Source organism: Telopea speciosissima, chromosome 3, assembly GCF_018873765.1.
Source record: "Telopea speciosissima isolate NSW1024214 ecotype Mountain lineage chromosome 3, Tspe_v1, whole genome shotgun sequence".
Taxonomy (NCBI): Eukaryota; Viridiplantae; Streptophyta; class Magnoliopsida; order Proteales; family Proteaceae; genus Telopea; species Telopea speciosissima.
This window is the reverse complement of record NC_057918.1, coordinates 27122262-27256853: the sequence shown is the minus strand read 5'-3', so window position 1 is coordinate 27256853 and position 134592 is coordinate 27122262. Positions and strand designations below refer to the sequence as shown.

The 134592-nt window shown below is 40.3% G+C and overlaps 4 protein-coding genes across 9 annotated transcripts; 3 read left to right on the top strand and 1 right to left on the bottom strand.

The window, feature by feature from the left end:
• Nucleotides 1-17274: 17274 nt before the first annotated feature.
• On the top strand, nt 17275-20929 carry LOC122656469 (putative transcription factor bHLH041). Its single transcript, XM_043850986.1, has 8 exons — nt 17275-17435; nt 17544-17669; nt 17757-17862; nt 17956-17970; nt 18259-18321; nt 18408-19139; nt 19383-19772; nt 20614-20929. The coding sequence occupies exons 1-8, from the start codon at nt 17320-17322 to the stop codon at nt 20680-20682; spliced, it is 1617 nt and encodes a 538-aa protein (XP_043706921.1). The 5' UTR covers nt 17275-17319; the 3' UTR covers nt 20683-20929.
• Nucleotides 20930-23922: 2993 nt separating this feature from the next.
• On the bottom strand, nt 23923-38348 carry LOC122655738 (ATP-dependent zinc metalloprotease FTSH 5, mitochondrial-like). 4 transcript variants are annotated; one of them, XM_043850042.1, is made up of 8 exons: nt 38195-38348; nt 36946-37024; nt 34018-34022; nt 32128-32389; nt 29126-29371; nt 28893-29017; nt 25537-26013; nt 23923-25181 (listed from the first exon to the last, which is right to left on the bottom strand). In XM_043850042.1, the coding sequence occupies exons 1-8, from the start codon at nt 38219-38221 to the stop codon at nt 24267-24269; spliced, it is 2136 nt and encodes a 711-aa protein (XP_043705977.1). In that variant the 5' UTR covers nt 38222-38348; the 3' UTR covers nt 23923-24266. The 4 variants fall into 4 exon arrangements, with proteins under 4 accessions (XP_043705977.1, XP_043705975.1, XP_043705978.1 ...); XM_043850040.1 differs by lacking the exon at nt 34018-34022 and having other exon boundaries at nt 32128-32391; nt 36937-37024; XM_043850043.1 differs by lacking the exon at nt 34018-34022 and having other exon boundaries at nt 29126-29362; nt 32128-32391; nt 36937-37024.
• A 2535-nt stretch (nt 38349-40883) lies between these two features.
• LOC122654446 (beta-galactosidase 17) lies at nt 40884-113175 on the top strand. 2 transcript variants are annotated; one of them, XM_043848532.1, is made up of 20 exons: nt 40884-41130; nt 42447-42551; nt 46406-46601; nt 47095-47183; nt 51823-51903; nt 53752-53846; nt 63949-64019; nt 66444-66534; nt 66609-66726; nt 66813-66908; nt 67006-67054; nt 67169-67201; nt 95910-96088; nt 96194-96265; nt 97959-98108; nt 101039-101089; nt 103048-103213; nt 105178-105323; nt 112558-112623; nt 112790-113175. In XM_043848532.1, the coding sequence occupies exons 1-20, from the start codon at nt 40918-40920 to the stop codon at nt 112883-112885; spliced, it is 2163 nt and encodes a 720-aa protein (XP_043704467.1). In that variant the 5' UTR covers nt 40884-40917; the 3' UTR covers nt 112886-113175. The 2 variants fall into 2 exon arrangements, with proteins under 2 accessions (XP_043704467.1, XP_043704468.1); XM_043848533.1 differs by lacking the exon at nt 67169-67201.
• LOC122654448 (translation machinery-associated protein 22-like) lies at nt 105461-120908 on the top strand. Of its 2 annotated transcripts, XM_043848537.1 has the most exons (8): nt 105461-105474; nt 115778-116037; nt 116194-116292; nt 116492-116553; nt 117883-117964; nt 118085-118152; nt 118241-118324; nt 120558-120908. In XM_043848537.1, the coding sequence occupies exons 2-8, from the start codon at nt 115890-115892 to the stop codon at nt 120612-120614; spliced, it is 600 nt and encodes a 199-aa protein (XP_043704472.1). In that variant the 5' UTR covers nt 105461-105474; nt 115778-115889; the 3' UTR covers nt 120615-120908. The 2 variants fall into 2 exon arrangements, with proteins under 2 accessions (XP_043704472.1, XP_043704471.1); XM_043848536.1 differs by lacking the exon at nt 105461-105474 and having other exon boundaries at nt 115762-116037.
• Nucleotides 120909-134592: the final 13684 nt, after the last annotated feature.

The following is a 134592-nucleotide window of genomic DNA, read 5'->3' as shown; positions in this document are numbered from 1 at the left end:
GAGAGCAATGAGGCGACTGATGACATCCCTAAGGACCGTCCCGAGCAAGCTGCGGGCTCAGGAATTCAAAAGCAAAAAGGGAAAGAGAGGGAAAAAGAAAAGGAGAAGGGCAAGAGCCCGATGGAGGTGAAAGAGACGGGGCGCACCCCTCCTCCCAAGGGTAATAGAAATAAAAGAAAGGTTGGCGATGTCGGTCTTCCTGATGACCACGGAAAGAACAAGAAGCAGGAGGACGGGAGTCAGTCCCTCCCGCCCAGTTTGAACAATGTAGTTCTATCCGATCGTTTGGGTTTTAACTGACCCAACCTCTTCAACCCTCGTTGGATCCTGACTCCGACCGATTCGACCGCTGCTGATCGTGCGATGGCCCAAGATTTGTTGGTTAAGGGTCGTCTCCCCAAGGATGTGGCTTCTCTAGAAAGCCTCTCTCATGGTCATTTTGTTGAGATGGCCTATAAGGAGATCGCCAAGGTACCGCCCCTTCCCGATCCTCGATTAACTTCTTGCTTTCCCTATTTTGAAGCTTGATTTCAATTTTTTCGGTCTTCTTCTAGGTTCTTCTTTATTTTGTTGATGTGGTGAAACGGGTTGAGTACCTAATGGAGACAAACTGCAAGCTTACACAGGAGCTGAAAGAGAGCGGTCTTTTATCGAGACTTTGAGTAAGAGCAAAGCAGAGACCGAGGGGGAGATATCAAAGGTCAGGACTGAGCTATCTATGGCTCTTGTTCAAAATAGCACTCTATTAAATGAGCAAACCTTACTCAATGATAGTATCAGTATAGTGAAACAACAACTTGAGGAGGTCAGGTCGTCCAAAGCAGAACTGAAGAAAACTTTTGAAGGAGAGATAGCCAAGCCTCGGGTCGAGGCAGTTGATCGTTTCAAGGAATCGGAGGAGTTTGAGAAGTTAATCTATTCTTACAATGCTGAAGCCTTCGGATTCGGGGTTCATACCACCTGCCATCACATTCATAAATCGGACCCAGGTTATAACTTCTCTGACTTTGACCAATATGACCCAGAAATTGAGAAGAAGGTGGCCAAAGCTGAGGAAGAGCAGCTTAACGCGACTCTTGAGAATGTTATCCCTGAGGTTTCTGAGGCGACGATGCTAGTGGATGACCCGAAGTTTATAGATGTAGACGCTTCCTCCCGAACTCCTCCAACTGGCCTGACCAAGACAGAAAATCAGGTTGACCCCTCTCCCCAAGACCAAGTTGATGTAGTGGTGGTGTAGTCCACTTTCTTTTCCTTCTTTTTTATCTTTTATCTTTGTAAATTCTTCTAAGTGTTGTTGCTCGGGTCGGTAGTGTTTGTGCCGACCTTCTTTTGTAATCTTGATCATATATGTTAATGGGACATCTTTCTTTTCATCGTGAGACTTTGCTCATTTATTTATTGTTTTTGTGCTTTCGGGTGTGGTGCCTCATAGGAGAGGACTTTTGTGCCTCACGGGTGAGGGCTTTTTATGCCTTACCGGTAAGGACTTTTGTGCCTCACGGGTGAGGACTTTTGTGGAGATATTTATTTTGAGAGACATTTAATCCAAAGATAATGAAAAATTACTAAATATTCCTTGAAAAAGTGTTGTACATTGCTGTGTACGAAAGTCCCATGGTCGGGTCAAGTTTTCATTGATAGAATCTCGTCAAGTTTGTGGAATTCCAAGGTCTTGGGATGTCCTCGCCCCCCGGAGTTTTTAGGTGATATGTGCCTGGGCGGATCACCTTGGAAACTATATACGGGCCTTCCCAGTTCGGGGATAGCTTGTTGGTGTTGCGGGGATCAGATGCTCTAGCTTTCCGGAGTACCAGGTCCCCGACCCTGAATAGCCATGGTCGTACTCGGGAGTTGTAGTATCAGGCCGTGCGCTGCTGATATGCTTGATTTTTAATAAGCGCTTCTTCCCGTACTTCATCCAGGAAGTCAAGATTTGCCCTCAGCCCATCCTCGTTGGCTTTTTCTTCAAAATGAACGACCCGATGTGAGCTGGCCACAACTTCGATTGGGGTCAATGCTTCCGTTCCATAGGCTAATCTGAATGGATTCTCTCCTGTAGGTGTTCAGACCGTTGTTCTGTAAGCCCATAGTACGCTAGGTAGCTCGTCAACCCACCTTGCCTTCGCCTCTTGCAATCTTTTCTTGATCCTGTCCAGTATTGTTCGGTTCGTGACTTCTACCTGGCCATTGCACTGGGGCGTTGCTACGATCGTTCTTCTGTATTGGATATGGTAGTGGGCACAGAACACTTTGAATGCTAGGTTATCAAATTGCTTCCCATTGTCCGTGAGCAACACCTTGGGGAGCCCGAACCAATAAATGACCTTGTCTCGAAAGAACTTCTCCATATTCTTTTCAGTGATGGTTGCCAGCAGTTCGGCCTCTACCCATTTTGTGAAGTTGTCAATTGCCACGACCAGATATTTTCTATTTCCCGAAGCAGGGGTGAAATTCCCGAGCAAGTCCATTCCCCACATTGCAAACGGGCTAGGACTGAGCAAAGAAGTTAGGAGTGTTGCTGGTTGGTGTGGCATCGGAGCGAACAACTGACACTGTTCACAGGTCCTCACATAATTCATTGCTTCCTCCTGCCTCTTGGGCCAATAGAAGCCCTGCCTCAATACTTTGTATGCCAGTGCCCGACCTCCTAAGTGGTTTCCGCAGATACCCTCATGTACTTCTGCTAGTGCATATCGCGCTCCTGCCAGCCCGAGGCACCGTAGTGGCGAGGCGCTTACTGACCTTTTGTACAATACTCCGTCAATCAATGTGTAGCGTGCTGCTCTCCTCACTACTTTCTGAGATTCAACTCGATCATGAGGTAGTACGTCATCCTGTAGGTAGGCCATTATCGGGTCCATCCAGCATGGCCCTTCTTCGATTATGTTCACGAGTGGTTCCTCTTTATACGATGGCCGGTCTAGGCTTTCTATGTACACAGATTGATCCGAGCTCTCCCCTGTGTCTGTTGAGAGTCTTGAAAGGGCATCTGTCGACCCGTTCTCACTTCTAGGGATATTGCTTATTTCGAAGTAATTGAACTGTGCAGTGAGTGCTCTTGCTTTCTCCAAATATTTGGCCATTCTTTCTTCCCTTGCCTCATAGCTCCCCCGAAGTTGGTTGACCACCAGTTGTGAATCGTTGTAGGCCACAAGGCGCCTGACCTGAACTGCACGGGCCACCCTCAATCCTGCCAGTAATGCTTCATATTCTGCTTCGTTGTTGGATGCTGGAAACTAGAATCTTAAGGCATACTGAATTTTGAAACCCTCGAGGCTAGTCAATATTAGACCCGCTCCACTACCTGCTGAGTTACTTGACCCGTCTACATGTAGATCCCAACAACTCGGGTCGTTCTGATCACCACTGTCATCTTCTAGTATTGTTCAGATACATTCCACTATAAAGTCTGCCAAGCTTTGCCCTTTTATTGCTGTTCGGGGCCTATAATCGATGCAGTGTTCACTCAGCTCGATTGCCCACCCGACCAATCGACCCGCGAGGTCGGGTTTGTACAAGACTTTCTTTAAGGGCTAGTTGGTAAGTACTACAATGGGGTGGCTCTGGAAATAAGGTCGGAGCCTTCATGCTGCGATCACCAGAGCAAAAGCTACTTTCTTGACTTGTAGGTATCTGGTCTCTGCCCCTATTAGTACATGACTGACGTAGTAGATCGGGTGTTGTGATTGAGTACTTTCATCAGTCCTGATTAGGGCGGCACTCACTACCATGGCTGATACTGCTAGGTAAAGCTGTAACTCTTCGCTTTGAACAGGTCGGGATAACAACAGAGCTCTTTGTAAATATTCTTTCAGTTCTTCGAATGCTTTTTGGCATTCAGGGGTCCATCGAAAATCTTTTGGATTTCAAAGATTCTTTAAGGTTGTAAAGAATGGCAAGCACCTATCTCCTGCTCGGGCTATGAATCTGTTGAGGGCGGCTATTCTCCCTGTCAACCTTTGGACTTCTTTGACAGATCGGGGGGGTTCCATCTCTTGTATAGCCTTTATCTTCTTGGGATTCGTCTCTATCCTTCTCTTGGACACTATAAATCTGAGAAACCTCCCGGACGTAACTCCTAAAACACATTTTGCCGGGTTGAGTTTCATCCTATTAACTCGTAAGCACTGAAAAGATTCATTCAGGTTAGCAAGATGATGGTCAGCTCGGACACTCTTCACAAGCATGTCATCTACATAAACCTCCATGTTCCGCCCGATCTGAGGTCTAAATATATGGTTCACCGTCCTTTGGTAAGTCGCCCCTGCATTCTTTAACCCGAAAGGCATGACTCTGTAAAAGAAATTCCCTTGCTCAGTTCGGAAGGTTGTGTACTCCTGGTCTTCCTCGCTCATCATTATTTGATTGTACCCGGAGTAGGCATCCATGAAACTCAACATTTCATGGTCAACAGTTGCATCAATGGGCTGACCTATTCGGGGTAGGGGGTAACAGTCTTTCGGACAAGCTTTATTTAGGTCTGTGAAATTGATGCACATCCTCCATTTGCCATTAGACTTTGGGACCATGACCACGTTGGAAAGCCAGCTCAGAAATTCTATTTCACGGATAAATCTAGTGTCTTTCAGCTTCTGGACTTCCACCTCGATAGCTAGAAGTCTCTCCGTAGCGAAATTCCTTCTTTTCTGCTGGACGGGTAGGAACATTGGGCTTATGCTGAGTCGGTGCTCTGCGATGCTCCTAGGGATTCCTGACATATCCGCTACTGACCACGCGAAAACATCAGTGTCTACCTGTAGGAATGTCACCATCTGGTCTCTCGGCCCTCCCTTTAGTTGGCTACTGATCTGTAATACACGGTCGAGATCTCCTTCTTGCATTGGTATGGTGACTATCTCCTCCACTGGCTCTCCTCTCTATGTTACGAGTTCGTCTCTATAATCGGGTACATCTATGGTCAAGGCCATTCCTCCACAGTCACTCCATTGCTTGACAAAACCAGCATAGCATTCTCTTGATTTTTTCTGGTCGGTTCGGCATTCTCTTATACCGTAAGGGGTAGGGAATTTGATCTTCAAATGTTTCATCGAGACTACGGCCCCGAAGGCGTTCAGGGCTGGTCTGCCCAGGATAGCATTAAAAGTTGATACCGACCTTACCACCATGAAGTTGATTTCTACTGTGACCTCATTGGGGTATTCCCCCGTCGTAACGGGCATCTTTATACTCCCCTCTATTTTTGCTCCCTCACCAGAGAAGCTGTACAGATTAGTGCTGTCAGGCCTGAGGCTTTCTTCGCCTAACCCAAACTGTTTGAAAGCTTGGTAAGATAATAGGTCGACCGATGCTCCAGTGTCCATCAAGATCCTGTGGACCATCCTGTCCTGAATGAACATTTGTAAAACGATGGCGTTGTCAAGAGGCCAACTAATTCCTTCCATGTCCTCACTGGTGAAGGATATGGTCGGGTCAATCCTGGCAATTTTATCGGTCGCTTCAACTACCCTAACGAATCGGGCGTGTGCTTTCGCCTTTCTTGCTGACTCTTATCCCGGCCCACCCAAGATCGTAAGGATGGGAGCCGCCAGAGGCCTCCTTGACTGCCCTGCTTCCCTGGTGGGCTCGCCCCCTCCGTCGGTCACTCTTTCTTTGTCATGCCTTTGATCATCTCTCTATTGATCTCTTCGATCATCTCTCCCGACATACCGTTCGTCCTCTTTATGATCGGGTCGGAAGTCTTTTCTCCTGTCTACATACTTCGACAAGTACCCATCCCGAATGAGGTTCTCTATTTCCCTTTTCAACTGTCTACAATCTTCAGTATCATGGCACGTATCCCTATAAAAATAGCAGTATTTTTGAGGGTTCCTATCTTCAAGCTTCGAAAACATAGGTACGGGCCGGTTCAGCAACCCTTTTCCCTCTATCTGCATCAATATCTCCAATCTTCTTGCGTTGAGGGGTGTGTACTCGGGACTGGGTGCCCTGTCAACTCGGGATTTTTTGTCCTCCTTTTCTACCTTCTTCTCTTCTTTTTCCTTATCCACTGTCTTTTTCTTCTCCAGAGCTCCACTCGCCTCTTTCCGAGCTGCAATGATCTCTGCCATGTTGGCAAACTGATGACACCGACTGATCAGGTTGGTCATGTTATGGGCTTTGTTCAAGATAAGGGATTTCACCAATTCGATGTCAGTTATCCCACTTTGCAATGCATTGAATGCCACCGAGTTGTCAAGGTCGGGTATGTCAAGTGACTTCTTGTTGAACCTGGAGACAAAATATCGGATTGACTCGTCCTTTCGCTGTTTAATGGACAGCAAGTTTGCCACTGTTTTCTTTTACCTGGTGCTGCTTTGGAACCTTGTAACAAATGCCCTAGATAGTTCTGCGAAGCCGTCGATCGACCTTAGCCTAAGGTGCAAGAACCAATAGGTAGCTGCCCCTTTTAGTGATGCGGCAAAGAATCTACAGGATGCGGTGTCTGACCCGCCATATACCATCATGACCGAGTTGAAATAATTGATGTGGTTGATCGGGTAAGCCGAGCCATCATAAAGTATGAAGGCCGGGACCTTGAACCCCTTCGGGAGTTCTGCCTCCATAATCCCTTCGACGAAGGGGTGTTGGTTTGAAACTGTCAACATCTCTTTTGTCGCATTTTTTCTGAAACTTCGTAGTCGTTCATCAAAGTCCTTTAGGCGGCGCCCGATCTCAACATCCTTGGGACGGTAAGATCCGCGCTCACTCCTTTCGCGTGGCGAGCCTCTTCGCATTGATCTCTCCCTGGGGGGTATTGTGGGTGATCTTTCTCGCACTCTCCTTGGGCTTCGAGCCAATCGGATCGGCGATCTTGCCCGGTGCTCCTGGGCTCGATCTTCTCTCCCCCCATCCCTCTGTGAGGGTGGGGTCCTTCTCCTTCCTCTGGCAGTATTGGCCCTGCTCTCGCTTTGGTGAGTGTCCTGCTCTACTTGCCGTGGAGGTGGCCGATGCTGGTGTTGCTGCTGATCAGGCTCTCCCTGTACGATCCTCCTCAACATCGCGTTTGTTTCCGCGAGCTGAAGACGCAAGTCATGCACTTGCGCGTTGGTTGCGGGTGCGTTTGGGTCAAAATACTGAGCTCCTGGTATGGCCGGTATCGGCCTCGATCCTCCTCCCTGGATCCCTGGGATCGGCAATGGGGATGGAGGTGGCAGGTTCTCTCCGACCGCCGGTTCAGGGGATTGTCGTACTCTGGAGGGTCCTGGTAAGAGCATCGCTCTTGCCGCTTGTCGAGTGACCAGGCCTGCCTCCACTCGAATTGTCTCTCGAGGCGGGCTCCTCGCTGCCCAGCTTTTTCCTCGACGGGAACTGCCTCCCTGCTCCCTCGTCATGTCACACGGCTCCTTGTGACATTTCCCACAGACTACGCCAATCTATTGTGACAAATTCTGACTGGTGCACCAGTTCGGCTGGTCGGGTAGTCCCTGAGTGGTCCTGTATAGTTAAAACCACAAAAAGACAAAGAAGCCACGGCCTGAGCCGATTAGTCTGCTCCGATGCCTAAGTCAGAGCTTGCAACAGATAAATCTCAAACTAAAGAGCTTGAGTAAGTCGAAAAATTTAGAGCCCCCATACCTTAGCCTGGCATGACTATTTATAGTTTTAAGACGCTGTACGATATTTAAACTTCTCTGTTTGTAGAGGATAACTTCGGTTCCCCATAATCCTCGTTGGCAGCGTCCCTAGCTGACACGTGTATGCCCTAGGGTCATGCCTAACGTGTGATTCTGAGGTCATGCGAGGTGCATGACCCTCCCTTGACCGGGGTCAAGGGGTGTAGGCTATATCTAACCATGGTTAGCATGATTTTTCGACGTGATCGGCCGACCCGACCTATGTGTAGGTCGGGCTGAGGGCTGGTCCAACTTTTCCACGTGTCGCCGGACGATTAGCTGTGGTAAAATATGATCTATCAATATGGTTTTCAGGTTAGTATCAGTTTCTTATTGGTTTTTTATCGGTTTCATATCGATTTCGGTCCCATTTTCCATGTTCAGTGGTTGTTTGTTTGCCTCGTGAATAGGTTTCAGTTTCTCCATCCTTATACCTGCTCTCTCTCTCTCTCTCATTATCCTTCTCTAAGCATAGATCAAAACGGCCACCATCATCTCATTGCTAGAGATTATAGCAGTCTATAATCAATCTTACATGAGGAATTGATTAATAGGCTCATGCTCTATAAAGCCTGATTCACTTACATACGTGCGTTCCTTGCTCAACACCCGTACAAGATAGATCCATTTATATCAATAAATGGAATAAGTGTTGCGTAAGGAGCGTGCATGCAACATGCACACACATGGAGTGAGCCAAACAATGCTTAGTATAGGCTAGGGCATGACTCATTTGTGTGGTCCTTTTTTGAATGGTGTCTCAACATGCATGGCCCACACCTTATTGGATGGACAAATGGTATGACTATTACAACCGTTGGATAGAGAGGGTCTCGTTGGATAGAGAGGGTCTCGACTCTGGACTAGCTAGTATTATGCAAATTATTTTACTCAAATTCTATAAAATAAAAAAATAAATCCCTTTCTATGTACATACATCCCCATGTATGTCCACTCATGCTTAAAGTAGTCCAACCACTAGCTAGTACAGTGCATTGTAATGGTTGAAGGTTTTTCAAAGCTATATTTTGTAACTAAGCAAACTCCCTTTTGGATTGCAATTTGATATGTAAATGTATTTATCCACGAAATTTGAGACCCCAGATTGCAATTTGTATTAGGTAATATAATAAAGAGATGGTTCAAGATTATGCTTGATAGGGTACCTATGCTTATTAAAGGATTTTGCTAATTAAGGTGTTTAAAATTTTGATTAACATAGCTTAAGACTCCAATTATAATCCTACGTGTCTTTTGTCCATAATAAATTATGATTAGGGAAGGAGAACGTTACCTAATCGCGTGTAGGTTGCTGTCCCTGTGCCCAGATACAGAGCTGCGCAAAGTGACCGCCGCACCCCATAGAAAGACAGAAATTCCTGAGTTGTATGGCTGTTAGTTTGCGCAGCCCTGTGTCTTGGCACTGCAGCTGTGCATGCACAGGGCCATGCCCATACACGACCAAGTAACGTTCTTTCTCCCTTTTTATTAATATTGTTGATGAATGACGAATTCTAAGAACAATGCATGTCTGAACGCGTATCAGGCAGAGGCTTGCGAAGGAAACTAAACATGGACCCACTGTGAGATTTGGGCCTCCAAGTCCATCGGTCAACTTGGCCCATTTATTTATTTATTTATTTTGTGGGGGGGGGGGAAAATGAGAGAGTGCGAGATGGGTGTGGGGCAAGGATTGTAAATTCGGAATCAGAGATCAAATCAACTTCTTTGGATCAGAATCGGTCCCCAAAACCCTTAGGTCTGAAAACTTAGTGATCGAATCTCAATTCCCAGGACCCCAAGAATAAGCAGTACCAAATTGATCGAAATAGAACTCAATTCTAATTCGACCGATCCGATACTGGGGGCGGGGGGAAGAAGAATGGAAGTATGAATGCAAAAAAGATCGAGGGCCTAAGAAGTAGGGGTATAAGTTTGGCCTTGTCGGCCAAAACCCACCCTGGCCCGCCTTGAGCTCGAACATGGCCTGGGCTGAGATACATGGCCCTGAGGGTGGGCCAGGGCTGGAAATTTCTGACTCTAGGTCAAGGTTGAGTCGGGCCAAGGTTGAGGCCTCGGGCTGAGCCGGACCCTATTTTAAGTTATATTATAAAATATATATTGATATACTATATATATTATAAAATTTAAATGTCACATATTTTTTTATATAATATATTATATATGAAGATAATAAATGATAATATATTTTATTATAATGTTATTTTGTGTAAAATTGATAATTTTCTTCTCAATCCAGTCCATGCATCTCTCCCTTCCCCCACTCCATGATTGGGGCCAAACAGGGTCAGCCCGGCCCGATCATGAAGGCGGATCAGGGTTGGATTTCCAAGCCTTGAGTAAGTGTCGAGCTAGGCCTGGGCCCAGCTAAGGGGAGTCAAGGTTGGGCTAGGGTTTTAAAAAGCCTGGCCCAACCCAACCCTGTTGCAGCCCCACTAAGAAAGAGACCACTTGCCCCTACAATTACACAAAATGAAACAGCTAAGAAGACTCAGAGTGGGTCTTGTGCTTCATCTGTGGTAGACCTATCACCTGAAAACTTGATTATTATTGGATTTTGAGGAATCCAGTACTACAGGGTGTGCGGTGCACATCCCCCCTTAAATGAATTTGGTTCCTCTCCAAGGATATTGAAGAGTATTTCTCTCCTACTACCTTATCTTTATACCATGTTTTTTTTATCAAATTCACGAGAGAAAACTCTATTATCAGTATTATTTTTCTTTTTTCTTTTCTCTCTCCCCCTCTTTTTATAGGAATCCATTAAACATAAAATAGGTAACAAACTTTTTTTGTGGTATAATACGTTCCTCCCAACTATAATCATATCCCAACTATTTAAGTTTGGACTAAGCTTTTCATAGAGGACGGGTTCACCCACTATCTTAGGTTCACAAACCTCTATTGAGTTTTAGTATGTTCCCAAAAAATCATCCGGCCCCTTCTCCCGACCATGTGTGAATTTGATAGAAAACGTCACATAAGGAGAAAGGGTCTGGAGTCCGGAGGAGTCGCCTTAAATGGGTGATTGATTGATTATGGAAATGAAAGAATGATTCAGCGGCATTTTAGCCGCATGTATATGTAAGACTTTTTGGGTACGAGACTATGATCACCCTTTTGAGTCTTGAGAAATGTCGTTGGAAGTTGAGTGGCAGTATACGATACGATACATTCCCTTTCAGTGGCATAAAGTCGTGAGTTTGGAGACCGGCATCATCTAAGCATTAATTGTTGAGGGCCCTCACTCTCTCTCTCTCCCTCTCAAAAATAGAGGAATTCTTAAATGGTGAAGTGAGAATAGATTAACCAAATCCTGAACTGCAAAATTCGGAATAATTCAATAGTTTCCTCTTTGGGTTGAACTGAATTTGAATTAGTAAGTCAACACGATGCATTTTTAATGAGATGACAAGGATCGTGGAGGGAGAGAATGGAGAATGGACATAGCAATAGGATGGACATGGATGCATGGAAGACTTACCGCGTATGTGGATATTTATGTAAATCAATCATCGGGAATCGGTCTCTGTCAAGTCTTGATTCAGAACGGATCAGAATCAGTTAAATCGGTTTAAATAATCTTAGAATCAGCCTAAAACGGCGGAAATTAGAGGAATCTTGATGTTAATATTCCAATTCAGAATGCCAGAAATCGAAATCGATGTCAACACGTACGGATCAAGTATGAACGTCTGTCCCATTTCAATCTTTAAATATTTTTTTTCACCCTTTAAATGGCAGAAGCTAGGACAGGTGTTTGCACCTAAAATTTAGATGCAAATGAAGAGCGTACTCGCAGATGAATTGTAAGAATTTTAAATCATTAGATCATTTACATAAATGGTTCAAAATATTAAAAGATTATGTCATTTTTTATTAGGCACTTAAATAATCAATGGGTGTGATTATTGAAAGACATGTTTGAATGGTCAACAAACGTATCTTTTTCTCTCTCTTTTCCTATTGCATTAATTATGGGTTGTGTTATCTTTCAATCATCATTTTCTATATATTGTTCATTGAGTCGTCGTCCTTATCTATAAGCTTAGAAGTATGACAGATCGATTCATGGGAGACTTGTTCTCGCTTTGGTGAAATTAAGGAAGGATGAAAAGTTTTCATCCTCCAATGGGTCAGATATTAAAAATGCGTTCCCTTTCAATGGGAGAATGTTGTGAGTTTGGAGACCACCATCATCTGAACATTAATTGTTGAGGTTCCTCTCTCTCTCTCTCTCTCTCTCTCTCTCAAAATTAAAGGAATTATTAAATGATGAAGTGAGAATAGATTGATTGACCAAATCCAATGATCTAAGCTGCAAAATTCTGAATAATTCAATAATTTCCTCTTTGGGATTAGCTGAATTTGAATTAGCTGACGCCTAAATCAACAAATGCAGTAAGGAAATGATAACGACAATGGAGAGTTGCACAGATCATTGGTCCACCTTAAAAGTCTCTTCTTGTGGTTCTTCCTCGGTTCATTAGACAAAGGATTTACAGTGACGGAAATAAGAGGTCTCAAAGTATAGACGTCATAGAGTTGGAGTAGAACGCTTTCAAAACGCTATTAATTCATGCATTGTTTCGGGGTAAAGCGTGCTTCTTTGAAGGGGAAAGAGAAGGGTTCACTCACCATTTTAGGATTTTAACTACGAGTTCAGTTCCCTACAGGTAGGTCTGGTGCCAACACATGTACCTTTTGTTTTCATAAACACCCTTCTTCACTTTTTAAAATGAAGAATGAAAGTCCATCAAAAAAAAAAAAAAAAAAAAAATGAAGAATGAAAGACAGGTGTTGGCATTGAACGTGTAGGTGCATAGATCAACTCACTAATCACCCCCTTCTTGGGTCCCATCCAAGCACCCTCGTGCCCCATGGTGAAGAAAATTAAGTTCTTCACTATAGGTGAAGGGTAATTGGGTCTTTATTGAAATGTATAGGTGAAAATTGGGCAAGTGCCTCCTAATTAGTTGTCTTTCCATTTTAGTCCCTACTTATTAGGAAAATTATCTCCTCCAATTCCCCGGTCCAGATCCCTAGTACCTCTAATAAGGGGGGTGGATCCCACCCGGGCAAGGGTAAGGTGGTCATTGCGCCACCCCTTGTTGGAAACGCTGGAGAACTAGACCAGACAGGGATTTGAAGGGGATAAAGATCCTACTTACTGTGTCTTTTTTTCTTTTTTTGAGAAAGACTTGTATCAAACCATGTGTTCTTTTACACCCCTGTTTCAAAATCCAGGTATCAGACTCGGGATCGATCATGGTCAAAACCTTTCTGGATCAGGATCGGATTGGTCCAAATCAATCAGGATCGGTCAAAAAATCTCCCAAAATCGTTTTTTTATGAATCGGGTCATGTATCAGCCAGAGTTGATGGGTGTTGTGATCTCGGGATCGGATCGATCGATATTATCTAGATCAGATCGGTCAAAATTGGTTGGTATCGGTCGATATTGGACAAGATAATATAAAAAACTAAAAAAATAACTTAAAAACTTTGAAAATTTTAAAAAAAATTCAGTTGAAAAGGATCGGATCAAATCGGCTGATCCTACCGAGTTGGGCGATCCAATCAACGATCCAGTCAAACCTTATTGTATTGGTCAAATCTTAGGATCGGCCTCAACCAATACCGATCTGATACCTCAAACCATGCACCCCCCCTCCCCCCCCCCAAAAAAAAAAAATCATGTGCTCTTGTCAAATGTTATGAGGGATGGTGAAGAATGTTATTATCACGATGTAGACTTGTTGGGGATTTTCTCATGATATTTTGGAGACCACAACAACTCTTAATATCAAACGCTGGAAAGGTGGGCACTAGTAGGATGGGTGTGTCATGTCGAATTGTCTCTACAAATTGGAGAATTCTTGCTCATATCACCAGTCCTCGAGACTTTTGATGATCTTCCTTAAAATGTTTGTAAACTCTTCTTCTTTACGGTATCCATCAACGCACTTTGAGTGTATGCCTCTGTTGCGTCAAGAAATCGTCGGGCGGTCCTGCGAGTGCCGTCACCTGCAAGTGGACCAAAGGGGTCAACAGAGAGAACCGGTGTGGTTCCGGCCTAGGGCTCTCCGATGCCAAAGTTAGATCTCCTGGCGCAAACAGATGAATAGTGATTATTCCGTATGAGTTTAGATGTCCCCTATGGGGTTGTGTACCTTTGCCTTTTATAGTAGCATATGGCGGTGTGGAGAGTCCCCGTTTGATTGATGATTGTGCCGTTGAGTGGATAGAGGCCCTGGGTAACGGGGCTCTATCCTGATTGGCCATCTCCCCGCAGGAGGGAGTGTCCTGGTGGCATCAGGATCCTTGGTGGATAGATATCCGCGTGTGGTGATAACGTCCTTGGTGCTTGAATCCGTCTGGATGACGTGACCTCTAAGGGTCTAGAGTCCTGGTAGTGACATGAGTCTTAGCGATACGATCGGGGTCGTAGATGGGTGGCCCCCACCTCAGGTGCCCATGATGTCGCTGGGTGAGGCCGCGCGTGAGGCGCGGTGAGGCGTGAGGAGGCCGCGCTGGGTGAGGCCGCGCCCCGGTGAGGAGGCCGCGCTGGGTGAGGCCGCGCCTAGGTGAGGCCGTGAGGAGGCCGCGCTGTGTGAGGCCGCGCTGGGTGAGGCCGCGCTGGGTGAGGCTGGGAGGCCGCGCCCGGTGAGGAGGCCGCGCTGGGTGAGGCCGCGCCTAGGTGAGGCCGTGAGGAGGCCGCGCCTGGGTGAGGCCGTGCCTGGAGGCCGCGCCTGGGTGAGGCCGCGCCTAGGTGAGGCCGTGAGGAGGCCGCGCCTGGGTGAGGCCGCGCCTGGGTGAGGCCGCGCCTAGGTGAGGCCGTGAGGAGGCCGCGCCTGGGTGAGGCCGCGCCTGGGTGAGGCTGTGAGGAGGCCGCGCCCTGGTGAGGAGGCCGCGCCTGGGTGAGGCCGCGCCCCGGATGTGTGGCCGCGCCCGAGTAGTGGCCGCCCCCGAATGGTGCTGGGACTCCGGTTCGTTCCCCTTGGCTATGGGGCGGGTCGTCTATGACACGTGGCGATCGTTGATTGACCCTGTGAATATTGGATGTATCAGCCTCAATGAATCTTAGTAGGTAACCACGTCCATGGTTTGAAATTGGGTGGTTTCCTCTTATCGGGGTGTTAATCGATTGGTTCGATCTAGTTTTAGTCGAATTGAATCAATTTCATTTTGATATCAGTCTAAACCAAAACCAAACTGTTAAGACAAAGTTTGGTTTCGATTTCTTATCGAGTTGTTATCGGTTTCAATTTCAGTAATTCATATCTATACATCAAAAATAATAAAAAATTATGTCTTTTGTATAAAGTTCTTTGGTTTTTTATTGATTTGGTATCGGGTTTTTCGGTTTTGATTAGGTATGTAATTTTGATCAATCCGCTCTGATTCAATTTTTACCGATTTCATGAAATTTAAATCGAAATCAAACCAAGGGCGTATTTAATTTTGGTGTGGAGTCAAGTCAGCTAAGGCTCTTGTTTGAGGTGATTGCAAGTTGCTACTATTTTTCCATAGTCTTACGGTCCGAGCTGTCGATCTAGGGTTGATTCGGCAATGGGAACCGGAAGTATAGGCGACCATTCAAGGGACACCACGTGTTTTCACGTGCAATCTCCCAAATGTCATGCAGGTTTGAAAAGTATGTTTCAATTGTTGAGGACATCTTTTAAAATTGAAAGACGGAAATGGTGGATTTGAAATCAAGCACGACGGCATGCTTTTGCCCGAGTGAAAAATATTTCAGGCCCATATGATATATGGTGGTGGATGCTGACACTCTGTGTCTTTTTTGTGTGTTTGTTTATTTATGTGTTGTGGGTAAGCCGGTAGGGATATCAAATTCTAACTCGAACCAGTTGGATCGAATATGAAAATAGATCGGTTCAACCTGAATTGAACTGAATACAAAATGATTCGACAGAAATTCAAATTGATTGGATCAATTGAAATTGATTCCACCCGACCAAACTCAGACCAAACAGGCTGATTGACACTTTACGCAGGGGTGTCAACCAGTTAGATCTAATCATACCCCGTTTCTATTGGATTATACTATAATCAAGCTTAAAAAGGTTAATCGGACTACAAATGGTCAGTTTAACGATGTGGGTCGTTCTTGGTTGAGCACCTATTGGATTACAATCAATCATCGATCCTTTCCATAATCAGGCTATGCCGAGCACCGGGTTAATGACCAATCAATCTAATATCAAATTTTAATTAACTGGTTGGATCAGGTCGGGCCTACTAGTTCAAGCCTTGCAAGCTAGCATTTGACACCCGTGGGTGTGGTGGTAGAGACTAGAGACGGAAGGGTGAAGTGGAGCCATGAGTTTTGCTTTGAGGGCATTGATAGTTTGATTCTCTCTCTCTCTCTCTCCTTCGGAGATTCTCAACTCTAGTGAGACTCGGGAATCTACGACTCGGGACTAAAAAGGATAGAAAATGACGCGCTGCCCTCCTCGTTTGACTCGTTTCAAACCTCTCTCGAAAGTCTTCGCCTGCCAAGACTTTGACTCCTTTACTTTTCTTCTATTCACAGGTGGCTATTCGTGTTCGTGTTCCCTCTTTTTGTGCTCTCCTACTTTTCCTCAAGTCCTTCTTTCTTTCCCTCCCTCTTCTTCTTCTTCTTCTTCTTCGTCCACCAACTCATAATTTTCAACACTTCTCTTTCTCTCACTCATTTGAAAGGATGAAAATTTTATCCTCTTATGAACTGACAATATTTCTCTCTCTCGTCCACCAACTCATAATATTCAACATGTCTCTTTCTCACTCACATTGAAGGATGAAAATTTTATCCTCCCATGAACAGACAATATTTTTCACCTTGACCTGGCTTTCCTCCAACTAAGGTTCAAAATCTAGGTATTGGACTCGGGATCGGCCATGATTGGAATCTTTTCGGATCAGGATTGGATCGGTCAAAAAACCCCCCAAAATCATTTTTTTATAGACCGGATCATGTATCGGCCAGAGTTTGTGGGTATTGTGATTTTGGGATCGGATTGGCCGATATTATTTGGATCGGATTGGTCAAAATTGGTTGGTATTGGTCAGTATCGATCGGTATCAGTCAAGATAATATAAAAAACTAAAAAAACCTTTAAAACTTTGAAAAATTAAAAAAAATATTCAGTTGGATCGATCAAGGATCGGCTCGGATCAAACGATCCAGCCAAGTTGGGCGATCCAATCAATGATCCAGTCAAACCTTGTTGTGTCGGTCAAATCTTAGGATTGACCTTGTCCGATACCGATCTGATCTAGCCAATATCAATCGATTCGATCCGATACTTCAAACCATGCCCCCAACCATGGCGGGACTCAGAGTTGGAGGATCCAATCCATAAAAAACAGGGGGTTTGGTCATTTCAAGGGACCCCGGCCACTTCTCTCTGTCTCTCTCTCTTAGCTAGCTTTTGCAAACGTTTTATAAACAAATAGTTGCACTTTCTCTTTTCCTTCTCTTTCTCTCTCTCTCACAGACACCTTCCTAGCTTCCCTCATCCCCCTCCCTGCACATGAAAAGACAAAATAAAGACCGAAGGATGGGGCAGTGAGGTCTAAACAAATAAAAAACTAAAAGGTCAGGTATCTAAGATTCTTAATCATCTGATCATGAAGTAGCTTAGCAAGCAGTAGTAGTCCTTCCCCACCTCTCATGGCCTCAGTCTTCTTCCTTGATGAAGAAGCTCGAGCCCGCTTTCTTCGAAGCTTAGTTCAATCCATTGGTTGCACCTACGTTTGCTTATGGTATAATTATCCCCCTTCATCCAAGTAAGCCTTTCTTTCTCTCTCTCTCTCTTTACCTCTTCCATGCACATATATATATACTTTCCTAATTGATCTTTTGCTTCTTCCTTCTTCATTTTGGCTTTCCTTCAGCTACTTAATCTTCATGGACGGATTTTACAATGACCAAAGCAGCAACCAACCCAGTTCCTCATTTGGCAGTTTTGCTAGGAGACACTTTGATGATTATCGCCAATATCCATACACCATCGATAATGGGTAAGCTAGCTAGCTGGGTTTTGTCTGATCATGTCCACTTCCCATTTTTTTTCTATTTTTGTTGCTAATTATGCATTATTGCTTTAGCTATGTTCCTGGACTTGCTTTCAAAGAAGGTCTTCCTTATTTAGAGCTCAAAGAACTGGAGCTTCTTAGCAGAGTTTCAACTGAAACCCAAAGACAATTCTATCAGGTAAGAGAAATTAACAAGGAAAAACACTCATGTTGAAAAAGGCTTGTGATGATGAAATTCTTAAATTGTGTTTTTGTTTGATATTTGTCACAGGAAGCCAGGATTAAGGTTCAATTCCTCTCTCTCTCTCTCTCTCTCTCTCTCTCTCTCTCTCTCTCATTCAATTTTGTTTATCAAGTCTATGTTAGATTAATCCTTGGAGTACAACCCCGATCACAAACCATACAGAGAAACCTAGAACACGATATAACAAGATGTAATTATGAAACATAGAGAAGAGATTCAGGTGTACCTTGCACTGTGCGTATGTTGATGATGAATCACTTAAAAAACACCTTTACCACAACAGTCTGAGCTATCATGAGTTTGTTTCATTTTCATTTAATTTCTTGACAGGCTGCAGCATTCATGGGATGTAGAAGTGGTGAGATTGAGATAGGCTATTCCAACCCAACTGAGGTACTCATCTCATATTCTCTTTAATTTGTTGTGGCTTTTCTTCTTGTTGTGTTGTTCAAACAATTTTTCTGGGATTCCTTGATCAGAATAACAAGGAAATGGAGATGAGAAGGTGGTTTCCTGATGATTTCTATCCTCAATCTCAATCTCAACATGGAGAACTCCCTCATGCACCAGAGCAGAACCTGCCTTCCTCTTCTTCATCCTCATTGAGATCATTATCTATGGGTAGTCCCTCTCCTGAGTATTCATCTCTTCTCTTCAACATTCCCAGCACTTCTAACCTTCCTTTACCCCTCAAAGAATCACTACCCATTGAGAAACCAACAAAGCCCATATCAATAGGCATTCAGCCACATCAGCAGCAGCAGCAAACCATGCAACAACCCTACCATGGGCTTCATTGTCTACCGCCATTCCAAAATCCTGAAAAGGATATTGATGCAGCCATGACAAGAGCCATTCTTGCTGTTATATCTTCCTCTTCAACTTCTTCTTCTTCATCTTTTCTAACCCAACAAAATCCATCCCTCAATTACCCAGTACGCAATCAAGCAACTGCTTTCAAGTCTTACAACCCATCACTAGCCCCCAAAATCCAAACAAAACCCACTTCAATCAAGAGGCAAAATATGCTGAAGCGTGCAATTTCCTTCCTTGCCAATATGAGATTAAAGATGCTTCAAGAACAAATGCAAGGAACTCGCCCTAACTCAACTAGTACACAGTTAACCCATATGATATCAGAGCGCAAGCGGCGGGAGAAACTCAATGAAAGTTTTCAGGCGCTTAGATCATTATTACCTCCAGGTTTCAAGGTATAGGTTTTTTGTTCACTATTGTTTCACCTAAAAGCACGAACTCTTAGGGAATGACAGTATAAATTTATACATCAAAACTCCCCCGCACGTGTAGGCCATGGTTGAGATCTTATGGTCCTTGCACGTGATATGTCAGGAAAACTCTTTTGATGCACTTCAATTCCCAGGAGTCGAACACTTGACCTTCCTACTCTGATACCATGATCTACCCCTAACAATGAGAAATTCTTTTTCTTATAGAAAGACAAGGCGTCGGTGCTCTCTAGCACTAGGGATTACTTGCACAGTTTGAAAGCTGAGATTTCGGAGCTGAAGAAAAAGAATCAGTTATTGGAATCGCAGTGGCTTTCGCCATCTGAAAGAAAAGCCGGCGAAGAAGTCAGTGATTCTACTTGTTCAAGCACAGAAAGAGTGAATATTCAGGTTATCCAAACTGCCGAGTCCACATCAGGTGGGCAAGGGATAGAGCTTAGAGTGAGTGTGAGAGGAGACTGTAATATGCTGGATTTGGTCATTCGCATACTTGAATTTCTAAAGAAGGTGGACATGGGGTTGGTGTCAGTGGAAGCAGACACACAACTGCAACAGACGATTCAACTCAACCGATTTATCATAAGATTTAATACTAAGGTACGTATATTTACCTGAGACTGAAACCCTAGAAAATACTATACTACTTTTAAAACAGTTCTACAACTTAACAAACTACAATAGATGAATGACATGTTGAAGTGTTCAACCCAAAAACTTAAACTTCTAGGTGAAGAGACCTAACTAGTATTTGAACTCACCTAAGGTCCCAAAAGCTGATGTAGAATTATTCCCAATATCCTTCTCACGTGTTGATTTTTTTTGGGGGTGATTGTAAGCGTGGCACATGTGATCTCTTTGTTTAGGTAATCGTAGACAAATGTTTAATTAATATAATAGACATCATACTTGTATAACATGTTGAAGTATTGACCCAAAAGTACGAAAAAATTATGATGTCCCTATAGAACTACGGAAAATTCAAAATCGTCTAGGAATATACCATGGAATGCGCATATGACTTTTTTTACTTGACACGTTTTAAATCCGTGAGATCCACCTATCAAAATGAAGAATATTGTGTCATTAGTAGGGCCAGGTTTATGATACTTCATTGGTATCTAACCAGAGATGGATTTGATTGTAGAATCACAGAAAATCCTACATCGGTCGAAAATGTATCAGGTTTAAAGTTGCATACCATCAAACACAGCCCCACAGTGCACATGGGGTCTTTGAAGCTAAATGAATGATTGGTAATGGGCTTATATTTGGGATTAAATTGTAGCTTCTTCTTTTTTTCTTTTTTTTTTGTGTGGGTGAAGTGATCTAATTTTAGTTGTGTAGGAAATTAAGCAGAAAGTACAGATGAGAAAACGTGAGGCTAAAAATGAATGAATATGTTTGTTTTTAACTTGTTTTGTTTGTGTCGGTTTTGTAGGGGAGTGAATGGGACGAGTCGGCCTTCCAGGAAGCCATTGCCAGGATTGTTGCTGATGTAATTCGCTGACCATCCACCCTGAGGGGCTTGACTTGGCCTTTTCCTTTTGCCTTCTTTTTCATGGTTTTGGGAGTCCAAAGGCAACACCATCACCACCACCACCGCAAGTCCACAACCACATTACTCAGATTTCCATTCATGCATTCAAAGATGGCGAACCCTTTTTTAAAAGGAAATAATTGAAAATGAGGAAACCCAAAAAGTGAGGAGCAAAGCCCACCACAAAGACAGAGAGTTGCTTTCAATCATTCAAGATTAATTTACCTACCATCCATCATTATAGAGAAGCTATTAAGTATTACCCATTCAACCAAAGTGGAAAAATCAAATCAACCCAACAGACTTATTGTGGGTCCCACTCCATCCAAATAATTCTCTTTTCTGTTTTTCCTCATCCATCCCTCAAACGTCTATGGAAATGGAAACCATTTCTTTTCCATTTTTTTTTGTCACATGGAGAATTGATATGGCGGAATTTTTTTTTTTTTTTTAAGTTGCAGAATCAATCACTTGTACCAAACACCCTCCCCCCCTTCTGAAAAAATTTGGTTTTGTATTTCCCTAATTAATTATAGAATATGGAGGAGACCTTCCAACAGTTTTGGATTTTGTCATCATTTTCTCTAAGGTTTATCAGTTCGTTACTTTCTTTCCCTGACAATGAATATGATTAATTATCTCTTAATTTTTTATGAAAGAGGGTTCTTTGAGCAAGCAGGCACTCTATATCTATATCCTCTCATATACTTTGTTTTTTTTTAAATTATATTTTTTTCTTTTTAAAAATCAATAAAATAACACATTGTGAGGGGGCAAAATGTATGCATAAGGCTCGGAAAGCTTTTTTTCCTATTATTTATAATCAAATTGATCAAGTTCCCCTTAAACCACGGTGAAGAAAGAATATCTTATCAATCCATAGGATTCGACTCTCTAATTGGAGTGAGAATGATATTTCAGACCTTTCACAATAAGATGTGGGAGTTAATTATGATTTACTATTCTAGGATTCCAATCAAAGCGTCAAATTCACTGTTTAGTTATCAGTAGCCGGCTGATATGTATCGGTATTGATCGTGACCAACATCGATACCGATACTAGTCTGGTCCAATATTGGTGAAACATCTCTAAACCCTAGTTTTTTTGGGGTTAAAAAGTAGACTTTTGATTCCATATCAGACCGATATGTGCCGATACTAGCAATATGTATCAGTATCGGTAAAGGTATCAACAATGGCCAATACTGTATACTAAAACCGTGGTCTAATCACCTTAGTCTCTTCACCTAGGCGAATGTAAAAACTTTTGCCTAATTCTTCTTCTTTTTTTTTGTGCGTGTGTGTGTTGGGGGGGGGGGGGGTGGAGTTAAGGCCGGAAAGAGCTCTTTCTTATTTCTACAAAATCTAAAAAGCATGATGTTATGTGCCTAATGGGGTTCGATATAATGTATGGATAAATTGGACTAACCTAATATGGGATAGGTTAAAAGAACTTGATTTAACGCGTTCCACCAACTCTAGAACTTTTGACATATTAATCAATTACCTAACATTTGATATCAGAGTCAAACGCCACATCAGGGGTTCGAACCACAAAAGAAAACTACGTAAGTGAGAGAGGGTGATGGCTTCGTCGAAACCCAGTGTCTTCGATGATGCAATTATGTCTTTCATCGTCGGTAACAAAAAAAATTCGTCCAAATGAGAGTGACATTAAGAAACTAGAAGACCCATATAATATTTTTATCGTATTTCTAATACTATGACCTAAGCTGATGCAACAGTAATTGAAGCCCAGGCATCTTCGTAGTTCCTACTCATCAACTACCATCACCCGTGGCTCTAAAATTCATTTTTCTTTTTCAACTTTTCCACTCCATCCATGATTTGCTTAACTGCTAAAGCCTAAAGTGACACAGAGAGGCCGGCAGCTTTGACTGACTAAGACTTTCCATGCTGTAGTAGGCCCGTAGCCTTCTTGACCGGATCCGCTAACTGGCGTGGAAGACCTACCCAACATATTGGTTGGTCGATCTCTGTGTCTCGGTCTCAAAGAGAAACCAGCTCGTTTATAAAATGGCCCAATTTTGGAGCATCAGGATTGATGAGTAGGAAAGTGCAACTCCTACACCTGCGTTCTTAAAGCCCCAAAATTTGACTCCATCGATCCAGATTCCATGGAGTAAAAATACAGGCGCAGGGGTTGCACTTTCCTTCACAACATTCTAATCAAAATAAATCCAATGGAATCAAGTTCCACTGTGCCATCATCGCACCACCATAACAGTATAGCTGCTGCAAGGCAATCCAGTTACCCACAAATATAGTTGACATGTTATCCACTCCAATATAAATTCATTGAGAAATTTTCTGACAGATTTGATGTATCCACATTCCACAAGTGGCTATGGTGTCACTGAAAGTTACATGGAGAACTCAATTCAACAAGAACCATTGGAAGATCAAGAAAAAAAGTCCCATGAATGATCATGTTAGGTACTTGATCAATATACCGAAAGTTCTAAAGTTGATAGAATGCGTGAAATCAAGCCCTTCAACAAATCTTATGCTAGGTTGACCCAATCTAGTGCCCATACACTAGATCGAACCCCATTAAGTACATAATTCTTACTCTAGGTAACTCCCATTGGTTTATGTCTGACAACAAGTAACTCTTCTTGATCGCTTTCACTTTATTCCAAGTAGCCCTTTTCGTGATTCGTACCCGTGACATAGTGTCCGATTCAGATTCTAAATATTAAATACTTGATTGATACATTAAAATCTCCACACCTAATAAAGCGCATTAAATCAAACTCTTTAACCTATCTCATACTAAGCTGGCCCTATCTAGCGTCCACACTAGATTGAACCTCATTAGACACATACCAGTGATCCATTCAAGAATTGAGACAGCCAGATACCCCAGTAACAAGTGCCCGGCAACCTTGTCCACCACCAAATCTGGGCTCAGGCAGTATAAGGTTATGACAATTGAAATGGCCGTTTGGTTCAAGTGATAAAGAATTATGAATCCATCTTTCCCGTTCAAGTCTCAGTCTCAAACGATGGAGTCGAACTGCCTTATTAACTTGTCAAAGTGGCATTAAAATTACTCGGATTTCACTGGCTTCTATTACAATAAAAATGGTTTCTCTACTATCATTTGAAACTTTAAATTTGCTTTCTAACAATTACTATGCAAGTCCACCATACAGCAAGAAGAGGATCACCTCATGACAAAATCAATAGAAAATGTGTTTCGGGGGCAATCTTCATTTAAAAACTTCTTTTTCCCTTGGTTGGGTCAACTTCCAAATAAAATGAAGGCAGCATGAAACCAATAGGTTACAGAGTTCACTCCTCAGCTTCTAAAATTGATTGGTAAACTTACTGTCAGTACTTTCTACAGCTTTTGTTCACCTTAAATTCACGGAATAGTGATTACATGAAGAGACAACAAGCAACTACAACTTTTAAGGGCTTTGCCCCTTCCTTTCAAAGATGATAAATCTTGTAGGATTAATTACTATATGCAAATCAAATTCAATATGGTGTAACTGGGTATCTGAATCTTACCAGCACCACTTGCACTAGGATCCCACAGGAGCAACACCTTGGGCCTTTGCTGCAGCTGTTGCAGCAGCGGCAGCTGCAGCCGTTGCAGCAGCAGCAGCAGGTGTAGGAGGTACAGGTGCAGATTTTGAACTACCTTGTGATGAAACAACCTGCTGTTGCACTTGCAGCTGCCGCTGGGAGTTGACCTGCGCAAGCAAAGCTTTGATCTGATTCCCTGTAAGGGTTTCCTGCTCAAGCAGAGCATTAGCCAGTGCATGCAGCTCCTTGTTGTGGGTTGTCAAAATGGTTTTTGCATTATTGTAGGCCCTATCCAAGAACTCTCTAACCTCCTCCTCAATGAGAAGTCTTGTCTCAGTGCTCATACTCTTCCCATTGTCATCATAGTCATGAGAAACAAGCCCAACCTCTCTGCTCATTCCATACTTTGTCACCATTGCTCTTGCCAAAGATGTTGCTTGTTTTAGATCCTGAGATGCTCCAGAGGTAACTTCGTTCTCTCCAAAGATGAGCTCTTCTGCAACCCGCCCACCCATGCATACATCCAGCCGAGCAAGCATCTGTTTGCGTGAAATACTTGTCTCATCCTTGTCAGGCAACTGCGCAACCATGCCAAGAGACATCCCTCGCGGAACGATGGTTGCCTTGTGAACTGGAAGAGCACCATCAGTATGGATGGCCACAAGGGCATGACCGCCCTCATGGAAAGCTGTCAACTTCCGTGATTCATTGGATATTACAGCTGATTTGCGCTCACTTCCCATCATGATTTTGTCCTTGGCATACTCTAAATCAGCCATGCTCACTGCTTTAGCACCATCCATTGCAGCCTTGAGAGCAGCAATATTCACCAAGTTTGCAAGATCTGCACCTGAAAACCCAGGTGTGCCTCTGGCAATGATCATCAGATCAACATCATCAGCCTTGAGCACCTGCAGAACAGTATTTGGGTTAAGAAATTTGTAATAAGAAGCAAGTTTGGCTAAAAAAAGAAATTGATATAATCAAGTCGCTCCTACGGTAGAACATAAGGTCTACCAGTTGGTACACTTAACATGAATGCATCACTTGGCAGGCACTTTAACTTTGCCCAGCCAAGAGACTGTATATCTGGATATTCACCAAGGAATGCTGGTAAATAATTTATGGGATTCGTTAAGTGAACCAATATGGCACCAAATGTTCATTTCCTCTGGCACCACATTGGAGGCCAGGCCCCACAGATAAAGCACATCAACATCATGTACCAATTTTCTATTAACAGCTCATGGTGGAGATGTAGAGTACCTTGGACATGTGAGATTCCATGATCTGCCGCCGTCCTTCTACATCTGGATTGGGAACAACTATGTGGCGGTCAAACCGCCCAGGTCTAACCAGCGCTTTGTCCAATGATTCTGGGAAGTTGGTTGCAGCAATGACAATAATCCCTTCATTTTGTTTGAAACCATCCAGTTCGACGAGCAACTGATTCAAAGTCATTTTCATGTACTGTTGGTCCTTCGGATTACGACTCCCTCCTATTGCATCGATTTCATCAATGAAAATTATACAGGGAGAACGCTTCTTGGCCGCTGCAAAAAGATCCCTCACTCTCCTTGCTCCCACACCCACAAACATCTCCTCGAACTCACTGCCGCTGCATGAGAAGAAAGGCACTCCCGCTTCTCCAGCAATGGCCCTTGCCAACATAGTCTTACCTGTTCCAGGTGGGCCAACGAGCAATACACCCTTGGGGAGCTTGCCTCCAAGACGAGTGAAGCGCTGCAACAACCAAAAACCAAGATAAAGAAAGCTGATCACCTTACATTCTACTACAGCATAGACAAATGTGTCCCTCACCACTCCCCCCGAGGGGCAGAAGTCTTGGGGGTGGCGCGTTGGGGGATATTACAGGACCACAGAGTTGAAAAGCTGGTTATCACTAAAGTATACCAGATAAGAAATTAACCTAGTACTGTCATCAAGGAACAGTTATATCTGCAACACTAAATTAATCATACTATGAGGACAAAAAACTGGGGATAGAGACATGGAGATTAATAAGTGATCAGAAACCATGATTAAGAAAGATTCAAGTTTAGAACAAGAACAAGGTAAAGACATTAGAAATGAGTCATTTCTCAATCCTTTACTATTTTCTCCATTTCATGTCATTATCATCTTGATAACTAATACGGAGATTAGGGCCAAATGGACCCCATGTAGAAGAAACAATAAGCAACATTATAAAAACACTGATTGTTCAGCAGGGGCAGAACTAGGATGCTTCTTTAGAGCATCATTGACGAATAAGGAAGGAAAACACCAATTGTAAGTAGTGCCCAATATGACATCCCCTTTCGGTGGGTCCCACAACATTACTAAGTGGATCCCACTGTAACAATAGGATTGGCCCACCTAGTATGCCTTGTGGCAGAAATTGGAGAGCCAGAACTTCTTTGTAATGCTTATTTTTTTTCATTACTTTTTTCCTTTCATTGGGGGAGGGGGGGGCACCTATTGATGCAGATTCATCATCGAAATGGGCTTATTTCTTTAGAAATAAGTCTAGGGTTGGGATATATACATATGTTGGGCCTTTGATCCCAAGGGTTTTCTATGTAATAATAGGCCACTTTAATGGGCCTAAACTAGGGGTACATAGGTTGCATACGGGATTAGCCCAATACTTAGTTTATTTTTCATGTTTTAGTGTTTTAAATTGAACCGATTGAACCACTGGTCCAATTTAAGTGAAATGTTCCTATTGGTTGATAAGGTCTTATATCCTATTGGTTACTTAGGAATCTTCGAGTTTAAGTGTTTTAATTGGTTTTAAGTTGTTTATTCCTACCCTTCCACGATTTAAGTGAGGGAAGCGTTTAGATTGTATTAGGATTTGGCTATTAGCCTTCAATTATAAATATTAAATCGTGGGAGGCTCCCCCACAATTGATGAATTTAAAAAAATAGAATTGCGCTGCTGCCGATTGTTGCTGCTACTGCTCTTTAGAGTGTTTTGTCTTGTGGTTCTATCAAGGTGGAAAGGGTAAGTGGATTTCCTACGACTCCTTGAGCCGTGACGGTGAGGATCTCTAACTTTGAAGGTGGTTCTATCCTTCTAAGTTCTCAGTTGCTGCCATTGAAGAATCTGCAATTCCAGTAAGTTCTTTAATATTTTCAGTCATTCCCTTCTTCTTCTAATCCTCCAACCCAAACCTACCCCATCCCAATCGATTCCCAGAAACCCTAGGTCATCTAAGCTTCACCCAACCTTCATCCATTATCAGATTTCAACCAAATTCAGACCACAGCTCCCTCATACCATCTCTTATACTTGAACTAGCCCACAGCCCCTTCCCTCAATTAAAACCTAAATTTCCCTAACCTCCATTAAAGCCCCACAAACCCTAAAATTTCCACAGCCTAATCTAGCCATCAGAACCAGCCCAGACTTGGTTCGAACCTCCCTCCCACTGTCCCCTATACTCGATCCAAAGCCCTGCCCCAAAATCCCATCCCAAGCCCTAATTTCATTCCCTTTTCTATTTCCCAAAACCCGAAACGCTAACCCTAATTTCTGAAATTTCAAATCCTTATCTAAACCTAATCAAACCTAGCTTATTAGATTCCCTAAGACCTGCCTATTAAAACCATATAAGATTTAGCTCCATTCTCATAAACTTAACCCTAATTCTGCCCTAAATTACCCAATTCTGCCCATTCGAACCAGCAGCCCCCTTTCGATCCTGTTGCTTGGCCTCTAGTAGGATCTTCTCCTATCTAGAGCTACATTACCTATCATCTGGATCATGCTCAATCTCCTTGACTGTATAATCTTTTAGATGGAAATTATCCAACAATGGGCTTGGAACATGGACCTAGAGCTATCCCTTGATTGTACATGATATAAACTTTAACCCCTACATAAAACAAATGAATTCAAATCTTTTATCTTGACTGTGAACATATTATCAGACAATAAAACCTTAATAGGTCAAGGTAGTAAATTCCATAACATAATGGTGATTGCGAGGGTCTATGGCTTTAGTAACCGAAACATTAATAAAAGGAAAAACTTTGATTGTTCTTCCTCCATTCGACAGTGGCTGTCCTCTTTGAAAAAAATCCCAAAATTTAAGGTTTGCTTGAAGCAGATTCTTCTCCCACTTACTTTTCAAAATTAGAAATATAGAAACAATTAATAATGTAGTGAAAACCAGATAAAATGACTTGTACGTATGCATGGAACTGTTCAAATCACCTAGAGCCATCCAAGGACAAATTTCTGCCATACCTTGCAGTTTCAAAACGATATTTTCCTTTTAATGGCTTATTCTTTGCATGGAAGAACTAGCATAGAAAAGGACAGTTTCCTCGTAATAGTAAATAAATGATGATGGAAGGAAAATTTGCACTCAGTGCTAGCTTCCCAAACATGACTGATCATGCAGATAGATATGTAGATAAATAGGTAGAAGATCGGACTATGATTACCAATAGAATCTTCTGATGTGATGGAATTTAATCTCAAACATTAGCTGCAAGGTTTACAGCTTCGAAAAGAACAAGACAGTGAAATGTTTTGTCCGTAATGCTCAGAAACGGAAAACAGTTAACTATGGAAGGTTTCAGGGACATCAATTCAACAAAGCATTTACCTTAGGATCTCGAAGATAATGTACAATTTCCTCAAGCTCAGCTTTAGCCTCATCAACACCCTTTACATCACTAAATTTTGTGTTAGATTCCATGCTGGGCTGCACTTCTTCATTTAGTCCAAGCCCTGGAGACAATAAATATCAAAGAGGAACTCTTCATCCATTCACAATAGATCTCAATTCTCAACCACTGTCCAAAATAAGCATGTAAGAATCATGAAGAATGCTAATACCTTTACTGATTCCCCTGTCCTCAATGAGCGCTCCAACTCCTGAAATTAAGAGAAACGCTAATGCAATAGTGCGAAATGTACGCCACAACTGGTCTTTGAAATTCCCACTTTCCGATGCCACCATATGAATAGGTACACTGGCAGTTCCAAGTATACCATCTTTTGTAGGCCTCCCCACATTTCTGAAAGCTGAAAGGCCACCTATACTTTCTTCCTCCCCTGGTGCACTAGAAGTTCCTGTGATTCCTGCACGCGGTTTCAGTAAATATTTTCCATAACAAGTTGCAACATAAACCAAAAATAAGAACACAAGTCAAGATGAACTAAACTTCCCATCTTTACTAATAAAACCAAACACATAATGCTGACAAAAAGTCAGAAACAAAGAGCCAATGGTACTTATTCTCGAGATAAGAATCAATATAGAAATCAAAGACAAAAGTTGAAACCTCCAAAAGAGCCAAAATCTAGTTAGCAACAAATCAGGAATTATTCTCCAAAAATAAAATGGCATACCCAGTGCACGAGGTTCCCGCCAGTCTGGGGAGGGTCATAATGTACACAGCCTTACCCCTGCTTTCACAAAGAGGCTGTTTCCAGACTTGAACCCGTGACCACTTGGTCACAATGGAGCAACCTTACGATTCCACCAAGGCCCACCGTCATCAGGAATTATTCTCCAATATAAAAAAATTTAAGATCAACCTTTTCAATAATTTGAAACTCAATTTAAGGGACAGAACCTTGTATATTCCAATAAAAGTGGAGAAGCAGTCTCCTAAAATCAGTATATTCCATCCTTCTTCCTTCATTGAGGACGAGGTTCACTCACAAAACTTTGCATAGAGAGAAGGGCGCCAAAATCACAACCCATCAGGAGAAGGGCAGAATGGACAAATAGGATCGGATATTTCATTCTTTCACGTTCCTCGCCGCTCCCATCAAAATAAATAAATCAAGAAAAGCTAATTTGGCAATACATGGCAAGGCCAAGTGTGAACACTTTGTACAAGACTTTGAGCAAATCAGTAGAGAAATCTCATGGGCTTGCTACAGTTATAATCAAATAACAATCACAATAAAGATTAGCTAAGCTTTAACAGTAAAGCACATAGACAACAAGATGATTTAGCAATGATAAGAGAAACCTATTATATATAAGGACTATTAAATAAATAAGGATAATAGGACAACTCAAACAGCATAACATGTATAACATATTATTCTCAGCAAATTTGTACCGCAAACGTGAAGCATTGTTTGTATAAGCAAACAGTAGGCAATAAATTCACATCAGTTAAATACTACGACGGAAAGTAATTCCAAATTCCAATAGGGCAATGTTGCTATAACTTTAGGATAATATCTCCCTTTTCGTATGCCAATTGAAGAACCTGATCTAAGTTTTTACCTAGTGTATCTTCACTTCTGCTTCAAATTATTGGAATTTCTAAGCGCAATTCCAATGTCAACCTCCAAAGACATTGATGCAGAACCTGGGTCACAAAACCTACTTGGGCTTGCTTATGGGTCCCACCCAAGCAATAGAAGACTCAAATCAGAGCTTAGTGGCACATGCAGTAAATATTTTTGAAGTTTATAAGAATAATGGCAGAATTGTAAATAAGAGGAATCCTAAAGGGTTAATAAGGAATAAAAGAAGAAAGATATGAAAGGGTATAGATTTATTGAATAGGGGTAGACTTGGAGGAAAAATGACAATAAGGATAGAAGAGGATAAGAAAGGTAGAGAGCATAGTTGTCTAGGCGTCTAGGGCCTCTAGGCAACCCAAGGCGTTGGAGGGGGCTAGACGCAAGGTGACACCAACAAGACGACCAAGGTGTACAAGGTGCCTGCCTAGGCGATCAAGGTACTAGGACGCCTAGGCGATACCTTGACAACTATGGTAGAGAGGGGCAATTATGGAAAGAGGGAGATAAAATAAGGAAATAAACAAATCATGGGGATGAACCCAGATTTGTCTTCAACCTTTTGGGCTTAAAACCAGGAGGCAGAAATCCATCAACTGCGGGAGCAATAACTCACCCTAGGATCCTTCGATGGGCCTGAAATTTCAGGTAGGAAATCGATTCACCTAACCCCATTGATTCCAACCAAATTTAGTTCTAATCGTCAACTGTTGATCTCTAAAATCGTGGACTGGCAGTAACAGTACCAGCAAGTTGCAGGTATGCTAACTATAAGATCAAAGGGCTTTTGAGTTTGGGTCTAAGAAGATTTGAATCACCTATGAAAGGGCTTCATATTCCTAAAATCTGAGAAGGGAAAAGTAAGGGAGGAGAAAGATCAAAATTAAAACAAGGGTACTGTTAGTACCACTAGAACAGAATAGGGTTGAAGAAAGAAGAAGAATAGAAGAAGAGCTAAGATGGGTAGAGAAGAAGGAGAAGGCAGCCACACAGCCACACAGCCAGTAGATGCACTACACCAGTTAACATTAACAACCCAAAATTCTTTCTTTCAAAAGACTGCAATTTTCGTTGGTTACAACCTTGTATTTAAATAGGGAAATAAAGACACATATCTAGACTCTAAAACTGAAACAAACACTAAATCAAACTCTCCCACTACCTAGCCTATCGAAAGTAAAACAAAAGATGACACGAAATCCAAATGATAAATCTAGATCTAAATAAATAAATAAACTTTGATATCCTACTAAACAAAAACTAAATTTGGACCCGGTTCATCTCCATCTGGGATCCCCATCGGGTTTGGGCCAGTCCAAGGAAGTGTTCCTGCATCCGATATCCTCTACAAACACTAACCAACAATCTACGATATACAGATACACAAGCACTCAAGCAGCCATCCTCTCATGTAATAAACAAACCACAAACTAAAATAAAAATATCTACAAGCTACATATGTCACTATTTTGTTAATAGTCACCATATTAAACCATCAACAATCATCAATAAGACATGAGAGTGCGGATCAAAATTCTCACAACAAAAGAATGGAACAGTGCCTAACCCACCTCTTTGCAATGTTTTGAGTAATTCACTTTCGTCCAGCCTATCTACTTTAACTAATGCCTTAACATATTCAGCAAGTGCGGTGGGATTGGAATGTAGTGAAGGTTGACTTTCAAATAGTCTTATCACTCCTTCTGGATCACTTCGGCGGTAAAGCTCTTTAAGTAGTGTGGCATCAGTTGCTCCATCTGCTTCACGTGCTCTCCAAGCTAAAGTGCCAACATAGCTTGACAGACGCCTTTGATGCACATCCAAAAGTCTACTCTCTGCAGACAAAAGGAAAAGATATGATGAACAAGTAATCAACAAAATAACCAACTCTTAAAATAAAAACCAAAGCGACAGCTGCAAATATGCATGGTTTGCTTTGTACAGAAAGAGTCATGAATATCTCTGCCTGACAATTTACAAAGAGCAAACTAGTTTCATTGCTTTATAACTTATGCAAGTATATGATTGAATGAATAGAAGGTTACTAGCCAAAGATGGGATGACTCTCTATTTTATTAAGAAGATTAAAAGAAAGAACGGGCGAAAAACCCCACATCTCCATAAGGCCTGACCACAAACTGAACCACCTTGAAAAGTTCAGAGTTGATTACAGCTGAGGCAACAAATAGAAGCAGATAACATAGGGAAAAAATAGGATACCATAAAGAGAGAATCATCTCATTTCTAAAGTCTGAAACAATTAATCTCCAATCATATAGAATATACCCACTGAGGTACCACTCCAAGCAAATACCAAGAGATCATTGACCCAGATGATACAAATTTCTGGAACATATGCAGGCCATTAATCAATATGAATACATGAAATGGTCAATCTCAAACAGGGGGAAAGGGAGGAACAGCGGGAATAAATCGAAAAGAAAACAAACGAGCTTAGGCCAAAGATGAGAATCAGAGACAAAAAGTGGCCAAAAGAACAACCAATGGACAGGGCAGAGAGTCACAGCTGAGAGGATTTTGTGCAAGGCTAGCCAACAACAATGCAAGCATAAGCACCAGTTACTAGTGAGTATAACATAATAGAGATCTATTTGACTGCACCTAAGTTTGGTGATGTTAAAGAACAGCTAACCTTCCAAACATCATAAGTTTAGGGAAAGAGACTGTGCTTGAGTGAAGGAAAGTTCAATGAGAAGTCAAATAAGTGTAAGGCCAACAAAAGAAAGGATGATATGTAAGGATGTTGAATTCTTAATCATGACAAATGCAGGGTGGTATCAAACAAAAATAAAGTAATACTAGGTGCATTCAATGCCTACAAATAGTAAAATGTATCCAAAAACTTAGAAACCAAAAAGAAAACAATGCCCACTGAGCCATGCCTTCCTTTTCCAAAATTTTGAGATAATTCATCTTCCCAACTATCCACCACCAGTCAGCACAAAAAGATTAACTCTCCAACTCCTTTCCTAAAAGATGCAATCCCCACCACTTAAATTTGTATGGGGCAAAGCAGCACAGTTCAGAGCAATTTAACACATTGAGCCAGTATGCACCTTAATTTTTGAGACAAATGACGAATAATTTGCCTCTAATATCATCCAGATACTTCAAATCGGTGCTTAAACTGGTCCAATCGTTCCATGTCTAGTATTTTTGCACTGAATACTTTGATGTTGTTTTCCTGCCAAATTTAGATGAACTATTCTGCATAAAGCACAGAGAAAGTTTTCACCAGTAATCCTTGCTAGAACACAACCCATCCATGAAATGATGGAAACGGCAGCCATCCCTAACAATAACTTCACATTTTGTCATCTTATGGTCCAGTTATGGCAATCACCACAGATTCAAAGATTCTTCATCACCCCGCTGGGCATACTAGAAGGTAGTTTGGAATGTCCAAATGCAATTGCAAGCTTCTCCTGTGCCCATACAACATCTGCTTCTTCTCCTCCTCCACATCTTGTAAAATACAAAACTCCTGTCATGTACCCAAGTCCTAAATGATTTCATATACTTCATCCAAACCTGGTTGGGAGATATTCCCAGCTGAGAACACATAAACTTCCTTCTGCACCTCAATCCAGCTTTGGCCTGGGCTTTCCTAGCCCTTTTGACCCTGCTAACAATCTCACTTTCGCGGAATCCTCCCATCTTCCACATGCAGCATAGATATTGGAGAGCAACATGTAATAACTCCCAGTAGTCTCTGACTCAAGGCTGAAAATCTGAGATGTAATCTCTTCAGCCACCTGTGTTTCTATACATCCTGCATGAGTTCAACAATGCACCCCAAAGGCCCAAACACATTCATTGGGTTCCATTGGCATCATTTTCACAATCTCACTTGTCTCTTGCAGTTGACCACTCCACCCAAGAAGATCAACCATACAAGCATAATGCTCCATTTTAGGAGGAAGCTTGAACTCCCCAATCATCTGATCAAATAGCTTGTGACCCTCATTGACTAGAGCTGCATGGCTACATGCCAACAAAATAGCAACAAAAGTTAGTCCATCGGGCTACATTCCGGCTCTAACCATCTCTTTGAAAGTGCTTAAAGCATCCTTCCCAATACCCTGCATTCCGTAATCCATGATCATTGTGTTCCAAGAGATCAAATCTCTACCTTTAATCCAATCAAACACAAAACGCCCCTCTTTAAGATTCCCACACTTCGTGTACATATTAACCAGTCCATTTCCTACCAAAATGTTTTTATCCATCAGTGCTCTAATGACATGGCTATGGATTTCCCTTCCAAGATGCAGTGCTCCTACCTCTGCACACACTGATAAAATACTGGCAACTGTGACTGAATTGGGCTTCACATTAACATACTGCATTTGATGAAAGAATTTCATCGACTCATCACTTCATCAGCCCATCCCGTGGAAGAACCCACCAATCAACGCACCCCAAGTTACCACATCAGGTCTCATCAACTGCTCTTTTAAATTCTCCAGCTGTGAAAAAAGCTTAGAAGCCTGATCAAAAAAGCCAGCTTCAGCAAAGGAGGAAATCAATGCATTCCAACTCACCAAGTAAGGTTTTTATCTCCAAAAATTACATCTTTGCAGCCTCAGTATTTTCATGCTTACCATAGAAACAGATAAGGCTGTTCTTCACAAACACATAGCCTTCAAAACCACCCCTGATGACCAATCCATGGACTTCCTTACCCTTATTGGGTATTTGGGTGCATCAAAATCTACACAAACAGACAAAACAACAGCAACTGCTTCTGCAGTAGCACCATTGACTCTCATTCTCATATCACCAAATAGCCCTAAAACTTCCTCATGCCTCCCACATTGAGCATGTGCCGACAATAGTGACCTCCATGTCACAAGATTAGGCTCCAACACCTCCTGTTCCATCACATTCCAAATATCTCAAGAGCACCATCACAATCATAATCCAGAAAAAAATCTGAAACCATAGTATTCCAAGAAGTACAACTCTTGTGAGGCATCCTATCAAACAATTGCCGTGCAAAGCCCATCTGCCCAATCTTTGCACACAGCCCAATCAATTCATTTACAACATGAAGATGAAACTGGAAACCCAACAGAACAACATGAGCATGCATGATCTTGCACAATTTAGAGCTCCCCAAGGAAGCACAAGCTCTTACAACTAAGGGTAAAATAAACCCATCTGGGGAAATTCCCATATGACACATTTGGAGGTAAAGTTTGAGGGACTCCGCGGAGTGCCAATGAGAGAGGTTTGCTTTCAAGATGGAATTCCAGAGTAATATATTAAAACTGCATTCAATGTGAATGCTAGAAAAGACTATTCTGGCATCAGTGACAAGCCCAAAACTGCTGTAAATCGATACAAGTGTTGCAGCCAGAAAAATGAGTTGATGTGTTCCTCTGAGGATGATTTGTGCATGAATCTGTTTGGACTCTTCAACTGTTGCTGAAGATGAAACTGGAAACCCAACAGAACAACATGAGTATGCATGATCTTGCACAATTTAGAGTTCCCCAAGGAAGCACAAGCTCTTACAACTAAGGGGAAAGTAAACCCATCTGGGGAAATTCCCATATAACACAGTTGGAGGTAAAGTTTGAGGGACTCCTCGGAGTGCCAATGAGAGAGGGTTTGCTCTCAAGATGGAATTCCAGAGTAATATATTAAAACTGCATTCAATATGAATGCTAGAAAAGACTATTCTGGCATCAGTGACAAGCCCAAAACTGCTGTAAATCGATACAAGTGTTGCAGCCAGAAATGCGAGTCGATGTGTTCCTCTGAGGATGATTTGTGCATGAATCTGTTTGAACTCTTCAACTGTTGAACATTGTTGGAGGAGTAGATCAAATGAATGGACAATGTTGTTGATGTTTTTGTTGTTGTTGTAAAGAATTTGGTCTGTTTGGTTTAACAAAGTTCTATATACTGCTTAAGGAAATCAAACGGATCCATATACTTTAATCTCAGAATCACTACGTGAATGTCAAAATGCTGCATTTAAAGCAGTATATTAGACAACACTACTACATTATATACGCACGTCAGCATCTAAGAAATTCAGAGAATAAACTATAAGTTTGAACAAATTAAAACTTGAGTAATGGAGGACATTTCGAAGCATGACATGAGAAATTGAAACTTGTAGCCATAATCTAAATAAAAGAAGTACATGTCTATAAATAAAGCTAGGGTATGACACCAAAGATAGCTGTTCCACTTTCAAAATTGAGAAAAGATTAACACCTAACAAGAAATAATATCTTAAAGATAATTTCGTCCACTAAGCTAAAATGCCAGGCATATCCTGTGAAGGGGAAGTTATGGATAATTCATAATACATGGTGGCGTAACTGTGAATGATATAAGCATTCCTCCACTACCTGTGAATATTTGGACAGGGAGAAGAGGTCGAATACAAAAATCTTTAAATTGCCTCAACTCTGATTGCTGTCTTGAGACCTGTTGCAGTAAACAGAATACGGAGCTAAAATGAAACAACAGAATATATCTACAAATCAGGATATAGACTGATTACACAGAATATAAGGGCCAAAAAGAAAAGGTTAGCCTACTTCAATTACGGAAGCAAGTAAATAGCATGAAAACATTTTCTAACACAATCAAAGTATTTGTGGCGTTACTTCTCAGTTCAGGAAAAACTCCATGTGCATTAAGAAATCAAATTTCAATACACTCAATTCCTAAATAGGTTCCAAGCCCTCTCTCTGTTCTCGTGTTCCTCCTTTTTATGCAACAATTACACCTCAATTTCCAATTCTTTTGATTCTTTAGTTTTCAAGATTCTGCCATGTTTTTCAATTCCATCCGTGTCTGCCAAAACCAACAGTTATATTTTCTGTAAAGCCTACACAATTTCCAAAACAGGTGTCTATGTTCTTGTTACCCAGCTTGAATATGCACCGGAAAATTTCTCTGCAATTAACACTACTCTGTTTGAACAGTAGAAGATCCTTCCAAGAGGGCTTCAATACCAACCTCACCCCGGGAACCCATATTCTTACTATCAACAGAACGACGGCAAAGAGGTGGGTATCTTCAAATCAGTAGCTGGAACCAAGAGCTAAGTAAAAAATCCGTCACTTTTTTTCTTTTTGTACCTCTGTTTTTAGGTGGGGGGGTGGGGTGGGGGAGGAGGAAAGATAAGCTTCGGAGCCCGTAATCACGGTTTTCAACCAGCTCCATTACGTTTCTTACCTGCTAATGCTCGACCAGCTCAATTTTATCGGTTAGGAACAACCAGTAACCACCAAAAACTCCACGCTTAATGTGGAATGGAGGTGAAACCAAAATAGCAAAAAGATATGAAACCAAGACATCATTCGAGCTCTAGGAACAGCCAAATGGCATAAACAGATATTCAAACATCAAGATTTTTCTTCGACACCAAAACCTCCAGTAGTCAAATACCAATTTGATTGCAAAAATCTCAAAACAACATTGGCATCGTTTCTTCAACAATGTGAAAGAAAGAAAAAGACACGAAATTTGAAGAATCAGTGGGAAAAAAAGGTTTTTCGAATTGACAGAGGAAGCATCTGCCAAAACCCAAAAGAATCAGAAACATCACTAACAAACATATGACCGAGACATGGTTAAATAAGAACTGACCTGCGTAAGAAGTCGCCTCCAAGCCATCTCCCTTGTTATTTTGATTGCTGTTGGAAGATGAAAATTGAAACTGGTTCGAAGCGCTGATGTTGCGTTTTTAACTTGCACAAGGAGACGTAATACTATTGCGCATCGCAGGTTTCAGGGCCTCCCCCTCCCCGTCCCCGTCCCCGTCCCCGTCCCGAGGTAATCGTCAATACTTCACGCTCCAAACTTATGACTTCGTTCCATTTTGTTTATTTATTGGACAAGAGATGCTGCTCTAATTTAAGGTAAATAGATACAATGGGAAGCAGATATATGGTATAAAAATAGCACCGCCAATAGAAAATGACAGATATACCCTTCAATGTGATTCCTAACTCCTACGGCTATGTTAGGATGATAAGGAAAAAATATATATATATATATATATTTTTTAGTAATAAAGGGGGAAAATTTTTTGAATAAGACAAAAATTATAATGATACAATCTAGTCAAATTAAAAAATGCACAAGAGATCTCTACTTGGTCGCATTAATCTGTTGGGGCCAATGGGTGATTAAGCATAAATATCTATCCAAGAGGCAAAGGCGTCAGCTCACAGTGTTCTGTGAGAGGGCATAGGAAATACCACCAAGTAGAGATCTTTTTTTCAAAATAAAATTTTCAAATTCATTGTTTCCTTTTCTTATCATCTAATATAGCCTAGGTTCTTCTTGCGAAGGATAAAATTAATATATTCTTAAGGTCAATATTAGGAATTTAGCTCGTCTCCAGGGAGGCATGCACCCAAGGTGCTACCAAGAGGCATCTAGTGGTTGAGCTGTACCGCACATATCTCAGTGCATGCCTAGGGATGTATTAGGCACAACCCAACGGTTGGCAGCGCCCTAGGCATTCCCCTACTCCCTGAAGACGATCCTGATCCCAATATTAAGGAGGTCGGTGAATAAACTGGTCCGGCCTAATCTATTCCCATAAATTTAAGGTCTCGCATCATAATAAACCATTTAGAAAATTGGACCTTATAGGTTTGGACATGAACACATTTTTCATTCAGAGACTAATGGGGTTGTAAACAAGTCAATTGTCTTAGCATGCTATGAACCTATAAGGGCTAGTTACGTAACGGTATCAGTCGGGTGACTCGGGTGCTCATCGAACTATACCCAAACACTATTACAAACCGGTCCATAACAGCATTATGCTCAACACTTTTATTAATAATTTTGTCTTTTAATGCGAGATAGCCTTTGACATCAGTTACACATTCACACCACATCAATAAGCATGGGTAATGGATATGAATGGGTCCATATGAGAGAGGACTTATATCCATTTTATTGATGATTAATCTAATGTGAGCCAAAATAAATTTTCATTGAAAATTTGAGTTTTCCTTCACCCGCAGATTAAGGGAGAAGGCATAATTCCTTGATTAGATGAAATGGAAAAGGTGTTGGAAACAGTGAAGAGTGTATTATCAACTTCGTAAAATAGGGGATGGAGTAATTATGATTTTAGATTTATGATATTTCCTTCACTATGGGTTGCAGAATACTTTTTATTTTATTGATAACGTACATTTAACAAGGGTGTTAAATTAGAACCGGAATCGAAAACCGAAATCGGATCAAATAAGCCAAACTGAATAAAATTTGATTAGATTTGAGTATTAGATTTTAGGATCGATCCTTAGTTCAATTCCGAATCAAGTATAGGAACCGAATTCCAAAACCAAAACCGAACCGAATTTGGAGAGTAGCATATTATAATATGTTATTTTATTGTAATACTAATATATTATAATATATTATAGTATATATTAATAGGGTTGATGTTCTCTATGCAGCAGTGCAACTTGGGCTGGGTATTCATGCCATTCAGGAGGTATGGGGGCCATTTTGCCTACCCCATGTGTCTAGGTGCAACCAGCGCCCCCGACACTGAGAACATTTGGTCATATTATTAATGGGGGAGTGTACCACCCACGCCTAAAGACAAAGGGGCAAAATGACCACCCCACCCCCATGATGCCAACTCACATGCTCTTATTGGCCCGCGCATGTTCAGGGGTCACGCTCTCTCATTAAAATACAAACTCTAATAATAAGAGAAAAAGTTCTTACAAAAAAAAACAAATAATAACAAAAAAAGTTGTTAGGTTACGTGGTTCTTGCACCCAAACACATAGATAATTACATTTCTTCCTTGAAATGATAATTTTTATCACCTACGGTTCCCCTGCCCAGTACGGTTCCCTAGTGCCTCTAATAAAAGGGGGCGGATCCCACCCAGGTAGCGTATTCGATTGGGGTGGAATGGTCATTTCAGCCCCCTATGAGAGGAACTGCACAACCATACCGGTCAGCGAACCTCAAGGGATAAAGGTCTCTGAAATGAAAATTCCACTCTTCCTAGATGCGTTCTCATTGGCCCTTCCATTGGTGCAGCGGTGCAAGGTCCGCAGCCTGACAGCAATTCTCTTTCATACTTCAATAATTTTTTTTTTGGTATTTTTTCTGCGCGGCCATATCTACACACTACACGGTCGTGCACTCGTGCCTTTCAACAATTGGATTGGAGTGGGGGTAGAAATGTAAATAACACATTCTTCTGTCCCATCATCCCAACGGTTGAATGCATGATGTAGACAGCCGTGAAGAAAACCTGTTGCCTGTAATAATAATAATAAGATTTTGATATGATCTGCCGGCTTCGACTCACCTAACTATAGCCAATGCAAAGACTCGTTGGGTTGAGTGATAGGACAAGCGGAGGAAGTGCTGTGGGTGTGCGTGTGGTTTTGCTCAGAATGGCAAGGAAGCGAGGCGGCACTACTTTCTTCTTTGCTCTCCTCACCATCGTAGCTGTCGGAGCTTTCTTCCCTGCCTTTGCTCCTCTTCCTGCTATCTCTCATTTATCATCTACTCCCCGCAGCCTCCAAACCCGGGTATGATCTTCTCCTGTGTTTCTGATTTTCTCAGCTTCAATTCCCACACTTTGTTTTTTGCTATTTCGGGTTTGTGTATTTGCGTCAAGGCTATTCCGATTGCCATTGTTGTTGATGTCGTTGCTCTTGTAACTATTACTGCTGTTCAGATTATTAAGACTTCAGTTTGTTTCAACGAAAGATGCTTTTTCAGGAATTGTCTTAAAGGTGAAAGAAAATTTAAGGGGAGAAAAAAAGAGAAGAAAATATATTACTGAAATGGAGTACAAAAGTTTGGAAACAACTTCCAATTTAAAATTTTGTATGTTGTCTTCCAAAAAAATAAAAAAACGATGGTATCTTGGTCAATCATACAACTACCCAGCCATGGTGGATAATAGCCCCATCATATGGTTAGATTATTCTCCACAATCAACTTTTCCAAATATGCTTCCTTGTCATATATGCAATTTAAAGTAGGACAATTTATACTCCAATTCAAAATATAAAATGGGTACACTACAAATGAAAAGTTACTCTTGGAATTGGCCATAACTTGTTTATAAGAATGGAAACATGGTAGATAATAGAAATTAAATTTTCAGATTTTTAAATTCAGTTAGTTATATTTGTTTCTTTGTTACAAATGAATATCTAATTCTATGGTTATTTATTGTGATTTGGTTGTATGTAGGACATCAATCCACCTTAGGATTGGAAAGGTCGTAGAACAGAGGACTCAAAATAAATGTCTCACCACTTCTATATGCTTCAGGGCAACATGCTTATTTCAAAAAATTTAAATTGCTCATCCTATTAATATTTATCAATCTACGTTGTTATACATATAGTGGTCACCTAGACTTATGCCCTTGTATTCCAGCACTTGGCTATTCCAACTAGTCAACAACCAGCCTGATTAGTGGTTCTTTCATTAAATTAGAGGCTTCTCATCATTATCACTGTTGTTGTCATAGACTCATGGTCATTATTTCCTACTGATTTTATTCCATGGCTATCAGCTTAGCCATGATTCATGAATCTAGATAACCTTCTAACTGAATGGGTCAGAACTGCCTATGAAACAAGGGTATTCCATTGGCGTGGTGTATGGGATAATTATTCACAATGTTAGTGAGCCGATATGCACGAAGCATGACAGTGAGGCACCATTCCCTGTGCTGAGCATATTATGTGTACTCTATCCACATTTATTTTTTTCCTTTCTGTTTTCAATTTTATTTATATATTGGCCTATGCTTCATCCTTGATATTTTCTTTATAAGGTTGTAGTAGCTTGGTTAATTTATTATGAGAAATTGTATGAATGTAATCAGGTTAATGCTTGGCAGTTCGACATATCTAATGACATGTTCTGGAAAGAAGGTCATCCATTTCAGATTATTGGTGGTGACTTGCATTATTTTCGAGTTCTTCCTGAGGTATTTTTCTAATAGATCATCATTTTAATTTTCATTTCTTATTTCCATGATTAACAATGGCATGGTTTATTAGAAGCTGATCCTATTGGATATTGATAGTTGAAAAGATTAAAAGAAAAAGTTTTCACCAGAAGCTGCGCACTATAGTTAAGGTCCACCAGGGAGAAGCCTTCTAGGCGCTCCACCATGTCAATCTTTCTTCTTCTTCCTCTTCTTCTCTCTGTCTTGTTTCTACGTTATGTCAAGTATATACTTTATTAAAGTGATATAATAAACCTTGCCAGCCCTTAGGAATTAGGAAGCTGCAGAATGCCTGCTGAAATGGCTATAAAAGAGAGCTGCATCTGTGTAAGAATGCTGAGAAAATACGTAGTATAAAACCTAGAGTTACTTCCGTGGATTCTTTACCTTGTGAAACTAAAGTTGGATCATCACTCTTTGGCTTTGATTGCAACTGCATCACCAGGTTCCAGGTGATATTCAAAGGCTGAGATTCTTGATGTGGGGGCATCTACATCAAAAGAAACTCCCTCTGCAATCAGAGATCAAGGGACCAACGAATTTTGCATTTTCCTTTTCTGAGGAAACTAAAGGCAAATGATAAGCAAAGTTTTGTTCTTTTGAATCTGAGATTGGGTTGTACATTCAGGTTGAGTAAGTAAAGGAAGTGGTATAAGTGATTATTCCTCCACATAAGGGTAATGCAGCTCATTTTCAGCTTTGGATGGCTGTGCTATTCCATGGAAACAATTCGGAGGCGGTGATGACATAAGTGTGGGAGGTTGAACTGAAGCATCTAGGCATATTCTTCTATGTAGCTGAGTTGAGGAGGGCTAGATGGGTTGTAATACTTACAACTGACAGAATTAGAAATTGTCCCCTCGAGGGCAAGGTACTAAAACTCGGAACTCGGTACCAACTTGGCCCTTGGAAAAACCGAGTCGAGTCGAGATCTCGCCGAATTGGTACATTTTTTTTCCCGACTCGAAGCCTCAACTCGGTGGGTTTTAGACCTAGTTGGGTCTGAAACTTGGTATTCAGTCTATTTTAGGACATTTAAACACAATGACACTATCAGATTTTGCAAAAACAAAGTCCAAATATGAGTTTCACTTCGGACCATAGGTTGGTAGGCGATGATGTACTAAAACCCTACTCTACACATAATTTAGTAATAGGAAGCAATCAAAACATTCAATTAATGTTCTTAGAATAACTTAAATAAGCATTAGAAATGTTAAAGTGTACAATACATCAATCTTTAAACAAATGTTACATAAAATGTGATATGTTAATGTATTCAGTCTCAACACGATCCACATAGAATTCCCATGTCATAGTGTTGCTGTAGTTTTGCACATAGTATGCCACTTGAAGAAGTGTAGCTGAATTCTTCAAATGTGCAGCTGATTCAACTCTCCCGAAGTTCAGAACTTGAAATCCACATGTAAAATGAAGGAGCTTCAAATGGGGAAGAAAATGACCTGTGGACAGAACTCGACCGAGATATGTCGAGTTAGGTAAGTTTTAAAGAGGTAGATGGGTCGAGTTCTGGGTCAACCCGAGATCTCAAGTTTCCCGAGAACTCGACCGAGATAGTGTAATTTTTAAAATCGTATGGTAACTCGACTTGATTTTTCAAAAAACCGAGATCTCGCGAGTTCTCGAACCATGCACGAGGGAACTTAGGAATTGCGCCAATAGGTGACATGGTGGGGGTAAGGATATCAATGCTTATGAGTTAACTGCCATTGTTGTTTTGAATAGTGTGGAATGACGAAATAGGATTTGTGATGCAGATTTATCACCAAACTGGGCTTCTTTTATTAGGAATAAGTCTAGGTTGGGTTGTGTACATTGTTGGGCCTTTGATCCCATGGGTTTTCAATGTAATAGGCCACTTTTATGGGCCTAAACTATGGGTAATTGGGTGAAGCCAATCCAGTTATCTAGTTTAATTATTAGTTGCGTTAAGTTACTGTGTGCTTTATTTTTACAAAGTAGTAGGTGTTTGTTTTATGGTAGGCCGGGTCCTCTCAAAACTTTGATCGTGAATGGAGCAAGTGTTTTGTAAATGTTCTAAACTAGAAAGCAAGGAAGAACAAAAACTCTAACATGGGTTTTGAGGATATCAAGGGACCATGCTGTTATCACCTTTTGGAGAATGGTATGCGTTTCTAAGATTTTCACTAAGGACAGGAATTTTAAGTTATTGACTTACTGTGTGTCCCTTATAAATTCTCAGATTTGGAGGGACCTATGGCATAAAATGGAAACAACAGCAGTTGAGACATTTTCAAACAAGGCAAGCCTTTCTGCCGATTTGGGGGGGGGGGGGATAAACAAAGGTCCATCTAATTTCCAAACCTCGCTGAATCCTTACATTAAAAGAGTGATGACTATAAGGGATCTTGGGTCAGATTAACAAATTGCAACCATTAGAAACATGTGATACATTCTTTATAAAAGTGGATCATGCTATGCTAGTTGAAAGGATACACTAAGGTTTTGAATTGAAGCTTACCTCTTCGGTGAGCAGTAGTTGTATTTATAGATGAAGTACAAGAGTGGACTGTAACAAGTAGATAAGGACTGGTTAGTTTACAATTGGAGAGATATCAGGAAATTCAAATAATTTCAAATGGTTTCAAATGGTTGTTACATATGACTAGGTCACACGCTGACTTAGTCTATCACTAGTTGTCCATCCAAATTATTAGCATTCAGTTATTGTTCTCAGAAAGGAATGGCAGATCCTTCATCTCCCATCAGCATGGAGAAGGTAATCAAGCAGTGGACCCTCTCTCTCGCTGTAGCTTGATCTATAACACTCAATTCCTGAACAATATTTGATTTTGTCTCCTTGTTGAATTATTTTGGGAGACAATTGAGGACATTGTTTCCCCCACATCATGTAGTTTTGTCCCGTTCTTAATTCACATTCGATTCCATACATAAAAAAAAAGAGAAAAGAATAATGCATCTTCTGATACACCCGGCCAAGTGGGTAAACTTCCACATATCTAGTAATTTTCAAACCTCCATCTTTCTCGCATGTGCATAAGCTTCCACCCTGCAAGATGGCCATTTTTCTCTCCCTGACCCATTCATCAGGAGCTTAAGAATATATATATTTAAATTTTTCTAGTTTGTGTTCCTTGGTACCATTACCTTAAGCATGCAGTGATAGTAATTAAAATAAAAAGGAAGAAAAGCATACATGCAGTTTCTTTTACAAACTGCCAACCTTGTATCTATTCTTGTTACTAGCAATCTAAAATTTGATCTAAGTGGGAGATCAGGGTTCCTTATCGGCCAATCCCCTCATGCTCCATTATATTTGTTAAGTCATTCAGAGTGGTTCCTTCAAATTAACACACAGTGCTTGCCTAGGTTAACCCTGGGAGATCAGGTTTCCTTATCGGCCAATCCCCTCATGCTCCATTCAGTGTGGTTCCTTCAAATTAACACACAATGCTTGCCTAAGTTAACCCCTAAGTCAGATACTGTTTCAATATTATTCACTATGTGGATTTAGAATTGTAAGATCTTGGAATTATATTACTAAGATTTGAGACTCTACTCTGTCTGGTTTTGGTGTATATATGTTGATCCAGTAATGAACTGATGGTTGGTCAATTTGCTACCGAAAGTGTAACTAGCCTATGAGTGCTTGTTTGGTGATGCAAAAAATGTAGTATGGTAATCTTATTGGCACCTTGGTCATTGGTTATTGTGGTTGAGTTTGTTTTGTTGAACTAAATGCTAGCGTCTTAGATTCATTGGCGTTCCATTAAATGCTTTCATTCTGCTTCGGTGAAGTATATTGGAAAATATTTCTTTTAAGCATGCAGTACTGGAAAGATCGACTTTTGCGAGCAAAGGCATTGGGCTTGAATACCATCCAAACTTATGTACCTTGGAATCTGCATGAACCAAGACCTGGAGAATGGATATTTGAGGGTCTTGCCGACATAGAATCCTTTCTCAAGCTTTGTCAGGAGTTAGGGTTCCTTGTTATGCTTCGTCCTGGGCCTTATATATGTGGAGGTGAGATTTGCTGTCCCATTCACGAATGTTTAGAATATGCAAAAGCTTAATGAAAGTAACAGCATTTTTCTTGTAGAAGCTTTACAGATTTTTTGTTACTATTTCAAGATGCAGATAAAATTTTCAAAGTAATCAGTTCTGTGCCAGGGTGACAGTAGTCTGTTCTGGGAACTAGAAGGGGGGGGGGGGGGTTTGGGTTTACCCGCATTTTTGTTCTTTTTATCTTTCCCCTGCTGAAAATTTTCTATTTTGCAAGCAGAGAAGGGAAAGTTTTCTCATTATTAAATAATGTGCTTGCAATACCTTTATTATTCAGAACTACATATTTTAGTCTGTTTTCTCTCCAACATACTTCTTGGAACATCCCACTGTGTGGATCTAATGACATGGTCAAGTGTATGATGTATAGGTTCTAGTTGATATCACTTTAACTAACCTTTCATTTTTATTGGTTTGATAGATCTCATAAAACACTTTGATTTTTTGGTTGCAGAATGGGATTTGGGAGGTTTTCCTGCTTGGTTACTTGCTGTAGAACCTGCTCTCAGACTGAGATCATCAGATCCTGCTTTCCTCCAATTGGTATTTTTCTGCCATAATTGCTTTGATATATATGAAGCTTGGAATAATTTACATGCAGTGTAGAGAATTTCTATTGGACTTGTGAATCTGATGCAGGATTCCAGGAGTCTTTTTCCAAGAGGGATCCTGTGGGGCAACATTGGTTCCAATGGCTTCCAGTTATCCCTTTAGCTTGTCAAAACATGACAGGAAGTTGAAAATGTCCCACAATTGGCAAGTATGGTGAACCGAACCCTAACACTAGAATTTGGGGTTTTGATCTCCTCTAGAACTAGGACAGAATTAGGTTGAGATTAGGCAAACGGACTTGAAGCAACTAGAAACTGATTTAAAGAATCTCAAAAAGAAGTAGAATTTATTAGAAAATCCCAGAAAATAGCAGAAAGAAATTCAGTGTTTTGAAGGAGAAATTGTACAATATAAAGAGGAAGAGTCCATTAAGCCTGGAATGTCCCGTGGGACAGTGCATTCCTGTGGTTACAGCGAGATTGATTTCTGAATCTTCTAGAGTGGTGTGGCTGGACCAGATTGTATTCTGCTAAGATCTTCTGATAACATAAAAGGATGGGGGTAAATGACACCTAAGTTACCTAAGGTTTTGACAAATTGTAACTTAGGTACCTAACATTTCATATATTGTGTTTGGGATACCTAAACCAGATTATAATTAACCAAATACCCAATTTTACCCTTGTGAATACATTTTTAATATAGAAACCTTACGGGACCCACACAACCATCCCTCCTCTTCTTCTTCCTGCAACCCCACCGGCCCGCACCCCCTGCTGCAATCTTAGTCTTGCTGCGACCCCCAAGCACCCCACCCCCCGACTCCAGCATCCGATCCCATAGGATTGATTTCTTACCATAGTTAGTCTTCACTAATATTCTTCGAAACCTGTAAAGCGTTTAAGCTAACATGTGGACCTTTCTTCTGGTGGAACCTAAGCTCAGACAAGAGGTCCTATCGTTCCAAGCTCAACCAGTATCTATGCAAACACTATACTGAAAGTTAAGAGTAGTAGTAGAAGATGATTAATCCTATATTATCGACATTTCTGAGGGTCTACTTGCCATGGAAGAACTTGGACTTGGGAGGTGAGTTATCAGTTTATGAGCACTAGAAATACTCCACGTTATAACGGCTGAGAAACTCACATGTAATTCCAAATCACCAAATACTATGGCATTTGCTGTCTTTGTGCATATCTAAATTCTCCATCAACTTAGGCACCACCTCCCAAATCCCAAAATCCCAATTGCTCAAAAGTATAATCCACAAACTTTTGATCTTTATGGACTGCCAACCTGTATAAATCAAGAAAAACATCTTTGATTCGCCCATTGCCAACATCAGCCACTGCAAAACTTGAAGATTCTTTGGTAGGACAGGGTCGAGGTGATTACAAGGATGATGTAGAGTAACAGCAGGGCTGGCGTCACGGGGCATGGTTGCAGAGGTAGATTGACCAGATGGAATCGGGACTGGGGGTTTGGGGTCGCAGCAAGATCACAACAGGGGGTGGGTGGAGTGGCGGTGAAGCAGGGGTGGGCAGTCGGGGAAGGAACAGAGGGAGGGGGGAGACGGGGAGGGTAGGGTGTGGTGGTAGGTTGGGTTGCAGAACGGTTTAGGGGTGGGTGGGATTGGGTTGGGTTGTAGCAGGGGGTAGGGGTCAGAGGCGTTGCAGGAAGAAAAAGAGACGACGGTGATGTGGGTCTGTTAGGTTTTTATATTTAAAAAAAAAAGTATTCACAAGGGTAAAATTGGAAATAGAAAAAAAATTGAGTAATCATTTAATTTTAATCTGGTTTTGGTATCCCAAATAGAATATATGAAATGTCGGGGATCTAAGTTACAAATTGTCAAAACATTAGGTATCCTGAGTGTCATTTACCCAAAAGGATGTAATAGAACATATAACTGGAGAATAATAAGACAGTAGAAATTAGAAAACTCAGAATTGATGTAATGGGGTGATGCAAATATTGAGGTACCAGAGACAGTTCAAATATATCTTCACTATAACATCAGCACTGAAAACAGGGTATTGAAACTGAGAGACAGGAGAATTTCTAACCTGCTGTGACTGAAATTCAGAACTAACAGGAGTGGAACTTTAAGAAGATTAAAGAAGAAAAATTACATTTGAGGGATCCACCGAATGTTGACAGGAGTCGATCTAAAACTTCAACCATAAAACAATACAGTTTGAAGAAAAGAGCTTGCAGGCTTCATTCAATAATTTGTGCCTCTAGCATGCTTGTACATTTATTTCTGTTGTAAGTTGGGGTACAAGGGTATTCTGGTATTTTTGTTTATTTTGTCTATTATTATTCCCTTAGGGGTATTCTTGTACTTGTTCCTATTCTGGAACATTCTTCCATCTATTATAAATTGTAAATAAAAGAAAAGTAGAAGAAAGGAAGGAACGAAAGAAAGAAAGAAGAAGAAGAAAAGAGAGAGAATGAGGGAGAAAGTCTGGCTCTCTAATCTAAGAGAGAGACCAGAAAAATATCATTATATAAGAGCTGCTTTACAGGGGTAAAACAGGAACGAAAAGAAGGGAGGGGAAGCCACTCTTGGTATTAGCGCCAGCAAGCTGACGCTAATTCCGAGAGTGGTTTTATACCACTTTTGCCCTCCAGTTCATACATCTAACATAAATAAAGTGGTCTGTGGACATAATGTACACAAGCCGTTTTTTCCATTCTCAACATGGTATCAGAGCTAGGATCTACATCAGGATCTTAACTCTAATACCAAAATTCCTTTGTACCCCAACTTGCAACAATTTCTTACACTTGGGTTACAAGGAAACCCTTTCTGCTTCCTTGTTCAACCATGAAAATAGAAACTCAAGAGTTCAAATTAGGACTCGTAGGTGAAAAAGGAATGCTAAACACGAAGACACAAAAAAGAAAATATTAAATAAACGAAGAAAAGAATAAGTCTCCTAGAAGAGCCAACTGCTATCCTCAATTAGCCTTCTTTTTGCCTCTATCACACATGGGCTGTCTGAGTTGGATTTTAGATTTTCTTTTGGTATTTTGGGCTTAATATTTTCTTGGTATAAGATTTGAGTTTGGTTAGTTTTACAGATCAACCTTAGTCATACTCTTGCTTTCAGTTGCTTGTCTGAGTTGAGGAAGGTCATTCAGATGGTTTGGACTAATACAAATTTTTATTTCTCTCCCCCCCCCCCCCAAAAAAAAAAATTCTTGAGAAGCCAGAGCTTTGTTAATCAATCAAGAAGCAAAAAAGAATGGGCAAGGTACCCAACCTCAGAGTGCAAGCAAGAAGAGGGAAATAAAATAAAAGACCTGGGAGGGGGGTTGGATGAGAGAACACAGAAACTGAGAAACTCAAGCTCTAGACTTTCATCCTCTAATGAGTTAAATCAAATCTTGTTTGAGGTTCGAAAAATCACATCCCTGAAGTCTGGCCCCACTGAAAACTACTCCTGCAGATCACCACAAACCTTGTTGTGCAATGCCATGATTCTAGCAACCTTATTCGCAAATATCCTTGCTTTCCTCTCTTTCCAAACCATGCAATTGTTAACTTAGGGGATATGATTGCGAAAGGACAAGGAGAATGCCAAAGATGGCTTGGCGTTGAAGCGGTTAGGAAGCAAAAGAGTACTTTTGAGTTTAAAATCCTTTGTCTTTAGATAAATGTCAAAACAGGATTCATGTAGCTGAATTCAAATAGTTGTGATGAGACTTGGTGCGTGTTTGGCTAAGCTTCTGCGGCTTTTGCTTATGGGCTTCCAGAAGCCAGCTTCTCAGGTTAAAAAATGTACGGCCGGAAAATTATTTCTTTTGAAATCTTTGCTGCAGAAGCCTGAGAAGCCCGAGAACCACGGCTCCTCCCCTAAGTGTCAGGGTTTCTCCTACTTTAGGTGGTAAATATTCAAAAAGAAATTATTTTGTTGGATCTGCCTTAACCTCAGAACTTTCTTCTCAAAGCCCAAAAGGTAGAAGCCCCAGAAGCTTAGTCAAATATGCCCTTGGTTGCAAATTCAGTGAACTCAAGCTCTCATGAAACTGAGGTGAATCTAAAAATTAATAGAAAAAATTTCAAGCTATCGGCCTGTGACAGGATTTACTTATTTTGGAGTTATAGCCAATAATATGTATTATGTAATCTATATAGTTTGAAAGGCTAGTAGCTTGAAGAAGTTGAAGGCTCAAGATGTGATTTCTTACGGAGATGTCTAGTCAACAATCAAACAATACAAGCTTTGGGACATGGAGTGTCTTTTACCCTTATCCTTGGACTTCTTAACATCCTTCACCAATGGCTTTCTCGTTTTCTAGGGTCCCAGGATGCTCCTTCCAAATATGGTGAAGGACTGATAAAGGGGTATAGAGGTAGAAATATGCTAGTCGGATATTGGAGGTGGTCCTCACCTGCATGGGGCGTCAGGTTGCTCTGTAAGAGACATGTTTGCAAGGCACTGACCATGCTTCTGCAAGAGAAGATTTTAAATTTTTAAGTTTTTAAAGTCTTTGACTGTAATCATGTTTTATTTTGTAAACATGATTATGGTCATTAAATTGGTCTTTTTCTTGTTCGTCCTTGTTGAGTTGAGGCACATTCTGATGGACTGGACTTATTTGTTGTGATTTGTCACAGGTGGATAAGTGGTGGAGTGTTCTACTTCCTAAAATAGCTCCGCTTCTTTACAATAATGGAGGTCCTATTGTTATGGTCCAGGTAGGTGGATTTTTTAGTCCTTGGTTTGCCTTTCTTTTAATTACTGGTGATTTATTGGTAAGAAAAATAATATGCATGTACAGAATTAATCCCTGTATGCAGAAAGGGCTTTAGGTACAGTTCATGTAAGAGAGTTTTCTAGTTTTAGTCATTGTAAGAATGAGAGAAGACTGTATTTGGACCTCAATAATGATGCAAGACAGGTGCTATAATAGATGTGAATCTCTAAGACTGTTAACCTTCAACAATGTGCCCAAAATCACATTGGCCAAAAGCTCCGGAAGGAAAACTAAAGATCTTTCATTCCTTGCAAAAGGGAAAGTACTCTGCTTCGGTCAAACAAATACTACATTGGCGTAGAGAAGAGCTCCACTTGGAATCTTAATCAAAGATAAAAATTTAGGTGCCGACCTAGGTTTTGACCAGCAGAAACCAAAATTTGGTCGAAACTGGCGAAAAACCTGGTATTTTTTGGGTAAAACTCGTCATGTGATAGGCTGGTCAAAACTGGTCGAAACTATCGAAACTGGTCTAAACTACTGAAACTGGGTTGGTTGAAATTGGTCGAAACTTGGTATTTTTTGGTCGAAACTATCGAAATTTCCGAAATATTGTCGAAACTGGTCGAAACCTGGTATATTTTAAACTCCTTGGACATCTCGTCTCGGACTCCTGCGAAACCGAGGCATCTCGGTCTAAACTTCAAGTTTCGATCGACCGAGATTTGTTTCCATGATCTTAATGCGAAACTTAAAGATCTTCAAAAAGCCCCAGTGCCCAAGCTGCTGCTGCCCACAACATTACTTTGAGAGTGTTCACCTTAAATTGAAAAGGTTCCAAAAGAAAGACATAAATTCCTGGTACCTACCATGAGTACATGTATTTTTAATTCATTTAAATAAACCAATTGTGCATACAATACTCTAAAGTCTAAACCTACTTCTTGTTATCTGTAAGAACCTCTCCTGGACTTGTTAGGCTGGGTAGCAATAGAAAATCCAGTGCAGTTTATCTTGGTCTATTTTGGTTTAAGGTACAGAACTTGCTTGGGTTGGATCTTTGACAAAATTCTGGTTTTCATTGTTAGGTCTTATTCATATAAGCAAAATATCTAGGAAGACGTATAGTTTCTTCAAGATAAGAATGCTCGTCCGACACCTTGATAGATTCTGGAAGCTCTTACTTAAATTTGATTTTCTTAAATGAGATAATTTATTTGATTCCTTCCAAAGCTCCTGAAAAATATTTATGGTGAGTATGCTTCAAAGAATATTTCATACCCCAGAAGTGATAAAATAATATATTTCCAAAGTCAGTTAGTTATCCTCCAAGATAAGGGCATATAATAATCTGGAAGGGAGAGCTGGAAAGAGATTACCTTCATATATTTCTTGAACCTTTAAGAAGAGATACTCAATACTTCCTGTCACGCATACTCATTTGAAAAAGAAAAAAAAGAAAAGAACCTTCCTATTGCACTTTGCTATCATATTGAGAAGGAAACGACCATTTCATAGTCTAAGAAGATAAAGAAGGCCTCTGTCAAGGTTATGATGAATTATGCGGCCACCATCCATACGAAGGCTTTCACCTTCACAGAACCTCACCTCACCAAATCTTAAGGTTAGAGAACTATGGGTAGAGGCCTAAATCCAATTCCTGCAGGAAGAACGCCTAGAGTAAAGTCTTGTTTGGTCGTTTTGGAGGCATCTCTCACTTGGAATTCATCTTGTTGACCTGAATGTTGAACTTTGAACAATTTAAAATCTACTTGTATTGTTGTCTACAGAAATGTTGCGTCTGTGTTTTTCTTTTACTTCTATCATTAAGTAAGGATTACTTTGCCAGATTGAAAATGAATATGGTTCGTATGGAGATGAGAAAAGCTATCTTCACCATCTCGTTACTTTGGCTAGGACACACCTTGGAGATGACATAATCTTGTAAGGATTCTTTCTCCACACCTTTTCTATTGATCTTTGAAGGAAAATTTATTGCATATTCTAATGTATGTATTTTCATGGACTAATAATATGGGGACAACATTAATTCAACAACTGTCACATGAAATTACAAACGTTTCTCCTTCTTTGTCCTCTCTCTCTCTTAAGCTTTTGTCCTTTCTCTGTTTGAAGCATATTTGAATTCCTGGGTCACATAATCCTTCTTATAGTCACTTTGACTTATCTTTTTGCAACAAAACTGCAAATATATACATGCAGTAGATATTACATGTTTTTGAACTACAATTCACTGACAAAGGTTGGCTGGATGGGTCACCCACCTAGCTTAGTGGGGCAGCACACCTAATTGTGCCACGCGGTATGTTAAATGAGGCTAAAGGTTGGTGGACAATTAGAACCCAAGGCCCCCTGTTTTTGTGTCAAGTTTCGTCACAAATGGAGTTTGCCAAATGGCAAAACTAAGCATTCAGAAATCTGGGATTACTGAAAGGCTGCATGGACATATAAGGGTGGGTATGTGATTGAATTTGAGCCTGAAATTTGACACATGGCCATCCAGACGTCCAACAGTCGTAATTGCCCTATCATCCTTCCCGGTGGTACAACTGTGTGTGCTGTCCAGCCAAGTTAGGTGGGAGGCCTGTCCAGTCTACCTTTTAATTCACATGTATATTTGTTGTCTCATGCATTGATATATATATATATATATATATATATATATATATATAGGGAGAAAGAAGTCTACTTGGTTGAGTGGGTAGTGTATATTCCACGCAACCAACCTCTTAACCTTTGGATTGGATTCATGTAATAATGACCATTGATTTCACTTAGGTAATAAAAATTACTTCCTATAATTAAATAAGATTTTTATTATTTAATTGTTACTGATGTTGCAGGTTACGGTTTTCCCATTTAAGGTTTTCCAAAAAAAATTCTTAAACATTTAAGTCAAGATTCTCTGTCTTACGTTTCTTGCTTCTTTTGAGGATTTTTTTGCAAGATTCTCTCCCATGTCTGTCTCTCATACCTATCCGCCTGGCTCTTTTAATTGAAGTTTTATATATTTTCTGTCTACTCCTGCACATATGCTTTTGTGGGATAGATTTGGTCTCTCTCATACTTTTTGTGGGATAGATTCGTAATGATATCGGTGGAGACCAACACTGATTCTGGTTGATCCGTATTGGTGGATCGGTACGGACAAAAATAAACAATGTTAAAAAAAATCTATTTTTTGAACAAAAAAAAAAAACAAAAAAAAACAGGGCTAAACATAACCGATCTGGATTGGTATCTGATCGGCGATTCCTGACCGATCCTGTATCGGTGGATCGATAAAAACAAGGGTAAAATGTGAAAAAAGCAAAACTCTAATTTTTTGAAGAAAATAGGGGTAAACCTAACCGAACAGACCAACATGGATTGGTATCTACTGAAACCGATACTGATTCGTATTGGTATCGGTCGAAATCCATACCGATTCCTGGCCGATCCCGTGTTGGTGGATGGGTACGGACAAGGCTAAAAAAATGTAAAAATAAATTATATATATATATATATATTTTTTTGTATGAAACATGGGTAAACCTAACCGATCTGGACTGATACAGACCGATCCGGATCGGTATTGAATGAGACCGATACTGATTCGTATCGGTATCGGTCTTAGTCAATACCGATTCCTAGTTGATCCCGTATTGATGGATCGGTATGGACAAGGGTAAAAATGTAAAAAAAAATCAAAATTTATTTTTTTTAATGAAAACGAGGGTAAACCTAACCGATTTGTACCGATATGGATCGGTATCTGTTGAGACTGATACCGATTCCTGGCCGATCCCGTATCAGTGGATTGGTACAGACAAGGGTAAAGATATGAAAAGAAATCTAATTTTTGAATAAGAAAAGGGCAAACCTAACCAATACAGATCGGTTCAGATCGGTATCGACTGAGATTGATACCGAATCCTGGCCGATTCTGTATCAGTAGGTTAGTACGGAAAACGGTAAAATGTTAAAAAAAAAAGAGCTTTTTTTTGGAAAAAGAAAATAGGGTAACCTAACTGATGTAGACCGATACATACCGTTCCGGATCAGTATTGGTGGAGATGGAGATCGATACCGATTCCTAGCTGATCCCATATCGTTGGATCTGTACATGCAAGGGTAAAAATGTTAAAATTGAAACAATGCAGACCTGTAAGTGTAATCAGTAGAGAAGAAGAGGGGAGAAGATGGAGAGGGAGAAGAGAAGAAGAAGATGAAGAAGAGAGATCGATTGGGAGAGCAAGGGAACCTCCCTCACGATTCTAATTAATTGAATCGTGAGGAGAGACAGTATTATTTATAATGCCTTAACCAAGTTACAAGGGTAAATACCCTAACTGCCCTTAGTACAGAAAATAAACTAGAAATATAACTAAGACATAAATCAGACCAAAACACCCCCAAACTACTAATTCTAATCGACATTCTTAACACTCCCCCTCAAGCTGGAGCGTAGACATTACCAAGAACTAGCTTGGAACAACCATCCAAGAACTGAGGTCGAAACAAGGCCTTCGTAAACATATCTCCAAGCTGAAACTATGAACAAACAAAAGGAGTGACAATGAGCTTCTTCTGAACAACATCTCGAACAAAATGACAATCAACTTCAATGTGTTTGGTCTGTTCATGAAAAACAGGGTTGTTGGCAATGTAAATAGTAGCTTGGTTATCACAGTACATCTCCATGGGCTGATCACTGGAATAACCAAGCTCAATAAGGAACGAACGAATCCACATCAACTCTGCAGCAGTATGAGCCATGGCTCTGTATTCAGCCTCAGCATTGGAACGAGCTACAGTCGTCTGTTTCTTGCTCTTCCAAGTAACCAAATTTCCTCCAAAGAAGGTACAATAACTTGTGGTTGATCTTCTATTGCCATCAGAGCCAGCCCAATCCGCGTCAAAGAACCCAACCACGTTGGTATGACCATGGCGACAATACACTAACCCCTTACCAGGAGCACTTTTGAGGTATCGTAGAATGCGACAAGCAGCATCCCAATGTATTTGCTTAGGGTTCTACATGAACTGACTAACAACCCCTACAGCAAAGGAGATATCAGGACGAGTAACTGTGAGATATATAAGTTTACTGACCAGACATTGATACTGATGTATGTCACCAAACTCTTTGTCATCAGAAGCACCAAACTTGACGTGGGGATCCGTAGGTGTATCTATAGGTTTACAACCTAACATTCCTGTCTCATCAAGTAAAGCAAGGACATACTTCCTCTGGGACAGGCTAAGACCTTGAGAGCAGCGAACAACCTCAATGCCAAGAAAGTACCTGAGGCTACCTAAGTCCTTGATCTGGAAATTATCATGTAAATAAGTCTTCACCTGTGCAATTCCAGAAGCATCATTACCAGTAACAATAATGTCATCGACATAGACTGCAAAAATGACCATGTTAAACCCCTGCCATCTAACAAAGATAGAGTGATCAGAATAGCACTGAGAAAACCCATAACCAGCCACAACACTGCTGAATTTGTCAAACCATGCACGAGGAGACTGTTTCAGTCCATAAATTGCCTTGTGAAGGCGACAAACCCGGACACTATCCTCCCCCTGAGCAACATACCCAGGATGTTGCTCCATATATACCTCCTCCTGGAGATCACCATATAAGAAGGCGTTCTTCACATCCATCTGAAATAGAGGCCAATCAAGATTGACTGCCAAGGAAAGTATGATACGAATAGAATTCAAACGCGCAACAGGAGAAGGTCTCAAAATAGTCGACCCCATAGGTCTGTGTAAACCCTTTCGCAACCAAACGGACCTTGAGCCGTTCCACAGTCCCATCTGGATTGTACTTAACTGTATACACCCAACGACACTTAACAAGATCTTTACCAGGTGGTAGATCCACTAATGACCAAGTTTTACGAGAGATCAAGGCATCCATCTCCACATCCATAGCATGTTTCCACCCCGGGTGAGACAAGGCAAGTGTATAAGAAGTGGGAACAAAGGTAGAGTGTAATGTAGTAGCAAAAGCACGATAAGAAGTTGGGAGATGAGCAACAGAAACATAATTTACCAACGGGTAAAGGGAACTATTTTGAGTGCAAGTGCGAGTACCTTTGCGCAAAGTAATAGGACGGTCATTAGCATCTAAAGGGGGATCCGCAGGCAAGAACTCAGCTGGTGGCGGGAGAGGGGCAGCATCAATATTTGGTGGCGGCTGTTGTTGGGTACGGCGGTGACCTGCAAAGGATTGGCAACTAACGGGAGAGGAGGAACAGCAGTATCAACCTGACCAACAACACCAGTATCAACAGTAAGATCAACATCACTGAGAGAACCAGGAAAATAAGGAGTATTTTCGAAGAAAGTCACATCAGCAGAAACAAATTGTTGGTGAGAAACAGGATCAAAACACCGATACCCCTTATGGGTACGAGAATAACCAAGAAACAGACACTTGACATCCCTAGGAGACAATTTATCAAGGCCAGGGCGAAGTATATGAACAAAACATTGGCAACCAAAAACACAAGGAGGAAGAGAGAAAACAACCCGCTCCGAAAAAACAACATTAAAGGGAATTTGATCATTAAGAACCGAGGAAGGCATACGATTAATCAAGAAGAAAGCAGTCAACGCTGCATTAGCCCAATAGAGTTTAGGAACATTCATATGAAACCTCAATGATCTAGTAATGTCTAACAAATGGCGGTTTTTGCGCTCCGCCACACCATTTTGTTGTGGTGTATAAGTGCAACTAGTTTGATGAAGAATGCCATTGTCAGAACAAAAGGAAAAAATCTCATGTTGAACTATTTCCAAGGCATTATCAGTACGTAAAATTTTCAAATGAATACCAAATTGAATATGAATTTCATTATAAAATTGTTTGAAAACAGAAACAAACTCAGATCTATCCTTCAAGAGGTACAACCATGTCATCCGAGAATGATCATCAATATAACTGACAAAATAACGCAAACCTAATCGACTCTTAACCCTACATGAACCCCAAATATCAGAATGGACTAACTAAAATAAAGAAGTACTCCTAGACTCTGGACTCAAAGGAAAAACAGTTCGATGATGCTTGCCAAGCTCACAAGCTTCACACTCAATACGGGAGACAGATTTGCAGCTAGGAACCAGATGCCGCAGCTTGGATGAGGAAGGATGTCCTAGCCGATAGTGCCAATGTAATGGAGAAACACCAGAAGAAGTAGCAACAGCCGCTGTAGGAGAAATTGCCAAATCAAAATAATAGAGACCACCCTTCTCATGCCCGCCACCAATCGTCGTCTTCGTTGCGAGATCCTGGAAAACACAATGAGAGGAATGAAAGGTTGTAGAGCAATTTAAAGACTTAGTTAACTGACTAACATACAAAAGATTAAAAGGCAGCCTAGGTACATGAAGAACATTAGTCAAGGAAAGATTAGAGGATAAAGGTATATCCCCATGACCAGTAAGAGGAATAGAGGATCCATCGGCAATGGAAATTCGAGATGGAGTAGTAGATTGAGTAAAAGAGGAAAATAAATTAGGCTTACCAGTCATATGAGAAGATGCACCGGAGTCAATGACCCACGGAGAGGATGAAGAGGCGAAACATGCAGTAGTACCTGTGTGGGCAAGAGTAGCTGTAGGAGTTGAAGATGATGCCTCCAGTTGTTGAACTCGTTGTAACAGTTGAGAAACCAGATTACTAGAAGTACTACCACCATCAGTAGGAGACCCATGATTAGTATTAGAAGGATGCACAGAATCAGCCGCTCCATCAAAAACTGCGGCATTGGCAAACTGCTCTCGAGCCCATTGTGGTTTGCCATGTTTCAGCCAGCATTTTTCAACAGTGTGGTTAGGACAACCACAATGAGAACACCATCGAGAACCACTATCACTAGAAGATGAACCAGCAGGGTTCGAACCAGCCTCTCGACCACCAGAACCAGCCCCACGGCCACGATCAGCTCCAGAACCACGGCCACCTTGAGAAGAGGTACCACCACCATGACTACGCCCTCCAGTAGAAGTAAAAAGGGCAGAATTATCCTTAGAGACAGGAGGTGCATCAGATTTAACCGTGGAAGGAGAAACAACCCTTTGTATGCGACAGTAAGCTCCATTCATAGACGGGATCTTCTCACCAGTCAATAATTGGCTTTTCACTGATTGAAGATTGGAATCTAACCCAAAGAGGAACTTAGCAACAAGGAATTCAGAACGTTGAGCCTTAATGACAGCAGCATCAGTAGATATAGGCTGGTACACATTGAGTTCCTCCCACATGCCCTTCAAAGAGCTGTAGTATTCGCCAAGCGATTTTCCTTCTTGCTTGAAGGAGAAAAACTTTTCTTATAAATCATAAATCCGTGAGAGGTTACTGTCTTGAGAATAGCTCTCCTTGAGTTCTTCCCAAACACCCTTGGCAGTTTTATGAAACATAACGTTTGATGGAGGGCTCCATGCTATTCCAAAGGCAGCAAAGGAGGGTTGCATTCTCAGCCTTCCAATCTTCATAGTTATCAGCAGTAGAGGCTGGAGGAGTCATAGTAAGGTAAGACATCTTCCGGCGAGCAGTAACATATACCTCAAAAGCTTGAGACCAAAGAAGATAGTGCGAAGCACCATTCAACTTGATGGTAGTAATCTGAACATTAAAGTTATTTGTAGGAGGCTTAGAATCAGCCATGATAACCAAATAGATAATATCTTGAAGCTTGGACAGATGCAGCCAACAAATAGAACAAGCCAAGCCAAATCGATTTCAGCCAAAAAACCCAAAATAGGGCAAAAAAAAAAAAAACAGAGAATCCGATAACCCTAAGAACAGCAGTCAAAAAAGGAGACCAATTTATGGCCAAACAATCACCAAACAGCAGGGAATAAAACCCTAGCCCAGCAGCCAATGAAGAGAAAATAAACTCCCAGGAGAGACAGTATCGATTTTGACAGGGTTTTTGGAAAATTGATCTTAGATGGGGGTAGAGAGCACTTCAACCATCAAATTTTGCAAGCAGTCAAACTTCAGCATAGCAGGGAACCCTAGTCCTTCATCATCAATACGACTAGGGTTCAGGAAATATAAGGCAGCATATGGTTGCTGTGGACCACGATAAGAGAGAACAAAGGGAATCCTTCAGAACCGCAGGAGAGGGGAACATCGTGGATTAGAATTGCTGCTCTGATACCATGAAACAATGCAGACCTGTAAGTGTAATCAGTAGAGAAGAAGAGGGGAGAAGATGGAGAGGGAGAAGAGAAGAAGAAGATGAAGAAGAGAGATCGATTGGGAGAGCAAGGGAACCTCCCTCACGATTCTAATTAATTGAATCGTGAGGAGAGGCAGTATTATTTATAATGCCTTAACCAAGTTACAAGGGCAAATACCCAAACTGCCCTTAGTACAGAAAATAAACTAGAAATATAACTAAGACATAAATCAGACCAAAACACCCCCAGACTACTAATTCTAATAGACATTCTTAACAAAAATAATCTAGCTTTTTTTGAAGAAAACAGGGGTAAACCTAAATGATCAGGATCGATACGGATCGGTATTTGCTGAGACCGATATCGATTCTTGGCCAATCTCGCTCAGTACGGACAAGGGTAAAAATGTAAAAAAAAGATCTATTTTTTTTAAAAAGAAAACAGGGGTAAACCTAATTGATCAGGACTGACACGGATCGGTATCTGTTGAGACCGATACCGATTCCTAGCCGATCCCGTATCGATGTATTGGTATGGACAAGGGTAAAGCAAAAGAAAAATCTAATTTTTGAACAAAAAAGGGTAAACCTAACCGATACAGATCGATTTGGATCGGTATCGGTCTCATCCGATACCGATTCCTGGCCGATCCAGTATCAGTGGGTCAGTATGGACAAGGGTAAAAAATGTTTTTTTTTTGTGAAGAAAATAGGGTAACCTAATCGATGTAGACTGATACATACCGTTCTAGATCGGTATCAATAGAGATGGGGATCGATACCGATTCCTAGCCGATCCCGTATCGTTGGATCTGTACATGCAAGAGTAGAAATGTTAAAATAATCTAGTTTTTTTTTTTTTTTGAAGAAAATAGGGTAAACCTAACTGATCGGGATCGATATGGATCGGTATTGGCTGAGACCGATACTAATTCCTAGCCAATCCTGTATTGGTGGATCAGTATGGACAAGGGTAAAAATATTAAAAAAAAAAGCTCTAATTTTTTGAAGAAAACAGGGGTAAACCAAACCGATACAAATCGATCTAGATTGGTATCGGCTGAGACCGATCCCAATTCGTATCGGTGTAGGCTGAGACCGATCTAGATCTGTATCGCCTGAAACCGATACTGATTTGTATCAATATTGGTAGAGACCGATACCTAATTTCTGGTTGATTCTGTATCGATGGATCAGCACGAACAAGGGTACAAATGTAAAAAAAAAAAATTTAATGAAGAAAACAGGGGTACGTAACTGATCCAAACCAGTCTGCGTCGGTTAGTTTTACCCATTTTTTCTTTAAAAACTTGGATTTTTTTTTACATTTACACCATTGTCCATACCTATCCACCAACAGGAGATCGGTATCGGTCGCAGTAGATATCGATCCATATCCATATCGGTATCGGTCGCAATAGATACCAATCCATATCGGTCTGTTCGGTTAGGCTTACTCCTGGTTTCTTTAGAAAAGTATTGGTTTTTTTTTTGTTTTGATTTTACCCATGTCTGTACCGATCCACCGATACGGGATCGGCTAGAAATCGGTATCGGTCTCAGCCGATACTGATCAGATACCAACCATGTTTACCCCTTGTTTTCTGCAATTTTTGTTTTTTTGTTTTTTAACGTTTTTACCCTTGTCCGTACTGATCCACCAACACGGGATCGGCCAGGAATCAACCGATACCGTTACGAATCAGTATTAGTCTTAGTAGATACCAATCCGTGTCGGTCTGTTCGATTAGGTTTACCCTTGTTTTCTTCAATTTTTTTTTACATTTTTACCCTTGTTTGTATCGATCCACCGATACAGGATCGGCCAGAAATTGGTATTGGTCTCAGTAGATATCGATCAGATATCAATCCGGATTAATTAGGTTTACCCTTTTTTTTTTCCTTCAAAAATTTGATTTTTTATTTTATATCATTTTTTTACCGTTTTCTGTACCGATCGACCAATACGGATTAACCAGAGTCGGTGTTGGTCTCCACCGATACCGTTACGAATCTATCCCGCAAAAAGTATGAGAGAGAGACCAAATCTATCCCTCACAAGCATATGTGCAAGAGTGGACAAAAGATATATAAAACTTCAATCAAAAGAGCCAGGCAGATAGGTATGAGATAGAGAGAGACATGGGAGAGAATCTTGCAAAAAAATCCTCAAAAGAAGCAAGAAACGTAAGACATAGAATCTTGACTTAAATGTTAAGATTTTTTTTTTTGAAAACCTTAAATGGGCAAACCGGTAACCTACAACATCAGTAAGAATTAAATAATAAAAATCTTATTTAATTGTAGGAAGTAATTTTTATTACCTAAGTGAAATCAATGGTCATTATTACATGATTCCAATCCAAAGATTAAGTGGTTGGCTGCGTGGAATATACACTACCCATGCAACCAAGTAGACTTCTTTTTCCCATATGTATATATATATATATATATAGGACTCATGGTTTATGTATCCACAGTCAGTTTTTTTTTTTTTTGTTTTTTTTTGTGTGTGTGTGTGTGTGTGTTGTCTATAATTCATTGTGAGGAATTCATTTCTCAAAATCATAAATGTTTTTTGGTAATTGGGAGCTTTACATATATATTTGATAGAAGGGGGGGGGGATCGAACCGGGGAGGGGATAAGATACCAGCCAAGAGACTCGAACTCGAGACCTCTTGGTGAGCATGGGCATGAAGCGCACCACGGCTCACCAACTGAGCTAAGCAGTTGTTGGTCAAAATCATAAATGTTGATAATAAATTCATAAAAACCTCTGGTTTGGTTGTTTGTTATGTTTTACTTTGGTTGACTTTATTTTGGTGTTTGATTAATTCAGGTATACTACAGACGGGGGTTCAAAGGACACTCTTGAAAAAGGAACAATCCGTGGCTCTGATGTATTTTCAGGTTGAGTGATTCGGTGATTCCTTAACTTCATAACCATAAATTTAGGATATGTATTATACTTAATGAAAACACCAAACAGTGAAGACATCCCTCTCCTTCCCTGCTTAAGCATTAAATCACAGTTCTATTGTGCATCATGTTATTGTAAAGGTTAACAAGCTAACTAGCTATTGCTACTTCACAATTCAGACCATGAATAGATTGGGTGACTTATCTTTTTTGTTTTTGTTTTTGGGATGGGGGGGTTGGGGGGGGGGTTGTATGAGTAACAGTGATATACTGATGTGTAGATCAAAGGGAAGTCCGCATGGAAGGCATTGACTATATCAAGAGAGCATTAAAAAAAATCCTTCTATGTCATAATATGGAATGCAACTTATTTAAAATCATACAATTACATATTGTTTGATCAACAGAAAAAAAAATTTCATACAATAGAAATTCCAATCTTGTATGATGAATATTTTACTCCCTTGAACTTCACAAGGGTTGGAAAATAGAAAGAAAAGAATGGTGTGATTCTTTTTCTCCTTGATAATGTCCTAAGATGTAACCTTTTTTGAATAGAAGTTTGATTGTAGCTTCACTTCGGTCTTAGTGGAATCGAAGTCACCAAAATAATGCAAGACCTGGTAGAATTTTATGGAAATAAATCATGCCTTTCTCTTGGAATTTCAGTGTAAAGTTTTGTAATTATTATTTTAAGCATAAATACGGATATGGAAATGATATTTTAAGCATAATGAGATCTGTTGGAATCATTACATGCTCACCAGGAGGTCTCGAGTTCGAGTCTCCTGGCTGGTACCTTCCCCCCTCCCTATTCCCCCACCCCCCCCTCCTCAAAAAAAGTAAATTATATATAAAAGCTCCCAATTCCAAAAAAAAAAAGATCTGTTGGAGTAATTACAAGCATAAGAGCACCTCTCAAAATAATATGTTTTTAGAACCTGGTTTGATGCTCTATTTCACAATTTTGAACATAATTATAGATTCTACACATATAGCATAACATATAGGAGGGAAAATACCTGATTACATTCTCTTGAATTCTCCCATGAGGCCCCCACAGTTTACTATATTCATTGGTCATATTTATTTATCAAGTTGTTTCAAAAACATTAAATTTTTGTGTGGAAAAATCAGTTCATCCATAATGAATGGTTGGACCTCTTCATATCAATTTGAGGTCCCAACTCCCAAGAACCCAGATGTTGTACCAAGTTGTCAGTTATAGTGGATAAAAGCTGAAAAGCACATAGATGCATTAGGGGATTCGGGTGTTTAGGGTATTCCTAGTTGCTTTCTCATCAGATCGGTGCATTGTTAGTTGTTACTAACACACCACTCCCCAAAAGCAACAGCAACGACAACAACATAGCGTTATCCCAACTAAATGGGGTGGGCCACATGGATCCTTGCTCTCCAATCAGGCTCTGTTCAAAATCATACATGATACAAGGCCTAAGCTAAGCATGTCTTTCCTCACCATTTCTCCTATGGTTATTATTTTAGGCCTGCTCCTGGCTCTTTTGTTCCCTCAATCTGAATCAAATTATTCCTCCGTACTGGGGCATCCCAGGGCCTCCGTTGAACATGGCCATGCCACCTCACCCAACTCTCTCTAAGCTTATCATGAATCAGAGCTACTCCCAAGTCCCAACCCAGCTCTAATATGATCATTTTACTTTATACTTCCTAGTTTTCCCACACATCCATCTCGTCATCCTCATCTCTTCTACACATAGTTTATTTACAAGACACTTTTTAACTGCCCAACATCCTGCACCATACATCATAGCTGGTCGAATGAAAGTCCTATAAAATTTTCCTTTAAACTTTAAAGGAAATGTTCCCCCCCCCCCCCCCAAAAAAAAAAAAAAGAAAAGAAAAGAAAAGAAAAGAAAAGAAAAGGAGAGTACATTATGATGGGTGGAATAAAACAGATCTTGTAATTATATAAGAACTACGATCTTACCATGTATAACTAAAGGTACCATTGTAAAATATACATGCATACAAGATCGGTCTACTAATAGGGGCTTTTCCTTGGTGTGATGGTAAAAACTGTGGCTGCCAGCACGAAGATGTGGCTTCGAGTCTTATGGCAGCCACATAATGCAAAAAATTCTGATATTTAGGGCCAACCCCAAACTACTTCTAGGACCCTGATGTGACTTTGAGTCTTTAGGACACTGGGTTATGCCCCCCCCCTTTTTATCCACGGATTCTAGCTTACTTATTGAACAAAGAAAAGAAAAATACCATATGATATCTCTTTCATTAATTATATGATATCCTCTTTTATTTTTGTGAAGGAAAAAGGGGAAAAAGTTGAAGGCGTAAACAAAGATTTTTTGTAGCAGGATAACGCGCAAAATGATTTCATAATTGCCTTAAAACCACTTCCTTTTTAATTTGCAGCTGTTGACTTCACAACTGGGGATGCTCCTTGGCCTATATTTGAGTTGCAGAAGGAGTTCAATGCCCCTGGAAGATCGCCCCCTCTTTCAGCGTTAGTATTTTCCTTTTCTTACTGTAGTATATGTTAGGTGGGAAGTCTGATGTTCCTGATGCTCGTTGTTTCAGGGAATTTTATACAGGTTGGCTAACTCACTGGGGAGAGAAGCTTGCAAAGACTGATGCTAATTTTACAGCATCTGCCTTGGAAGCCATTTTATCTCGAAATGGTTCAGCAGTGCTTTATGTATGTTTGCAATCCCAAGTTTTCTTCTTGTACATGATTGTTTAAACTTTAAATGCTTCAATAATGTAGATTTTTCAAAATTTCAGATGGCACACGGTGGTACAAACTTTGGATTTTTTAATGGAGCAAACACGGGAATAGATGATTCTGATTACAAACCTGACCTTACTTCCTATGATTATGTGAGAATCAGTGTATCACTATGAAGCTTCTGACATGTTCTTGTATTTTGTTCTGAATCAATTACGTTACATGAGTATTGATTTTGATTCTTTCCAGGATGCACCAATTAAGGAATCTGGTGACGTGGATAATTCGAAATTCATAGGTATTTTCTACGCTTCTTGATTTTGTATGGGGTTCCACTAGAAGATGGATTGCATATATATTAGAACTAAGTGCCAATTGCCAAAATTTATTTGTTAAATGCCCCTTTTAAATGCCTTTGTGAAAGCAAGTGATGCAGTGGTCGTAGGTATTTTGATCTTTCTATAGTTCTGCAAATGTAATTATCTTGCCGTTATGAAATGTTCCTTTAGGAGTGATTAATGTTCTGGGGAATTGGTTCTAGTTAACTTAGTGATTTGGTAATTATCATGGCCTTCAGTAGTATTATGGAGAGTTGGTACTTGGTCAATGAGTCCTATTGAATTTTGAATGCATGCACTTAGGAACATTTAACAAATTCTAAGAGTTTTAAATCACCATGGGGCGAAGTTAAATAGGAAATTTTTTTCATTAATAGTGGTTAGAAGTGAAGTCTCTACAGTATGGACTATAGAGTATGGACCCAATGGACTTCACCAACCTAGCAAGCTCGCATTTCAATTCAATTTAGAATACAAGAGCTATTATTTCATATTGGTGTCTGAAAATCGGATGAAGAAATTGGGGAGTGTCTTGAATAGTGTCTTCCACCACCCTGTTTTAGGATGTTTGTAAAGGTGATCTACCCTGTCAAGGTCTAGAAGCACAATGCTTCTGGAAATGAATTTAGGCTTGATATCATTATGGGAAAATGATCCCTTTTAATATCTTCTCTCATGCTAACCATCACATTTCCATTACTTCAACTCTGAATCATTTCCCACCTTTTATCTAATACACATTTACTGCTTCATATGTTGATCCTTTTTTTAATCAATGTTACCTAACTTTTGAGTGTCCATTGCTCCGCCAAATTATGTTTAAGACCTAATGACTGCTTACCCTGTTTACTTATATGGGACTGACAGGGTGGGTGTCCAATGGCCCAGCTGGTTCATAATTTTGTCAGGTTTTGGGGATGACGATGGCATGCAATAGATAGTTGACAATTCTCTTTGACTCCTGTGTACTTTCTGGATTCAAGGATTCAATATTTAGCAGTAAAGAATGATGAATTGCGTAACCCGTCTAACCTATGGTTGGACTCTCATCTTACTTGTACTCTAGCTCAAACTGACAAATAACTTGCCTAAGTTGATTCTTTCCAACCCAGGGGAGAGGGTCTTTAGCTAGTTTCGTCCTTTGGTAATAGCTGTTGTCTTTTATGGGGATCATTATGTACTGTAGTGCTTAGTTAACAATTCTTATTAGGTTTTGGCTGCATATGTTTAGAAATAACTCACTTGAGTGGTGTTAAGATTGTAAATATTGGGAGAGGGAAGATATTGATGTAATTTACTGTAAACACTAAAGCTGTAGTTACCAGGAAAAGTAAGGACGGTAAAATAGGCTTAAGTTAAAAAAGTGAGAATTTTGTGGCCTGTTTGGTTCTCTTGGAATACCAAGAGAAAGTAAATGGTACTGGGGTTCCCATAAACACCCCAACCCAAGTTACCCAAGAGAAAGTAAATGGTACTGGGGTTCCCATAAACACCCCAACCCAAGTTACCCAACCAACCCATGTGAAGGAGGGATTCTACGGAGTCACTGCTACAAGTAGCAAGTAACCTTACCAGTTGAGCTAGCAGACACCTTCAATTGGCAGAAAGTTTTACACAATATGTTGTTGTATTTTATGTTTTCAAAAAAATAGCTTCAAAACTTTCCTTTTTTGAAATGTTCTTTTTGAAATATGAGTTTCAATTATGAAAAACTCTTTCCCTCCACTTTGTTTTGATTTTGTTGGAAACACTTGTATATGTGTGTGCATGGTGGTTTGAACCAAGGACCTCTTGTGTAAACTCGTAAGGAAACTTGGAAAGGCTTGAGTACCTATTCAAGTTTAGTCCCACATTGCTTAGGCACAAGTAGAAAAGTGAGCTAATATGAGCTCATGTAGCTTACAAGGGACATAGGGTTCTAAGGGAAGCCTCCCTTGTCCCATGTGTGAGGTTGGGGTTTGGGGTGCTTTTCACACACGCGCTCGCTGAGCCGGGCCTTGGCCGTGGTCGTGATCGAGGTCGAGGCGAGGCGGGGCGGGTGTGGGTGTGGGAGTGGGTTCATATGATGTATTCTTTTTGGTGAAATACATGCACATGCACCCTTATCCGAAATGGCATCATGCACATGCATTGTAGTACGTATAGGCACATGCATATACATGCACCCATACGTAGGGACTTGGTATATACACATACATATACGTAAAGGGGTCTATATATGGGGGTGTACATGTCTGTACATGTACAGGTGTGTAGAGACATCCCATACGTACAGGTACTGGTGGGCCTATAAATACAAATGGGCTTTCAGCTTCAAAGCATACAATTCGTGCAAGTGTTTCCTGTGCTCTTCAAACAGTGTGCTCTCTGCATTCTGTTTGTTTCTTCCTTTCTGATTACTGAGTAATTACCTTCGGGTACTCTGTATTGTAATCACTTTTGGGTGCTGCCAATTGTGATTGAAGTGGTTTTATCTTGGAGGTAGAATGCCAAGGTCAACCCGGATCTGCACATATAGGGGGCTTTCCACACCTTAAGGAAAGTACTCTTTGTACGACTCCACTTGTGTTCCTGTTTGCTGCTTTGGAAGAAACAAGAAGACAGTCATCGTTGTACTGTAAGTTGTTTTATTTTAGTATTTATTTTGATATTTCATTCGGGTATATATATATATATATATATATATATATATATATATATATATATTATATATAATTATATTAATATACAAGCAGATTCTGTCAAGTCTTATACCAATTGCCTACAATCCTATTTCTGACATATGTTGGGATTTGGGAAATTGTGACTTGTGTCTAGACTGACACAAGCCCTCTTTATTTATAATAGAATGAGTAGAAATTAGGGTTACAATATAATGACCATAATACCCCTAAAATCTATATTACAATACTCCCCTCAAGTTGGTGCATAGATATCACTTATGCCCAACTTGCACAAAATCAGATGAAACATCTTACTACTAAGTTCTTTTGTGAGGACATCAGCTAATTGCTCATTAGACTTCACAAAAGGAATGAAATAAGTCCTTGCTCCAGCTTTTCCTTGATGAAGTGATGATCAATTTCAACATGCTTGGTACGATCATGCTGAACTGGGTAGTGTGCAATGCTAATCGCAGATTTGCTGTCACAATATAACATCATCGGAACATGAACAGGCAAGCCCAAATCATGGAGAAGACCCTAAAGCCATAACAACTCACAAATACCCTGTGTCAGCATAAAACTCAGCCTCTGCACTAGACCGGGCTACCACAGCCTGCTTCTTGCTACAACAGGTAACAAGATTTCCACCAACAGAAGTGCAGTATCCAGATGTGGACCTCCTATCGTCAGGTGAATCGACCCAATTTGCATCAGTAAAGGCCTCCACATGCATGTGATCATGAGGCGAAAAAAGGACACCATTTCCTGGAGCTGACTTAAGGTACCTTAGAATCTGATACACTGCCTCCATATGAGAAACACAAGGATCATGCATGTACTGACTCACCAAACTCACATCATAAAGGCTATATCAGGCCTAGTGTGAGACAAATAAATAAGAAGTCCACCTAGCCGTTGGTATCTACCTTTATCAATTGGCTCACCATCCTTAATTTTTAGATGGGAATTAGCCTCAAGAGGAGTGTCAGCAGGCTTGCAGCCTAGCATACCGGCCTTTGAGTATATTTCCGTTGAGAGAGAAATATACCTCTAGCATAGTTGTCACGGCGATCCAAGTCGGTGGAAGGGTGTCACGTCGATATATCGACATGTCGCCCACCATGGCGAGCATGTCGACCATGTTTAATTTTTTATTTTCTCTATTTTTAATGTCATTTAGTATGCTATAATACATGTCCTATAACATCAAAAATCAACATGAAAGTGTACTACACTACTACTAATATACTATGCCACTATGGTTTAATTCATGAAAGTGTAACTAATATCCATTAGTGTATATGAAAGTATGAAAAATTGAAAATATAGATTAACCTATCAAATAATTGAAAGCAAGCCTGCAACTGCAAGCAAGAAGAAGAAAAAAAAAAAAAAAAGCAGTACTATGGTCAGAATCGGAATAAATCCCTCCCCTCCCCCTCTGTCTCTCGACTATCTCCCTGTACAAGCAGTTGTGAAGAAGAAAAAAAAAAAAACCGAGGGGCTCTCCTCTGTCTCTCGAGTCTCGACTATCTCCCTGAGTCCCTGTTCACAGAGACTGAACAAAGAGGTTGCGAAGAAGAAAAAAAAAAGAGAAAAAAAAAAAAACCGAGAGGCCCCTCTCTGTCTCTCGACTATCTCCCACTGTACAAGCAGTTGCGAAGAAGAAAAGAGAAAAAAAAAAAACCGAGAGGACTACTACGTACTAACAAATAAATCCCCCTCTTCTGTCTCTCTCAACTCTCTCCCTGTCTCTGTGTGTAATCTGCGTATGTGTGGTGTGCAAGACAAGAAGGAAAAAAAAAAAAAAAAAACGATACTACTACTACTGCTGTAATCACTAATCATTACGAGGCGGGAGGAGAAGAACTGAAGAAGAAAAAGTTAAGATTAGAAGAAGAAGAGGACTGCTGGGAGGAGAAGAACTGAACTCAAAAATCGAGTTGCAGAGGACTGGGAGGAGGAAGAAGAACCAAATTAAACAAAAATACAAATTACAAAATAATAAAAACTTACCAGAATGGAGTCCTGGAGGTTGCCGGAGATGTTCGCAACTTCGAAGGAGTGAAGAACTGCTGCCGAGAGTTGCAGGAAGCTTGCCGGAATCTTGTCTCACGAACTCTTCCTCACTTCCTCCGTCTCGACTCTCTCCTCTCAACCTCGAAGTCTCGAACTGTTTAGCCTTTTGCGATTTCTATTTCCCCCCAATTATTAGGGTAATATGTTTATTGTTTTTAAACTTTATGATAAATTGATAATGTGTATTGCAGGTGTATACTTTTAAGTTACACCTCCAATAGACATTAATAAAAAAACATCTAAGCTATTAAATGGTTTAAAAAAAAATATTTTAATCTAACTTTTATATGTACAAATATCGACCGATATGCCAACATATCGTGGTATGGCATGGCGTCGCCATGGAAGACATATCGAACGATATATTTACATCCACCATGGCGTAGCTCGATATGCCACCTGTTCCAGCGCCATGGCGACGCCATGATGACGCCATGACGACGCCATGACAACTATGACCTCTAGTGGATCAGGCCACTTCAATACCAAGGAAGTACCGCAACTTGCCCAAGTCTTTATTTTCAAACTCCCCGCCTAAGTAGGCCTTCAGAATAGCTATCTGAATAGGATCATTCCCAGTGACAACAATATCGTCAACGTACACAATTAAGACAGTAATATGATCACCAACCTGTTTACAAATATGGTGTGATCGACATTACTCTGTTTGTATCCCACTGACACCATAGCCTTATGGAACCGACCAAACCAAGCACGCGGAGATTGCTTCAACTCATACAACGCCTTTTTCAACTTGTACACCTTCCTTTGTTTCTTCTACAAGAGAAACCCGGAGGGATATCCATGTACGTACACTTTTTCCTACAACTTACCATGAAGAAAGGCATTCTTGACATCAATTTGCTGCAGCTCCCATCCGAAATTCACCGCACATGAAAGAATTACTTGGATGATGTTCATCTTGGCGACAGGTGCAAATGTCTCTTGGTAGTCGATGCCATAAGTCTGAGTAAAGCACTAAAGCCTCTGGCAACCAATTTCGCCTTGTTTCAATCTATAGTCCCATCTGCATGTTGTTTAATGGTAAATACCCACTTGCACCCTACAGCCTTCTTAGTAGGAGGAAGAGGTACCATATCCCATGTATCATTTTTCCCAAGAGCTCTCATTTCTTCAAGCATTGCATCCTTCCACCTGGAATCTGCAAAAGCCTCCTGCCAATTCGAAGGAATGAAGACAGAGGAAAAGGAAGACACAAAAGCCTGATATGAAGGAGACATGGAATCATATGACACTACATCGGAGATAAGATGCTGTGTGCAGGTCCTAGTTACCTTACAGACAACAATAGGTAAATCAAGAGACTCATCAGTGTCACTAGGAGGAGGTTGATCACTAGATGGAGAGGTGGATGCTAGATCAGGAGTAGACAATTGGAGTGGCGTAATGGTGGTGTTATCAACTTGCTTGGTTTTTGTCGAGAAAAAACCCGTAATAATTTGGGTTCCCCCTGAACTGGAGACTCAGGCGCAACCACATTGTCTGTTGTTCCCATCTCAACCAAAGGTTCCTCCTCTTGTGGAACTACTGGACCAATCTCAAGGGGTACAACCACTGGTACATCTTCCCGTAAAGCAACAGACTCCCCCTGAAGAGGTGCCGATAAAGAATAATAGGCCTCCGTCTCATGAAACACAACATCCATCGTGACCACCATACGACGAGGATGGTGATAGCATTTGTACCCCTTCTGGGAAGCTGAATACCCAAGAAAAATACACTATAGGCCGTGTGGATCAAGTTTCCCATGAAGGTGATGATTACGTGCAAAACAGAATCAGCCAAAGACCTTGGGAGGAACAATAAATGAAGAGGAACCAGTAAGAACCTCAATGGGGCAGTGAGAAGCCAATATGCTAGATGGCATCTGGTTTATCAAATAAGCAGCAGAAAGAACAACTTCACTCCAATATTGGGTAGGGACATGCATCTCGAACATAAGAGAATGAGCCACCTCCAATAGGTGGTGATTCTTTCGCTCAGCAATGCCATTCTGCTCTGGAGTATCAACACAGCTGGTCTGATGGATAATGCCTAAATCCGCAAGATAGGACTGAAAGGAACCCTCCATGTACTCCTTGCCATTGTCAGTACGAAGAACATGAACCCGGGCATCATACTAAGTCTGTACCAATTGATGGAAACGCCTAAAACAATGAGACACCTCACTCTTCTGATGCAGCAAGTAGATCCAAGTGAGTCGAGTATGATAATCAATAAATGATACGAACCAGCGATAACCAGATACAGAGACATAATGGGCTGGGCCCGATACATCAGAATGAATTAATGAAAATGGAACCAATCTTTTATTGCCCGAACTGGGATAAGTGTTTCCAGTTTGCTTTGCAAAAACGCAAGCATCACAAAAAAAACTGATTCAGGTTACATTTAGAAAATAAAGTAGGAAAAACAGTAGATAAAGTGTCCAACAGAGGATGTCCCAAACGCTGGTGCCATAAATGCAACTCGGTCAAAGTTGTAGTAGAAGAATCCGTGTGATGAGCCTGAGTAGTGAGAACAGGAGGAACCACTATCAAGTAAGTAGAGACCACCATGCACCTTACCACTGCCAATCGTTGCCCCCCTCACCATGTCTTGAGAAATGCAGTGAGGGAAAAAATGTGACCTTGCAGTTTAAACCTGAGTAATACTACTAATGGAAAAGAGATTAGTAGGAAAAGAAAGAACATGTAAAACTGAAGATAAAGACAAACCAGAGGTCTGAACCACTCCCTTCCCAGTAATAGAAGAAAAAGAGCCATCCAAAGGAACAGAGACAATCAAAGCACTAGGATTACCGCAATAAATACCTGAATGGGCAGAATGGGACTCAATGAACTGGGACATAGGCAGCAGGTGCAGCATATGGAGAAGTCAATTGAGTCATCATGTGCTGCAAAATTGAGAGCTGCTCCTGGGAAAAAGCTGACTCTGTAGAACCCTCGGTAGAGTCTCAGACTCTCAGTATGGTGTGCAAGAGGTGGATTGCCACCATTACCACGGCCACGACCACTAGTAGCACCACCACGGCCACGGCCACCAACAGTCTCGGGACGCCCATGAAGTTTCCAGAAATAGTCTTTAGTATGACGCTTCTTACCACAATACTTGCACTTTAAAGGCTCCTTCACAGTTTGGTTGCGATCACCTGAACGGTTGGAAGAACCCCCACCACAGGATTGAGAACTTGAACCAGAATATAAAGCGGACCTCTCTTGGGAAATCGGCTGTAACATGACAGTACGTCGACTATTCTCAGACTGAACCAGAGAATATGCCTGGGCTAAGGATGGAAAGGGATCACGATTTAGGACATGGGCCCTAATCTGATCAAACTCAATGTTCAGGCCAGTGTGGAACTCATATACTCGGAGCTTGTCTTCCCGTTTCTTAAAGGCAGATGCATCACCAGAACAAAGAGGGTGATACTCTTCCCAAAAATCAAGTTCCTGCCACATACCTTGTAACTCAGAGTAATACTGGGAGACTGTCCTCTCCTTTTGCTTGGTGCCGCTGATTTTTTGTCGTAGTTCATACACTTGGGCCTGGGCGGCGTTCCCAACCTAAGAATAAGTTTCCTTTGCAGTCTGCCAAATCTGGCCGCAGTATCAAGTAAAAGATATCCCCTAGCAATATTGGAGTGCATCGAATTCAGCAGAAAGGCCATCACAAGGGAGTTGTCAGAACTCCACTTCGATTGAGAAGAATCTTCAGTCATAGGTTTCACAAATCACCTGTGAGATGTTTTGAAAAACCATGGGAATCGATCGAAAGAAAGCAAAACTTCGACCACATCAAATAATTACTCCTGTCAAGTTTAGCGGAGCAAACAGGGATTGTAGGGAAATCGTTACGGTTGTTCCCTCCATCCGAAACAGTTGATACAGTGAACCCTCTGACATAGCTGCTGACCTCAAAAAAACTGCCCGAACAATGTGCCAGAAAGAAATCACCAAAGCATGCTACAAGTTAAAGTGTAGCTTGAACTACCAACAAATAAAATCTGGGATTGAACCATCAGATTGAGTTTAAATCATAGGGAAACAAACAAAAAAGGGGCCTTGGTGGGAGCAAAAAATCACCACCAAGGGTGAAACAAGGCTCACGGTTCCAAGGAAGGAACCGCAAGAGAGAGAAAGCCAGAAGGCTTAGAGGTGGAAGGTGGTGGCTGGCGGTAGGTGGAGGCGGAAGGTGGTGGTGGCGCTGGGTGGAGGCGGAAAGAGAAAGGGAGAAACTGAGAGGGAGAAAGAGATATGGAAGTCGCGGCGCTAGGGTATGGTGGAGAGGTCTCTTTATTTATATTAGAATGAGTAGGAATTAGGGTTACGATATGATGATCATAATGACCACAATACCCCTAAACTCTATATTACAATACAATAAAATTGGTAGATGGCACCCCTTTTGTGGAGAGGAACATTCTAGGGAACTAAATGTGCATGAAGTAACTTTCCATAGGAAGTATTTAACTATAACCTACTTCCTCGGCAACCAGAAAACGACTAAAGACGATCTGTAGAGGTATGTTTGAGTTTCTGAAAATGGGAATTGCCTGAGAATTCCTCCCTTTAGCTTTTCTTGAGTTTCTGTACCGATCTTCATTTAAAAAAAACATATAATTTCATTTGAAGTGTGATTCCATCCAGGTTAGCCTTTGGATCCATAAACAAGATTCGTCCCACCACAATTCCAAATGAGCTTAGGCAATCTTCCCCCCCCCCCCCCAAAAAAAAAAAAAATGAAAAAAGAGCAAGAAGAGAGCAGGTTTTAGGGAGAGTAGCCTAAACATGGAATCTTTGGGAGGCACTTAGTGCTGGATATTTGTGGACAGGTAGCTTAAGGTCCCTGCTCACATGTCAAGTTTCAACCCAATTGGAGTCGACCAAGTGGCAAAACTAAGTGTTAGAATTTGAGAGAAGAGTAATAGAGCTAAAGTGCTTGAATGATCAATGAGATCAGTCAAGCTTCTATTTATAAAGAGCCACTTAGAAGTGAAATTACACAACTACCCTACTCTAATTAACTTTAATATTTAGAGTTATTAGATAGGGGAAAAAGGAAAATAAAGAAAGGGAAAATTACATAATAGAATACCAAGTGTTTTTTATTTTGATCAGTTGCCTTCGCAGGGAGTCAGAGGTCGTTTTACTCTTTGGCATGGATCGGCGGGCTGTGGCAGTCTATGTGCTTATATTACGGGGCTTGTCCCTTCCCTGATTGTGTGGGAGCTGTGGAAGGAAAGGAACAACAGAAGACATGGGGAAAGCAGGTAGGCATCTTGTGCTATTATTGAATGTGTGAAGTGCTAGGTGAGATGTCTGACATTGCCGTCCAAGCTCGGGCGTTCATCCTCCCCCCGAGAGGTTCTTATTCTGCAGGTTTTCGGGCTCACACCTCCCCCTGCCTGCCTGCCTGAAAAGCTCCCTTCCTGTTTATTGGTGCCCTCCTTTTTTCTAAGTGAAGCTTAACGTGGACGGTGCCTGTAGAGGCAATCCTGGTATTGGAGGGGGTGGAGGGGTGGTTAGGGATATGGAAGGTGTCGTGCTGGCGTTTTTCTCTCATTTCTACAGCGATTGCACTAACTCTTTGGCCGAGTTGAGAGCTTTGAGAGACGGCTTGATGTTGTGCCAAGAGATGGGTTTTGCTAATATTGTGGTAAATTCGAACTCTACCTCCACTATTAGAATGCTTAGCCATAAAATGTGTAACCTCTGGAGGGGTTGGTATCTTTTCCAGGAGATCAGGACTTTGGTTTGTTCTACGCGGACGCTGGTCTATTTTGCTTATAGGGAGAGCAACAGGGCGGCTGACTGGATGGCCAACTTGGCCTGTGATACGGCTTCCTCCTCTAGCTCCCTAGGTAGCAGCCAGCTGCTGCAAAGGACAGGGCTGGGCTCCCGGTTCTAAGGAAATAGTTGGTCTAAATGTAATTGTGGGTCGGGTTCAGGTTGAGTTGAGAGCAAGTCTCCTAAGGGCTGGGGTAAGGCGGTACGTCCCCCGTTGTATTCTTTATTCATTCATTGATTTATAATAAACCTCTAGGGGCTGGCCCGGTTCCCAGGTAATATTCGGGTTTAAAAAAAAAAAGTATTATACATCATACAATTCAACACTCCCCCTCAAGTTGGAGCATAGATATCAATCATGCCCAACTTGGGTACAAAAGGATGAAATAACTTTCCACTCTGCCCCTTAGTGAACACATCAGCAAGTTGATCTTCAGACTTCATGAAGAGAACACAAATAAGACCACTTTCATGCTTTTCCTTAATGAAGTGTCTGTCAATCTCCACATGTTTAGTACGGTCGTGCTGAACTGGATTGTGTGCTATGCTAATTGCACCCTTGTTGTCACAATATAGCATCAGAGGAAGAGGAGTAGGAACACTAATGTCTTGAATTAAACCTCGAATCCGTAATAACTCACAAATGCCTCGGGGATTGCACGAAATTTAGCTTCAGCACTTTTCTGGCCACCACAATTTGCTTCTTGCTGCGCCATGTAACTAGATTGCCTCCAATAAAGGTGCAATACCCTGTCATTGACTTATGATCTGGAGAGCCACCCCAATCAGTATAGGCTCCAACCCTCAAGTGATCATGTGGGGATAAGAGAATTCCTTTCCTTGGAGCTACCTTCAAGTAACGGAGAATGCGAAGAACAACCTCCATGTGTGTGGAATAGGGATCATGCATGAACTGGCTTACAAGGCTCACAAAGGCAATGCCAGGTCGTGTGTGAGATAAGTAGATCAGTTTTCCCACCAACCTCTGATAACGACCTCTTTCAACTGGTTCTCCATCACTTTCCTTTAGCCTGGTGTTAGCCTCAAGAGGAGTATCACTTGGATGACAACCCAACAACCCTGTCTCTGATAAAAGGTCTAGGATGTATTTCGTCTGGGAAAGATAGATGCCTTTTGATGATCTAGCAACTTCTATCCCAAGAAAATACTTGAGCTTTCCTAGGTCCTTGATCTCAAACTCATGTCCGAGGAACTCCTTAAGGTGATTTATCTCCTCACTGTCATTTCCAGTCACAACTATGTCATCTACATATACAATAAGGATTGTGACCTTATCACCATGACGTTTGATAAACAGAGTGTGATCAGCATTGCTTTGTTTGAACCCCACAGTTGTCATGGCCTTATGAAATCTGTAAAACCAAGCTCTAGGAGACTGCTTGAGGCCATATAGAGCACGCTTCAACTTGCAAACCTGGCCACTGGTTGTGTCAGAGGAAAAACCAGGAGGAACTTCCACGTACACTTCCTCATCAAGCTCTCCATGGAGGAAAGCATTTTTCACATCAAGTTGTTGTAGATCCCACCCTAGATTCACAACACATGACAATAAAACTTTAACTGTGTCCAGCTTGGCAACTGGGGCAAAGGTCTCCTGGTAATCAATCCCATAGGTTTGAGTGAATCCTTTAGCCACAAGTCTTGCCTTGTATCTGTCCACATTGCCATGAATTTTCTGCTTGACCACAAACACCCACTTGCCCCCAACTGGTTTCTTCCCTGGAGGAAGATCTACAATGTCCCATGTGTTGTTTTTCTTTAAGGCTTTCATTTCTTCTACCATGGCTGCTTTTCACTTCAAATCTGTAAGGGCTTCCTGCCAATTGTGTGGAATACCAATAGAGGAAAGAGAAGAAACAAATGTACGATAGGAAGTAGATAATGCATCATAAGAAACAACATGAGATATGGGGTGTTGAGTTCAAGACCTAGTGCCTTTACGAAGAGCAGTAGGTAAATCAAGATCAAAAGAAGGTTGAGGAGAAGAGGGATTACCAGTGGAGCTTGGTTCTGGCTCAGGAGGCTCCAATTGGACAGGTTCAGGTGTTGTTGTGGTAGTGATCTCAACTTGCTTGTTCTTCTTTAACTTCTTCCGAAAAAAGGTTGTGAGGTTGGGATCATCTATCAACTTCTTGTTAACCTGAGGAGTAGGCTCCCCTTGTATTGGAATCTCAGTGATGATAGGAGGAAAAAACTCATGGACAGCCACATCTTCACTATTACTAGTACTCTCCCCCTGAAGAGGAGGCGGGGAATAGTAGGAAACTGACTCATGAAACATAACATCCATACTCACCATAGTACGGCGAGTAGGAGGAAAGTAGCACCGATAACCCTTCTGGGTTGGAGAATTCCAAAGAAAAATACACTACAGCCCACGTGGTTCAAACTTGCCAGGAGAATATGTGTCACGGACAGAACAGACACATCCAAAAGCGAGGAGGAACAATAAAAGAGGAAGACCCCTCCAGTATCTCAATAGGAGATCGAGCACCCAAAAAACGAGTAGGCATGCGATTTATGAGATAAGCAGCGGTAAGAATAGCATTACTCCAGTATTGGAAAGGGACATGGTGAGCAAACATGAAAGCACGGGCTACTTCCAAGAGGTGGCAGTTCTTTCTTTCGGCCACCCCATTTTGGGAAGGGGTGTTAACATAATTGGTTTGGTGAATAATGCCATGATCAGCTAGGTATTTTTGGAACTGGCCCTCTATGTACTCAGTACCATTATCACTCCAAAGGATTTTAATGGTAGCTTGGTACCGGGTTTGAACCATTTTATGGAATAGCTGAAAACAATGAAATACCTCACTCTTATGTTGCATCATATAAACCTAAGTAAGACGGGAATAGCAATCTATAAAAGTAACAAACCAACGATGACCAAAAATGGAAGTACGACGAGAGGGACCGCACACATCAATATGAAACAAATGAAAAACAACACTGCTTCTTTGATTGGTAGGAGAATAAGTAGAACGAGTTTGTTTAGCCATAACACAGGCTTCACAAAAAAACTCAGTTCGATTACATTCTTGAACTAGTTTAGGAAACAAAATAGATAAATCCCTAAGGGGGGATGACCCAAACGGCAGTGCCATTGATACAAAGTAGTAGAAAATGCAGACGGAAGTTGAGGATGAGGAGAATGAAGCTGAGAAGGCAAAGTTGTTGATGTAGAAGTGCCCTCAAGGAAGTAGAGACCACTATGCACCCTACCCAATCCAATCGTCCTCCTATGCACCTGATCCTGGAAAACACAATGATCAGGATAAAATGTTACTTTACAGTTCAAATCTCGAGTCAAACTACTAATAGAAAGAAGATTAGTAGTAAAGTTAGGAATATGTAGAACTGAAGACAGGGTAAGAGAGGGAGAGTAGCTTATGGAACCCTTCCTAGATATAGAAGAGAGGGTGCCATCTGCTACTCGAACTTTGTCTTTACCTGATGAAGGGAAATACTTGTGAAATAGATTTGAAGAACCTGTCATGTGGTCAGTGGCACCGGAGTTTATAATCCACGGAGTGAAAACAACCGATGCTGTCACACCCCGGCCCGGTTCATAAGGGCCAAGTGTGCCAGGATGTCCCTGACATCCAACCAAGATCACCATGCAGTTCTCTATTCGCAGTTTCAGTCACAATATAATTAAATTAAGAGCAGCGGAAGCAATTTAATATGAAATAAGACAGTAATTAAAGGAAACTAGTGGTAACAGTTGTATTTATATATATATATGAATATGCTTTTACATCAGGGTTACACAGTTAGTTCACAGAAGGTGCAACACTAACTAAGCCAAAAAGGTTATGTACATAAGTACTACAAAAAGTAATATAAACAAAAGGAAGGGAGGAGCCTGATCAGTCTGGGAGATCAGGAGAATGAGCAGTCGTCGCAGGAGCACGAAGCATCGTGCTCCACCAGAACATAAGGACCAACTCCGCGATCAATAGGAGAATCCTGAACAGTAGGAGTCCCCAAAGGAGCATAAACAGCAGCGATAGAAGTTTCATCTGTAAAAAAATAGAGTGATCACGAGGGGTGAGCTCTCAACTGAGCCCAATAAGGGAATGCATGCAAACATATCGCATCAATTATGATGAATGTCCTAAGTAGCATGTCCTAACATGAATACTAAGTCACATGTGGTATAAGTACTACTGTAGTAGATGCTAACCTCGAAGAGAACCTGCCAGGAAAGCATGACACAAGGCAGCTAACCCAACAGACCCCCAATGACCAACCGGAAAACATGACACCAGGCAGTTCCAGACATCGGTCACCCGAGCGAAACCATTCTACCACGGTGAGGACCCGCCAGGAAAGCATATCACCAGGCAGCTAACCCAACAGACCCTCAATGACCAACCCTACTGTTTGTTCCCACAGCGGAGTACACACGCTAACATGGGACAGTGAATGGTACCCCGGCATACCCTTCGGCTGTACCACGGGTTGTCCAACACCTTACCCCTTGTTGGTAAGGGGCGTAGTACTGGGTTATGATAAAACAGCCTAGCCCAGTGCAATCTATGCATGATAACACATGTATGTATAACTGAATTTAATAGAACAATACTTTTCCAATAATAGTCATCAGTAACGAGTAGATATCAATGCAAATGCAAGATGCCAATGCAACCTAAATCATATGCAGATTCTAATGCAATAAATAAAAGCTAATAAACTATATGAATAGGATAATTTTGATGATGTATGACATGGCAATCAGAACAAAACAAATTAAAATGATAAACACTCCAAAGATTTAAGGTCAGAATTCCCTTACCTGTCTCTGTAGGTAAGGTCTCAATAATTACCCTCCAAAATAGCCCAGCAAAACAGACAAACCAGCAAGAATAGACTAGAAACAGTCCCTATCAACAGAAAATCAGCAATGTTTGGAGGTTAGAGTATAGCCAGAGATCAGTCAAAGGCATCAGGGGTATTTTGGTCACAAATGGCTGAACCGGCTGAACCGGCTGTCCGGTTCAAGGGGCAGAATTGGGGGTTTTACTTTAAATGGGCAGATCTTAACATGCACAGTCCCAATTTCTAGTTTCAGATAATAATTAAGGTGGGTCATTTCACTAATTTGTTGAATTTCAGATTTAATACTAAAATTAGGGATTTAGGTTAATTACTTCTCAAATTAATGATTTAGGGCTTATAAATTGGTTCATGGAACCTGAAATTAGATTAAGTAGAGAAACAGCCCTGAAATTTCAGGTATAACAGAATAAAATTTACCTAATTTCAGGTTGTGTAAGTGAATTTCCTATGGTATAAGCTTAAGTCAGCAGGCTTTAATGGCAGCAACATATAGGTTGCAATCTTGGGGAAAATAAGGGAAGAAATAGGCAAGAAGAGATGGGGACTGCAAGAATCAAGGCTTACCTAGATATGTAGCAGCAAGGATTGGAAGTGCAGCCTTCAATTTCAGCTCCAAACTTCTCAAATGAGGATTTCCAGCTTCAACTAAGACCCAATTCGATGCTTCCCAAGTCTGGTTCTCCTTTCCTTTCTTCCCTTCTCTATTTTCTCCCCAAAATCCTCTTAAGACTGAAGTTTCGATTCTCCTTATGTCTAGGTAGGATTGAGAAGTAGAAATAGTAAAAGGGGTTATGTATATATATTACTTAAGCACTAAGGGGTAGGATAGTAATTTGAGTCTTAAATATTTCTAAAACTGATTTCTAACTTCTTACACTAATGAATAGTGAAGCTGGTTTCTATTTATAGTGGTTAAGTTACTTAAGGCATGTTTGGTCTTTTAATGTAAAATCAGCTTTTAAAACTAATTTTTAAAATTGTTTTTAACCAGAATTTTGTACTTATTACCTTAATGTAATTATAGAATGATGTCACATGACATCATGGGTAAATTGGGTACGGGTAATTACTTGGAATTGGAACCTCCACTGGGGATGTGGGTCCCACAAGGATAAAATGACCAGAATACCCCTAAAAGTCTAATTGGTCATATAATCGGCATACGAATACACAAATAAGTTCATACTTACAATAAGTTAGTTAAGGGATAGGCTCTGCATCCCCTCCAGGTAGCATATCTGACACAGGTAGCTCAGATGCGGGACCCCACCAGGGTTCTCTGACTCTAGAAGGGCAGGTTGAGAAGACTCCTCCCCGGAATCCTCCATAGGTGTGTCAGATGGTTGGTCTAGTACCTCGACCGATGCAGCCCATAACATTGAAGCAAGCATCGACACAGGACTGGAACCTGAAATCACACAAGTTCCAAAAATTCAAATTTGTTGCGGATTTTACACTCCACCCCCCTTATTAGAATTTCGTCCTCGAAATTGACATACCTGGAAGATCGAAGAGATAAGGGTATCTCTCTTTCATTAAGTCCTCTCTTTCCCAAGACGCTTCAGCTACAGAGTGATTACCCCACTTGACTTTAACAAAAGAGATAATTCGATTCCTCAGGTTGTGTTCCTTTCTGTCTACAATCTCCTCTGGCACTTCTTCATAAGTCAGGTCAGCAATAAGCTCAGGTGGTTGCTGAGGCAGCAGGTGTGAAGAATCGAGGGATAAATTGTCTCAACATAGAGACATGGAACACATCATGCACACCGGCAAGAAGGGCGGCTAGTTGATAAGCTACTGGACCAACTCTACTTAGAATCTCAAATGGGCCGATGTATCTGGGGTTTAACTTCCCTCTCTTCCCAAATCTCACAACACCCTTGATTGGAGACACCTTCAAGAATGCCTTCTCCCCAACTTTAAACTGTATGTGCTGCCTCCTTTTATCTGCATAGCTCTTCTGCCTGGACTGTGCAGCCTTGATCTTCTCTCTTATCAGATCCACCTTCTCACAAGTCTTCTGGATCAGCTCAGGACCTAAAATGCGTCGCTCTCCAACTGCATCCCAATACAGTGGAGTACGACACGTCTTCCCATACAATGCCTTAAATGGGGTCATATCAATAGATGCGTGGTAGCTGTTATTATAAGCAAACTCTATCAGAGAAAGGTGTTCATCCCAGCTGCCACTCATCTCTAATACACAAGCCCTGAGCATGTCTTCCAAAGTCTGGATTGTCCTTTCTGACTGTCCATCTGTCTCAGGATGGTATGCTGAACTGTGACTCAACTCAGAACCCAAAGCCTTCTGTAGACTCTTCCAGAACCTTGAAGTAAACCTGGGGTCTCTGTCAGACACAATATTCACTGGTACCCCATGAAGTCTGATAATGTTATCCACATAAAGCTTAGCTAGCTGATCCATGGAGTAAGTAATCTTCATAGGAATGAAGTGGGCTGTTTTGGTCAACCTGTCAACAATTACCCAGATTGTATCCATTCCCTTCCTAGTGCGAGGAAGGCCAGTGACAAAATCCATGGTTATATTCTCCCATTTCCACTCTGGTATAGCTAGGGGTTGCAAAAGTCCTTGTGGTCTATTCCTAACAGCCTTAACCTGTTGACATGTAGAACACTTGGAAACAAAGGCTGCTACATCATTCTTCATACCATGCCACCACATAAACTGTTTCAAGTCTCGGTACATCTTGGTACCACCAGGATGCACAGTATAGGGAGATCGGTGAGCCTCTTGTAAAATGAGCTCCTTCAAGTGACTATCCGCGGGTACACATAGTCTATCTTTAAACATAAGCATTCCATCAGAAGTCAGTGAAAAATCTGCACTCTTCTGGGCCCCAGTACTAATACTATTCACAATGTGTTGAAATTCTTCATCAGAGGACTGTGCTGCTATTATCTGAGCTCGCAGTGATGGTTGCACCATCAATACAGAAATCAATTCTTCAGTTTCACCAAATATCATTTCCACTTCCATAGCATGTAAGTCCTTCGAATTTCATCCTCAACCTTAAATCTACCCATATCCCAATCTGCGGACTTCCTATGAGTGCATCGCCACTACATTGGCTTTACCTGGGTGATATGAGATATCAAACTCATAATCATTAATGAGTTCAAGCCACCTCCTTTGCCTCATGTTCAACTCCTCGTGTGAAGAAGTACTTTAAACTCTTGTGATCGTGAAAATCTCAATTTTCTCACCATACAGTAATGCCTCCAAAACTTTAGTGCAAACACAACTGCTGCCAATTCTAGGTCATGTGTAGGGTAGTTCTTCTCATGGTCCTTTAACTGTCGAGAACCATAGGCAATAACCTTCCCATTCTGCATCAACACACATCCTAATCCTGACTTGGAGGCATCAGTGTACACCACCATCCCTTCAGTTCCATCAGGAAGAACAAGAACTGGGGCTGTTACCAATCTTTTCTTCAGTTCCTGAAAACTATTTTCACAGTCCTCATTCCACTCAAACTTGGCGCCCTTCTTAGTAAGCTGTGTCATGGGCATAGCTATCTTTGAGAAGTTTTCAATAAACCTTCTGTAATACCCAGCTAATCCCAGAAAACTTCTAATCGCTGTTACTGTTTTGGGGCTCTCCCAATTTACCACAGCTTCAACCTTCCCTGGGTCCACTTCGATCCCTCTGGCTGAAATAATATGGCCTAGAAACCCAACCTGAGGTAACCAAAATTCACATTTGTTGAATTTTGCATATAGTTGCTGCTCTCTCAGTCTTTGCAGAATAAATCTCAAATGCTGGGCATGCTCTTCTTCATTCTTGGAGTAAATCAAGATATCATCAATGAAGACTATCACAAACTTGTCTAGGACATCATGGAAGACTCTGTTCATCATGGCCATAAATGCTGCTGGGGCATTAGTAAGCCCAAATGACATAACCAGGAACTCATAGTGCCCATATCGAGTCCTGAAAGCAGTCTTACTAACATCAGCTTCCTTAATTCGAAGCTGATGGTACCCTGATCTGAGATCTATCTTCGAAAAGACTTGGGCACCCTGAAGCTGATCAAAAAGATCATCAATCCTTGGCAGAGGATACTTGTTCTTGATTGTTAGCTTGTTTAGCTCTCTATAATCAATACACATCCTCATGGAGCCGTCTTTCTTCTTCACGAACAAGACTGGAGCACCCCAAGGGGAGATACTCGGTCTTATAAAGCCTTTCTTCAATAAGTCTTGAAGCTGAGCTTGTAATTCTTTCAATTCTGTCGGTGCCATTCTGTAAGGTGCTTTAGATACTGGCGCCGATCCAGGTTTAAGATCAATCACAAACTCATTCTCTCTTGGTGGAGGCAGGCTTGTCAAGTCATCAGGAAAGACATCAGGGAATTCCTCAACAATAGGGATCTCAGTCATTGGCCTAACCTGTGTCCTGGTATCCAAAACCGACACAAGGTATCCTTGGCATCCCTTGTTCAACAGTTTCTTCATTTCCAAGGCTGAAATCACCATCTTCTTTGGCCTTTTCTTCTTATCACCCACGAAGATGAATCCTTTCTTGCCCTTTGGCTGGAATACTATCTTCCTTTCAGCACATAGTACATTAGCTTTGTAAGCCGACAACCAGTCCATACCCAATATGACATCAAAGTCAGTCATATTGAGCAGAATCAGATGTGCATTCATGATTCTACCAGCAATTCTCACTGCACACGGTTCATATAAAGTATTCAAGTCTATTCTTGACCCGGTAGGTGTACTGACTGCTAAACCTTCTGATAAACTCTTAGGTAACACACCAATCCTCTTAGCAAAGGACGGAGACACAAAGGAGTGCGTCGCTCCAGTATCGAACAATGTATATGCTGGATGATCACATATAAGGATGGTACCTATATGCCATGACCTGATGATTATGTATGCATGACAATAATTATTGAAATTTACCATCAAGCTTGAGTTTAGAAAGTTACCAGTAACTACAGCTTGATTGGCTTCAGCCTCACTTGCAGTCACAGAGTAGACTCGACCTTGAGGTCTACCGGCCGGTTGTCGAGGAGGAAGCATAGGCCTCTTGTGATGGCAAGTCCTAGAAGTATGACCCATCTGGCCACAGGTGAAACATTTGTACTCAGCAACACCCGATGGAGCAGTAGAAGTAGTATCTGACACCTTGGTGCCTGGATTGGCATACACCGGCCTGGTTACTGATGTCTCAGACTCACTTCGCTGTGGCAAGGATGAGACTGCACTAGATCCAGAAAACCTACTATACTTGTTGAATCCTCTGTCAGGGAATGGTGTTGCTCTTTTGCCTGAAGACTGACTAACATAATAAGCATCCCTCTGCTTATCCTCAACCCTCTTTGCTGTTTGCACGGTCTCCGAGTACCCTTGGGTCGGTCTGGTGGCCATAATCGAAGCAATCTGTGGCCTTAATCCATCTTCGAACTTCTGTGCTTTAGCTTCATCTGTTCCCAAGTGAAGAGGAGCAAAGAAGAATAACTCTTCAAACTTCTGCTGGTACTCCAGCACTGACTTCGATCCCTGAACCAATTCAGCCAATTCAATCTCTTTCCTCTTCCTCACACTGGTGGGGAAGTAATTCCCAAAGAAAGCTTGTTTAAAAATGTCCCAAGTTAGGACAGGGTGAGCCGCTTGCAAGATAGGCTTTGTGGTTTCCCACCAAGCCTCTGCTTCATACTGTAGCTTATATCTAGCACAGATGAGTTTCTGCTGGTCATTGCATCCCAGAAACTCAAAGGCTTTCTCCATCTCTTTCACCCATTTAACAGGAAGCAGGGTGTCCTTGCTGATCCCAGCAAAAGTTAAAGGCTGCATCTTGAGGAACCGTTCCATCATGCGGCCTTCAGTGTCCTGTTGTGGAGCAGGAGGGGGAGGGACAGCAGGGGCTGCAGGAGTTGCCGGGGCTGCTTGTGAAGTTTGGATACTCCTGATGGCTGCTTGGAATTGATTACCCATATCGGTAATCATCTGATGCATTTGCTGTTGCTGCCCTTCCATTATAGCCCTTATAAGGCTAGCTGTGTCGTGAGCAGGCATATCGGGGGGAGGAGGATGATGATTTGCTTGTGTACCCCCAGCTGGAGGATCATTATGGGTAGGATTGGAGGATGAGGCTGCCTGTGCACGGCCTCTGGTGTTATGCCTCTGATATGTAACAGGAGGCCGAGGATCCATAATGATCAGCTGAGAAAGAAAATAAACATCAAACTATCAGCACATGCAGCAGTTTGATATACATATATGCACAAAATAGAGAAAGTAGTAATAAAGGCAAGATAAGCCTTATCGTACTCCACAGAATTCAAGGGAGGCCTTGAAGTATATCTGCCCATCTGTGGAGGATAGATTCTATGCGAGAAATGTGGGCCCGAAGGTAATCCATCCTCCGATCGATGATGTAAAAATCTCTGGCCCACAATGATTTGCTGTCATTCCATAAGACAAACCGTAGATATACCCGGTCATTAACAAGCAACTCAAGCGCTCGATTGAGTTCATCAATGTTCTCGGGGTTGTAATTGTACTCCTCAATTGGCCTTAACACATAACTCATCTCGAGTTGGTGTTATATGTTAAACCAAAAATCGAACTCCTATAAAGAAAACTCACAAATCATGCTACATATTAAAATATATTAGATTATAATGAAACAATAAATAAACACTCACTTCATAGCCATTTAATAAGTTTAAAATCATATAACACAGCATTTAAAGCATAAAAGTATGATTTTTACACCCAATTTATAAATATACAAGCCTTATATTACACAAACATAGTTTTAAGAATTTTATATCATTTTTAAATAATTTTAAATAATAACTTTTTTTTTTTAATGTATATATATATTTTTTATTATTTATTATTATTATATTATAAAGATATAATTATTTTATTTTAATATATTATAGGGTACAATTCATTATTTATCTAAGTATATTTTTATAATTTTTTTCAAACCATTTTAGAAGGCAAAAGGGATGAATTGGATTTACTAGCAAAAAGGGCAATCGGATTTACTACCGAGTTGAATCGATCATCCGGTTCACTCGGCAGTGACCAATTTCTCTTAAAAGTGTAAAAACCTGCATCTTTTCTATTTGAAACCCATTCGGCTCTTACTTCTCCCTTTCTCTTTTCTAAGTGTCTAACACCCCAAAGAGGGTTCCTAAGAGCATTCACGACTAAAGAAGGGATCCTAACACAAGATTTCACCCCCCAAATCAAATGTAAGTGATCAAATCCTCATTCCTTCTCTTTCTCTTACTTCATTTTAGATCTAAATAAGCATCTCTTCCTATATTTTTTTTGTTCTTCAACCAAAACAGAAATTTCTTGTTCTCTTCTAGCACATCCACTTTTCTTAGCTCATTTTGTCACAATGTGCTATGTTATTGCTGATTTCACTCTTTTGCTTCCATTTCCTCAAGATCTATATGCAACATTCACTGTGTACAGCTTGTGCTCAGCAAGTGTTTGATAAAATGCTTATGACCTTCCTAACTAAATTTTTTTTTTTTTTTTTTTTTTTTTTTTTATTGCAGCTTGATCTATAATGGCTGCAGCCCGAGGGCGAGGTCCCAGTGCCACAGCCTATTGATCGCCCACCAGTGTCTCAGCCTGCAGCATCATTGGGCATCCAGGTGCCTCTTCTTCTTCAGCTGCTCCAGAGTACACAGGTGATGGTACCACATGGGCACAGCTGTTCAGCAGATTAGAGAGCATGGAGAGGACCATGAAATATGGTTTTTCTGGGTTGGGTGGAAGGATGAGTGCAGTGGAGAACCAGCTGTCAGAGTGGAGGTCACACTTCTCGGGACAAGGCCCACAACCACAGTGACTATCCGATGTTACTATCTAGACTAGGTGTTAACTTATATGTAATTTTCTTTTACACTTTGTAAGGACTACGGTCCTCAACTTAACCTATATCAACCTGATGTAACCAGATCAGCCTATGCGCTGAAATTTTTGTATAAACTCGGATCTATATAATAGAAGTTTTATCTTTATATCACGGTCTACAGTCAATTTTTTTTTCCATTTGTTTTTACTTGGTAGCTTTTAGTTGAGGTTTTTATTTAATCTTAAGTTGAACTCACCTTCAGGTCAATGAGTTCAAGAGCTGCCAATCATGAATTTGACTGCGAATAGAAAAAGAGCGTGGCATGCTTTGATACCACTTAAATGTCACACCCCGGCCCGGTTCATAAGGGCCAAGTGTGCCAGGATGTCCCTGACATCCAACCAAGATCACCATGCAGTTCTCTATTCGCAGTTTCAGTCACAATATAATTAAATTAAGAGCAGCGGAAGCAATTTAATATGAAATAAGACAGTAATTAAAGGAAACTAGTGGTAACAGTTGTATTTATATATATATATGAATATGCTTTTACATCAGGGTTACACAGTTAGTTCACAGAAGGTGCAACACTAACTAAGCCAAAAAGGTTATGTACATAAGTACTACAAAAAGTAATATAAACAAAAGGAAGGGAGGAGCCTGATCAGTCTGGGAGATCAGGAGAATGAGCAGTCGTCGCAGGAGCACGAAGCATCGTGCTCCACCAGAACATAAGGACCAACTCCGCGATCAATAGGAGAATCCTGAACAGTAGGAGTCCCCAAAGGAGCATAAACAGCAGCGATAGAAGTTTCATCTGTAAAAAAATAGAGTGATCACGAGGGGTGAGCTCTCAACTGAGCCCAATAAGGGAATGCATGCAAACATATCGCATCAATTATGATGAATGTCCTAAGTAGCATGTCCTAACATGAATACTAAGTCACATGTGGTATAAGTACTACTGTAGTAGATGCTAACCTCGAAGAGAACCTGCCAGAAAGCATGACACAAGGCACTAACCCAATGCACTCAATGACCAACCGGAAAACATGACACCAGGCAGTTCCGACATCGGTCACCCGAGCGAAACCATTCTACCACGGTGAGGACCCGCCAGGAAAGCATATCACCAGGCAGCTAACCCAACAGACCCTCAATGACCAACCCTACTGTTTGTTCCCACAGCGGAGTACACACGCTAACATGGGACAGTGAATGGTACCCCGGCATACCCTTCGGCTGTACCACGGGTTGTCCAACACCTTACCCCTTGTTGGTAAGGGGCGTAGTACTGGGTTATGATAAAACAGCCTAGCCCAGTGCAATCTATGCATGATAACACATGTATGTATAACTGAATTTAATAGAACAATACTTTTCCAATAATAGTCATCAGTAACGAGTAGATATCAATGCAAATGCAAGATGCCAATGCAACCTAAATCATATGCAGATTCTAATGCAATAAATAAAAGCTAATAAACTATATGAATAGGATAATTTTGATGATGTATGACATGGCAATCAGAACAAAACAAATTAAAATGATAAACACTCCAAAGATTTAAGGTCAGAATTCCCTTACCTGTCTCTGTAGGTAAGGTCTCAATAATTACTCTCCAAAATAGCCCAGCAAAACAGACAAACCAGCAAGAATAGACTAGAAACAGTCCCTATCAACAGAAAATCAGCAATGTTTGGAGGTTAGAGTATAGCCAGAGATCAGTCAAAGGCATCAGGGGTATTTTGGTCACAAATGGCTGAACCGGCTGAACCGGCTGTCCGGTTCAAGGGGCAGAATTGGGGGTTTTACTTTAAATGGGCAGATCTTAACATGCACAGTCCCAATTTCTAGTTTCAGATAATAATTAAGGTGGGTCATTTCACTAATTTGTTGAATTTCAGATTTAATACTAAAATTAGGGATTTAGGTTAATTACTTCTCAAATTAATGATTTAGGGCTTATAAATTGGTTCATGGAACCTGAAATTAGATTAAGTAGAGAAACAGCCCTGAAATTTCAGGTATAACAGAATAAAATTTACCTAATTTCAGGTTGTGTAAGTGAATTTCCTATGGTATAAGCTTAAGTCAGCAGGCTTTAATGGCAGCAACATATAGGTTGCAATCTTGGGGAAAATAAGGGAAGAAATAGGCAAGAAGAGATGGGGACTGCAAGAATCAAGGCTTACCTAGATATGTAGCAGCAAGGATTGGAAGTGCAGCCTTCAATTTCAGCTCCAAACTTCTCAAATGAGGATTTCCAGCTTCAACTAAGACCCAATTCGATGCTTCCCAAGTCTGGTTCTCCTTTCCTTTCTTCCCTTCTCTATTTTCTCCCCAAAATCCTCTTAAGACTGAAGTTTCGATTCTCCTTATGTCTAGGTAGGATTGAGAAGTAGAAATAGTAAAAGGGGTTATGTATATATATTACTTAAGCACTAAGGGGTAGGATAGTAATTTGAGTCTTAAATATTTCTAAAACTGATTTCTAACTTCTTACACTAATGAATAGTGAAGCTGGTTTCTATTTATAGTGGTTAAGTTACTTAAGGCATGTTTGGTCTTTTAATGTAAAATCAGCTTTTAAAACTAATTTTTAAAATTGTTTTTAACCAGAATTTTGTACTTATTACCTTAATGTAATTATAGAATGATGTCACATGACATCATGGGTAAATTGGGTACGGGTAATTACTTGGAATTGGAACCTCCACTGGGGATGTGGGTCCCACAAGGATAAAATGACCAGAATACCCCTAAAAGTCTAATTGGTCATATAATCGGCATACGAATACACAAATAAGTTCATACTTACAATAAGTTAGTTAAGGGATAGGCTCTGCATCCCCTCCAGGTAGCATATCTGACACAGGTAGCTCAGATGCGGGACCCCACCAGGGTTCTCTGACTCTAGAAGGGCAGGTTGAGAAGACTCCTCCCCGGAATCCTCCATAGGTGTGTCAGATGGTTGGTCTAGTACCTCGACCGATGCAGCCCATAACATTGAAGCAAGCATCGACACAGGACTGGAACCTGAAATCACACAAGTTCCAAAAATTCAAATTTGTTGCGGATTTTACAGATGCACAATGACCACTGAAAGGAATACCTGACTGGGCAAAATGGGAACCTGAAGTTGTTGGTGCATTGGCAGTGGAGGATGCAGCAGAAGCAGATGAAGCCCTTAACATGCGACGGAAGGCCTGTAGCTCTTCTGGGGAAAGACCCACATCAGTAGGAGGTGAAGTGTCAACTGTCTCTGTGTGATGAGCCTTGGTCTTGGGTTTACCCTTGGCTGCACGTTTGGCTTCAAAGTCAGTTGGCTTCCCATGGAGCTTCCAACAAGTAGCCTTTGTGTGAAATGGTTTGTTGCAATGCTCACATCGCACAGCCTCTTTCGAAGAAGCACCCAAATGAGCTGAAATCTCTGTAGTGGGAGTAAAGCTGGCCCCAACTTGGAGGGCTGATCGGTCAATGGTAGGAGCGTGCAACATAGCAGCTCGGCGACTCTCCTCTGTGAGGACCAATGCATAGGACTGCTCCAAAGAAGGAAAAGGAACTCTGCTCAAAATCTGAACCCGAATCTGATCGTACTCGACATTCAAACCAGCAAGGAAATCATGCACTCGAATCTTGTCCACTTGCTTGCGATATGCAGCAATATCTGCAGCATTGGTAGGCTGGTAGTTGAAATAATAATCAAGTTTCTGCCATAAGCTTTGGAGGGCTGCCCGGTACTGGGAGAGAGATAGTTCCTTCTGGGTGGTGTCATGAACCTTCTTATGGAGTTCATACATCTGGGCATCATTCCCAACCAGACCATATATCTCCTTTGCACCTGCACAGATCTAGGCTGCAGTATCTAGTAACAAATACCCACTAGAAATATCAGATTGCATCGAGTTGAGTAAGAAAGACATCACATTAGAGTCATTTGCAATCCATCTTTTCTTGGTAGGACCTTCTTCAGCTGGTTTAACAGTGGTGTCAGTGATGTGTCCAGTAAGGTCTGGGCCTGCAATAGTCAAGTACATGGATCTAGACCACATCAAATAGTTGGTACTGTCAAGCTTAAGGGCAGCAGCATAAGGGAGATAATCACTCCTAGGCTGTCCATCGGAGTATGCTGAAGTAACATCTGAAACAGTCCCTGAGCCAGTCATGTTGAAGATGCAGCAGTGTAGGAGAAGGGCTAAGAAATGTAGCAGCAGTAACCCAAGAAATCTTCAATGAACTGAGCTAGGATGGAAATAGTCCTAAAAAATTTAAATCAATTGGAGAAGGAGAACTATAAGACGCAATTCATCAAACACCTGTTGAGCACCCTGGTAGCAGTGTAGAAGGGCTGAGAAGTGCACCAGCAGTAACTCCAAAAATACCCGATAGAAAAGGCTCAAATTTGGATCGAGTACTTTCCTAATATGAGAGAAACTACCCTAAAAAAATCAGCTTGAACAGAAAAGGGAAACCCTAAATCGATTAGGGTGTTAGGGTTTTGAAAAACCCTAAATGCTGAGATAAACTTTTCTGCTTTTTTTGGGCTGAATCTGAAAATTTTTTATGGAGATGATCAATACACTGCTGTCCGAGGTATGCTGGTGTGGATCTTCAAGAGAAAAGACTCGAACTCCAATAGTTGGCTCGATCTTCTATGGATGAAGGCTCCAAAAACGCAGAAATAAAGGCAGCAGCTCTTCTCAATCTCCAATGGACTGTCTTTAAGACGTATTCTGATTGAGGTAAAGGAAGGACAACACAAGATCAATGTCTACCTCATACGTGCTGTCCTTTATACAGATTTAAGACCAAGGAGAAGAGAAGAAGAAGGAGAAGAAGGAGAAGATAAAAGGTTCACAGGTGAAGAAGGGGCTGTTAGAGAAGGAGAGAAACAATGGAGATGTTTGTTCTAGTCTCTAGATTAGTTTCAGCTCTGATACCATGTTAGAATCTGAGAAGAAGAGTAATAGAGCTGAAGTGCTTGAATGATCAATGAGATCAGTCAAGCTTCTATTTGTAAAGAGTCACTTAGCAGTGAAATTACACAGCTACTCCTACTCTAATTAACTCTAATATTTAGAGTTATTAGATAGGGGAAAAAGGGAAATAAAGAAAGGGAAAATTACATAATAGAATACCAAGTATACGCCCACGGTAAACATCATACAATTCAACACTAAGCATTTGAAAACTTCAAGACATACATGGAAGGATAGTTGAATTTGGGTCTGGAATTTGATACATGGTCAATCCGCACCATTTCCACATATGCAAGAGTCTGAATTTCCACATGGCAGAACGAGTTGTGTCCATCCAATAATTCCATGTTTATAGCGCTGTCTACGAACACTGGTGCAAACAAGAATCTTCCAATGTACTCCACTATTTTCTCTTACAGTGGGATTATTTCATCCTGTGGGCCATTACTGCTAGTATATGGCTTATTTTACATCTGAATTTTTTTTAAAAGCTCGAGAGTGACTGTGTGCTTACAACAAAATAAGTTATTTATGAATTTGTTACTGCTTTCAGCTCTACGGAGGGTCATACAGAGATATAGTTCAGTATCTCTTCCACCAATTCCTTCAAATAATGGAAGGAGGGGATATGGGCACATCAAAATGCAGAAGGTTGCATCTCTGTTTGATGTACTTGATGCTTCTCACATGATCAAATCCAAAAATCCACTTCCGATGGAATCAGTTGGTCAGGTGAACATGTGAATTTGACAGTTCTTTAGGAGAATTTTTGACTTCTCAAGTTCAAGTATCTTGCTGAAATATTTTGCTAAATGTTAATGTCAAATCTGTGTCCAGATGTTTGGATTTTTGATGTATGTAGCTGAATATCCAGTGAAAGAAAATGGAAGCCTTCTTTCCATAGCAAAGGTATACATTTTACCTCTGTTAATACCACTGTTATGTGATTTAATTGCATGATTTCTCGTCTTTTGAGATGTATTTAGTGTCTTCCATTGTACTGAGGCCTGAATAAGGCCGGGGCTGCTCCTTTTTAAATATTGTCCAAGAGGATGCTTGACTCAGCTAGCAAGTGCTGCCCTAGTCTAACTCTATACTTTCCCTAAAATTATTGAATGAGGGCCAATCCTTGGTTAGCTGATGGACTGAGTGCAGCCCAAACTTGACTATGGTTTTGGACTTGCTACCATTCTTGAGAGATTATATTGTTTCGTGCATATTTAAAAGTGACATTCACCAAAGTTAAGTTTAAAGTAATGGAAGAGAGCAAAAGAAGAGAAGAGGAGAGGAGAGGATGAGAGGTAGGAGAAGAAGGAGAAGAGAATATGTGGTAATACCTTGGGGAGAGAATCGATCTCTCTCCTCTATATTCATTTACTTGCTTATAATACAGGCAATTATAGAAATACCCTAATACTAACATAAGGTAGGCTAAAGGGGAAAAGGGAAGAAAACAATACAAGATAATATCAAAGTACCCTAAATACCCTTATTACATGAACTCTAACAGTTCTACCATACCATCTGGCATGAACGGATTTTAGAAATACAAAACTTCACCTTATATGTATTATGTGGTGAACAACCCTTCTGTCTATCCATCAGTAATATTCCTCATTTTATTTATATGGAAAAAGAACTTGGGTTTTATCAAGGTTTCAGTTCTTGGTTTTGCATCAGGTCAAGACCTATTTCAAACCAAAATTTTAGCCAGAATGTTAATGAAATATTGGGATCTGCTTGGCTGGGAAAAATCATCATAAACTTTTAACCTTTTATTTTTCTCGTTATACTTTCTTTTCTTCTCTATCTTCCCGAATTCCTCTAGATTCCTATTTCATCTCCATTCTCTCCTATTTCTTCAGTTTTCTTTCATATCATATTAAAAACCATAACTTTGGAGATTCATTATACTTAGCTGCAAAACCAGCAAATGACCTTGGAATTCCAAGAGCTATGAGCAAATTTTTGAACTTTGGTTTGATTGTAATATATTTTTTTTGGGTCAAAAGTTAGTTATTAATCTTCCTTATGTTTTGCTTTCATATTGGATGGGTGAGAGAGATCGTAAAGGCTTTCTATTTTCAAGATGTTACCATATTGAGAATGCATATCAGCGCACTCCTTGACATGGAAAAAGCTGTCAAAACCTTGATTTGTTATTATTTTGTTCTTATGCATCAATCATATATTCATATTGCAGTCATGTGGTTCATGTATTGGAACTCCACATGGATCTTAACAAAGTTTTCGCAAATGGTAGTATTCAATATTATACTCTTGGCAAAAACTTTCACACGATTGCAAGGATGCTTCAGTGTGGTGGTTTTTTTGGGTTTATCATGTCCAGTCCCTTGTTTTTCTGTTTTCATAGTTTGTTATGCATGTCTATATGATACAACTGAGAGGTCAGTATGTTGATGTTCTGCTAATAGATGATAAGATGCATGATTGTTCAAGCACAACACTTCAACCACCCTTATATTCATCTGTAACTAATTTAGTTAGCACTTAGCAATAATATTCACCTTCTTACCCCTACCAGTTCAGTGTTTACAATGATCAGCTGGAACTTGACATCTTTCAGTAATACTACTTGCAGGTACATGACAGAGCCCAAGTGTTTGTTTCATGCCAATCCAACAATGATGAAAAAAGTCCAAAATATGTTGGTACAATTGAAAGATGGTCGAATAGAGCACTTGGCCTTCCCTATATTGAATGTGCTTCTAATATCAGCTTATTTGTTTTGGTACGCTACCTTCAGACTTTTCTATCTGCACCCGGTTTACTTATGGTTTTGACTGAATTATTATTTTATTAATTTTATATTGTTTAATCAGGAATTACGTCAACTAATCTATCCGAAGATCATGAATAACTATTACTATTTGCATGCTCAAATATCTAGCCTCATGGTTATTATCTATTGATAACATAACTACGGCACCTTTTTTAATATGATAACTGTCTATACCTAGTCTGTAGTAAATTTAGTAGTGAACTTTCAACTGAACATTCAAACCTCCAGGGACTGTCAACATTGAGGTACATGGTTCTTCCCTCTTTGGGGGAATATTATAGAACTATGCTAGTGGCGCTGTTCTGCTTCTGCATATGCTATCATAATCATTGAGTTGCTTATGTTTCAACTATTGTATAGACAAAGTAATTTGGTAACAGACACTGCCAGTGCCCAGCAATGTGGATTCTCACCCTTTTGAAGCCCTATGTAACATTTGTGGTTTTTTGGAGAATTCCAACTAGAGGGGCGGGCCTTGGTGCAACGATATGGTTGCTCCGTTGTGACCAAGTAGTCACGGGTTCGTGTCTGGAAACAGCCTCTCTGTGAAAGCAGGGGTAAGGCTGCATACATTATGACCCTCCCTAGACCCCGCCGTGGTCGGAGCCTTGTGCACTGGGTACACCCTTTTTTTTGGAGAATTCCAACTGCTTAAGCTCATCTTGAGGGCTTGGGGCTTCAGATCTTTTCATTTGATTTTTTTTTTAATTCTGTTGATAAAAAAAAAAAAAACATAGAGGACGATATTGCACAAGGAATTCGAATTGGGTGGATGAAGTGGAGGGGTGTGTCTGGTGTGTTGTGTGATCCAACGTATTCCTAAAACTCGAAGGAAAATTTTATAGGATAGTTATACGACCAGCAATGATGTATGGAGCTGAATGTTGGGCAATGAAAAACCAACATATAAACAAACTTAGTGTAGCTATTGAGATGGATGAGTGGTAAAACTAGAAAGGATAAAATAAGGAATGAACACATTAGAGCTAATTTAGGAGTAGCTCCTATATATTGTGTGGAAGTCGTTTGAGGTGGCATGGGCATATGGAACGGAGGCCTTTAAATTGCTATAGGAGAAGTGGTGAGGAAAGACATGCATAGCTTGGGACTAGCAACTAGTATGGCTTTGAATAGAGCTGATTGGAAGAAAAGGATCCATGTAGCCGACCCCATTTAGTTCGGACAAGGTTGAGTTGAGTTGAGTTTGTTGTTGTTGATGAAAAAAAGGGCTCAATGGGGGGGGGGGGGGTTGTGTTCTATGAGCAGGAAACAACTCACAGTCACTTTGAGAACTCTAGAGTTGATATTAGATAGGTAGTATCTCTTAAGGTTCAAACTTATCCTTCAAAAAACTTCTAAAGATATCCCCAAGGCCCTAGAATGCTTTGAATCACTGCAAGAAAATGAAAAGATTAAAAAAAAGACCTTTAAAGTTACACATACACAAAGATCAAAAAAGGAGTTTCAGTTTTCTTGGGGAACCAATTGGTAAATACTAAATAGTCTTCCCAAGCAGGATTGGATAATGTCCATACCCTTACCCTCTCTGTTTAGATAAATGGTATAAATCCTTTACCTTTACCCTACCCGCCTAGCCTAAATGGTATTAAATCTTTACCATTACTCTCCAAATGAGGGTCAGTTAAGATGGGTAAATGGGTGAGGCAGGTAAATGAATGGGCCAAATTATCTGTATTGTGTATAATACATAGTTGTCAAGGCGTCGCCTAAGCGTCAACACTCCTTGGTCGCCTAGGTGCCTTGTTGGTTTCACGTTAGTGTTTTTTTCCCTCCACCAACTCCTTGGATTGCCTTGTTACCGTGACAACTGTTAAGAGTATATATGTATGTTGGTTGGAGGTCTATGGGTGTCCATGGACCTCCATACCATGGGAGTATAAGTGTTTCTCTCTTCCTCACGCTGTGGTTGCTTTCTTTTAACTATTTGTGGTATCCTAGTGTGAATAGGATCAGTGAGATAGCTATGTTAGTAAGTTAGGGTTTGTCTTCTTTTTGGGTTGTAATCTAAGATTATATAAATATATATTGTTGGTTGCTGCCGGTAGATAATTCTTACCCATCGCTCAGCTCTCTCCATTCTTACGGTCTCCCATCTCTCTTCTCTCCTCTCATCTTCTCTGGTTCTCATTTCTGGTACATTTGATCTCTAATCTGATTACATGGTATCAGAGCATACTCTATAAACATCCTCTATAATCGATTCTTGGTTTTGAAAATCTCAAGAGTTCCTTGTTGAAGGGGTGCAGCACACTATGCTGCTTTCTATCAATATCTGGCCCTAGTTGAATGAAGATGATGAGAAATTAGGGTCCATTCTTCTTAAATCAGCACTGCTATGGAGTGAAAGATTGATTGCAGAAAAAGGGATTGCAGATTGAAGCTTGCGGTCAGGATTCTGGACATTTTTTTCTCCCATACGTGATGTTAAATTAATTCACATTCAGCTGGTGGATGATTCTTAAATTTTGAAGACAAATTGGCCCATCTTGGAGAATCACTCGATCAGATTTTTAAGCAGATGTGACCCACCCAGCCCCCCCCCCCCCAAAAAAAAAAAATACAAAAATAGAGGTGTGCTCCATATATCGATGGTAGGTGTGCCTGGGTCCTTTGCAATTCCGTTTTAGTTCTTTACGTTTGCTGATAAGTTCAATACAACATGGTTAGAGATTAAAAATACTAGAAAATTTGTAATTGCATTGAGTTGTATTTGGAAATCAGAATGAATTACATCAATAAATCTCAAGATGAAATTCATGGACATCTGCAATAAAATTACATAATTTTATATTGACTGTAGTTCTACATTTATGAAAGGAGCTTCTTTTATGTGCTTTTTTTATTTATTATGTTACTAGGTTGAAAACATGGGGCGGGTGAACTATGGACCATATTTATATGATCAGAAGGTAAAATTCCTGTGCCACTGTTCTTTTAGCTGTCTTAAATGTGTAATGTTAATAAACTTCATCCATTTTTTTGACAAAATATTTCTTTCTACTAGATAAATTTCGTAAGTAATTTGGTCATAGTTAATGCAATTCTGGAAAAAGTTAAAACTGTAACTGGTTCCAACAGCTGAAATTCATATGGAATTTTTTTATACACTGGCCGCAAGATTATGGGATGAGATATTGATGCTGATATTCACAGTAAGAAATTAAGACTCCTTAACCTTTTGCTTTGTGCTGTTACCAACAACTTATTGCATCCATTTTGAAGGAGCTGTCCACTTGTAAAGGATCTCTATGACAGAACAATGGATATTGTTGACAATTGACACAGTTCAGAAATTTGAGAACTAATGAAGGGCCTAATCCAAGCAATCTGAAATCTTTAAGGGCCAATTTTCAGCAAAGATTCATAATATTGTTTTATACTGGATGTATTTGACTTTATATGGACTACTTTCCATGCTCAGAAATCCTGAAAGTGATTTAAGCACTTTTTGTGTTCCTAGAATGAACTTGACAAACTGACTGTTCGAAATGACTTTCAGAAAATGGATCGTGAAATTGATGACCTAATGTAGGCAACTTTTTTTTAATCTTTTTTTTATTTAAATAATTTTGTAACTAATGAACAGATTTATTAAATCGTAATAGAATTAAAATGGTGATGGCACAAAATTGCTTTAATAGTAAAGAAATTAAAAATAAAAATTGAGGAGAAAAAGATCCAAAACCATCATTACTCCAGAATGGAGCGAATGTCTATGACCAATGTTAACCTACTCCCTATGCCACTTCTTTTTAGAAAACATCATCCTCTCCAAGGGGCTCCAACCATGAAGGAATCCCTATAAATACCTCCACATGTACACCTACTTCACAGCTCACAAGCTATTAATAACTATGAAGTTTCAAGCTTTTTCCCCTTTAAGCCCGAAGAGTTGAAAATTCCACCAGAGCCAGTTAGTATATAGTCCATAGCTTGCTTTATTCACATTCAGTTCATGTGAATATGTGATCTTGGGCTCAATGAATGGGTGATCGAAGTGTTTACTGTAATGGCATCAAAAGCAAGGAGTTTTTACTTTGAACTATTGCTCATTAACTTGAATCTTGGTGGCACTGCTGTCTACATTATTTCCTCTAGGTTAAAGTAACTAGTCATCTTCTAAGCATTGAAGACCATCTTAAACTAAAAATCTTGGGGACACCATGCTGCATCATCCGTGGGATGAAAGAATTTTTGTTCTGTTGATCTTTTTAGGATATGTGAGATTCATCCATGTCTTGGACGTTGGATTGGCCTTTTCACATATTACTGAACTTGAATGTATTTCAAGGTCTACTGTTTTGATCTCTTTGAGAATCAACTTATTAAGAACCAGTTATTTTATTGGATGAAAACAGTAGTGAAGCTGGTGGAAGTTGTTTGACTTGTCAACTGGTTTCTTGACCTTCTTCGTTTTTTCGCCTCTTCAAATCTTTTGCAGCTTTTTTTTTTGGGTGAATTCTTCTTTTGCAGCTTTGGTTGGAGCTAGAAAGCATTCCTCATTGACCTTATACACAATATTTCCTTTACGTGTTGGTTGGAACTTTACATGTTCAATGAAAAGAATCCATTTTGGAAGAATTTTGCAAGTTCGATCTATAGCCATCATTTGAAAAAAATATATGTATGCTTCTTAGAGTTGCAAGAGCATATGACAAAACCAGATTGATTACTCCTTTCACTTGGTAAAATTTTGGGTTCAACTCAAAAAATACATTTTTGTCCTTTTGTTCAGTTTACATTGTCAATGTTCTAATATTATGAAGTGATTCCTTCACTCCAAGTGGTTGGGATAAGGTTTAAATTGAGTTGATTTGAGTCTACTACTTATTCGCTTCAAATGGTTGGTTTTCTGTTTTCTTTACAGGGGATTTTGTCTTCTGTTTTTCTAGGCGGAAATATTCTTTATGGATGGAAGATGTTTCCTATTCCTCTACACAATCTGAATAAGCTTCTGGAAGTCAATCCCATTGTACAAGTGGGGGATCAAAGAACCTCTAAAGCTCTCCGGAAGAAATTAAAACATCACTACAGTATGTTCACAACTCAGACTTTAAAAAATGAAAGTATATAGAATGTAAGCCTGGACAACTTGAACCAGACGTTAGCATAACATTTTTTTGGGAGCTAAACTGGTTAGTTTACTTTTAGACACATACTATTTCTTCTTTCATTTGTATACTATTTCTGCTTCTTGCTTTTTGTGATAAGAATCTCCACGTGATTGTGAAAAAATAAAAAACTTCAAGATGTTTATACATACGGAAAAAGGAACACATCTTTTTCCTAAGAACATCAGAGTTATGTTCTTTCGTTAATCCTCCCCACTACCTCCCCCCCTAATGCAGAAGCCGACCTCAAACCAGGGGAACCATCGGGAGATCGTTACAGCCAGGATCAACACAATAAAGATGAACAAATTGAATAATTGAAACTTTTATTGCCTTTTTTTTATCCTGTTTACATATGAAAGAAGAACATAGAAAAGGACAAGAAGAAGAAGAAGGGGGTATAGATAGATGTAGGGGGTAGGCCATCTCAGCCTTGGGTCTCTCACCCACAGCTATTTCAGCTGTTGAACACAAGTTTTCTCAGACCAAACACTTGCAAGCAAGCAATAGAAATTCCATTAATCAAGTCTGAATTCAAGTACAACTGGTGGGGCCTATTTATAGCTTTGCCTAAGCTTCACAAAATAGGAAGTCTCAAAAAAAGAAACTAAATGAAAATAGAAACGAAATCTAACTAAAAGGAAACAAAGGACTGAAATAGAAACTTAAGAAAATTGAGACTTCTAAGTAAAAGCTAAGCCTACTTACTAAATCTGAAATTAGATACTAGTACTAACTTGCTAAAACTGAATTTAGAAACTATCTAATCTCCTATTACAACCAAACTAGAAAATAGAAACAAGTTAAACTAACATAGCTAAACAAAAATAGGAACAAAGCTGTCCATATAAGCCCCCAAATCACTGTTCACGTGAACAGTAATTTTTAAAAAAAAAAAAAATTTCTTTCTTGGTCTCTTATCTTCTTCATTCTTCTCTCTGGGCTTGGGCTGCCTTAGGTGATGCTCCATCGAACCAACAAAAACTTGCCACATCCTCAGACCAGGCTGCCTCTCACAGCAGTCTATTCCCACAACCTTGCTGGGCTGGTTTTGGGGTTTGTTTCTGCGGGTACATATGGACTTGTGATCGTTTTTAACTGTTTTCAGTTTTCCCTAGTGTTCGCTACCGTTTCACCTAAAAGCTCGAACTGTTAGGGAAGGGCAGTGTAAATGTATACATCAAAACTCTCCCGCACATGTAGACCAAGATCCCATGGTCCTTGCATGTGGAACTCACGCGGCATTTCCTTCACATGGCACCCAAGGAGAAGAAATGTCGGGAAAACTCTTCTGATGCACTTCCCAGGAGTCGAATACTTGACTTCTTTGCTCTGATACCATGTTCGCTACCGTTTCACCTAAAAGCTCGAACTGTTAGGGAAGGGCAGCGCAAATGTATACATCAACACCTAGTTTTCTCAAAGTCCCCCCCCCTTCGTTTTGGTGGTAAGTTAGGTAGGTTTCAAGGATTGTTTGGCTTAATGATGCCTTCAACATAAGGGATACTGAGCTGTGCCAAAAATTGCTTTCTAGATAGTATTTCTTATAAAGGCAGTCAATCATCATGAATTGGAATCCTTGGTGGAAAAACATCTTTCAAAAATAATATTAAGAAAAAGCAAGTTACTACTTCTCATTCCATTCAGTAGGTTGTCTGAGATTCACCTGGCATTTAGCAAATTATGGTGGTGGATATCATCAGTCTTTAAACTGGCTTGCTATTGCTAAGGCTCTTTAGTGGGTGTGAATAATGATGATGATGTCTGGGTTTTTAGCTGATAGCTCATTTATGAGTCCAACTTACAACCAAATTGAAAGAATAATAAAAATTGTAAGGAAAAGATGTTGATAATGATTAGATCGCCTATCTCTTTATTTTTTGCAGAGATGACCTCTAAAGAACCAGGATTTTATGAAGGGAACTTCTCTATTGACACCTTAAATGAAGTTAAAGACACATATTTATCATTCAGTGGCTGGAGTAAAGGGATTGCATTTGTCAACGGTTTCAACATAGGAAAATTCTGGCCGGTAAAAACTATTCCTTCATATCCTTTTTAGTAATTTCCTTGAGCAAATTTGGGATCGTGTTTGATGATTCACCTCTCCCCTAGACTGAAGACTGAAGAGGCAGTCAATATTCATTAGTAATTCTTTTTAGAAGATTTTTTTCCTTGTAAAGGTTTCTTTGAGGAGGCTTTAGAAGCTATGTTCATATAATTACTTCCAAGTGTGATTTTTTCAAGTATGGTGATTAAAGATTTGTGGTTCCAAGGATTTAAGCTTTTTAAGGACAGCATATAAGCAATATCAGGGTAATCCTGATTCTTTCAGAATTCTTATGTTCCATTTCCATATAATTTTCTCCTTTCCCCCTACTCTATTTTTCTGTTAAAGTTGTTTTGTTGTTGTATGATTGAAATCATTGTTTCAACAACCATCCTGTCGCAAATTTTGTGTCAAGCATAGTTGTCAAGGCATCGCCTTGGCAACAAGCCAACCTTGAGGTCTAAGGCAACCTGTCACTTTATGTGCCAAGACTCCCAGACCAGAAAACTTGTGATCTTGCCCTCCACATGTAAACCCCTCTTCTTTATTTTGACCTTTACAACCCTGCACACCTACACACATTTATGAGATGAATAGATGATAGATACCTGAACATATGGCCTATGATATAACATATGGTGCTAGGCCTTTACAACCCTACACACCTATACTGCTGTGGCTCACCTTGTTGCCTTTGACAACTCTGGTGCCGAAGAACTTTTGCATGGGGGCCAGTTGTGATACACTGCCAAACCAAGATCATACAGTGCTGAATGCCCAATGTTCATAATTGTTCATGACAATGGCTGTCCCCTGTCCCTTTTCCTGGGAGTTATTCTCACATGTCAACTTTTGGATGTGGAAAGGTTGATCCTTGTAACAGTCCTTTCCACCAGTCCTTGCAATAAGGTCTGTTTATTTATCATTCATCACTGTGATCTCAAACTCTGTTTTACTGAATTTATGCCTGCTGGTTCCATCACATGCAGATCATCTGACTGCAGTGTTGCCACACACGCTGGACTGGGGGACATTTGCAGCCGCATTTATTTTCCAAACCTTTGTCCTGCAAAATTATGCTTCCACATGATTGTGCCTTGTCTCCAACATTATATTATTTTACCACACTTTTTACTCTATGCATGGGCCAATCCACTTTAAGATAGGCTCATAATAGTAGGCTCATGACTTTGTTTCCCACTTCACAACAGGTGCACATGCGCTATCAGAGTCAGACTCATGTGGACTAGGTTTGATCTCAAAAATGTAAAATCACACCCTCCAACCATTAACGTTGATCAGAAAAGCTGAAAAGCTCAAACCTTGTGATGAATTTGGGGAATTGAACTTATGTCAATGAGACACAAGCCCTCTTTATTTATAATAGAATGATGTGAAGTACAAGTTACAATAATGCCCCTAGGGAAACATAAATTAACCCTAATAGACAATTCTGCCCTTGTACCCATATTACAACACTCCCCCTCAAGTTGGTTCATAGATATCAGACATGCCCAACTTGCTAACAATAGGAATAAAACTCTTAACATTAAGCCCTTAGTAAACACATCAGCTAAATGAGCATCTGACTGAACAAAGGGAACACAAATAACCCCTTGTTCCAACTTCTCCTTGATGAAGTGACGATCAATCTCGACACTCTTTGTTCGATCGTGCTGAACTAGATTATGTGCAATGCTGATTGCTGATTTACTGTCACAGTAAAGTCGCATAGGCTCAACAGAGGCACATAGATCCTGAAGAAGACCTTGTAGCCAAAGAAGTTCACATATGTCGTGAGCCATAGCCTGAAATTCAGTTTCTGCACTAGACCTAGCAACTACAACTCGTTTCTAGCTCTGCCAAATAACTAGGTTGCCACCAACAAAAGTGCAGTATCCTGAGGTAGACCTTCTATCATCTGGGCAACTGGCCCAATCTGCATCAGTAAAGGCCTCAATATGCAAATGATTGTGAGGAGAGAAAAGAACACCTTTCCCAGGAGCTGATTTCAAGTTTCTCAAAATCCTATATACTGCCTCCAGGTGTGTTAAGTGTGGATTATGCTTATACTGACTGACTTCCATAACAACAAAAGCTATGTCTGGTTGAGTGTGGGATAAGTATATTAGTCTTCCAACCAACCTTTGATAGCTACCCTTGTCAACTGGTTCACCATCCTTGTTCTTGAGAGGAGAGTTAGGCTCTAAAGGTGTATGTTCTGGTTTACAACCAAACATTCCTGTATCTGATAGTAAATCAAGAGTATACTTCCGTTGAGAGAGGAAGATACCTTGAGAAGAATGGGTAACCTCTATCCCAAGGAAATATCGCAACTTACCCAAGTCTTTGATCTCAAACTCTGTTCCCAAGTAAGTCTTCAGTTGAGATATCTCATCAACATTGCTTCCAGTAATAACAATATCATCTACATAGACGATCATAACTGTAATGTGTCCACCTCTCTTCTTAGTAAACAAAGTATGATTTGTATTACTCTGTTTATAGTCAATAGACACCATAGCTTTATGGAAGCGTCCAAACCATGCCCTGGGTGACTACTTCAAACCATAGAAAGCCTGTTTCAGCTTGCAAACCTTCCCGTGAGTTCCCTGTGACGCAAATCCAGGAGGGATATCTATATACACCTCCTCTTCAAGTTCTCCATGGAGAATGCATTCTTGACATCAAGTTGCTGAAGATCCCACCCTAGTTTGACTGCACATGAGAGGATGACACGGACAATGTCCATTTTTGCTACTGGAGCAAAGGTCTCCTGATAGTCGTTCCCATGTGTCTGAGTGAATCCTCTAGTAACCAGCCTTGCTTTATATCTATCCATTGTTCCATCTGCCTTCTGCTTGACTGCAAAAACCCATTTGTAGCCTATAAGTTTTTTTCCCTAAAGGAAGATGTACCAAGTCCCACGTGTCATTCTCATAGTTGTCATGACGTCTAGGCTATCCAAGGCGTTGGAGAGGATCCAAACCAAGGTGATACCAACAAGGCGTCCAAGGTGCCCACCTAGGCAACGCCTTGACAACTATGGTCATTCTTCCAAGTTCCAAGAGCCCTCATCTCTTCATTCATTGCCTCTTTCCATCTTGCAGTAGCCAGTGCTTCCTGCCAGGTGTTAGGAATAGAAACAGAGGACAGCGAAGAAACAAAAGTATAAAAGGAGGGAAAAGGGAGTTATACGAAACCACGTTAGAAATGGGATGCTGAGTGCAAGTTATACGAGGTTTACGAATAGCAATCAGTAAGTTAAGACTAGGATCACTAGGAGGAGACAACTCACTAGATAAAATGGGGTCTGTTGAAAGACTTGGATCCGGTAAGGACGGTTGGCTAGGTGCAATGGTGGCGGTAGTGCCAACTTACTTCTTATTTCGATTACAGACAAGAACCTTTAGCGGAGAAAAAACAGGTGGCTTCCCCTGGACCGTGGGCTGTCCTTGTTCTTGTCCTGTCGTACCTTCTTCAAGTTGCTCCCCTTGGACTGAAAGTTATTCCTGTTCCTGACCTGTCACACCGAAGTATCTTCCACCATGGGCACATCTAGAGAAGCTATTAAGGGCACATCTTCCCTAGGAGACAACTCCCCCTGAAGAGGTACAAGAGAAGGATAATAGGCCTCAGATTCATGAAAGACATCATCCATGGTGATAAACAACTTCCATGAGGAGGGATGATAACATTTATATCCCTTCTGTATGGCAAAATAGCCGAGAAAAATACACCAGAGTCCTCTGGGATCAAACTTGCCACATACATGATGATTGCGAGCAAAGACTACACAACCAAACACTCTAGGTGGCACAACAAAGGAGGAAGAGCCTAGGAATATCTCAAGAGGGCAGCGGGATGCCAACATCTTGGATGACATCTGCTTGATAAGGTAGGCTGCCAAGAGCACTCCATCACTCCAATATTGGGGAGGAACATTCATGGCAAACATGAGGGAGTGAGCCAATTCCAATAGATGGCGATTCTTGCATTCAGCTACACCGTTCTGTGCAGGAGTATCAACACAACTTGTCTGGTGAATAATCCCATGTTCAGACAAATATGACTGAAACGAACCATCAATCTACTGGCCATTATCAGTGTGAAGGATTTTGACCTTGGCATCAAATTGTGTCTGAACCATCTTATGAATAACTGAAAATATGGGAGCACATCGCTCTTTTGTCGTAAAAGATAAATCCAAGTAGTTTGGCTAATGCACTCAATAAAGGTAACAAACCACCGGTATCCAGAAATAGACATACACCAGACAGTTGTATCACACCAAAAGGAATCAAACTTCTGTTAGCAGAAACAGGATAGACAGATCTAGTTTGCTTTGCAAAATTGATAGCATCACAAAAGAAACTGTTTGGATTACATTGCTTAACTAAATCTGGGAAAAGCTTAGATAAATAAAGTGCCTAGAGGAGGGTTACCGAAATGACGATGCCACCTATGTAACTCCGATAAAGTAGAAGTAAAGGAACCAGGGAGAGATGCCACAATAGTCAAAGTTGATGGAGAGCCATCAAGCAAGTATAAACCACCAACCGTCTTACCACTGCCAATCGTACGTCCCGTTTCCAAGTCCTGAAAAAGACAATGAGTGGGGAAAAAGGTTACTTTGCAATTAAGATCCCTTGTGAGACTTCTAATTGAAATAAGATTAGTAGAAAATTTAGGGACATGTAAAACAAAAGAAAGAGATAACAAAGAAGAACATTTGATGGAGCCCTTCCCTGTAACAGAGGAGAATGAACCATCAGCAACATGGACTTTATTGTTACCTGACTAGGGAAAATATTGAAAAAATTGATTAGAAGACCCAGTCATATGATCAGTGGCACTTGAGTCGATTATCCAAGGAATGGATACAACTGAGGCACAGGCCACCGAAAGAAATACCTAAGGGAGCAGGAGATGAATCCGAGAGCACTGGCAGGGATGTAGGAGAGGCGGCTCTTGCAGATGGTACTGATGAAGAGGAAGAGTCTAGCCTGGACATCAGACGGCGCAGAGTCAGTAACTCCTCCAAAGAAAGTGATGAATTCGTAGGTGCATCATTAGATGTGGAATGTTGCGCAACCACAGAATTGGGTCGACCCTGTCAACGTTCGCTGGAATTGGGAGGATGCCCATGCAGCTTCCAACACTTGGTATGACATTTTTTCCCACAATAATCACATTTTACAAGTACTCGATCAGGTGCAAGAGGATCAGTAGTATCACGAGAAAGACCCCCACGAGATGGAGTACCTGAACCAGAGTAAAGGGCGGACCGCTCCAATTGCACAGGATGGAGCATAGCAGTGCAACGACTGTCTTCAGATTGTACCATGGCATAAGCCTGCTCAAGAGATGGGAAGAGATCACGATTCAGGATATGAGCCTGAATCTGATCAAACTCAATATTAAGTCCAGCGAGGAAGTCATAGACCCAAAGATTGTCCTCCCATTTTTTGAATGCAGTGGTATCTGTATCACAAGTAGCAGAAAAACTACCATAGAAATCCAATTCTTGTCACATACCTCTCATGGTAAAGTAGTATTGAGATAAGGACATCTCCATTTGTTTGGTCTCTTGAATCCGGGTCCGTTATTCATAGTGTTGTGCATTACTACCAACCTGAGAGTATGTATCCTTAGCAGCCTTCCAGTTCTCTGCTGCAGTATCAAGGAGGAGATAGCCCCGAGCTATGGTAGGATCCATGGTGTTGATGAGATAAGACATCACCATACAGTTATCTGGATCCCATTTATTCTGAGAAGGACCAACAAAAAAAGGCTTGACAGAAATCTCCAAAGATTTAGGTCATAGCAATGTAAGAGACCCTTGGTAGGAAAAAACTCACCACCAGGGGTGAAAAAAAGGGAAAAACAAGGGGGGGAGGGGTGGCGGTGAAAGAGGATGGTGGTTGGTGGTGATAAAACTGAGAGAGAGGGAGAGTTACCATTAGAGTTCGGATCCGAATGTTGATCTTAGCTCTACTACCATGATGAATTTGGGGAATTGAAGTTATGTCCATGAGTCACAAGCCCTCTTTATTTATAATAGAATGCTGTGAGGTACAAGTTACAATAATGCACCTAGGGCAACATTAATAAACCTAATGGACAATTCTACCCTTGTACCCATATTGCAACACTTTGAATTGGGTTTCAGTGTGGGGTTAGGCTTCAACAGAGTAGCCCTAGGGTGAATTTTAATCAAATTTAGCAGTGGTGAATTATAGAGCTAATTATACCACGCTGTTGAGAGAGAAGCGAGTCTCACATACTTTAGGTGATCCCAGTAAGAGTGTATTGACAAGAAGGAATGGTTATGCAGATGGTGATGTAATGGCAATAAGGAATGAGGTGAAAAAGTGTACTTGATACATATTAGTACTTTGAATCAATAGGGATAGATCTGAGCTCCTGGTGCTCTGTTCTGCTAATGGTGATCCTAAGAAGAAAGTAGCTGCAGGATAGGAAATATGAAAACTGGTCAATCAACCTAATTGTAACATTTGTAAAAATGGGGTGGAAATGAAGTAGTGAGGTTAGATGGTATGGTAATATTTTATAGTATTCAGTATGTAGGTTCAATCATAAATAAAGGAGAGTTGAAAATGAATTTTCCCTTTTTTACTTGTAGAATTAGAGCGGGGTAGTTGAAGTGGAGAGGTGCTTCTGTAGTGTGTTACATGATAGAGAAGTAAGAAAAATTCTCTAGGGCAGCTATAAGAGCGGCAATATGTACGGAGCTAAATGTTATGCAACATAGAAACAAGTGAACACTATCTAAACAAGATAGGTGTAGGTGAAATGAGGATGTTTAGGTGGATGGGTGGCAAAACTAAAACAATAAGATAATAAATGAAAAAAGTTTGAAGTGATATAGGAGTGGTAGGAGACAAGTTGAAAGAGTCTCATTTGAGGTGATATGAACTCCATTTAATTTGAGACGAGGCTGAGTTGAGTTGATTTGAGTTGATGTGGTCAATTAATCAATTCCTCAGTATAAATGTCATGTGACTCGAGCTCAAATTCATAAACCATCAATTTGAAGACCAATCCACTGACCTGGAAATAATAACTGATTAAACAACCCAAACTAATTTATTATTGCTTTAGTTATTTTCTATATATTTAATGACATTGTGCATCCTAAGATAGTGCTTTGTTCATTTGTAGTGTCTGAAAACTGTTGAATGTCTGTTTGCAGTCACATGGACCACAATGTAACCTTTATGTCCCTGGCCCAGTTCTTCAACGTGGGGAAAATGTTGTGGTATGAAGATCAATTGCTTCTTTGAAGTTTTTAAAACTGAAAGTATTTTTTAATTTCTTGTACTTATATCTTCCTAAGCACCTCTCAATACATTATATCACAGTTCTTAATGCATTTTCCTTCTCAAGGGATGTTGTCTGACTCTCCTCTGGTGACCATTACACAGGTCTTATTAGAGATAGAGGATCTGAACCCAGAGCTTGTGGTCATCTCAGTGGATCAGCCAGACTATGCATGCAGTTCAAAAGTACACCAGCTTTGACACCATGTGAATTATACGTTCGCTGAACACATGCTTGTAGCGATGCCCTTTTACCATTTGATTCATGAACTGTGATAGAGAACTTCTTGGTTCTACCTTGTTACTGTATAACCAAGCTAAGCGGAATCAGCTACGTCATTCAGTTATGTCAGCTTAGGAGGCTTTCATTGGTACTTTTCATTGTTAAGATCAGTTCCTAATTATTTAGGGCTTACTCTTGTACTCTATAAATATAACTCAATTGTAATCTCATCAACATAGTATAGTGAAATGCCCATTACTTTTTATCACCTAAAAGACATGTCCTGGCAAACTGGGCACAAGATATAACTGACATTCACTTTCATAAAAAATGTTCATATCTTTTTTAAATAAGGTAGGAGTGAAGTGTTCTCATCTACTGGTTCTGGTTCTTGTTGAAGAGTATGGTAATGGTGTGGCAGGCATTTTAGTGTTACTGACAGTGTGAAGTTTTCTCCAACAGAGAGGTAGAACTTTCATTAATCGAGCATGGAACCAGAAATCTGACGCTAGGGCTAAGTGTGCACATTGTAACGGTTTTGGTTCGGTTCAAGATGTAATGAACTCAACTCGAAACCAAACTGATTATCAGTCGGTTTCAATTTCCCAAACCAAAACTGATTAGGAATCGGTTCCTAGTCGAGTTCCCCTTTACAGCCTCTTCACACACACACACACAGGAATCAGTGTTGAAAAATCTGGAAATTCTGACATTGCAAGAGTGTGGAAGTCCATTGAATTCAACAGTAACAAAACTGCAAGGAGAGAGAGAGAGAGAGAGAACAATAGATAGAAATAGAGGATCAAAATTGTCTGTACTCTCAGTCACTCTCTCTCTTTGTCTTAAGCTTCTTTCTTGATAAGGAATATTATAATATCTAATCAGTTCATTGGTTCCTTACCCCCAAAAAAAAAAAAAATTCAGTTCATTGGTTTATCAGCCTACAATTGACGGTTTCTCAATTAAAAGCGAAATCCTATTGATTATTGGACTTTAAAACCAAAATCAAACTGATTATTAATGGTTTGGTTCAATTCGATTTAAAACAGACTGTTTTGGTTCTATTTATGAGTTCCGATTCCGAATTGATATCCTTAACTAGGGCACTCTTAGCAACACTCAAAATAAATAAAATTGGGCAAAACTTATATGAAAATTTTTTTTTTTTGAGGGGGGGTGTGTTGGTTGTAAAGGCAAAACTTATATGAACAGTTTAGGAAATTTGGGCATGAAAATTTTGAGTTGCTTTACTCACATGTAAAATTTAGGGATGTAAATGGATAACTGAAAATCTGTATCCGGATCTGTGTTTGAATCCGTTTAGAGGTTTTCGAATTTAGAATTTTGGTTTTCGAAAATTATCCAAATCCGTCTGAAAGATAATTGGATTTGGATTCAAAAATTTCCATTTCGAATTATATAATATTCGATTAATTTAATATCTGATTGTAAAATGCTATTAGTTTAATATTTTTGTAAAAATATCTAATATGTTACTACATTACCATTATTATAAACACTTTTATAAGGATATTTTGATAATATGTCTAATCCTAAGTCCTAATTCCTAAGTCCTAATCCTAACCATGAGTCGATATAGGTCAAATTTGTTTACTAAACCGATAATTTATTGGATTGGATAATATCCGATAAACTTCTGAATTCGAATATGATATTAGTTTCTAAAATTCTTTCAGATCTTCAGATTATGTCATTTAGTAAACATACTTGAATTCTCATAATAGTAAATCCAAGCCAAATCCGATACGTTTACATCTCTAATAAAATTCAGTCTAAACAAAAATCGAGAATCAGATTGTTGAATCGACAGTGATTGATCCAATATGGTCGATTCACACCCAAAACCTTTAGAATTTCCCTGTTTTTGGATATCTGGACCGATTATAGGGTCGTAGGAGGTCAATTCCCACCAATCCTGATTCGATCAAGTATCGGAATTGTCACTGTTTCTCCGATTCACTGTTTCCCACCTTGTGTTACTGTACAACAACAACAACCATAACCTTCTCCCAACTAAATGGGGTCGGCTGCAAGGATCCAAAAGGGTCGGGGGGAAAAAAAAAAGAAGAAGAAGAAGAAGAAGAACAAGGTCTAAGCATTAGTCAAAGCAGCATCCCAGGAACATCCCCCTACGAGGGATCGACTACACGGGTCCTTGACCTCCAAACAACTCTATCTGTGGTCATACTAGGATCGAGCCCTACCATATGCATATCCTTTCTTAGCACTTCTCCAATAGTCGTTTTAGGTCTGCCCCTATCTCTTTTAGTTCATTCCAAATGAATCTGGTCACTCTTTCTTACTAGTGCATCCATGGGTCTCCTTTATACATGACCAAACCACCTCAAGTGGATCTCACGAAGTTTGTCCTGGATTGGTGCAATTCTCAGTTCGATTCTAATACAAACATTCCTTACTCTATCTCTCCTGGTCTTACCGCACATCCTTCTTAGCATCCTCATCTCCGCTACACTCATCTTATCTATATTATTCTTCTTAATTGCCCAACATTCTGCACCATAAGTCATCGTTGGTCTTATTATTGTCCTGTAGAATTTTCCCTTAAGCTTAGGCATGCGTTTGTCACATAAAACTCCTAATGCTCCTCTTCATTTTAACAATCTTACTTTAATTCTATGGAAAACATCATCTTCTATATCACCTTCTTTGTTAAAGGTTGACCATAGATATTTAAAGCATTAACTTTGTGGTAGCTCTTGCTACATTTAAAGCATTCACCTTGTGTTACTGTATGAAGGTCAAATAGTTTAACATATAATGGAGCAGTTACACGGTTAGACCCACATTCCCCACTTTATAGATTCCTAGTCCTTTCAGAAATTTCCAAGCTGAACCTACATTTTTTCCCCAGAACGCTTTACTGTAAGATCGCAGAGATTCGAAAACAAAGGTAGCGTTTAAGCATTGGCAAAAGCAACAGAGACTCAGTGGAGAGCTTCAATGGCGGAGAAGCCGCAACCGGTTCGCGTTCTATACTGTCCGGTTTGCAGTCTCCCCGCAGAATACTGTGAATTTGGACCAGATTTTGAGAAATGCAAACCCTGGCTGATTGAAAACGCTCCCAAGCTGTATCCCGATCTCATTAAAGGTAAAAACCTTCTTTTGTTTTGTCTTATTTGATCTGTTGTTGTTGTTTTGAATTTTGGGAAGTCCAAAATCTGGATCTTTTCTATTGGAATGGCGTTCGTCTTATACTCTCCTCTGACGTTGGTATATTCATTTATTTAAATTTTGATAATTTCAGAAGCAAATGAGAAGGAAGCAGATAAGGTTTCCGCACAACTCCAATCGGTTGGAATTTCTTCCGCCGGCGTTGATGGGTCCGCTTCTGCTGTTACTCCAGGTTCTCGTTGTTATTAGATATCCTTTGTTTATTTAATTTGTCTACTTAGTCTTGTTCTGTGCCAGTTCAATTAATGGCCCTCTGAGTACCAATGTTTGATTAGCCTTCTCTTCGGCTCTGTAAAACTCTTTGAGGAATTGATTGACTTCAGCCTGGAAAGCTAAAGTGACATGCTTAGGCGTTCTTCTCTTTTGATTAGGAGGCACTTCAACATCGAAGCAAGAAGTAAAACGTCTTCCTGGTGGAAAGATAAAGAAGAAAGTAAGAGCCTGCATATTTTCTTCAACAAATGAATAATGGCATAATATATAATGTATTGGCAAAACATCTACCTTATTGTATTTGTGTATACCAATAATCCTTTTTGACATGATGTCTTGTATTGCAATATTTTCCTTTCCTTTATTCTTTTTTAGTGTCAAGTTGGATTGATGAATCATCTTTGCCTTTACCTTCTATGTTTGTTCTGTATATGTGCATGTCTTTTGTATTAGGTTTTGCATACTTTTGAGAGTTGTCAGTTTTGACAATGAACTCTAAATGTGCCATAGCTCTATAGCTTTCTTTAGGTAGATGCTTCTCTCCACTTAGTTGTAGAATGCTGGTTGCCCAACATCCATGATGGTGTTCTGCTGGTGTTACTATGGTGCCTTGGTCAAAAGGACAGGAGGCTTAATGACATATTGTTATACTGGCCATTCATGGAGAAGGGATATTCCTATAGAACATGGTCTGGGATCTAATTCTTTGGAAATTGAAAAAAAAAGAGATTATTTGATGGAACATATAGAAATCCCGCAAGACTGTGTCAATATGTTACTTCCGTTATAATTGACTGCTTCATGGTTTGTGACTTGTGAGGAGTTTAGGAGAGCCAAGAGAGGATTTTGAAGATGAATTCCTATCATTGCTCTAGTCCTGGCACTATTTTCACAATGAATGTGACCAGCCAATATTGTAATTATATCTGAATGGTCGACACTGTAAAAATTATTCGACCTACATTAATGAACTATTATTTATCAAGAAAAAATACCCTACTGTTGTCTAGTGCCTGTGTGGGATTGATGAGGGAAAATTAGACCAGTAATTTAGTTGAAAAGAAGTGGGTCTGTTTATTAGTAGTGACATTATGAATTTAAGTTAGAATTTGGGTTGTTAAGGGGTGAAAGGGATTTAGTGGTTGGTTGGTTACTTTATTGGATTCAAGTTTATATAGTTCTTGGACCAATGGATAACAGCAGCTAGGATTAGGGTTTTGTTCCAGGGGTGAAAATTGACTTTGGGAAAGAGAATTGCGATTTGCAGTTGGTTGTATGAAGCTGTAAGGGATTTGAGGGATCGCAAGGTCTCTAGATTGGACCTAATCTGGTTCAATATGTGTAGAAATGCTGATAAATTAGTTGTTTTGTTTCCTTACAGAGGTGTTGTAGGTCATGCTTTAAGTAGCAGTAGTAGTACAGTTGAATGATAACAATGAAAACAGTGACAACTGCCTCCAATATTCTCTTTTCGATTTTTATTATTTGGACATGAATGTTTAGTAGTGATTGATAGAGTGATGCTATTCTTGATGGATGCCTTTTGTAGGATAAGCAAGAAGTTGTTATCGAAAAAGTTGTTCGTAACAAACGCAAATGTGTTACCATGGTGAAAGGACTAGACCTTTTCGGTGAGCAATGCTTTTTGATTCTTGTCCATCATGTAATTCAAAAGTTTATTAGGAAGATATACTGTTATTAAAAATTTAATCATGAATGTATTATTCAGTTTATGGGGAATAATGTTTCAGGAATTAAACTCAGTGATGCTTCCAAGAAACTCGGGAAAAAATTTGCTACAGGAGCATCTGTTGTTAAGGTGCATAAGAACTCCATGTGTTTGTATGAATTGTTTCTTGAACCCTTCTTTTTGCCCATTTCTTATATATGAATTTTTTAAATTGTAGGGTCCAACTGAGAAGGAGCAAATTGATGTCCAAGGAGACATATCCTATGATATCGTGGAGTTCATCACAGAGACCTGGCCTGATGTAATTCACTCTGACCATCTTCTTTTGTAATATGTCATATACTAAGTCTCACTGTCTCACATGTTTAGATGTAAAGTCTCTTAACTTGTTGTATGACAGAGTCAGTCTGTTATATTCCATTACTGTACATGCATTGTATGATGGAACTTTGGCTCAAAGTGCAGCTAAGATACACATAAGCATTTAATAATTGACCCCTAACAATATTCACTTCTAAACTTTGTCTCCATATATAAGTTTATTCTGTAGTAAGAGGCCTTAGATAATAGGTATTTCCTAAAGGTACACTTTAAACCTTTTATGTGGTTTCCACTGTTCTGCTAGTGTCTCCTACTTGGATGGACATTTCATGTGTTCTGTTGTAATCCTTGTTTATGGCCCATGCTTATGGGGATATATTCCAGTTTCCCTTGTAGAAATTTTTTACATGATTTCCTCGGTGTTTTTCTGTGCCTTCAGTTGTCTCCTATGTTGGCTCCAAGTAATGTGTTATGTGACTTGTTTCTGGCCTTTGCTCATGGGTATAACCTTCAGAGACTCATGTAGAATGTGTCCTTGGTTTGTCTGTGTGTGTGCTTGCATAATGTGTTTCTCTTGTGATATAAAGTCACATTTTATGTGGGTGATGATGTTTCCTTTTACAATGGATGTCCCTGAATTCTTACAATGCTATCACTTTTGTAGTATAAGATTGCCAGTGCAGTCAATTGAAGTTCAATATAGGTTTCTGCGTTAATAAAGCTTTGGGACTTTGGGTATGGTTGCCTGGAAGAGATGAACGTGCCTTCTTTGAATTAAGTGATCCTGGGGTTTGAGTTTATTTTGTATTTTCTTTATGTGGGTTCTGTTTAGGGGTTGTTATGGGATTTTTCTTTGGGGGTTTGGATGGGTGTTAGGGTATGGGGATTTGTTTCTGTTTTGGTGGGGTGTGGTCTATTGTGCCATTTCTCTTTTTCTTGCTTATGCTTTTGTTTCTTTTGCTTTTAGTGAAGGTCTCTTCTTGCTACAGATGAAAAATAAAACCTCTGTTGTTGTGTGGGAATTTAAGTTTTTTGAGTTGCTATTGTGCTGAATAATTTTTAGGGGTTATAGAAATGACTTCATCATATGCATTGATTCTTTGAGCTAACTGAAGCTTGTATCCATTTTATTATAATATGTTCAATGCTTCAAGTTCGCCGATCATTGGAGCTTGTGCGATGTTCCATTCCTACTATCTTCATCTCATGATGTATTCTGATGCTGTTTTTTTCCCAATATGACTTTATGATTAGAAATCCGGCAATGGCTTCTAGAGATAACTAATCTCTAACTTCTTTAAGTGATTTTCATTTTCTTAAACCAAATATTATTGCAAGCAAAGCATTGAAAGCAAACTAACATTCTCTGTCAACAACATTGTGGCGGTTAATTTTCTTTATGTTTAGCCATATCCAGTTTATTAGGATAACATAATACCATAAAAAATTATTTCAGAAAACCTCAGTTCCGTTGACGGATGAGACAATAGAATTTTCTGTCACCTTGCATCACAATCATTTAAAGTAGAACTAATTAACTCCTGTGTTCAGAATTTAAGTTTTGGAATTTTTGAAACTGTAATTTCATTTGGGCATTTACTTCTTGTGGAAAACTTGCACTTGTTTATGGCAGTTCTAGTAATGGGGAGTTACTGATGCTTGGCGCTTTAGTTAATAGTTACAATAGTTGGTTATTGAAGAAAAGCAAAGAAATCTCTTGAATATTCCTAGAGTAAAACCATTAATGGGAAAGAAGAATAATATCTTCTGAATTTATTTGTGATCTGACAAAAAAATGATATTGCTTCATATAAATCCATTTCATCAGGCAATTCTGAACTACGAAAAAATTCTGATGTGTGGGAAACAAATAGGATGAACTTATTATCATGTGGAGATTCAATTTATAAGTTCATATATGCTCATTTGATTTCTACCAGCATGTTGTTGGGAAATGGCTTTGCTTGAGATCTATGCCCATCAATTATGTTGTAGCTAAGCATTACTCCTGATGATTTTATTTATCATTGATATGTTTAATACTATCAAAAGATACGAAGGCTTTTGTGCTGTTGTTCTCATTTTTCATGTTTTTTGGGTAGCTGGCGAGGTAGTGCAAAGCTAGAACTTGGCATTTTTTATGAATTAGTTGTCTTCGATCCATCCAGATAATTGCAGACATTAAATAGGTGTCTCTTCTCTGCCTTTTTCAGGTGCCAGATACTGCTATTTATTTCATCGAGGATGGCAGAAAGGTGGCTGCTGCATAAATTGGTGTTTAAGAAGAATGTTGGTGCTGACTGTTGACTGGATGATATAATCTTTTTTGCAAAATATCAAAAAAAGGGGCCATTTGATCTTCCACTCCAGAGAGTTACTTACTTCTCACCGAATCACGGTGCTTTTAAATAGACAGGTTTGGGACCTGTTATTTGACCTTGTTGCTGGAGATAAACATGTTTTTTGCAATTTAAATGTTTGTAGAAAAACGATGGATGTCTTCTGTACATAGACGTCAGTTCTTTTTATTGCCTCATGATATATCTTAATATGTGCTTGATAAAGTTTTTTCCAAAATGCAGATTATAAGTGACGGTCATGGTTATTTTTTCTTCACCATGGTTGTAAACCTGTCTGGATGGGGACACTTTTTCTCTTCTTGATCCCCATTATAATCTGGGAAATGATATATGTGTTAACTGGAATGGCATTTCCAAATTAAACCTGTATTGTTCAGCATTCAGATAGTCTTTGGATATATGGAAGTGTTTGTTCTATTTTGTTTCATTTCAGGACAACCGAAGCTCGGTATGTCTTGTCCTTTGGAGAGTATAATAGTTTTATTTGTATGGGCAAAAGATCTGCACACCGTCTGTGTATGGATTTTTTCACATGTTTAGACATATAATCGTGGGCCCCACCCTCTCTCTCTCTCTCTCCTCAAAACCCTATATTCTACTATTTGTAATGTGGACCCTCCATTCGCCTGAATTAGTACTCATATGTTGGAGGGAACCCTCCCCCTATTTATTTATTACTTGTTTATACATTTCAAAGAGGGATTTATTGTCTTAATTTTCATTTCATAAGCTTCTAGCATTTTGCCATGGACATGTTTAGCAAATTTGGGTTCATAAACAATTTGGAATTTGAAAAATCTGAATCTAATTAGATTTGCAAGCTCAAAAAAATGTGATCGAATTTTGGAAAAAAAGAGGGCAACAAGAAAAAAAAAAGTTGAAAAAAATGTTCATTTTAAGAAAACCCATGATTTATTAAAATCTTAACATTTTATCATAGAATTATTTGTGAATTGTTTTAGATGAACTCTATTTTTTTTTCCCTCTAATTCTTTTCAACCAAATTATTTGGGTTTGCATGGTGCTCTCTCAGATGTGCACTGGACCTGCAATGGGGGATCATGTACTGGGGGCGATAAAAATCCGTTTGAGATGGAGTTATTCCAAACAGATTTTTTGCTGAACTATATGTGAGTTTTTTAATTATGACCTTGGGATTGTGTTGGAATTCCAGCCATGGTTGAAGTGGTGGATGCAGCAAAATGCTACTATAGTAACTGGATGAGTTTTCAGGGTGCGAATATTTACAGGCTTACCCATTTATATTGCTTGTTTACCTTGTGTTCACTCTTTCACTGGAGATCAGAGTTTGGCATCTATGATGTTGTACCTGGGGTAGACAGAAGAGAGATTACCCTAACGTTTTAAGTGGAATCTCTCATGTTTCTACAATCGTAGCAAAACAGTAGGGTCCCAAGGGGATGTTCTGTGCTCAGGTCCAGGCTGTGGAGATGGGGTGTAGCAAATTTCATGGCTTTTTTGTGTCAAAACTGCTGATGAGTTTGGTTTGTGGAGCATTGGTTCTTAGGCTGTGTATAGCAACGTTTCTATTCCAAATTAGTATTTCTGAGTTAGAAATACTTTTTGTGTTTCTATTCAATTGGAAGGCTTCCGTGCAAAAAAATATTGTATGGTAAAATTAGAAAAAAAAATAAAAATTTCTGTCACTTATAAAGGTGGGGGAAAAAAAAAAAACATATAGAGAATGCCTATTAACAGAAGTATGTTCTATTCTGTGGTGGTAGTGGCCTTGGAGAGTTGAGCTCATGAGTCAGGTTTTTTGGGTTAGATTTTGTTACAAGTTTGTGTTTTTATTTCTTATAAACAACATCAAATCTATTTCTCTCCAATGATCAAGTTCATTCAGAGAGGGGAAAAAAATAAAAACAAAAACAGACTGGTCACATACATGTTCTGTTCCAAATTAATTCAAAAAAAAAATAAATAAATAAATAAAAACCATTACCAGAACACAAAAACTGTTTCTTTTAAACGTTGCCATACATACCTTTATTGGTCATTTTAGTAAGGCCATCGAAATGTTACTAGTCATTCCAGTAAGCTGTGTGTGCCTATCAATAGCCCGTCCATCCTTCACCACTTGATCGAGGCAGAGGCTGAGGGGGATGTGGGTGTGACACTTATGGTTGAAAAGAGCTCTTTCCATCTCCTTGAGAATGAATGCTCGAAGAGAAATGTTCATGGTTTCCATATATGCAGGTTTTTCATAGTGAAACGCTAGAAGCTTTTGTGTTTATGAGTCTAGACTCCAGAGTTGGGAAGTCTCTCAAGTCTACAACACCACCTCCCAAAGTGCTCAAGGGAAGTCCCTATTGTCAATCACAGATTTGCAGAATCCCAACTTTCTTCTTCACACCAGTACCTCCCCTCATGGGGTCCCGACACCCACCTCACACTGATTTTGATCTAAAGGTTGAATCCCCAGTGGCATAGAATACATTCGCCCACATGTCCTCTCAGGTTTTGGTATTGAATTCAGCTGCTGTTATGACGTGTCAACTGTTTCAAAAAATAAGAATTGGATCGGTTGAATCGGCTGATTTGGATCATTAGACGTGATCAATCTTAATTTTGGCCATTCTGCAGTGGCCTTTTCTAGAGTTTTTGTTGACGAATGCAGGGTTTTTGGTCTAATTCCAACTGATTCTGTTCGGCAAGGCTGGTTAGACACCGATTCCGAGTTTCAAATTTTCAATTCTGACTTCCTAGAGCGAATGTACTAACAATCATCGTGAGGCTGATATTGTTTATTATCCAAAATATCCTTTATTGAACTGAAATCTACACATAGTGTCAGTTCGTGTAAATTATGCATTACCCTTAAAAAAATGGACAATTCCTGATTATCCAAAATATTCTAATGAAATTTGATTTCATGAACAAATTATGCTTTACTTTTTTGTTTTCTAAAATATTGAAAACCCTTCTAATAAGATACGGTTTTGGATCATGAAAATTAATTTGAAATGACAAATGGATGAGTGAATTAGATATGGGGAGGTCCTCTGTGCAAGCAGGGTAATCTATACGTGCCCTCTCACATTTAGTTTTTATAACTATTATGTTTCTTATTTAAACAAACTAATATAATAATACATTTGAAGTGGTGTAGTATACGCCTCAGGCTCAGAGAGAGATACAAGTGTCCTCTGCTACTCAAACACTACTCAAACAGAGAAACTACTTGGCATGTGTTGCTTTTTTGTCAAATTTTTTTTTGGTAACAGGCTTTTTTGTCAATTTACTAAACGAATTTGGGTTGCGGATCCCTTGGGACTTCGAATTGAGTTCTTGGATGCTTCATCTTTTTTTATTTTTTATTTATCCCTTTTTGATAAAATTCTAAAAGATTTGAGAATCTCTGCACTAAGGATGTTAGTCTGCTTGTGTCCATTTTTGCCATTTTATGTTACTTTATCTAGTTGGCTAGGAATCAGAATGCTATTTCTTCTTCTAAACCTATACCTGACTCCATTCCGCAGAATATTAATAGATGGATTAGGGATCTTGCTCTGTGGGAACCTAGTAAGACTTGTAGACAAGATTCTGAAACCCCTTCCTTTTTTCCAAGCATGTGTGTTCACTATCATCTGTGATGGAAGTTTTGCAATAGAAACCAAAGAGGCCGGATGGGAAATGGTTTGTGTTTGACCTCTTTAATACTGCACTAATGGACTTTCGTTTTGTAAGGAACACACAGGATCCGAGGCCATAGCCATCTTCAGTGGATTGTAAAGAGCAGCAGAGCTGGTTGCCAAAGATATGAAACAACCCTGTGATAGGGCTGGTTAATGGCAGGGAATGAGGACTGGCCCTGGGAACTTTTTCGTACTTATGGGATATCAAATTGGCAGATTATCTTCTCAGATTCTCTGCCCGATACAGTTCTCTAGTGTCTCTAATCAGAGGGGGTTGGATTTCACCCTGGTAGTGTGTTTGGGCAGGGGGTAAGGTGGTCATTTTTGCCCTCTATGAGATAAATCGGACGAACTGTATCGGGCAGGGAACCTGAGAGGATAAAGATCTGTTCTAAAAAATTCTCTAATATATGAAACAACCCTGTGATAGTCTATTTAGCTCATAATTTAGTTTTTAGAAACCCGTACTTATAAACTTCATCTTTGTGTCAGAGACAATGTTTGTAATTTTCTTTCTTTCTTTATGTTTAGTTTTCTTTTTCGCACCCAAAAAATAAAAAAGAAGCACAAGGTTTTTGAGATCGATTCCAATCGATTCTAATCGGTAAGGTTGATTCAACTCTGATTTCAAATTTCAAATCCTTGATCATGTCAAGTTGTATTTCAATTTTGATTTCCCCAAAAGTAATGAGCTATCAACCATCATGAGACTGACATTGTTGATTATCCAAAATACCCCTTATTTGAATGAAGATCTAAATTTAACGCTATAAACAATTATCCTTAAAAAAGGATAATTCTTGATTATCCAAAATACCCTTCATAAAATTGGATTCTCATGTATGATTAATTATGTTTCACTTCTTTGTTTTGTAAAATATTAAAAGTTCTTTTAAAAACAAATGTTTTGGATCATGAAAATTAATCGAAAATGACAAATGGATGAGTGAATTAGATATATATACTTAAGTTGATTGGCATATGATTCATGAATATTGTTCTCGAGAAAATGACATGTGGATCGCACTAGCATTCAATTTATGTGAAATTAGTAGATATAACATAATCTTTTTGCCGTTTATGTTAATTTGATCTCATAATAGAAATCTCCCCAAAATCCTTCAATTCGTTCAATCCAGAATAGAATCTTTCCCCAAGAATGGCCTGCTTGCTTCCTTTTCTTAAACCAATACTATCTGAACCAGCCAAAACCCCTTCACCACCCGAACTAAACGCTCATCATCATCACCACCACCTTCAAAACCAGCGCCATCAGACCCACATGCGTAACCTCCTAACAAGAGCTTCCAACGACCTTAGGAGCACCCCTGCAAGAAGGAATAATAGGGGAGAATGCTCCCAACCCCTCCCTAACATTACCTCACACTCCCTCACCCTCAATTGAGAGTTTAGCCAGTGGTGGCTGGCGGAAGAGAGAAGACTTCATGCATGTGCAAAATAACATTTCCTTTGTGTCGGTGTTAATTTGTATCTGGTTTCTTATTTTTCCCTATGGATATGGCCGGATAGTAAAATTTAGATATCAGAATTCTATGGAAATGGAATATTGAACAATTCTGAGAGAATGGAGCAAACCAACAAGCCAAATATATTTATCGAATCCAGTACGATCAAACCCTTCTTGGGGTGTGTCAAAGCATGGACGTTTTAAAGATGGGGCTTTATTTTATCCTAAATACAAGGAATCTATACTTCAAATTCGTCTTGGACTTTTCGAGAGGGAGAGGATTACCAAATTTGTGGTGTTTCGAGGTTCCTTTTCGGTTAATAGTGCCTACTATTTGCTATCAAATCAATGACTAATTGAAATAATGTATCGTGTGATCAGATGTTGCACTTGAGGGAGTCTGCTGATGTGCCTTTGAGTATATCTTGAACATCAAACAAAAAATTTGAGGCTGAATTTTTCGGTGAAGAGCACAACTGGGGTCACAGAGATGCAAATCTGCATTCTTCATCCCAAAATCGATATTCTGAACCAGACAACAATTACTAGTGTGGGGAGAAGTCTTGGGATACTATTCGGTAAAGTAAGGAGAGTCTTTCTCAGCCTCTCTCCCCTTATTTTCTCTTTAAGGAGCCACCCTTGTCATTGTGTACCGAACCAAGTTTGGCAACTTTGGAGGCCTTGAACCATAGATGAATCGAGGTTGAGCCTCTTTGCCAACGTTGTGGTTCTATTGTAGAATCTAGTGATCACATTTTTATCCACTGTTCTTTAGCACGGTCAGTTTGGTTTGGTTGTACCCTCTCCTTCATTATCCCAAATATCCATGAGTATGCTATCCACCGTTGGATCCAAGATTGGAACGCTCTCATTCAACATGGCAAGAGTTTTTATAAAGAATTCTCATCCCTCTGTGAAAAGTACCGTTGACATAGCCTAACAGGTTGTGACCACGTAACGGTAGGAGAAACTGCGCACGCCAAAGGAGAAAATTGGTGGCGCTGAGTTTGAGCAGAAGGGACGGTGAAACATTCATGGTGTCCAGTGGAGTAACATAAATTGTAGCGGCGAAGTGGGTGCCAGAGATAGCAGATTCCATGGAAAACACAAAAAAGAAGAGCAGCGATGGATTCATGAGACTGAACTATGTATGCTCTTGATACCATGAGGAGATGAAATGAACTCACACACTAATAGTGTGAATGATATCCTTAATTTATGAAAGAATCCTAATGGGATATATATACAAGTGTTACATTATAAGATCCTAGATCTTCATGAAATAGAAACCCAATATTGGGTGACATAAAAATTGTACATGTATATTCAGTCCTAACTGATTTGCTAGACTTACCATAGCTGGACGAATCCTTATCACATGTATATCACATGTGATAATAACCGAGAAAGGAAGGTAGGTGAGGTAGGTGATCTTTCTCTCATTCCACCCCCTCAAGGTGGAGAATCGGGTAACCAAATCTTCAGCTTGTCACGTAGACTTTCAAATCGGGTATGGGCAAGCGGTTTGGTCAGTGTATCTACGATTTGATCCTGAGATGATATGAATTGAACCTGAAGGTGTTTCTTTGCAACCCCGTCCCAAACAAAATGGAAGTCGATCTCTACATGTTTTGTGCGGGCATGGAAAACCGGGTTCGCAGACAAGTAATTGGCACCGAGATTGTCACACCACAGAATCGGTGGGCCAGAAAGTGGATAGCCAAGTTCAGTGAGCAAGGACTCCAGCCAGATCAGCTCGGCAGATGCATCGGCCAGAGCTTTATACTCCGCTTCGATGGAGGAGCGCGCAACTGTGCGCTGTTTTCAAGAAACCCAAGACATAAGGTTTTGCCCGAGAAAAATGGCGAAGCCCCCTGTGGATTTCCGATCAGACCCATCACCCGCACAGTCAGCGTCTGTGAAGGCCTGGAGACACTTAGATTGGGACTGCTCAATCAATAAACCGGCGGACTGAGTGCTTTTCAAGTAGCGAATAATCCGCTTCACCAATTTCCAATGCTCCTCGGTTGGAACGTGCATGAACTGACACGCACGATTAACAGTAAATGACACATTTGGCCTAGTAAGAGTGACATATTGTAAGGCCCCTATTGCCGATCTGTACTTGGTTGGATCAGACATTGGCACACCCCCTGAGTCAGAGAATTTTGTAGTCGCGGCCATGGGCGTTTTCACTGGCTTACAATCCACCATGCCCGTGCGGTCCAATAGATCAGAAATATATCTGGATTGGGATAGGAGCAGCCCTGATTTAGTATGACGAACCTCAATTCCCAAGAAAAAGTGCAAATCCCCAAGGTCCTTGATGGAGAATTCCTGAGAAAGGCGAAGCAATAAACTGGAAATCATGGCTGGGTTGCTTCCCGTGACAATAATGTCATCAACATATATAAGAATGTAGCAGGTCTGGCCATCCATCTGACAAATAAATAATGAGGTGTCAGTTTTGGAACCACAAAACCCCAGACTAAGTAGAAATTCTGATAAACGATGGAACCAGGCTCGTGGGGTCTGTTTGAGATCGTATAAGGACCGGTGTAACGACAGACATGATCCGGATAATCCGGATTAATGAACCCTTGAGGTTGTGCCATGTAGACCTCTTCATCTAGCAGTCTATGAAGGAATGCATTTTGGACATCCAACTGACGAATGGGTTAGCTGTTGGATACCGCAATGGATAGAACACACCCTATGGTGGTCGGTTTCACAACTAGGTTGAAGGTCTCACCATAGTCTAAGCCTTGCTGTTGATGAAAGCCTTTTGCAACTAATTGCGCTTTATAGCGTTCAAGGGACCCGTCAACCTTGCGCTTGACCCTGTATACCCATTTATTTCCAACTAAGTTCATTTGAGCAGTACAAGGAACAAGAGTCCAAGTTCCATTTCTCAGTAAAGCATTATATTCTTCTGCCATGGCCTTGCGCCATTCCAACACCTTATTAGCCTGCGAAAAAGAAGAAGGTTCAGTAATAACCACAGTGGCATTTAGTGCCTGTGGTGGACGCCTATGAGAGAGCAGTGTCATTTGGTGCATAGAACCGGACTAGCTTGGTAATGGTTTAGGTGGGGGCGCAGGAAGGGACTGTGGTGGTGGCAATTGTGAGGCCACATAGAGATCAGCCACGGCCCTAGTGCGCAAGGGTGGAGAGGTAGATGAGGTGATGGGTGATGGCTGGTCTTGTGTAGGAGAGGCTGGTTTAGAATTTGTTGGTGATGGCAATGGGGTTGTTGGATTGGGTGAATGGGGAAAGGGCTACAACGGAGGGGGTGAGAATGGTAAGGGAACCCGCAGAGGTTGGGATGGTGGAGGGACCAATGGAGCTGAAGCCCACGGTTGTGGGGCTGTGGGTGCAACATTAGGAGAGGTTTGGGAAAGTGATGTGAAAAAGGGAAAGGACATTTCGTCAAAACGGATATGACGAGAAATTATAAATTTGTGAGAGCTAAGGTCAAGGCATCTATAGCCCATGTGTGAAGGACTGTAACCAAGAAAAACACACGTCGAGGATCTATAGTCCATTTTATGCCGATTAAAGGGATGAAGATATGGGTAACAGAGGCACCCAAATACTTTAAGAAAATTGTAATTTGGGCGCTTGTGAAAAACCAATTGAAATGGAGAAATGCCAAAGGAGACTGAGGAAGGCATCCGATTAATTAAATACACAGCAGTCTCAAATGCAAAATGCCAGAATTTTTGGGGCACAGAAGCATGGGCAAGAAGGGAGAGGCCGATCTCAACAATGTGGCGATGTCGCCTCTCGACCGCACCTTGTTGCTCATGCGTATGTGGAGCAGACAAACGGTGAGAAATTCTCAATTTAGAGAAATAAGTGGGAAGAGAACGAAATTCACCCCCCAATCTGTTTGCAAGGATTTTATTTTTCTACCAAATAAACGTTCCACATGAGCTTAATTGGAACTGTTGAAAAGTGGTGAAAATTTCAGATTTGTGAACCAAAAGGTAAAACCAGATAAACTTTGTGTTGTCATCCACAAAAATAACGTAGTAACGATGTCCAGAAATAGACGGAACAGGGGAGGGCCCCCAAACATCACTGTAAAGCAGTTCTAATGGATATAAACTACGACTAGGAGAAGCAGATAATGTAAGTCTACTGGCCTTGCCTAACTGACAAGCCTAACAAATTTTATTGTAACCAGAAGAAAGCGAAGATAAATTATTTTCCTAAATCATTATTTTTAAAAGACGCTCATGGGGATGTCCAAGACGTTGATGCCAGAGATTTAGGGAACCAGGAATAGTAGAGAACGCAGATGGTGGTTGGGGTGGATCCAAGACATATAGACAATCCCTACTCGGACCAGACAACAATGTTTCCTTGGTTACCTGGTCCTTCACAAGAAAAGTAGATGGGTGAAATTCAAAGAACACATTGTTATCCTTACAAAATTGTTGAACAGAAAGCAGAGATTTAGATATGGATGGTACATGTAAAACATTGTGCAAATAAAAGGAACGAGAAGATAAAGATGGAAAAGATGTAGAACCAACATGTGAGATTTGTAACCCCTTACCATTACCCACGTGTAGCTGGTCTTGGCCATTGTAGTCATCATATTGTGACAGGGACTGGATATCTGGTGTGACATGGTGTGAGGCACCGGTGTCAGGGTACCAGGTAAGAGCAGTGCATGGGTGTGGAGTGGGTAAAAGTGGAGGATTATAGGGTGCGGGTTGGCTAGGATATGTATAATGGGCGATTGGGTTGGGAAGGCGCTGCATAGGGTATGGGGAAATGGTGGGATATTGGGATCGATAAAAGCATCGATCAGTTGAATGGTTTGTCCGTTTGCAAATGGAGCACCAAAAGCGACCATAACTAGTAGGAGGATAGCCACGGCCACGGCTGAAACTGTGACCACCACGGCCTCCACGGTTGGGGATGTGGAAGAACCGGGGTTTCCTGGTGGGGTGGTGCGTTGAACATTATTAGCAGTAATAGGTGTTAGGCTGGATGTTGTATCTGCAATAGTGAGTTTCTTCAAGGATGTGCCATGGATGAATTCATGGCTTAAAAGCATGGAATGAAGGTCATCATAGTCTATCAGATCCGTCCTGGTAAGGAGTGAGGACACCATCGTCTGAAACTCCGATTTGAGTCCTCGAAAGACATGAAGATTGAAAGAACTCGGGTGCAACGGATGGCCGGCAGCAGATAACTCATCAGCAATTGATTTTGCACGTTGTAGGAACATTGAAACAGTCTCATTAGGCTTCTGTTCAAGATCAGTTAGTACCATATTGAGGGACATCAAACGGCTTTCAGATGGAGAAGAGAAGGCCGTAGATAAAGTGTCCCAAATTTCTCTACTGGTTTTCTTTCCAACAATTAATGGAAACACCTCCTCAGAGAGAGAGGAGACAAGTAGGCTGCGAATCAATGAGTCTTGACGTCGCCAGGTAGATGCTGCAGTGGGGTCTGCCGGACATGGAGTGGACCCATCTACATGCCCAAACAAATCTTGGCCATCCAGAAAGGGCTCAACTTGAGTCTTTAAAAAGATATAATTCTTGGAATTGAGTTTTAAAGAAATGTAGTGATGAGCATGGTGCAAAGAAGCAGCAGGAAGGGATGAGGGAGCCTCAGCTGTGACAAGAGGACTAGTGACTGAGGACCGAGAGAGTTCTCCCTCCATTGAAAGAAAGAAAGAAAAAAAAATGAAGAGATTAGAGAGAGCTCGGTGGAGCTGGTGTGGCTCTTGATACCATAATAGTGTGAATGATATCCTTAATTTATGAAAGAATCCCAATGGGATATATATACAAGTGTTACATTATAAGATCCTAGATCTTCATGAAATAGAAACCCAATATTGGTTTACATAAAAATGGTACATGGATATTCAGTCCTAACTGATTTGCTAGACTTACCATAGCTGGACGGATCCTTATCACATGTATATCACATATGATAATAACCAAGAAAGGAAGGTAGGTGAGGTAGGTGATCTTTCTCTCATTACACACTTTATTAACTGTCTTGACATATTTATAGTATAGAACCAACTTACAAGTTGATTAGAAATATATATCTAACAGATTTAGTGGTTCTCCTTAACACAATCAATTTCGAGATTTGCTGTTCCAATGTGGTATGATGGATCTTGGATCCAATGGCCGTACTTACACATGGAATAAAAGAAGGGTAGGCAATGCGAACATGAAAATTAAGCTAAGCATTGGGTAACGTGGAGTGGCGAAACCAGTTCAATAATGCCATTGTGTTCATATGTCCAACCATTAGTTCAGACCCCAATCCCCTACTGGTTGATACTCAGGGAGGTTATTCTTCAGGTCCTTGTCACTTACGGTTAGAAGCGGAGTATGCCACCGTGTGGCCCTAACCCAATTCCTTTACTCAGAAAACCAAAAATTGCAAGGTAGCTTTGAAGGCGTGGAACAGTGAGGTGTTCGACCATCTCCAATCGAAGAACCAAGGCCTGAAATGCCAATTGGAACAGGTACAAAACCAAGGCGAACCCGATTACACTATCAAACTAAAGAGGATAGGATAAGGCACTTGTTGGAGGAAGAAAATTTTTTATATGGGTTTTTTACAAATGCCCTCTTGAAAATGCCCATTTATCCAAATGCCCTCTACAACGTTTCTAATTGCAAACTCCCCTTACTTTTAAAGCAATATAGCACTTTGGTCCAATCCATTAGTCTGGGACGTTAGAGGTTAGTTTCAGGGAATCTAATGACCAAAATGCCCTTATAATAAAAACCAACCAAAATTAAAAAGAAAAGTGACCAAATTGCCCTCATCTCTCCCAAATCGTTTGTTTAGGTTTGAAACTGAAAATTGAAAAAACCTTAAACTCTATCCAAAAAACCAATAAGGAAAGCTCACCTGCAAAAGAAGCTGAATCCATCTTGCTCAGATGTGCTGGAATCGGACCCTCCACTTTATTGTTTGCCACACTTACCAATCTCAAAACCCTAGATCTATCCAAAAAACCAATAATTGAATTTTTGCTTTCATGTGCCTCACTGTTGTAATTGCCAAAGCTGAAAAGATGCATCAAACCAACTCACGGTTGATCTCACTGTTGTAGTCATCAAACAAATAATTAATTCTTCATAGATATGCTTAATGGGAACTTGAGAGCATGGGCTTAATAGGAACAGTCGACGTTGACACCCTTGCGGGTTTGGGGTTCTTAAGATGGATAAGCTTCATCAACAATAACTTCGATTGTCCCATACCTCGCATATGGAGCTTGGTGCATTGAAATCGGTTCATCTGTCAAAAAATCATTTATTTTATGAGATTCCAGATAATGCATTTGCAAAGATGGGATCTTTGAAGTTTCTGAATTTGGCAGAGAATGAATTTACGGGTAAGAATCCATCGTCGCTTGCTCAGTTACCTCGGCTTTTGGAGTTAAGGATAGATGGGAATCAGTTTGAAGGAAATATTCCAGATTTCCAGTAGAAGGATTTGAGATTGGTGAGTGTGGCAAACAATAAATTTGAGGGTCCGATTCTAGCACATCTGAGCAAGATGGATTCAGCTTCTTTTGTAGGTGAGCTTTCCTTATTGGTTTTTTGGATAGAGTTTAGGGTTTTTTCTATTTTCAATTTCAAACCTAAACAAACGATTTGGGGGAGATGAGGGCAATTTGGTCACTTTATTTTTAAATTTTGGTTGGTTTTTATCATAAGCGCATTTTGGTCATTAGATTCCCTAAAAATAACCTCTAACGTCCCAGACTAAAGGATTGGACCAAGCTGCTACACTGTTTTGAAAGTAGGGGGAGTTTATAATTAAAAAGTTGTAGGGGGCATTTGAACAAATGGGCATTTGTAAAAAAACCCTTTTTTTTTTTGTAAAAAGCCAATTTATTCAAAAGAGCGAAGTACACTCCCATTAACAAGACAGGGATTGGATAAAAGCCAAATTGTCCTCCTCACTAAGGACAAGACCCTTCTGGCAAGAGCATCAACAATAGCATTACTAGATCTTGAAATAAAAAGAAAACAACAAGACTCAAAATAAGTTTGGAGATATAAAATATCTTTAACAATTGATCGAATTGCAAGAGGAGGGAAAGTGGAGCCCAATTGCAAGGTCAAGATCACTTCTTGATTGTCACTCACAACGATTAAGTTGGCATTCCCTCTGAGATAGCTTTAAGAAGACCTTGCCTAATTGCCAAAGCTTCATTAAGATGAACATCCCACGTATGGCATGGTTCGGAGACTGCAACAATGCAGCGACCTTGGGAATTTCTGATGAGAAAACCTAAACCTCCTTGCTTCTTATAAGGGAGAATAGAAGCATCACAGTTCAACTTAAAAGAAGAAACAGAAGGGGGTCCTGTGTCGATGAAGCCATTGTTGTTTGGGGTCTTAGAGGGGGTGAAGGAAACGATGATGCTACCAAGAACTCTTCTAGCTCTAACCTTCTGCGCTACCCCAATAGCCTCCATTGGAATCCATCGACGCCAGCCAAAAAGTAAGTCATTCCGGGCAATCCATAAATACCAGCATATGATATAACCACATTATGCAAACTTGTTGAATTTGGCCATTAGTGATCCCTATATTGGTTTTGATAATGTGATTGTTGGCAATAGCCAAGGTTTGTTAATCTCCCACTCTGGCTCTGCTGTTGTTTCTTCATCTGGTCACACATGTACTCTTTCTTCTATTCTTTATGTTCCTACCATCCATTGCAATCTGTTCTTTGTCTCTCAGTTTTCTTC

Excerpts from the sequence above, each read along its gene's own strand:
- LOC122656469 (XM_043850986.1), top strand. The coding sequence starts at position 17,320 with ATGGCCTCAGTCTTCTTCCTTGATGAAGAAGCTCGAGCCCGCTTTCTT. Across the intron at positions 17,436-17,543 it reads AATTATCCCCCTTCATCCAA|CTACTTAATCTTCATGGACG; the intron begins GTAAGCCTTTCT and ends GCTTTCCTTCAG. Across the intron at positions 17,670-17,756 it reads CCATACACCATCGATAATGG|CTATGTTCCTGGACTTGCTT; the intron begins GTAAGCTAGCTA and ends TTATTGCTTTAG.
- LOC122655738 (XM_043850040.1), bottom strand. The coding sequence starts at position 38,221 with ATGGCTTGGAGGCGACTTCTTACGCAG. Across the intron at positions 29,372-32,127 it reads ACTCAAAACATTGCAAAGAG|GAATCACAGGAACTTCTAGT; the intron begins GTGGGTTAGGCA and ends AACCGCGTGCAG. Across the intron at positions 29,018-29,125 it reads GGACAGGGGAATCAGTAAAG|GGCTTGGACTAAATGAAGAA; the intron begins GTATTAGCATTC and ends TATTGTCTCCAG.
- LOC122654446 (XM_043848532.1), top strand. The coding sequence starts at position 40,918 with ATGCAAAGACTCGTTGGGTTGAGTGATAGGACAAGCGGAGGAAGTGCT. Across the intron at positions 67,202-95,909 it reads AAGTGATGCAGTGGTCGTAG|CTCTACGGAGGGTCATACAG; the intron begins GTATTTTGATCT and ends TACTGCTTTCAG. Across the intron at positions 101,090-103,047 it reads CATATTTATATGATCAGAAG|GGGATTTTGTCTTCTGTTTT; the intron begins GTAAAATTCCTG and ends TTTTCTTTACAG.
- LOC122654448 (XM_043848537.1), top strand. The coding sequence starts at position 115,890 with ATGGCGGAGAAGCCGCAACCGGTTCGCGTTCTATACTGTCCGGTTTGC. Across the intron at positions 118,153-118,240 it reads CAGGAGCATCTGTTGTTAAG|GGTCCAACTGAGAAGGAGCA; the intron begins GTGCATAAGAAC and ends TTTAAATTGTAG. Across the intron at positions 118,325-120,557 it reads TCACAGAGACCTGGCCTGAT|GTGCCAGATACTGCTATTTA; the intron begins GTAATTCACTCT and ends TGCCTTTTTCAG.